The sequence below is a fragment of the Podarcis erhardii genome (assembly GCF_964252035.2).
Source record: "Podarcis erhardii genome assembly, chromosome: 15".
In the NCBI taxonomy this organism is placed as follows: Eukaryota; Metazoa; Chordata; class Lepidosauria; order Squamata; family Lacertidae; genus Podarcis; species Podarcis erhardii.
Window position 1 is genome coordinate 3,242,657 of NC_138505.1, and position 108,544 is coordinate 3,351,200.

The following is a 108,544-nucleotide window of genomic DNA, read 5'->3' on the forward strand; positions in this document are numbered from 1 at the left end:
CCAACCTCCTGTCACCAACAGAATTCAAAATGATGTTATAGGCGAAGGGGATCGAGATATGGATATGCTCGTAGCCCTTCCAATCTGCGCCTCATCCCGAGGGACGAGGGTAGGGTGAGCAAGGATTACTCACCTCCGTCACTGGTGCTGTGCAATGCCAGGTCTATATATTTTATATATATATATAATATTTTTATTAAGTTTATGAAGTACAGAAAAAAGAAATAAAGACAGAGATAGAAAAATACAGTAGAGAAATTACAAATTTCCATAATCCTTTTTTCCAGCACATCTATTGGACTTCCCCACCTCCTCCAAACCCTGCATTCTCTGTAATACAAAATATCAGCAATTTGTTAACTTATTTCAAAGCTTATTGTATCTTTCATTTTATCATGTTGCCTAATTTCAAAACTATTGTAACCCAAATCTTATATGTTTTAGCTTAAACATAATAAAGTTATTTCATCATTCCACCTTTGACTTCTTGTACCTTAATTTCCATTTCATTAATTTACCGATGCTGAAGCAAGAATTTCTAAAAAGTGCATTTTTTAACATTCATACAACTTGTAATGTTTTTTCAAATAGTCTTTAAATTTTTCCCAGTCCTCCTCGATTGTTTCTTCTCCCAAGTCTCGGATTCTGCCAGTCATTTCAGCCAGTTCCATATAGTCCATCAACTGCGTCTGCCATTCCTCCAGCGTGGGTAAATCTTCTGTCTTCCAATGCTTAGCAATCAGGATCCTTGCTGCTGTGGTAGCATACATAAAAAAGTTCTATCTTTCTTAAGTACTCTCTGGTCCACAATGCCCAGAAGAAAGGCCTCCGGTTTCTTAGGTAAGGTAAATCTAAGTACCTTTTTTAGTTCATTATGAATCATCTCCCAAAAGGCCTTCACTTTCGGGCAAGCCCACCAGAGGTGAAAGAATGTCCCTTCCGCCTCTTTACATTTCCAACATTTATTGTCAGACAGGTGATATATCTTAGCAAGTTTGACTGGGGTCATGTACCACCGGTATATCATTTTCACAATATTTTCCTTCAAGGCACTACATGCCGTAAATTTCATTCCGGTGTTCCATAACCTTTCCCAGTCTTCAAACATAATGTTGTGCCCCAAGTCCTGTGCCCATTTTATCATGGCGGATTTGACTGTCTCGTCCTGTGTATTCCATTTAAGCAGCAAATTATACATTCTCGAAAGTAATTTATTTTTTGGCTCTAACAGTTCTGTCTCTAGTTTCGATTTTTCCACCTGGAATCCAACCTTTTTATCCACTTTAAAAACCTCCTGGATTTGAGCATAGTGCAACCAATCTCGCACCTTGTTTTTCAATTTTTCCAAGCTCAGCAACCTCCAATTGTCTCCAATTTTTTCAATTATTTCCCAATATTTAGGCCAATAGGCTTCCATGTTAAGTCTCTTACGTGCCTTGGCCTCCACCGGTGAGAGCCACCTCGGAGTCTTACTCTCCAATAAGTCCTTATATTTTGTCCAGACCATCAAAATTGCTCTTCTGACAATATGGTTTTTAAACAATTTGTGAACTTTAACCTTGTCATACCACAAATATGCATGCCACCCAAAAGCATTATCAAACCCCTCCAGATCTAGGACATCAGTGTTTTCCAATAAAATCCAATCTTTCAACCAGCAGAAGGCTGCAGATTCATAATATAACCTCAAGTCTGGCAGGGCAAATCCCCCTCTTTCTTTCGTGTCAGTTAGTATTTTAAACTTTATTCGGGGCTTTTTGCCCTGCCAAACAAACTTGGAAATATCCCTCTGCCACTTTCCAAAACATTCCACTTTGTCCACGATCTGTAGGGCCTGAAACAGAAATAACATTTTCGGCAATACATTCATCTTTATAGCTGCTATTCGGCCCAACAAGGAAAGTTTCAATCTTGACCATATTTCCAAGTCTCTTTTGATTTCTGACCAACATTTCTCATAATTATCTTTAAACAAATTCAAATTTTTGGAGGTCAGATACACCCCTAGGTATTTTACTTTTTTAACCACATTTAATTCTGTTTCTTTCAGGAACTCATCTGTTTCTGTAGTTGTCAAATTTTTTGCTAGAACCTTAGTTTTTTGCTTGTTCAGCTTAAATCCCGCCACCCGACCAAAGTCAGAAATTAATTCTAACACTCTTTTAGTACTAGAGACTGGCTCCTGTAATGTTAATACCAAGTCATCTGCAAAAGCTTTCAGTTTATATTGTTTCACTCCGACCTCAATTCCTTGTACAGACCGGTCCTTTCTAATCATGTTCAATAGCACCTCCAGGACTGAAATAAACAATAGGGGGGATAGGGGGCACCCCTGTCGTGTCCCTTTTTCTATTTTGAATTCCTCTGTCACCACATTGTTAACAATCAATTTAGCTTTTTGCTCTGAATAAATTGCTTCTATTCCATTTTCAAACCCCCGCCCGACTCCCATCCCTTCCAAATTTTTCTTCATGAACATCCAAGAAATGTTGTCAAAGGCTTTCTCCGCATCAATAAAGATTAAAACCGCTCTAGTATTAAGATTTGTTTGTAGAAGTTCCAAAATGTCAATGATGTTTCTTGTATTATCAAACAAATGCCTACCAGGGAGAAAGCCAGCCTGGTCCTTATGGATCACTTCATTAAGTACTTTTTTAAACCTACTTGCCAAAATATCCGCAAAAATTTTGTAATCCACGTTTAGGAGTGAGATGGGGCAGTAGTTCTTAAGCTGGGTCTTTTCAGTTTCTTGTTTAGGTATCAATGTGATGAAAGCTTCTTTCCACGTCTCCGGTGCCTTCCTCCCCTCCATAATCTGATTGCAGACCTCCAACAGAGGTTGTATCAAATAGTCCTTCAAAACCTTATAATATTTGGAGGTAAGTCCATCAGGGCCTGGAGATTTGCCTAATTGAAGGTTCTGAATGGCACTTTCAATTTCTTGCTGGGTGATATTACTATTCAGGGTAGTTCTCATTTCCTGAGTTATTTTTTGTAATCCATTAGTTTTAAGGAATTGATCCATCTCAAAGTCTTTCTGTGGCCCTTGTGAATAAAGTTCTTTAAAATATCTCTGGAAACACTTTCTAATTTCCTCGGGTTTCTGAACCGTTCTCCCTTCAATCTCTAGATTTGTAACTGTGTTAAGTTTTTGTCTCTTTTTCAACTGCCATGCTAGCAGTTTCCCACACTTGTTTGCTGATTCAAAGGATCTTTGTTTCATTTGTTTAATTTTCCATTCCACCTCTTGATTTATCAATTTCGAATATTGTGCCTGGAAAAATTTCACTTCTCTCAGCACTTCCTTCGACTTGGGCCTAGATCTTAATTTTTTCTCTCCTTCTCTTATTTTCTCCAATATCTTCTCCTTCTTTTCATTCCAGAACTTTTTCTTAATCGTATTTTGTTGTATTAGAAACCCTCTCATAACTGCTTTACTTGCGTCCCAGATTGTTCTTTTTTCCACAGTGGTGTTTAAATTTATTTCAAAATAGTCCTTTAAAGTTTTTTGGGCCTTCTTAACAATCTCCTGGTCCCTTAATAAGGTGTCATTCATTTGCCATCTAAAGGATCCGGTTATGTTTAGTCTCAATTCCACTTTCAATGCATTATGGTCGGAGCAAGTTTTTGGGCAGATTTCCACTTTTCTAGTCTTAGGTACCAGTCCTCTAGTTGTCCATATTTGGTCGATTCGTGTCCATGTCAGATGAGCTTCAGAAAAGAAAGTTCCTTCTTTTCCTAAGGGGTTCTTAACCCTCCATATGTCAATTAAGTCCATATTGTCAGTCATTTCAAAAAAAGTTTTAGGTAGTCTGCCATCTTTCGTTATGTTAGCACTTTGCGACTTATCCATGTTTACAGATACGACCCCATTCATATCGCCCAACATAATGATGTTGTTATAGTCTAAGTAGTCCAGCATAATCTCATGCAGCTTCCTAAAGAATTCCGATTTTCCTTCATTTGGAGCATATATTCCTAATATCAAAAATTTTTCTCCTTGCGTCTGAATTTCAATCGCCAAAATTCTGCCATGTTCATCTTTAAATAGAAATTTCGGTGACAGGCTCTCCTTTGCATAAATCACCACTCCTCTTTTCTTAACTTTATCCGAAGAAATAAATTCTTGGCCTAGTCTTTTATTGATTAACACTTTTCTGTGGAGCCTTGTCACATGTGTTTCTTGCAGGCAAATAATGTCCAATTGTTCTTTTTTCAAAATATGAAATACTTTTCTTCTTTTTTCCGGAGAGTTTCCGCCATTTATATTCCAGCTAAGAAGCTGCAGAGACATCCTGGTTTAGTTGGTGGGTCTTACAATGGGGTGTCTAGGTTTTCCTCCGATCCCGGAGGTGGTGGTGCTGGTCCAGATCCAGACGGTGTAGGTTTTGGTGGTGGTCCCGGTGGTGGTGGTGGCCAAGAAGCTGCAGCTCCTTTTTGGAGATCCTCCTCGTGGTCGTGTAGGAACTTCTGCTGATCCTCAGGTGTTTTGATTCTTACTTTCCTTTCTTTATAAGTAAATGATAGTCCTTGTGGAAACTCCCACCTATAAGGAATTGCGTTATGTCTTAGCAATTTGGTCAGGTCTGTGTAAGTGGTCCTAAGATCCAATAGATGTTTGGGAATATCTCTGTAGATTTCAGCCTTTTTACCTTCTATCTCCAAGGATTTTTTAAAATGTAGGCCTAATATCTTATCTCTTTCCTCTCTTGATCTCAAAATAACCAAACAGTCTCTAGCCTTATCTTTCTTTACCGATCTTCCCAGTCTAAAGGCCGTCACGATTTTAAAATCTTTATCTTCCTCAATTCCCCAGAATTTGGAAAATAGAAGTGTCAGAAATCCCTCTAAATTGCCTGCCTCCAATTCTGGGATGGCCCTTAACCTGAGATTATTTTCCTTACTTTTCAATTCAACCAGTGACAGGTAGGCTTGTTGTTCCCCTACTTGTCTTTTCAAAGGCCTAACTTCCCCTTTAATCTCATCAACTTTTCGGTTTGCCTGCTCTGCTTTTTGATTGGCTTCCACAGCTAATTTATAATTTTCAGCCGTAGCTCCTTGCAAATTGTCAATTGCCTGAGTATGCTGGGAAACCTGCTCAGTTAATTTACCAATAGAGGATGTGGCTTGGTCAATTTTTGTTGATTGATTGTCCACCTTTTGATTTAAAATTGCCAGTTGCTCCAAAATTTGTTTCAGGACTGATTCAGATCCTCCAGTTGCCATATCTTCTGTAGCAGGCTGCTCGATTTCCTCCTCCTGTGCTGTTAGCACAGTTGGGACAGATGATCTGCGTTGATGAGTTAAAGTTGTTTGAACAAGTTGCACAGACTTCTTTTCTTTTTCTTTTTCTTTAGCTTTGGCTGCTCTTGTTTTCCCTGGGCCGCTCATTCCACACCTGCCTCAGTTCAAGGTCAAATTGTCTTTTATTCCATGAGAGAGACAAGTTCAAAATATAAACAATTAAACCACAAGAAGTCTCAATAAAGTACAGTTCCCAGGCCTCTATGTCTCCACAATCCTCTAGGGGGAGTATTTCAAAGTTTCAAGAAAGGAAAGAACTTTTTTCCGCCATTGAAGTTCCTATAATCCCGTATTAAGTCTTTGTAATTCCTGAGTACAAAAGGAAGGTTCCCAAAGCTTTCTATTCCTTGATTAAAAGCCACAAGGTGTCAAGAATGGTCCCAGAAACAATGTTTAAACGTTAATATCTCAGTTTATGTAACAGTTTGAACTTCAGCAACAGTATCAGCAGTTTGACAGTTCTCTATTACACTCTGGCAGCCCGACGACTAGGTTGTCCCTTTTAACTCCGTATATCTCAGAAATAGGAAGAAAGTTCCAAAAATTAAGACCACAAGCTTCACAAAAGTTTCCCTTTTAACTTCTAGAAACAAGGTCTGTCAATGCACCTTTGTTCTGTTTTTACGATCCTTTTCGGGCGCTACAGCGCACTTCAGCCCTTGCTTTGATCTAGTTAGCAGGATCGGAAGACGGACTTCCTGTTACTCGCCTCCCGTTTTCAGTCCAAATCCAAAATTAGTCCAAAATTTAGTACCCCTTACTCACGGGTATGTAGCTGTCAAATTCGATGTTTTCAAGAAGAAAGGTCAGCGCTCATCGGCAGCAGCAGCGCGGCTTTGCATCCACGAAAAGAGCGATGAACTCACAGCGCCGCTCCCCCTTTCCCGTTCCGGAGCCCCTTACGGGGTTCCTTCTACGTTTCTGGGGGGGCTTTTGGCGCCCGCCGAGTCCCACGGCCACAGGCTCGCTCTGCCTGTGGTTTTTCTTGACGGGTCTCCGCTTTGCTGCAGCGGACGACCCTTTTTCGCGGAGCCCCTCTTCACAGGGTAAAGAGGACCGCCATTGCCGTTTTGCGCCGCCTCCGGAAGCCTGCAATGCCAGGTCTATAGGCAATAAAACCATCACCCTGCGAGATTTCTTTATCTCACAGGGCGTCGACCTGGCTTGTGTGACGGAGACCTGGGTGCGCAAAGGGGCAACAGTTACCTTACGAGAGATGGGGCCCCCGGGTTTCTCCGTCCTCCACTAGTCGCGGACTGTGGGCCGGGGGGGGGGAGGCATTATTAATCCGGGAAGATTGTTCTTTCAGGGCTCTACCATCGCCATCGATCCCTGGCATTGAATGTGTTGGCCTAGTGTGGGGCTCCGAGGAGAGCTTGGCTGTCTGGCTGGTGTACCGGCCACCTAGTGCACCAGCAGCCACCCTGTCAGGCCTATTGGAGGCGGTGGCCGGCTGGGCCTTGGAGCTCCCTAACCTATTGGTATTGGGGGACTTCAACATCCATGCTGATGCCGCTCCCTCCTCACAGGCTCTGGACCTGGTGTCTTCCATGGTGACACTAAGGCTCTCCCAGTTTGTTTCGGGCCCCACGCTGGATTTGATCTTTGGCGTAGGTATAGATGTGATCATGTCTCCTTCGATGAAGGTGCCATGGTCTGATCACTACGCTCTGAAAGCCAGGATTGACTTTCCACCCCCACCCTGCTTAGGTGGTGAGCCGATTTGGGCTCGCCCGCAGAGGCTGATGGACCCTGATAGATTCCACCAAGCCTTGCGGGACCTTGCTCCCCCTGGCGACTCATTGACTGAGCTTGTTGAGGGTTGGAATACCCAGCTCCTGGCAGCCATCAATGAGATCGCACCTAAGCGCCCTCTGCGACCCCGCAGAAACCGGGCTCCCTGGTTTACCGAGGAGCTCCGGAAAATGAAGCGGGACCTCAGACGGCTAGAGCGAGTATGGCGGGGTGCCCGTGACGGAGCCTCAAGAACATCTTATAGGGCTTTTATGAAAACCTATGAGATGGCAGTGAAGGCCGCTAAGAAGTCCTACTTCTCGGCCTCCATTGCCTCCGCTAGCTCTCACCCGGTGCAGTTATTTAGTATAATCAGGTCTTTAACGTCCCTTGAGGGACAGCCAAATTTAAGTAACAATTTGACACACATCTGTGAAGCATTTGCGAGCTTTTTTGCGGAGAAGGTCTTGTTGCTCCGCCATGACCTCCCTGCCAGTTTGGATACAATAAAGGAACTGGAGGCCCCTCGACTGTCCTCGGGTCCAGTATTGGACCACTTCGACCGGATAGCCCCAGCCGATGTGGACAGACTCCTCTGAGCTGGAAAGCCCACCACCTGTCCTCTCGACCTGTGCCCGTCTTGGCTGATTAGAGCGTGTCCAGACAAGGTGCGGGCCCTCCTGGGGGGTATCATCAATTTGTCCCTTGGCACGGGGACATTCCCAGGGGAACTGAAGGAGGCAGTGGTGCGCCCGCTCTTAAAGAAAACATCATTAGATCCTTTAGATCTATCCAATTACCGCCCGGTTTCGAATCTTCCGATCCTGGGTAAGGTGACTGAGAGAGCGGTTGCTGAACAGCTTGGTGGGTTTCTGGATGAAACATCGGTTCTGGATCCATTCCAGTCCGGCTTCCGCGCTGGTCGTGGGACCGAGACGGCTCTGGTTGCCCTAACAGATGATCTTCGTAGACAGCTGGATCGAGGCGGGTCGGGGCTGCCAATTCTTCTAGACCTGTCAGCAGCCTTCAACATGGTCGATCACGAACTCCTGGACCACCGCCTTGCCGATGTGGGGATCCAGGGCACAGTCCTTCAATGGCTGTGCTCGTTTCTCTCTGGTCAGGGACAGAGGGTGGTGCTTGGGGGGGAATTGTCATCGCGCCACTCCTTGGTGTGTGGAGTACCTCAGGGTGCGATACTCTCCCCGATGCTTTTCAACATCTTTATGCGCCCCCTCGCCCAGCTTGTACGGAGTTTTGGGCTGGGTTGCCATCAGTATGCCGATGACATCCAACTCTATCTGTTGATGGATGGCCATCCTGACTCGGCCCCAGACACACTGACCAGATGTTTGGAAGCTGTGGCTGGATGGTTACGTGGGAGCCGGTTGAAGCTAAATGCTTCAAAGACAGAAGTCCTGTGGCTGGAACGGGACGATATGGGATTGGGGGGGCAACTCACATCTCTTGCGGGGGCGCAATTAGTGCCAGCACCGTCCGTTAAGAGTTTGGGTGTAATCTTCAACACCTCCCTTTCCATAGAGGCGCAGATTGCAGCTATAACAAAGGCGGCATTTTTCCATCTCCGCCAAGCTAAGCAGTTGGCTCCTTACCTCTCTCGCCCTGACCTAGCCACTGTGATCCACGCAATGGTCACCTCCAGACTGGATTATTGTAACTCGCTCTACGTGGGGCTGCCCTTGAGACTGACCCAGAAACTCCAGCGGGTGCAGAATGCTGCAGCGAGACTCCTTACGAGGTCTTCGCTGCGAGACCACATTCACCCGGTGCTGCACTGGCTCCCGGTGGAGTACAGGATCAGGTTTAAGGTGCTGGTTTTAACCTTTAAAGCCCTATACGGCCTAGGACCCTCGTACCTACGGGACAGCCTCTCCTGGTATGCCCCACAGAGAAACTTACGGTCTTCAAATAAAAACATCTTGAAGGTCCCAGGCCACAGAGAAGTTAGGCTGGCCTCAACTAGAGCCAGGGCTTTTTCGGCTGTGGCTCCGATCTGGTGGAACACTCTGTCCCAAGAGACCAGGGCCCTGCGGGACTTGACATCTTTCCGCAGGGCCTGCAAGACAGAGCTGTTCCACCAGGCCTTTGGCCAGGGCACAGCCTGACTCCCTCCCTCGGCAATCTTTGCGGAGCTCTGGCCCAATGGCTGCCAGTGGCTTGAATTAATTAATTTTATAATGAATGATTTTAGAGTGTTGTTTATGCTGTACTTTTGTACTGTTTTATTGTTGTTAGCCGCCCTGAGCCCGGCTTCGGCTGGAGAGGGCGGGATATAAATAAAATTTATTATTATTATTATTAAATGAAGGGGCAGTCTTGATTCTTAATAGATGGTGTCACATAAGGCGTCTCACATACCACATCCATCAAAATGATAGCATTGTGCTAGTTATGCAAAATATGTTCCCTGTTACACACATAAAAAATTTATTTTAAAAACATTTTGCCTGACAGGCCTCAGAGAAAACAGTATCCTGTAATGTGCGTCAATTAAAATCATTGTTAACAACGCACAGAAGCAAATAATATCATACAGAATTTTACAATTAATTTATATTTATCTATTGGCTTAAGTTGAAAACTGCCCTTTGGTAACAGGGGGGCAGAGAATTTAAAAACTTTTCCAGCTAATTAATTTAAAATTTCTTTAATTAATTAAAATAAGCTACCCATAGCTGAAGGCTTTGACTATTGAAATGATTCCCCAAATTTATATATCCTATAGTGGGTAACAGATTTATTTAGTTTAACAACAACAACAACAACAACCTTTGTTCCTGAATGCTTCTGGTGAGATAACAATATTTATGAAAGTGATATTGTTTCTGATATCCGTCCGTCTCGGGAGGGAATGCAAAAGTGCACCTTTGGAGGCAAGTCAAACTGTTGGAGAGTTGCAGCGCCTGCCGTGGCCGTAGGGACCAATGCGGGAGAGAGATGTTTTATTGCCGACAGGGCAGATGAAGGGGCCCATTTGTGCTGCTGCAGATGCCCCACGGCGTTTCTTCTCTCTGCCCTCCTCCCAGTGCTCATCCCTCCTCTGGCCACTGTTGCAGCTACACAACCTGTCAGGCACTGCGATCACCTGCAAGGGATTCCCACACGGCGGGGTTCATGTGCTTTGCCCATGACTCAGTTCCATAAAGCAGTGAGCTCAACACGCAGGCCTGGCAGACCTTCTTCATGGTATTGGTTGTGATAATAATGAGGGTGATGATGTAGTAATGTTTATTTATATTTATTTAGAAGACATCTGACATATATACTCTGGTTTCTCTTCAGATCGTATAAATCTTTCACCTTTTATTTAGAAGACATCTGAAGGCAGCCCTGTTTAGGGAAGCTTTTAATGTTTGATGCATTACTGAATTTTAGTGTTTTGCTGGAAGCCGTCCAGAGTGGCTGGGGAAGCCCAGCCAGATGGGCGGAGTATAAATGATATATTATTATTATTATTATTAATTATTATTATTATATGCCCTGACTTTTAGGAGAAACCCTCATGATGCAGCTTATGATTGGCTAAACAAATAACAACAACGGCATAAGATAAAATTGAATAGGGTGCCAGCAATAAAATCAATTAATAGCTTGGTGGATTAAAAAACAAACAAACACACATAATAATAATAATAATAATAATAATAATAATAATAATAATTTATTATTTGTACCCCGCCCATCTGGCTGGGTTTCCCCAGCCACTCTGGGCGGCTTCCATAAAAACCAGAAATACACTAAAATATCACAGATTAAAAACTTCCCTGAACAGGGCTGCCTTTAGAAACATTTAGAAGTCATAGGAAAGGGGCCCATGTGAAGCTCCTGGGGGAGGAAATGCCTCACAGTACGTTAAAGTAACATATAACTAAAATCTAAAGTGAAACAGTAGACCATAGTATAGACCTGGTTTGGCTAACATTGTCCTCCATATATTATTGGACTCCCATCAGCCCCAAAAAGCATGGCCAACAGTCAAGGGTGATGCGAGTTGTAGTTCAGCAACATCTGGAAGGACACAGGTTGCCACCTCCTGGTCTAGACTGGTCTAGAGAGAGCACAGTTAGTTGTGTTTGTCTCTGTCTGAAATCAGTGGGGAGTGTGGTCTCAGCTATAAAATACATTTTACTGAAAGTAGAATCATAGAATCATAGAATCCTAGAGTTGGAAGAGACCCCAAGGGCCATCGAGTCTGACCCCCTGCCAAGCAGGAAACACCATCAGAGCACTCCTGACATATGGTTGTCAAGCCTCTGCTTAAAGACCTCCAAAGAAGGAGACTCCACCACACTCCTTGGCAGCAAATTCCACTGTCGAACAGCTCTTACTGTCAGGAAGTTCTTCCTAATGTTTAAATGGAATCTTTTTTCTTGTAGTTTGGAACCATTGCTCCGTGTCCGCTTCTCTGGAGCAGCAGAAAACAACCTTTCTCCCTCCTCTATGTGACATCCTTTTATATATTTGAACATGGCTATCATATCACCCCTTAACCTCCTCTTCTCCAGGCTAAACATGCCCAGCTCCCTTAGCCGTTCCTCATAAGGCATCGTTTCCAGGCCTTTGACCATTTTGGTTGCCCTCCTCTGGACACATTCCAGTTTGTCAGTGTCCTTCTTGAACTGTGGCGCCCAGAACTGGACACAGTACTCCAGGTGAGGTCTGACCAGAGCAGAATACAGTGGCACTATTACTTCCCTTGATCTAGATGCTATACTCCTATTGATGCAGCCCAGAATTGCTTTGGCTTTTTAAGCTGCTGCGTCACACTGCTGGCCTATGTCAAGTTTGTGGTCAACCAAGACTCCTAGATCCTTTTCACATGTACTACTCTCAAGCCAGGTGTCACCCATCTTGTATTTGTGCTAGTAATACTACTACTAATAATTTATTATTTATACCCCGCCCATCTGGCTGGGCTTCCCCAGCCATTCTGGGCAGCTTCCAATAAAATATTAAAATACAGTAATGCATCAAACATTAAAAGCTTCCCTAAACAGGGCTGCCTTCAGATGTCTTCTAAAAGTCTGGTAGTTGTTTTTCTCTTTGACATGTGGTTGGAGGGCGTTCCACAGGGCAGGCGCCACTACCGAGAAGGCCCTCTGCCTGGTTCCCTGTAACTTGGCTTCTCACAGGGAGGGAACTGCCAGAAGGCCCTCGGAGCTGGACCTCAGTGTCTGGGCTGAACGATGGGGGTGGAGATGCTCCTTCAGATATACTAGACCGAGGCCAGTACAGTGGTACCCCGCAAGACGAACGCCTCGCAAGACGGAAAACCTGCTAGACGAAAGGGTTTTCCGTTTTGGAGGCGCTTCGCAAAACAAATTTCCCTATGGGCTTGCTTCGCAAGACGAAAATGTCTTGCGAGTTCCTGCAGGGGTTTTTTCCTCTCCCCCTTTTTCTAAGCCGCTAAGCCGCTTATTAGCTGATCCGCTAAGCCGCTAAAAGCCGTTAAAAGCCGCTAAGCCACTAATAGCGCTAAGCCGCTAAGCCGTCAATGGGCTTGCTTCGCAAGACGAAAAAACTGCTAGACGAAGAGAATCGCGGAACGGATTAATTTCGTCTTGCGAGGCACCACTGTAAAGTCAATTTACCTATTCAACATATGGATCTACTAGCTTCTAGTTGGGAAGGTAACAGCCGTAAGCATGCCTAATTGTAAACTGCAACCATATGAAATAACTGCAGCCATCATGAAATATAAATGTATTTAGTTAGTGCTGCTGCCTGCTCATCATTGATGATGCAATGTCTGCTGAAAATGAAAGATCTCTGGAACTGATTGACTGACTGACACTTTGATTGATTGATTGATTGATTGATTGATTGATTGAATTTCTTCCCCATTTTTCACCATGAGGTCTCAGGGTGGGTTACAGCAAAAAACATACCATGCCTTATTTTGGGGTGACTGTCAGCCCTCGATCAGCTGAGCTTGCAAATGGAGCAAATGTGTAGGATCTACTGTACAATAAAATGTTATGGTGTACCCACACTCATAGTAACAGGAGTACAAACTTCTGGAGCAGGGGTAGCTACCATATTGGCCCGAATATAAGCCGCACCTGAATATAAGCCACACCTTTAAAATTGGAGGGGGGGGAGAAAAAAAGAAAAAATACCCAAATATAAGCCACTCTATTCGTCGCTGCTCCTGGCTGCATACTGGGTGGGAGGAGGAGTTACGCTGCATTGGCGGCAACCTTTCCCCTTCCTCGCTCTCTCCCTTCCCGGCCTTGGGGGAGAGGATGTGGGACTATGCATGGGGTGGGCACCGCTTTGCGCACTCCTGGCGCTGTTTGCCCCACGCTCCTGGCTGCATACTGTAATGTCGTGAATATAAGCCACACTTTAACTTTTCACGGTCGGAATTTTGGGGGGAAAGTGAGGCTTATATTCAGGCCAATACGGTAATTTGTGACCCTCCAGGTGTTTTTGGATTCCCATCACCCAGGATCACTGGCCACACTGGTTGGGGCTTGAAGGAGCTGGAGTCGACTCCAACAGCATCTAGAGGGAAAAGTGGCAGAACAAAAGAGCAATGTCTGGGAATACTTACAAAGTGACAGAACTTTCTTTTTTTTAGAGAGAAGAGTATGTGTGAGTCATATGATTTCTGTTTGATGCTGGAGATCACTGCGGGCCTAACAAGTAGTGTGTTCACTTACCACTTTAAGGCATAATACAGTCATAATTAATGTTTTTAAACTTAATTACATGAAACACAAATCATGTTTTTATTCTCACATATGACTAAAGCATTATGACACATCTTTCAGGTTCATGAAGTCTAGGCAAATAAATCCCATTCACAGAATTTTAATAATGTTGATGTTATTTGTCGGAAACATTTAAGCCAGGCATTTTCTTCTACGGTATCAACTAGTGTCGTAAACAAAATCTGCCCTTATTCCTTTATGGGGTATACAAGAGCCTTTATAGAGTCCTTTGCAAGTTCTCCATTGGTCGGAGAAAATAACAGAGGCCAACCAGAGAATATTGAGAAGCAAAGCAGCTCGTAAGCCTGATCTTTATTGAACTGTTGCAACAGGGTGCTCCCCTCACATGCAGGAAAGGAGGATGACCCAGAACAAAGGTGTTTCCGCCCTTATATAGACTTTTGGAATTGCCCACCCTGGAGTCCAAGACCACCCCCAGAAACATCATACATACGTCACAGGGGGCTGTCTAAAACAGAATCCTGAGTGTGTTGTTTATCTCCTGTCTGGCAGGTTACCTGCTTGCATTATCTGGATTTTGGCCACTCTTTTATTGATAAAGGTAAAGGGACCCCTGACCATTAGGTCCAGTCATGACCGACTCTGGGGTTGCGGCGCTCATCTCGCTTTATTGGCCGAGGGAGCCGGCATACAGCTTCCAGGTCATGTGGCCAGCATGACTAAGCTGCTTCTGGCGAACCAGAGCAGCGCACAGAAACACCCACTGGAGTGGTACCTACTTATCTACTTGCACTTTGACGTGCTTTCAAACTGCTAGGTTGGCAGGAGCAGGGACCAAGCAACGGGAGCTCACCCCGTCGCAGGGATTCGAACCGCTGACCTTCTGATCGGCAAGTCCTAGGCTCTGTGGTTTAACCCACAGCGCCACCCGCGTCCCCTTTTGTTGATATAACTACTTAATTCCTGAATTCAGGTCACAGGCTCACCCTATTCACACCTGAAATGTGCCCTTTAGGCAGGATTTGTGAGCACAGAGACAATGGGGAGGTTTTTTTCAGTTCTTCCCTCCTTGCAGAGAAACATTTGGTCAGTTTGGGAGAGTTCTGATATCAGGAATCACAAGACACAGAAACCGCTAGGAAAACACTTCAGTCTCCCAGGACATTCTATACAAGATCTCAAAGTAGCTGTCTTATTACAAAAGAATTTCAGAAATAGACTGGAAAGAGAAGTTGCTGAATTGCAACTTATTACCAAACAAAGGGACACGGGTGGCACTGTGGGTAAAACCTCAGCGCCTAGGACTTGCCGATTGTATGGTCGGCGGTTCGAATCCCCGCGACGGGGTGAGCTCCCGTCGTTCGGTCCCAGCTCTTGCCCACCTAGCAGTTCAAAAGCACCCCTAAGTGCAAGTAGATAAATAGGTACCGCTTTATAGCGGGAAGGTAAACGGCGTTCCGTGTGCTGCTCTGGTTCCGGTTCACCAGAGCAGCTTCGTCACGCTGGCCACGTGACCCGGAAGTGTCTTCGGACGGCGCTGGCTCCCGGCCTCTAGAGTGAGATGAGCGCACAACCCTAGAGTCGGACACGACTGGCCCGTACGGGCAGGGGTACCTTTACCTTTACCTTTTACCTTACCAAACTTAAAACCATGGAGAGACCTGGTCTGAATAGAGACATTGGATTCTTATCTCATTATACATCTCACCCCTTGTTTTTTCCTGTAAGGCCAACTGCAGTCATTAACAGTCGTCAACAGGTTTACCACACCTATCAGCCAATCACCCTTCTGAGTAATACAGTGGTACCTTGGGTTACATATGCTTCAAGTTACATATGCTTCAAGTTACTTTTGGAGCAACTGTTGTTTGGATTACAAAACCAGTAATGGGGAGTGGAACTGGGGGGAATGGAACAACCTGACAAATGAAAACGGAGATTATGACTGTATGGAACTTCCCAGAGATCTACTCCCCAAGGAGAAGGGGAAGAAAGCACGAAAGACTTCAACAAGGGACAAGGAAGCGTCGCATTACAACCAGGATCAAGAAAATCAGCAGAGGTGGCATGGAAGTGACTTGAGAGCCTCAGACATTAGAACACCGGACTGAAAGTTAAGACTTAAAGGGAAGTGAAATATACTCGGAGTCGCAAAGTGATTTCATGCTCTTTATTCAGCTCATAGTGGTGAGGAGGAATGAATGAAAGTCCCCTCAAAGTATCTGCCTTATATACATTATTTACACAATGGGCTGCACATGATTGGCTAATTCCGGAATTGTACTGTAAACCAATCAGGTTGTGGATTCACTTCAATCTGGAGCATGATTGGGTGGTTCCTGCCAACCAATCATACTGCTGCATTGTTCTAGGACCAATCAGACTGCTGCATTCTGAATCCTATTGTTCTAGGACCAATCAGACTGCTGCCTTTTGGATCCTATTGTTCTAGGACCAATCAGACTGCTGCAGTTTGGATCCTATTCGACTCAGTACATAACACCCCTCCCCTCTAAGTTCCAGTCCTGCCCGGAAGGTCGCATTCATAGTCCTCAAGGTACGCTGGCGGCCTACGTGTGCGTTGCGGCCTGGGGTGTTCCCTGGTCCGGGGTTCTGGTTCTGGCTCGTGTTCCAAGGATGCTGGCTGTGATGGGGCTGTTTGGTCTGGCGCAACCGGCTCGCTCAGTCGTGGTTCTGGTTCCGGTGTCCTTTCGGCCTCCCGGGACCTCTCTGTATTTACTGGTTCTGCCTCTCCTGCTGGCCCCTGCTGCTCTATGGGCCTCACTGCCCCACTGTTCCCCTGGGACTCCTCTGACCTGTTTTTCTCCCGGGAATCGTCGCCGTATCTGGTCACAGTGGCGGCGCCAGCATTGCCCCCCATCCGTTAGCACCTCGTACGACACGGGGCCAGTGACCCTGGTGACTGTGGCGGGTACCCATGCAGGGCCTGCCCCAAAATTCTTTGCGTACACTGGGTCCTGGGCCTCGAAGGTCCGGGGGTTCCTGCCTTCCCCCACCCCTACCTCATCCTGAGCTCTATCGGGGTGAAGGCGGTCCAATCTGATTGCAAGGCGCCGACCCATTAGTAGTTCAGCGGGGCTCCGGCCAGTCGTTGAGCTGGGGGTGCTGTGCTGTGCTAGAAGGAATGTGGCAAGGCGGTACTCCCAATCCCCTTGCGTCATGCGGCGAAGGGTGTCCTTGGTGGTCCGCACCATGCGTTCTGCTTGGCCATTGGTGGCAGGGTGGAATGGCGCCGAACGGATGTGGCGGATGGCGTTCTGCGCTGTGAAGGTTTGGAATTCTCCTGACGTAAATGCAGTCCCGTTGTCTGAGACGAGAGTGTCAGGGAGCCCGTGCGTTGCAAACAGCCTGCGTAGTACCCGGATGGCTGCGGATGTAGAAGTGGATGGTACCAGTGCGACTTCCAGCCATTTGGTGTAGGAGTCCACCACTATGAAGAATGTTTTCCCCTGAAAGGGGCCAGCGAAGTCCACATGCAGGCGTGACCATGGTGCTCGGGCAGACTCCCAGGACTGGACTGGGGCCCTTGGGGGATCTGGGCGGGATTCTTGGCAGGCCTGGCAGTGTTTGACCCAGGCCTCTATCTCTCCGTCGATCCCCGGCCACCACACATAACTCCTGGCAAGGGCCTTCATTCTTACTACCCCTGGGTGTGTCTCGTGTAGGGCTGTGAGGACCCTTTTGCGGAGGGGCTGGGGAACAACGACCCTGCTTCCCCATAACAGGCACCCCTTGTGGGCCGACAGTTCATGTTTGCGGGTTGTGTAGCTGGCGAATTCTGGCCCGGGGCTGCTGCTGGGCCATCCCCTCCACACCCAGTCCAGGACCCGGGAGATGACCCTATCTTTCTTGGAATGGTGTGCAACTTCTTGTGCCTGAATGGGGCGGTCGGGAAGCAGCTCCAGGCTCATAACCTCTTGTGCAGGTGCCGGGTCGGGGCCTGTTTCTGGTAGTGGTAGCCTGCTGAGGGCGTCCGCATGGCCCATCGCCTTCCCAGGGCGGTGAATCAGTGCATACTGGTAGCTGGCAAGGAAAATTGACCACCTGAGGACACGAGGAGACAGCACTTGGGGGGTCTGCTTTTCGGGGGCAAACAAGCCAAGCAACGGTTTGTGGTCAGTCACCACGGTGAAGGGCCGCCCATACAAGAAATCATGGAATTTTTTTACTCCCTTCACGATTGCCAGGCCCTCCTTGTCGATTTGTGAGTAGTTCCGCTCGGTTGCGTTGAGTGTCTGGGAAAAGTATGCCACCGGTACCTCTCTTCCATCTGGGAGTTGGTGTCCCAGGACAGCGCCAATGCCATAGGGTGAGGCGTCGCATGCTAGCACCACCGGCAGCCTCTCGTCGAAGTGTGCCAAGACCGAGTTTGAGACAAGCAAGTCCTTGACTGCCTGGAATGCGGCCTCCTGGCGATGGCCCCACACCCAAGGGGCCCGCTTGTCCAGGAGTCTGTGTAGGGGCTCCGCTACCGCCGCCTTGTGGGGAAGGAAGGAATGGTAAAAGTTCAATAGTCCCAAGAAGGCCTGAAGTTCAGTCTTGTTCCTGGGCGCTGGGGCATCACAAATGGCCCGTACCTTGTCCCCAGTCGGGTGGACCCCTTCTGCGTCCACCATGAATCCCAGAAAGTCCACCTGGGGCACTCCTAGTAGACATTTTTCCCGCTTTACCTTGAGACCCGCTGTCTGGAAACGGTGCAGAACGGTGCGGAGGCGGTCCTCAAACTCCTCTGGTGTGGGCCCGGCAATCAACACATCATCGAAGAAGGGGGTGACGCCAGGAATCCCTTTAAGGAGAGAGTCCATTAGATTCTGGAATATGCCTGGTGCCACGCTGACACCGAATTGCAGCCGCTTTACCCTGAATGCTCCTCTGTGCGTCACAATCGTCTGTGCCTCTGCTGTTGCCTCATCTACTGGCAGCTGTTGATATGCTTGGGCCAAGTCCAGCTTGCCAAAAATTTTCGACCCAGCCAGGGTGGCAAGGACATGGCTGACCACTGGCACTGGGTATGCATGGGCCGTGAGGGCCTTGTTTATGGTACATTTGTAGTCTGCGCAGATGCGGACTGAGCCATTAGGCTTGACAGGTGTGACGATTGGGGTTTCCCAGGGGGCATTAGGTACCGGTTCCAGCACTCCTTGCTCCACGAGCCGGTCCAATTCCTCGTCTATACGGGGTTTCAGAGCGAACGGGACCCGGCGGGCCTTGAGCCTGACTGGTCGTACTGCGGGGTCAAGCTGTAGAGCAATGGGGGGGCCCGTATACTGTCCCAATTTCCCATCGAAAACCCCTGGAAATTCCTTGCATATGGCGTCCACGTCCACTTGTAAGCTAGTGTGGTTCACCCCGGTGACAGCTAGCCCCAGTGGTCCAAACCATGCCAATCCCAGTAAGCTAATGTAGGGGCCCTTGACCACAAGCAAGTCCAGTTGCCGCGTCCGCCCTCGGTATTGCACCCTGAAGGTCCCCACCCCCATTGTGGGGACCTTACGTTTCTGGAAGTCCCGGAGGGTGAATGGGGCCGGCCTGAGTTTGGGACCCCCAGTAGGACACAGTTTCCTTAAGGTCCTTGCCGAGATTATGGATAGAGTTGAACCCGTGTCAAGCTCCATGCGGCATGGGGCCCCCTCTATCTGTACCTCTACATAAATTTTCTCTATGTTGGGGTGGGGCAACTGGTATACCTGGAAGTCCGTGAGCTCTGTCGAGTTGCCTTGGTGCGTTGGGCCCCGGGACCTGGGGTTCTTGGATTGGTCGTCTGATGCCTGGTGTCGGGTGGGCCGAGCCCGACACACCCGGGCGATGTGTCCCGATTTTCTGCACTGTCTGCACTCTGCATTGCGGAAACGGCAGGTCCTCCTCTCATGACTTTCTCCACAGCTTGCGCAGTTCCCTCCTTCTCGTCGAGGCAGCTGTGGTATGTGGGCTGCTTGAGTGCGCTGCTGTACTCGGTGCACCTCCTCCCTGTCAGATCCTGAGTCGTCGGTGAGGTCTTCATGGTGGACCCTCGGTTGGGACGGCTGGCTCGGCCGTGCCTCTTGTGTCGACCTCTCGGCAGCTTCCGTTGCCAGGGCCTCCTCCAGAGCGACCTGGAACGTTAGGTTCTTCTTAGCGTAGAGGCGTCGTTGCAGCTTCTCATCCCTCAGGCCACCGACGAGGCGGTCACGAAGCATGTTCTCCAGCTCTGAGAAGTTGCAGAACCGGGCGGCTTGGCGGAGAGAGGTCACAAACCCAGTTATGGTTTCCCCAGGGGCTTGCCGCTTTGCGTAGAAGGCATTTCGACGAGCCACCACTGAGGGCTGTGGCGAAAAGTGCCCCTTCAGCTGTTCCATTATTGTTTTGTATGGAACAGTAGCAACGTCTTCAGGCGCAAGGAGAGCCCGGGCGATTTCAAATGTCTCCTCTCCGCAGACGCTGAAGAATATTGCCCTCTTCTTGGCGTCTTCATCATCGGTGACCCCTTTGGCTTCTAGGAGGAAGGTGAAACGGGAGGCGTACGCTTCCCAGTCTCCAGATGCTGGGTTGAACGGCGAGAAGTTGCTGTCAGTTGCCATTCTGAGTTCCTTGTGTTCCGGAGCTGAAGCCTGGATACACGGTGCGAGGCAGCGGTGCGGCAGGTGGCGGTGCTGCGGTGCTGTGTGTGGCAGTCAGCTCAGCGGGATCCCATCCTCGTCGCCAGTGAAATATACTCGGAGTCACAAAGTGATTTCATGCTCTTTATTCAGCTCATAGTGGTGAGGAGGAATGAATGAAAGTCCCCTCAAAGTATCTGCCTTATATACATTATTTACACAATGGGCTGCACATGATTGGCTAATTCCGGAATTGTACTGTAAACCAATCAGGTTGTGGATTCACTTCAATCTGGAGCATGATTGGGTGGTTCCTGCCAACCAATCATACTGCTGCATTGTTCTAGGACCAATCAGACTGCTGCATTCTGAATCCTATTGTTCTAGGACCAATCAGACTGCTGCCTTTTGGATCCTATTGTTCTAGGACCAATCAGACTGCTGCAGTTTGGATCCTATTCGACTCAGTACATAACAGGAAGAAAGGACGGATGCAACCCGAAACCAGGAAGAAAGGGACGATGGACAAAATTAGAAGAGAACTTTCTTTTATATATTTGGTTATTTCTAAGTAACATTAATGAAATAATAGATTGTGGCGGAAAGGAAATAATTGGCTTTAGTAGAAAGACTTGAAGGTAATAAGTATAAATATAATTTAAATTTTAAATTTTAAAGTTTATGGTTTGGAAAGTAAAGATAAATATTGATAAATTTGACATAGATTGTTAAGATAAACTATTTTTTGTTGATAAATATGGGAAGAATTTGCTGAAATAATGATTAAATTGGAATACAAAAAGGGAGGTATGAGGAGGTCTAAGACACAAGATAATGAAATGAAGCTACTTTGAATTTATACACTTTTTTTCCTTTTTCCTTTTTTCTTTTTTCTTTTTTCTGTTTTTGTTTGTTTCCCTTTGTTCTTTGTTTTTTATGTTTCTAATGTTTTTGTAGCTTGAAAATTTGAATAAATATCATTTAAAAAACAAACAAACCCAAGTTACAGGCTCCGCTAATCCAGAAATAGAATAGTACCTCGGGTTAAGAACTTTGCTTCAGGATGAGAACAGAAATCGTGCTCTGGCGGTGCGGCGGCAGCGGGAGGCACCATTAGCTAAAGTGGTTCTTCAGGTTAAGAACAATTTCATTTTTTTTTTAATAAATATTTATTAAAGTTTTTAAATATAAATGCACAAATAATAAACAATCTTACTTCAGTCACAAACATAGTTTCATCACTTCTTTGGACTCCCTCACGTCTCCCGCTCCCATTTACATCGTTAAAAGTTTTTTCCAAACAAATTATCAACTTGTTTACAAATCTCATGTCCAGTCATTCAAATATGATCTAGCAATTCTTCCAAAAAATTTTATATTTTCTTTAGTCTCACTTATCATCAAATTTTAATTCTAATTTAGTGGTGGCCGATTTTTTATAATCTAGCATCCTTCTTAACATTCAGCCAGATTACAATGTTTTTGTAGATACATCTTAAATTTCTTCCAGTCTTCCTCCATCTTCTCTTCTCCCAGATCACGGATTCTGCCAGTCATCTCGGCCAGTTGCATATAGTCCATCAGCTGCATCTGCCACTCTTCCAGTGTGGGTAGATCTTGAGTTTTCCAGTTTTTTGCGATGAGAATCCTTGCTGTCGTTGTTGCATACATAAAGAATGTTCGGTCCTTCTTTAACACCTTCTGGCCGACAATACCCAGAAGGAAGGCCTCTGGTTTCTTAGTGAAGGTATACTTAAATATCTTTTTCAGCTCATTATATATCATTTCCCAGAAGACCTTCACCTTAGGGCATGTCCACCAGAGGTGAAAGAATGTTCCTTCATTTTCTTTACATTTCCAACATTTATTATCAGACGAATGGTATATTTTGGCAAGTTTAACTGGGGTCATGTACCATCTATATATCATTTTCATTACATTTTCCTTCAGAGCATTACATGCGGTGAAGTTCAGCCCAGTGGTCCACAACCTTTCCCAGTCCTCAAACATAATGTTATGCCCAATGTCCTGTGCCCATTTTATCATAGCCGATTTAACCATTTCGTCTTGTGTATTCCATTTTAACAGCAAGTTATACATTCTAGATAGTACCTTGGTCTTTGGTTCTAACAATTCTGTTTCTAACTTCGATTTCTCCACCTGGAACCCTAACTTTTTGTCATTTTTAAAAACTTCTTTAATCTGAGCATAATGTAACCAGTCTCGCACCTTATCCTTCATTTTCTCCAAACTCTGCAATTTCCAATTGTCTCCATCTTTTTCTAATATTTCCCAATATTTTGGCCATTTGGCCTCCATATTGGGTCTTTTTCGGGCCTTAGCCTCCAGAGGTGAAAGCCACCTTGGAGTTTTATTTTCCAATAAGTCTTTATATTTTGTCCAGACATTAAACACTGCTTTCCTGACAATATGGTTCTTAAAGGCCTTATTGATCTTAACTTTGTCATACCATAAGTATGCATGCCAACCAAAAGCATTGTTAAAACCTTCCAGGTCCAGTACGTCCGTGTCTTCGAGAAGTAGCCAGTCTTTTAGCCAGCAGAAAGCTGCGGCTTCATAGTACAACTTTAAGTCCGGCAGGGCAAAGCCCCCTCTTTCTTTCGCATCTGTTAATATCTTAAACTTAATTCTGGGCTTTTTGCCCTGCCAGACAAATTTAGATATATCTTTCTGCCACTTCCGGAAGCACTCCGTTTTGTCCACAATCTGTAATGTTTGAAACAAAAACAACATTTTTGGCAATACATTCATCTTAATAGCAGCAATTCGGCCTAACAAAGAAAGCTTCAATTTTGTCCAACTATCCAAGTCTCTCTTAATTTCAGACCAACATTTTTCATAGTTATCCTTGAATAGACTCAGATTTTTTGCTGTTATATTTACCCCTAGGTACTTTACCTTTTTAACCATAGTTAGTTCTGTTTCTCTCTGAAACCGTTCTGACTCTATGTCTGTCAAATTTTTTCCCAACACCTTGGTTTTCTGTTTGTTTAATTTAAATCCCGCCACCCGACCAAAGTCCTGAATCAATTGTAATACTCTTTTCGTACTAGATTCTGGCTCCTGCAGGGTCAAAACTAGGTCATCTGCAAAAGCTTTAACAGGTTAAGAACAATTTCAGGCTAAGAACGGACCTCCGGAACGAATTAAATACTTAACCCGAGGTACCACTGTATATACCACTATATATAAGGGTCTGGTGACTTCTGTTTCAGTGTATCTGAAGAAGCGTGTATACACACAAAAGCTCATACCAATAACAAACTTAGTTGGTCTCTAAGGTGCTACTGGAAGGAATTTTTTTTTATTTCCTGTACTGTTTCAGACATGTGGTTTATGTATTTATGTACGTGTTTGCCTTGTACATTTAATTTGAATATATATTTGAGACCTTAAATTCTTGTAACAATAGTAGTGTACAATACCCACAAATCAGTGCACAGTTAGGCATGCTTGTCCCATGGAAGGGAAGATTCACACTACACATCTGAGGCACGGTCAGTGCATATTTAAAACACATGACTTTCTCCAAGGTATCTTGGGTGCTGTCGTGTCCCTTTCACAGAGCTAGAATTCCTAAGACCCTTAAACTACAGTTCCCAAGATTACGGTATTTGGGGGAAGTCAAGTGCTTTAAATGTGTGTTAGGTGTGCTTTTAATGTGTGGTGTGGTTCTTCCCGAAATCATTAGGGAGCGAATGAAGGTGTACAAATCTGTATGGGATTATGACCAGTGCCTCATAGAGGCGTACACATATATTTAATTATGAGGCCATAGGGTTGCATCAAGACTTTAGTTGCAGTTAAGTTCCATTGAAATAAATGCAAAATGTTTGTTGCAGTTCATTCAGGTTCCGTTGATACAGTGTAACTAACATGGTCTGGATCCAAACCATTAGTTTTCAAAATACCAACAAGAAACCATCCTTTTTCAGTTGATTTATTCAGTTAATTTAATTGGTTAGATCATGGGTAGGCAAGCTAAGGCCTGGGGGCTGGGTCAGGCTTAATCAGCTTCTAAATCCGGCCCACGGATGGTCTGGGAATCAGCGTGTTTTTACATGAGTAGAATGTGTGCTTTTATTTAAAATACATCTCTGGGCTATTTGTGGGGCACAGGAATTTGTTCATTATTTTCTCCAAAATACAGTCCTGCCCCCCAAAAGGTCTGAGGGACAGTGGACTGGCCCCCTGCTGAAAAAGTATGCTGACCCCCGGGTTAGATTAATCCCCTGGGTTCCTTCCATCTCTACCATTCTATTATTCTAAGTTGGTGCCCATCAGTATCTCTGGTGGGAGTGTCAGATGCTGGGGGTGGTTGCTCGTGAGTAACCAGGCAGGACTCCGACCTGGCTTTTACAGGTTTCATTGTGCAAACTATCTACAGTGCAGATCTACCAAGTTCATGTCCGTCTTAGTCACTTGCAGAATCCAGGAGTGGCCCCTTCCGGCTTCTCCCCCAACATAAGAACTTCGGCACCCCAAGGCTCCTCCTCCCCTCCTTGCGTTTCACCCGTCTGCGTAAGCTGGGCGACGGAAGTGGCGTGCGTCCCTCCCGGCCAGCCTGGCCAGGTGAGGTGCTGGGGCTCTCAGCAGCATCCTTGAGCCCTTTCCTTCCAGCCCGGCCAGGTGAGGCACTGGGGCTCTCAGCAGCATCCTGGAGCCCTTTCCTTCTAGCCTGGCCAGGTGAGGCGCTGGGGCTCTCAGCAGCATCCTCGAGCCCTTTCCTTCTAGCCTGGCCAGGTGAGGCGCTGGGGCTCTCAGCAGCATCCTTGAGCCCTTTCCTTCCAGCCCGGCCAGGTGAGGCACTGGGGCTCTCAGCAGCATCCTGGAGCCCTTTCCTTCTAGCCCGGCCAGGTGAGGCGCTGGGGCTCTCAGCAGCATCCTGGAGCCCTTTCCTTCCAGCCCGGCCAGGTGAGGCGCTGGGGCTCTCAGCAGCATCCTGGAGCCCTTTCCTTCTAGCCCGGCCAGGTGAGGCGCTGGGGCTCTCAGCATCATCCTCAAGCCCTTTCCTTCCAGCCTGGCCAGGTGAGGTGCCTCACCTTGCCCGCTGCCGCCATGCAATTTCTGTTCTCATCCTGAAGCAAAGTTCTTAACCTGAGGTAATATTTCTGGGTTAGCAGAGTCTGTAACCTGAAGCGTCTGTAACCCGAGGTACCACTGTATTGTTATGAGTTCAGGGAACTCCTAGAATCTTGCACCCCTCGGAGCCTGGGGTGGCACACAACCATATGTTGTATTGAGGCAGAACTGGGCATCCGTTGCGCTTCTTGGCACAACTCACAACTTGGCTGCTTTCGCAACCCCTCCGGAGCCTGCCAGCGGTTGCTTTGCACCTGACATGCAAGCAAAATGGTGTTTTTTTAAAATTAAAAAAAACCTGCCCCGTTTGCCTGTTAGTTTCAAAACTGCCCTGTCAGCTCAGACATGCACTGGCTGGCGGGCTGCATTTTGCAACACCACCTCAAGCCAAGAGTTTTTGCTAAACTCCACTTGATTGCTTCCTTGCCTCTCCAGCCCAGGAACCCAAGATGTTTTTTTCCCCCCTGCCTTCTGAAACTAGAGTTGGATCTCATCCTAAACTGCGTCTCTGTGTGTGGGAAATAAACACCATCCAAGCCAGGGAACAAATCTGTCCTTTGTGGCTTACTGAAAGTGAGGGAAACTACTGGATTTTGACCCTGAATCCCTCCTCCCACTTCAGCCTCTCCTCTTTCCAGTTGCCTCCTCTAACAGCTTCTTTCACTCAACACTCCCCTTCTCCGCCCATTCAGCTGGTATATATAGCCCTTCAGAGCAGACCTCAGAGTCTGTGCGCCTCCTTTTTTGCTGCTGAATTCCTCAGAATCTGGAAAAAGGGAGAAGCAGAGGACTCCAGTTATGGGTAAGAGAATAACCACCTCTTTCTGCTTTTCACCCAGCTTTGTTTGTGATCTGTAGGAAAGCGGAGCTTGCCCTCCTCCTGATTCTTATGTAGCTTCTAGCTACATAAAAATCAGAGAACATGCTCCGGTTTTACGGTTTTTTGCTCTGCAATCCTGTACACACAACCCACAAGCCTCCAAGTTTACATCTTGGGGGGTTGAAAGTGTGTGTTTGTTTGTTGCTTTTCTTTTGCAGCTTAACCAGCCAAACTTGTGGGCGCTGGTATGGTTTCTATCGCAGGACCTTTCCATGATGTGGTCTCTGGTTTGGGTTGCAAGTTCATGCATGTTTCCTCGGGAGTAAAGCCTCGTGGAACTCCAGGAGAGGTTTGCTTTTAGGCAAACGTGCCCGTCTTAAGCGGACTGCGCAACTTTTATCCCCGCAGGGGCAGTCTGGAGAGTACATTCCATAGAAATCCATGGGGCTTCCAGGAAAATACGCTCTCCAAGTACAATATTTTATTATAAATACACAGCCTCATTATTTAATATGCTGATGACAGGACGTTAGCTGAAAGGCTAGCGATTACCTTAAAAGAACTGATTTGACTGGTTCAGCAGGTTTTGCTGGCATCCGTCTGTCTCGGGAGACAGTGGAAGAGTCACCATTGGGGCGAAGTCAAACCCTTGGAGAGTTACAGCGCTTGCTGCGGCTGTAGAGAACAATACAGGAGAGACATGTTTTATTGCAGCCGGGGCAGATAAAGGCACCCAGTTTTGCTGCTACAGGTGCACCACGGCTTTTTATTCTCTCTGCGCTCCTCCCAGGGGTCCTTCTCCTCTGGTCATTGCTGTCGATTCAGCAGGTTTACTCTTATGGATTCTAACCTCACAGATACAGAATCCGAGGCTTGAAAGAGACCCAAGCGTATCATGTAGCAGGTTTCCCCAAATCTGGGTCTCCAGATGTTTTTTCGGACTACAGTTCCTATCATCCCTGACCACTGGTCCTTCTAGCTAGGGATGGTGGGAGTTGTAGTACAAAAACAGTGGGAAACCCAAATGTGGGAAAAACTGTGGTCTAGACCGATCCACCAGAACCTATGACATTTTAAATTTGACATAAATGTGTGTGTGTATACACACACACACACACACACACACACACCCCTACAGACGTGTAGGTTAAATAAAACATGTTTCCTCAAAAATACGTTTTTTTGTTTTTGTTTTACTGAGGCTTACTTCCAAGTAAGTATGTTTAGGATTGAGCTTTAATATTTTTCATAGCCTGTGAGCAGTGATTTCACTTTGAAACCCCTGCCCAGTCCTCTGCATGTTTACGTGGAGATAAAGTTTCAATCTTTTTCAACAGAGTGTTCTCCTTTTTTGCTTCTATCTTGCATAGAGAGAACTATGGGCAAATCTGCATAAGTAGTGAGATTTTAGGGCCAGCAGATGAATTGAGCAAGGTGCCACTGGATATGGAGAGACAGGCCTTTTGAAAGTCCAAATACAAAATCTGGAAGATCTGGAAAGTGCAGACTGGTCATGCGCCATGATCTGTTTGTGCCCTGCTTTCCCAAAAGCCAGCCTAAAACACATAACAACACGATATAAAATTGTATACAGCAATATCAAAAGAGAATCAAACAATCTGAAAAGTGAATAAAAATGAGACAGTAAGTCTATAAACAATTCGCAGAATCACAACGGTGGAGGGGACCTTAAAGTTAACCTTGTCCAACCCCAGTCTGACTTTTTGATACTGGGAAAGATGGCAAAACAGGTTATAAAGTGATCAGTTTGTTCATGCTTGATTAGTAGGAGCAAGCATGGATTTCTTAGGAATAAATCCTGGCTGATTAATCTTGTCTCTCTCTTTTCAAAAATCAGGTTATTGTAGGAAATGCACCAATAATCTGATTCGTGTATTGTGGGAATGCTGTGGACATAATTTATCTTTGCCTCAGCAACGCATTTGACAAAGACCCCCATAATATTTTGTTTAGCAAACTGGCTAAATGTGGGCTAGATGACTGTGGTCATCAGTGCTTCTTCATCAAACTGGAGTAAGGTTTTCACTGGGAGCGCCACGCAGCTGTCCTGGGCCCAGTACTTGTTTTATAAAAATTGTTAGTGACTTAGATGAAAGGGTGAAGGGAATCTTTATCAAATCTGTGGATGACACAATGCTGGGAGGAGTAGTAGTGAATGCTGGGATAAAATTCTGGTATTACTGCACTTTGATAGAATGGAAATTCAGCAGTGGTAGATGCATTTAAAAAGGGATGCGGGTGGCACTGTGGGTTAAACCACAGAGCCTAGGACTTGCCGATCAGAAGGTCAGAGGTTCGAATCCCCGCGACGGGGTGAGCTCCTGTTGCTTGGTCCCTGCTCCTGCCAAGCAAGCAGTTCGAAAGCACGTCAAAGTGCAAGTAGATAAATAGGTACCACTCAGTGGTACCTCGGGTGGCGCTGTGGGTTAAACCACAGAGCCTAGGACTTGCCGATCAGAAGGTTGGCGGTTCGAATCCCTGCAATGGGGTGAGCTCCCATTGCTCAGTCCCTGCTCCTGCCAACCTAGCAGTTCCAAAGCACGTCAAAGTGCAAGTAGATAAATAGGTACCACTCTGGCGGGAAGGTAAATGGCGTTTCCGTGCGCTGCTCTGGTTCTCCAGAAGCGGCTTATTCATGCTGGCCACATGACCTGGAAGCTGTACGTCGGCTCTCTCAGCCAGTAAAGCGAGATGAGCTCCGCAACCCCAGAGTCAGTCACGACTGGACCTAATGGTCGGGGTCCCTTTACCTTAGATGCATTTAGGCAAAAACCAAGCAAACAAGTATACAATGGGAGATACCAGGCTTGGAAGCAGATTGTTGTTAGCCGCCCTGAGCCCGGCTTCGGCTGGGGAGGGCGGGGTATAAATAAAATTTATTTTTATTATTATTATTATTATAACATGTGAAAATGTTCTTGGGACTAATCAATCCCAAGCTGAGCCAGCCATGTAACACTGCAGCAAAAAAGGCAAATACCATTTTAAGCTGCACTGATAGAATCATAGTTTCCAAGGCACGGAAAGTAACCACTCCACTTTAGTCTGTTCGACTGGAGGGCTGTGTCATTTTATGGGCAATTAAAATATTTCCAAACTGAAAAGTGAGTTCCTGCAATTTGGATATATCGCTTTAGTTTATTGCCATGATAAGGCCATCTGACACCAGTCGTCTCCTCTTTGCCTTCTTTTGCTTAATCTGTTACTTATTAAATCAAATATACTGCTTTGGGACTTGTTCAGCCCAAATTCCAGTTGAGCCCAAATTCCGGCTCCACTGGCTTGCTGCAGAAAATTCAACTCAAAAAGTGTCTTTTACAGGACAGTTCTAGACATGCCTACTTTGAGTTCAGTCCCACTGAGTTCAATAGGGCTTACTTCCAGGTAAATGTGTGTAGGCTTGCAGCCTTAAAGACTTAAAGATAAGCCCAAAAATAAAATAAAAGCCTGTCTATTTTTTTGCAATAGATATGCAGCAGCTCATAAAACTCGATAAGCTGAGATGAAGCAAACACATTACAAGGGTTTTTATGTATCATAAAAAAAGCATTGACTGCACTAGGAAGTTTTGAAATGGATCCTGAAAAAACCCAAGCGGGAAAGAACGTTGTGAAATTTGGGGCAAAGTGTTGGCAGACCCAAGGCCAAAGCGATGGGCAGCTTATGCAGAGGCCACATTTATCCACTTCTTAGTCTCATGTTTAACTGTGACCAATGGCCATTAACCAAGACTTGTGGCTATCCACCATATTTTTTTTGCAACGAATTCCATGCATTAATTTGGTGTTGGGTGAAAAAAAATATCCGTCCTTTGTCTGTCCAGAATCTGCTGCAAGTTAATTTTGTAGACTTCTGGAGTCAGGTAGGTACCTTGGCAATCTCCTGGTGTAAACCTCTATTTAAGGCAGGATCTGAAATGAACTCTTCCAGCTTCTGCCTTCCGGAAGAAGGTACATACAGGGTTATAAAGACTAGGACTAGCCGCCTGAGAAACAGTTTCTACCCAAATGCAATTCTGATTTTAAACGCAGTATAAGGAGTCTCTATAGTATATTGTATTTTTAAATGGGGTTTCAGAGTTTTTAGGGGTTTTTGAATGTCTTATGTAGATTTTTCAATTTCATTGTTCTGTATGGGACAATGACAATAAAGATATCGTATTGTAAATGCAGATTCTCACAATGCTGGCCTCACTAAAGTAAAGGTAAAGGGACCCCTGACCACTAGGTGCAGTCGTGGCAGATTCTGGGGTTGCAGAGCTCATCTCGCTTTACTGGCCGAGGGAGCCGGCGTACAGCTTCCAGGTCATGTGGCCAGCATGACTAAGCCGCTTCTGGTGAACCAGAGCAGCGCACGGAAACGCCGTTTACCTTCCCGCTGGAGCGGCACCTATTTATCTACTTGCACTTTGAGGTGCTTTCGAACTGCTAGGTTGGCAGGAGCAGGGACCGAGCAACGGGAGCTCACCCCATCGCGGGATTCGAACCGCCAATCTTCTGATCGGCAAGTCCTAGGCTCTGTGGTTTAACCCACAGCGCCACCTCTGCTTAAATACCTCCCGATTCTAGTGCTATGGTGAGAAAGATAAAAGCTTTTCTCTGGATCCACTTCTCTCTCTCTCTCTCTCTCTCTCTCTCACACACACACACACACACACACACAAATATTTGAGTGCCTTCTAGAGTTCGCTGTCAAGTCACACAGCAACAGGTTTGGCCGCTGAACTAAAACATGGGTGCACCTTGCAACTTTTCCCAAGACAGATTGCAGCTTGCAGGAGTCCTGCAGCAGGGGCAGGACATTTTTGGAAAATGTTATCTTTGAATAGCTTCCCCACTCTAATCTCCAGATACTGTTTTGCTTCAACTACAACCCCCGCCCTGACCACTGGCCATGCTGGCTGGGGCTGATGGAGTTCGGAGGGCACCACGTTGGGGAAGGCTGGCCTCGGATGTTTTACAATGTCCCCAGGTCAGGCTCTTTGGGTCGGCGCCCGATCTCTTGCGTGTCAGCAGCTGCCTAAGAGGCTTAACAGGACACTCCTAAAAAATACAATTTAGAGTGTGGGGTGTGTTTTAGCACAAGTAGCTGTTGGGTGCCAAAAATTCCATTTTCACTCCAGTGCCAAGTTTGTCCATTCCAGAGCTTCATGTTGTTTACAACCATTTCTTGGATCTCAACCAACCTTAAAAGTGGAACTGCTGTGCGGATCTACCCCAGCTGTGAGCCCACAGCCCTACACTGGCAGCTTTCTCCAGAGTAGCCATGCAGAGAGCTAGCAAGAAGAACCTCGCTAGGTGAGGCCTGTTAACGGAGAAATCTGAGGGCTCCCTTGGGCAAAAAACAAGGACACCAGCCAGGAATACCAGAGCAAAACAGCAGCCAGTCGGCTTGGTCTTTATTGAAGACTGTCGCGACAGGACTCCCACCTGCCACAAGGTGGAACAAGATGGAAGCCCCAAACAAAAGAGAACCCAAACTTTTATTAGCTCCAGTTTGAAAGCAGGTCAAAGTGCTAGTAGATAAATAGGAACTGCTCCGGCAGGATGGTAAACGGTGTTTCCATGCGCTGCTCTGGTTCACCAGAAGCGACTTAGTCATGCTGGCCACATGACCCGGAAGCTATCTGTGGACAAACGCCGGCTCCCTCGGCCCATAGAGCGAGATGAGCGCGCAACCCCAGAGTCGGTCACGACTGGACCTAATGGTCAGGGGTACCTTTACCTTTTTAATCCCCATGTTACACCCCCCCCCAAACTGCATCACTCATACATCATGGTTACGTCATGAAAGGGGAGGTCTGGTGGCAGGAATCTGAGCATCCTGGACCCTGCCCCATGGTTCCCCTTGCCCTCCACCAAACACCCATCAAGTGTAACAAAAGAGATATTTACATTTCCCTGTTTCCCAGCCAAGTTAATCACACCCTTTTGTCTTCATCTGGGTTTGTTGTTTCTGGAATGGCTACCTGTCTGGCACTCAGGTCTCAGGATGCCAGGAATTATCACTCAGGCAGAGGGGCTGCTGAGTAGCTGAGCTCATGTGTCTATATGAATTTCTGAAGTTTTCCCAGTGAGCCGGTACACAGAGACATTTATCAGTGAATTCTTTCATTTGGTATCGTGCAGCAGAGGCCCTTTGATTTATAGGAAGAAACTGTGATGAAGTGTTTTGTGGGGACAAATCACAAAAGTCACAAAAGTGATGGTGCTGGTTTTGGTAGTGGGCTGCGTGTGCCTGATATCTGCTGGAGGGGCAACCCCCCCCCCAACCTATACATAAATTCCTGCAACAGGCCCAAGGGTCACTAATAGCCCAGTGTCCTCTTTCCCGCAATGGGATATTCCCAATGGCCAGCCCTTCCATTAGACAGTGTGAGGCAGCTGCCTCGGGTGGAAGATCCTCAGGGATGGGGTTGGATGAGAGCCAGTGTGGTGTAGTGGTTAAGAGCGGTAGTCTCGTAATCTGGGGAACCGGGTTCGCGTCTCCGCTCCTCCACCTGCAGCTGCTGGGTGACCTTGGGCCAGTCACACTTCTCTGAAGTCTCTCAGCCCCACTCACCTCACAGAGTGTTTGTTGTGGGGGAGGAAGGGAAAGGAGAATGTTAGCCGCTTTGAGACTCCTGAAGGGGAGTGAAAGGCGGGATATCAAATCCAAACTCTTCTTCTTCTTCTTCAAGGGCTCCCTCATACTTACTGAGCAACCTCATCTAGTGCTTTGGCTTAGAATCACAGAGTTGCAACCTTTGCATTATCAGCACCATTCTCTAACCAACTATCCAGCTACAGATAGGTAGCCGTGTTGGTCTGCCATAGTCAAAACAAAATAAAAAAATTCCTTCCAGTAGCACCTTAAAGACCAACCAAGTTAGTTCTTGGTATGAGCTTTCGTGTGCATGCACAGGTATCTGAAGAAGTGTGCATGCACACGAAAGCTCATACCAAGAACTAACTTAGTTGGTCTTTAAGGTGCTACTGGAAGGAATTTTTTTTATTTTGTTTCAACTATCCAGCCTTAGCATTGAAGGAAGTTTCCGCTGCCAGGCTTGTGCATGCGCAAAGGGGGGAATGGACCTATTTGATACAAACTTTGGAGGATCCTAATTGCTATAGTCCTGAGGGCTAGAAACATGTGTTGTAAACAAAAATTGCCCTTTCCCCTTATGGGGTACCCAAGAGCCCATATAGAATCCTTACATAGGTTCCCTATTGGTAGGAGAAAAGAACAGAGGCCAACCAGAGAATATCGAGAAGCAAAGCAGCTAGTAAGCCTGATCTTTATTGATCTGTTGCAACAGGGTCCTCACTCCCCACATGAAGGAGGGAGGAGGAACCCCGAACAATGACGCGCAAAGCCTTATATGGACTTTTGAAATTGCCACCCTGTAGATGAAGACCGAGGGACACGGGTGGAGCTGTGGGTTAAACCAGAGAGGCCCGGCCAGATGGGCGGGGCATAAGTAATAAATTATTATTATTATTAATTCTAATTTTAAAAGAAAGAAAGTTAAGGTGTGCAGGAAGTTGAATTCTGCATGGGGAGTCATTCTTTACTCTCTGCAGTCCCCTGTCCCAAGATAGCAAACTAAAGACATTCAATCATTATGTTATTAACACTCGATTGGGAGCCGCCCAGAGCGGCTGGGGAGACTCAGCCAGATAGGCAGGGTATAAATAATAAATTATTATTATTATTATTATTATTATTATTATTATTATTATTATTATTAAATCAAAAAGTCTGGGAATCTATCCAGGAAAGGCATCTTTTGGGAGCAGCAAAACTGTCACCTGCTGATCTTTCAACCATTTCAATTTGCAGCAAAATGCGGAGATTGCGGCCCTGGATACAAAACACCTTTGGACGCTATGAAAGGTAAGGGGCCAGGGTCTTTGTGGCCACTTTTTATTTTTATTACAAGCATGCCTGCATCTTGCCAACTTTCCAAGGAGTTCAGAGCAAGCTTGCGTACCCGAACAGCACAAGGGGACCCACAATTTATTTTTTTGCCAGTCCCAATTGCTGGCTACTGTTTGTGTTTGCCAACAACCCTGTACTAGGGGAAAAACCAGTGCCTTGTCTGTGTCATCGTACTGGGATTTGAAGGTAGTGCTTTCTCTACTTCCCCACTGCTTTTTCCTTTTGTGTAGTTCCTGTTCTAGGTTGTAAGTCTGTGGGCTGGGATTCCCTTGTTTATAACTTGTGTGCAGCTTAGTAACGGCTTCTAAACGAGAAACAAGAGCATGGTGAAATCCAATCTACCCACTGGCCCACTGAGTTCTGTAATGTTTATACGCTGATTGCCAGTGGCTCTCCAGCGATGCAGCCGGTGATCTTTCTCTTTCTTATATATATATATATAGTATTTTTATTGATACTTGTACAAAATACATACCTATCACAAAAATATAATACACTGAAATATGTAAAAAAGAACAGAGGCAGGAAGAATATGATGAAGAAAGGAAGGAAGGAAGGAAGGAAGGAAGGAGGGAAGGAAAGAAAAGCATGGGAAAAGAGAAAAGAAAAAAAATATATAAAAAGATTTCTAGTTTTCTGTCCTTCACCTAAACATATTATTCGCTCATTCTGTCGTCTATAAACCAGTACTTTTTCCATCTTCGGATCCAGATATTACAAGTTCATTTTCTCTTTCATGCAAAAAGTCCATAAGAAGTTTCCAGTCGTGAGTAAATGTCAATAATGATTTTTTCTCTAATTAAACACATTACCTTTGCCATCTCAGCCAAGTCCAATAGTTTTATCAGCCATTCATCTATAGTGGGTAGGGCTGTATCTTTCCATCTTTGTACATATAACAATCTCGCCTCTGTAATCTTACATTGGAGTGAACTTCCATCGTCCTTTTGCAGTTGTGTCTCCATTAAGCCTCAAATAAAGAGTTTTGGCTTCAATTGAATACTAAGCTTTAAAATCTACTGCATCCATGTATTTGTATCCTTTTCCTCCTCCATTTTACATGTCCACCAAGCATGATAAAATGTCCCTTTGCGTTCTGGGCATTTCCATTAAACATTTGAAACACCTTTATACATTCTAAATAGTTTAAAAAGGTAAAGGTATCCCTGATCGTTAGGTCCAGTCATGGACGACTCTGGGGTTGCGGCGCTCATCTCGCTTTACTGGCCGAGGGAACCGGCGTACAGCTTCCGGGTCATGTGGCCAGCATGACTAAGCCGCTTCTGGTGAACCAGAGCAGCGCACGGAAACACCGTTTACCTTCCTGCCAAAGCGGTACCTGTTTATCTACTTGCACTTTGACGTGCTTTCAAACTGCTAGGTGGGCAGGAGCTGGGACCGAACAATGGGAGCTCACCCCGTCACGGGGATTCGAACCGCCGACCTTCTGATCGGCAAGCTCTGTGGTTTAGACCACAGCGCCACCCACATCCCTCTAAATCATGGGTAGACAGCCTAAGGCTCGGGGGCCGGATCTGGCCCAGTCGCCGTCTAAATCTGGCCCACGGACGGTCCGGGAATCAGCGTGTTTTTACATGAGTAGAATATGTCCTTTTATTTAACATACATCTCTGAGTTATTTGTGGGGCATAGGAATTTGTTCATTTTCCCCCTTCAAAATATAGTCCAGCCTCCCACAAGGTCTGAGGGACAGGGAACCGGCTCTCTGCTGAAAAGGTTTGCTGACCCCTGCTCTAAATAGTTTATTGGGAGTTAAATACCATTGGTCAGCCAGGAGACCTACCTGCAGACTTTCTGAGACTCCAGATTCCTGGGACTCATGCATTGTAAAACAAGCACTGTACCACTGAAGTGGTCATGCTGATCAGATTGCCTCTGAAGCCATGCACAGCTTAGGAAGGACAAAGGAAGCTTCCTTGTTCCATCTAACTCAGTGCCAGTGTGGTGTAGTGGTTAAGAGCAGTGGACTCATAATCTGGGGAACCGGGTTCGCGTCTCCGCTCCTCCACCTGCAGCTGCTGGGTGACCTTGGGCCAGTCACAATTCTTTGAAGTCTCTCAGCCCCACTCACCTCACAGAGTGTTTGTTGTGGGGCAGGAAGGGAAAGGAGAATGTTAGCCGCTTTGAGACTCCTTAAAGGGAGTGATAAAGTGGGATATCCAGCGGCGTAGCGTGGGTTGTCAGCACCTGGGGCAAGGCAAATAATTTGCGCCCCTAACCCCTAACCTGCCGCCGCTGCCAGCTTCTTCTTGCTGCTGCCTGGGCTGGGGTATTTACGGTAAGGTAGCCACGGCGGCGTTTCAGGTGATCTGAGGCGAGTTGCCCCTGGCGCTGCCGCCCAAACGACACCGCTTGCCCGGAGGAGGAGGAGGGCAGAGAGGCGAGGAAAATGCAACATGGCCCAGCAGCTGCAGCATCGGCAGCGGGGCTGTGAGGAGGGGCTGCCTGGCACGCCCTCCGTGGCCCTGATGCGTGGGGACCGTGGCGAGCGCTGAGAGCCGCTGCCTGCCGGACGCCTTCAGCCCGGACGCGCGCACAGCTCGTCGGTTCTGCGAGACATGGGGCTCTGCTACAGCCTGCGCCCGAGGCTCTTCGGCGACTCCGGAGGTGGCGAGCGCGCCCCCCCCCCAGATGTTGCGCCCGGTACGGCTGCCCCCCCCGCACCCCCCACGCTACGCCACTGGGGATATCAAATCCAAATCCAAACTCAGTGTTGTCCACACTGACTGGCAGTGGCTCTTCAGAGTGCCAGGCATGGGACATTCCCAGCGCTACCTGGATGTGCCAGGTTTTGAATCCGGGTTTTGAACTACGGCCCTGCCCTCTCTTGGGACTGGTTGCTTACGAATGTTTCAGTTTTCATTTTTGCGCATTAAAGAAATTTAATGAAATTTGCACACCCCCTCCCAAGGTTTCCTGAACTGCAGTTGCAGCCTCCATCGGGGGGGGGGGGGACTGTGTCCTAACACTTAGCAATAATAAGGAAATGCTTTCAAGCTAAAGAAACTCCCTCTTTCATTTTTCATCCACATCTGGGCACTGGGCTGTGGATTATGAGGGTATCATTGCCACGGCTACAAATGTATCTGAAATTATCCTGGACTGCTCTCCTCTTCAGTCTTCAGGCCTTCATACCCACCAGTAGGTGATATGTTAAAAGAAATACAGACGTTTTCATGTAGGTTTTCATGCCACTCCCCCACCAATATATTTTTATTGGGTTTTACAGTACCAATTTGAATTCAAACATTATACACCAACATCACCATTTAGGATTCTCTGAATCTTATGACCCTCCTCCGCCTTTCCATTGTTACCATTTTCAATCTTTTTTTCCAACTGCCTTCCTTATTTTCTCTATTTTTTAAAAAAACAAATAAACCATTTTTACCATAATTCTTCATATATTACAAGCATTACTCAAATCCTGCCAAAGTGTTTAGTTGTTTACAGTGTTCTCTTAAATACATTGTGAATTTTCCCCATTCCTTCTTAAAATTCTTCTCTTCCTGGTTTTTGATTTTCCCAGTCAATTTTGCCATTTCGGGGTAGTCCATCTCCATCAGCCATTTGTCTCTGGTCAGAACTTTTTCTTCTTTCCATCTCTGGGCCAGTAGAATTTGCGCTGCTGTCGTCGGATACATGAATAGTCGTTTCTGCTCCTTTGGGATCTCTGCACCTAAAATATGTAGTAGAAAAGCCTCTGGTTTTTCCCTAAATGTTATTTGGGAAATAAAAGGACTGCCAAATTTAATCATGTTTGATTGGTTAGATAGACTGAAAAACATTTTGATTGGCTAAAAAGTCCCCCCCGCCTTAATTCAACAGCAAGTGTTTGAAATATGACTATTATTATTATTTTTTTAAAACCAGGTGCTTACAAGACCTTCAGATAGCATTGTCTTATGTTATGGGTTGCGGGAGGAACACCTCTTCATAAGATGGTCAAGTCAAGTAACCTTTATTGGCATCACATAAGAACATTCAGAATACATTTAAAATAGATAGGCCAGTTCAATCTCATCGCCACTTCAACAGTACAGTCATTTGCCAAAGGGAAGAAGAGGCGATCAATCTATTTAATTTCTGTGGGTCTCCAGCAAGGGCAGGATCCTGTAGCGTACTTCGGCGACAAAAAAATCAAATAGAGGAACTTAGCTACTGTCTGGGTGAGCTCCTGGTCTCTTCCCTGTAATAAGAAGCGCATAACCTCCGTCTCTGGTTTCCATAACAAAATAAAAAAATTCCTTCCAGTAGCACCTTAAAGACCAACTAACTTAGTTGGTCTTTAAGGTGCTACTGGAAGGAATTTTTTTATTTTGTTTTGACTATGGCAGACCAACACGGCTACCTATCTGTATCTGGTTTCCATGTTGGAATACACAGATGGTCTAGAAATTGTTGGCGGAAATCATCATACATTTTACATTTAAGGGCCATGTGAGCTAGAGTTTCCACCAGGTGGGCATCGCATGGGCAGATCCTATCTCCTTCTGCAAGCCTACCCCAAAGGAGGTTAGAAGGATTAGAATTGAATCATAAGATGGTGTTCCCACCTGTGAGAGAGGAGGGATGCCTAATTCGCCCCCCAGTGTGTGAGTGAAGATGGAAGACCTCTTAGAGGAGGCATGAGGAGAGATGCGGTACCTTGTCTCAAATAGCATTAGAAAGGGCATTCCGTCCCCATGAGGGAGAGAGAATGCCTCTTTTCAGATGATACTAGACGAAGATCTCCATCCTGTGTGTGAAAAAAGAGTACCTCTTTTTATTTTTATTTTTTATAAAATATTTATTAAGGTTTTACAAAAAAGCACATACATACATACAGCATAGAAAAAGAAAACAGACATAGCAAACATACACAAAAAGTAAACAAAAAATACACAATAAAACATCAAAAAAGATAATAAAAAACATAAAAAAGAAAAAAATCCAATTTTTAACTTTATACTTATTTAGCCCTGTTCCTTGACTTCCTCACATCTCCCTTTTTTGTGTTCCCATTTGCCCTATCAAGTTCAACAAATCCTTGCCCTCTTTCAATTCTCATTGTTAATTATATAAATTGACCTATTATATCTCCACTCTTTCTTCTCTTTTTGATTCGTTCTTACATATTCCTTACAGCTTAGTCACTTATACCATGTTATTTAAATTTGACATAATATAGTTCTAATCTTTCACCCTTTTCTTAATTCATTTTTACATGCTCTTTCTAACTTTGTCACTAATGCCATATTGTTTTTATGTCCAACATCATTTTAACATTCATAAATTTTACAATGTTTCTGCAAGTAGTCTTTGAACTTCTTCCAAGAGTACCTCTTTTTAATGAGGTACAAGAAGGGGAGGAATGGCGCAAGATGAGGCTTTACCTTCTTACCTGCCTCTTCCCAAACTACCCCTGTTGTAACTGCCTTTGCTTCCATTGGTGATAACCATCTGGGGGTTTTACTTTCTAATAAATCCTTATATCTAATCCAAACATTATACAGCGCCTTTCTGACAATATGGTTTTTGAAACTCTTGTGTACTTTTACCTTGTCATACCATAAATACGCATGCCAACCAAAATTATTGTCATATCCTTCTAGATCCAAGATATCTGTGTCCTCAAGAAGTAGCCATGGTTTCAGCCAGCAGAAAGCTGCTGCCTCGTAGTAAAGCCTTAAGTCCGGCAGGGCAAAACCCCCTCTATCTTTCACGTCTGTTAAAATCTTAAATTTAATTCTTGGCTTTTTGCCCTGCCAGACAAATTTAGAAATATCTTTTTGCCATCTTCTGAGGCACTCCACCTTGTCTAGAATTTGTAATGTTTGAAACAAAAACAGCACTCTTGGCAATACATTCATTTTAATAACAGCAATACGGCCTAGCAAGGAAAGTTTCAGCCTCGACCATGTGTCTAGATCTTTTTTAACTTCTGTCCAACATTTTTCATAATTGTCCTTAAATAAATTAATATTTTTTGATGTTACATCCACCCCCAGATATTTCACTTTCTTTACTATTTCCAAACCAGTTACACTCTGGAATCTATCTTTCTCTTCCAATGTCAAATTTTTTCCCAACACTTTCGTTTTTTGCTTATTCAGTTTAAACCCTGCCACTTGACCAAAAACTTCAATTAGTTCTAATACTCTTTTAGTACTCTCATCTGGCTGTTGCAGTGTTAACACCAGATCATCTGCATATACCCTTAATTTATAGAATTTCACTCCGACCTGAATCCCTTTAACCAGCGGGTCCGCTCGAATCATATTTAATAAAACCTCCAGGACCGATATAAAAAGAAGGGGGGATATCGGGCATCCCTGTCGTGTCCCTTTTTCTATTGAGATTTCGTCCATAACCATACCATTCACTATCAGTTTAGCTTTTTGTTCAGAATATATCGCACCAATACCGTTTTCAAATCCCTGGCCTACCCCCATCCCATGGAGATTCTTCCTCATAAAACTCCAACAAATATTGTCAAAGGCTTTCTCCGCGTCCACAAAGAAATCATCATACATTTTACATTTAAGGGCCATGTGAGCTAGAGTTTCCACCAGGTGGGCATCGCATGGGCAGATCCTATCTCCTTCTGCAAGCCTACCCCAAAGGAGGTTAGAAGGATTAGAATTGAATCATAAGATGGTGTTCCCACCTGTGAGAGAGGAGGGATGCCTAATTCGCCCCCCAGTGTGTGAGTGAAGATGGAAGACCTCTTAGAGGAGGCATGAGGAGAGATGCGGTACCTTGTCTCAAATAGCATTAGAAAGGGCATTCCGTCCCCATGAGGGAGAGAGAATGCCTCTTTTCAGATGATACTAGACGAAGATCTCCATCCTGTGTGTGAAAAAAGAGTACCTCTTTTTATTTTTATTTTTTATAAAATATTTATTAAGGTTTTACAAAAAAGCACATACATACATACAGCATAGAAAAAGAAAACAGACATAGCAAACATACACAAAAAGTAAACAAAAAATACACAATAAAACATCAAAAAAGATAATAAAAAACATAAAAAAGAAAAAAATCCAATTTTTAACTTTATACTTATTTAGCCCTGTTCCTTGACTTCCTCACATCTCCCTTTTTTGTGTTCCCATTTGCCCTATCAAGTTCAACAAATCCTTGCCCTCTTTCAATTCTCATTGTTAATTATATAAATTGACCTATTATATCTCCACTCTTTCTTCTCTTTTTGATTCGTTCTTACATATTCCTTACAGCTTAGTCACTTATACCATGTTATTTAAATTTGACATAATATAGTTCTAATCTTTCACCCTTTTCTTAATTCATTTTTACATGCTCTTTCTAACTTTGTCACTAATGCCATATTGTTTTTATGTCCAACATCATTTTAACATTCATAAATTTTACAATGTTTCTGCAAGTAGTCTTTGAACTTCTTCCAAGAGTACCTCTTTTTAATGAGGTACAAGAAGGGGAGGAATGGCGCAAGATGAGGCTTTACCTTCTTACCTGCCTCTTCCCAAACTACCCCTGTTGTGATGAATACAGTGGCACCTCGGGTTACAGACGCTTCAGGTTACAGACTCCACTAACCCAGAAATAGTACCTCGGGTTAAGAACTTTGCTTCGGGATGAGAACAGAAATCGTGCTCTGGCGGCAGTGGGAGGCCCCATTGTCTAAAGTGGTGCCTCAGGTTAAGAACAGTTTCAGGTTAAGAACGGACCTCTGGAACGAATTAAGTTCTTAACCGGAGGTACCACTGTACCTACATCACCAAAAAGCAATGTTTCTTTCCTTCTTCCTTTCAGAACTATTTCTCCCCCATGAGCAAATTCATGCATAAATTCATAAATGAAGCTTTTAAAAAATTGGCCTCATTTCATGGCAAATCAGGGATAGCCGGCTTGTGGCTCGCACGTGGGATTTGCCCCCTCAGGCGATATTATCTCACGTCGTTCCCCCACTCCTTTGACCTTGCCAAAGTCTAACGGAAGTCTTGCCCCCTGTTTCATTCATGAGCAAAGCAGAGATGTTCCAAGAAAGACACTGTTTGCATTGTTCGTCACATCCAAACGCAGCAGTGAAAGGGTGAGCTTTTGTCCTTTCCTCATCTGGCTCCCCTTAATATCAGTGTAATAAACAAAAAATCTGCCCTTATTCCCTTATGGGGGACACAAGAGCCCTTATAGACTCCTTTGCAGGTTCTCCATCGGTCGGAGGAAAAAACAGAGGCCAACCAGAGAATACTGAGAAGCAAAGCAGCTAGTAAGCCTGATCTTTATTGAACTGTTGCAACAGGGTGCTCCCCTCACACGCAGGAAAGGAGGAGGACCCCGAACCAAGGTGTTTCCGCCCTTATATAGACTTTTGGAATTGCCCACCCTGGAGTCCAAGACCACCCCCAGAAACATCATACATACACCACAGAAAGGGTGGTCTACAGCAGAAATCTGAGTGCGTTGTTTACCTCCTGTCTGGCAGGTTACCTGTTAATGCTCACTTGATTGGATTACCTGGGGAGCCTGGCCAGTCTTTTGTAATGATAAATACTTAGTTCCTGAGCCAGGTCACAGGCTCACCCTATTCAAACACAGACATACCCTTAAGACAGGATTTGGGAAGGAAAAGGCAATGGGGAGGCTCCTCCATTTGACCTTGCAGCAAAAACACCTGGTCAGCCTGGGAGTCAAAATAGCTCTGTGGCTGCTCTCCTGTGCAGCTTCAGACATGTGGCCTATATATCTATGTACGTGTTTGCTTGGTACATTTATGAACTTTTATTATATACATAAGACCGTAATTGATTTATTTCACCAGTGTGTTTGCTTCCCTTTCCCCCCACTCCCAGTGGCTCATACAAGGTTTTTTGCTTTTGGACAGGCCCCCGGGAAGAGATTGTATACCTGCCCTGCATCTATAGGAACACCGGAATAAAGAAACCAGACTACCTGGCCACGGTGGATGTGGACCCCAAATCTCCAACCTATTGCCAAGTAAGTATCTTTCAGCGTGCGAAGGCTGGTCCCGCAACAAGGCTTGGCATGCGCCGATATCTTCAGGGTTATATTGCTCCACAATTGTGTGAGAAGTCCTGTTTGCTTTCCAAGGATAATTCTAAGTCGTATCTCGTAAAAGAAAACCAAAAGACACCCTGACATATCCCCATAGCATAACCCCACCCTAAAAACACTTTTAAAAGTGCAAACATCGCAATCCGCCTCATTCAGGCTGTTGCAGAGGTCATCTGTGACTCTGCTCGCTTTAAAACCGGAGAGTCCATTCTTGCAGAACAAAAGTGGGGGTGTGGTGGTTTTTCCAAAGACTTCCCCGTTCATTCTCAAGCGGTTCAGATTGCTAAATCTTTTGTTGGCTTTTGTATACTTAGCCACACACTTTGTGGGGCAGTTGATCTGGTCCAGCAAGATATCTTGTCAAAGCTTGTTAATTTTATTTTATTCCATATTTTCAAAAACCTTAAATTGTAAATAAATGTTGCAAGTTGCCACATCGGTGTATGAGAGGGGTGCGGGTGGGGGAACCTCAGAGTGATAGTTGTGTTTAAATATCTTTTTTAAAAAACTTTTTAATTTTTTTTTACCAATCACCAAAACACAAACAGTGAAACCCCCCCAGGCGGCTGATACATTGGGTATACAATATTCAATAATATTCAATAATAATATATTCAAATTAACCACATGTACACTTCTGTATACCTTAACACTCCTCCTTCCACAAAGTTTATTTAACTTTTAACATTTTAATTGCCCCAAATTGTTCAAACCTACTCAAATAATTCAGTATCTTCTCAAACCAATCCTCCTCTTTCTCACTGACCTTAAACCCTTTCATTCTGTGTATCTTCACAGTTAGGTATTCTAAAATTATATTATTCAGTTTTTTTCCTCCATTGGTTCACCTCTAACTCTTCTGCATTTTTCCAGTTACTCGCTATATCCTGTCTGGCTGCAATTACCATAAGTTTTACCCATTTGCAAATGCAGTTGTGTTTAAAGTTCTAAACAACTAAGCGTCCAGATATCTGAGAGACCACCTCTCCCTCCTTCCCTACAGACACTCTCAGGTGTTAAGATCGACAGAGGAGACCCTTTTGGGAGTTCTGCCACCCTCAGAAGTATAGGGAATAGCGGCCCAAGAGAGGGCATTCTTTGCAGCAGCCCCTAAATGGTGGTGGCTCCCTCTCTGCCTCAAAATCTTCATGGTACAGCTTTCACCGTACGCCAAAGGCACACCTCTTTACACCTGAGATCTATTTTTATTTAACAAAATTGTATACGCCTCTAAGCAGTCTACAAGAAATGTTGTGAATATCAACAAAATCAGTTATGAGCAAATACCGTATTTTTCGCCCTATAGGACGCACTTTTTCCCTTCCCAAAATGAGGGGAAATGTGTGTGCGTCCTATGGGGCGAATGCAGGCTTTCGCTGAAGCCTGGAGAGCCCCACTGCCAGCCCCACAAACCCGATGTGGTTTGGAGGCTGACGGCGGGGAGACGCGTGCTTTTCCCCGCCGCCAGCCCTGCAAGCTCGGGGGACAGCACGCAGCTTCGGGATTGCTCTGGGACCCGTTCTGGGGGCTGGGGAAGGGGGAAGCGCTGGCCTCCAAGGCTTGCGAAGAGCTGCCTGTTCTAGGGGCTGGGGTGGGGGAAGCTCGGACTTCCTCCGCCCTAGCCCCGTGCCTGGGGGGGAAAAATAATTTTTTCCCTTTATTCCCCCCCTTTATTCACCGGTGCGTCCTATAGGGAAAAAAATACGGTAATTAAAAACATGTAAAAGATAATTAAAATTAAGCAGTTACAGATTAAAGATCAACATGTTGGGATTGTTGTTGTTGTTGTTTAGTCATTTAGTCGTGTCCGACTCTTCGTGACCCCCTGGACCAGAGCACGCCAGGCACTTCTGTCTTCCACTGCCTCCCGCAGTTTGGTCAAACTCATGCTGGTAGCTTCGAGAACACTGTCCCACCATCTCGTCCTCTGTCGTCCCCTTCTCCTTGTGCCCTCCATCTTTCCCAACATCAGGGTCTTTTCCAGGGAGTCTTCTCTTCTCATGAGGTGGCCAAAGTCTTTTAGCCTCAGCTTCACGATCTGTCCTTCCCATGAGCACTCAGGGCTGGTTTCCTTCAGAATGGAGAGGTTGGATCTTCTTGCAGTCCATGGGACTCTCAAGAGTCTCCTCCAGCACCAGAATTCAAAAGCATCCATTCTCTGGCGATCAGCATTCTTTATGGTCCAGCTCTCACTTATTATTATTATTATTATTAATTTCATAGGTCATCCATCGCCTGCCCATGCCAAATGTCAACGATGAGCTCCACCACACTGGGTGGAACTCCTGCAGCAGCTGTTTTGGGGATACTACCAAAAAGCGAAACAGGCTCATCCTTCCCAGCTTGATCTCTTCCAGGATTTATGTGGTTGATACAGGCACTGACCCACGAGCTCCACGCCTCCATAAGGTACAGGCTTTTCTGGGGCTCACCAGAAACCACGCCCTCCGTTTTGCAAGTTCCTTTGTTGCTCAATGAATCAGAAGCCCTACCAGAGTGGCTCACAGTGGGTCTTCGCTGTAGTATTTACAAGGCCATCAGCATTGAGGATTCTTTGCAGCAGAACTAGTCCCTTACAAAATAGGTAATAATGTTAGCACTATGGATGGGGGAGGGACGTGGGGGGCACTGTGGGTTAAACCACAGAGCCTAGGGCTTGCCAATCGGAAGGTTGGCGGTTTGAATCCCCGTGAGGGGGTGAGCTCCCATTGCTCGGTCCCTGCTCCTGCCCACCTAGCAGTTCGAAAGCACGTCAAAGTGCAAGTAGATAAATAGGTACCGCTCCGGCGGGAAGGTAAAGGGTGTTTCCGTGCACTGCTCTGGTTCGCCAGAAGCAGTTTAGTCCTGCTGGCCACATGACCCAGAAGCTGTACGCCGGCTCCCTCAGCCAGTAAAGCGAGATGAGCGCCGCAACCCCAGAGTCGGCCACAACTGGACCTAATGGTCAGGGGTCCCTTTACCTTTACCTTTATGGATGGAGAATCAAATCCATTTAGTTTTGCATTTTAATGCGAGCCAAACGGATTCTAACTTTCCAAGTCCAATGCATGAACCGAAATGCCACCACCCTCCAAAATTCACACACTTCTCTGAACTTTGCGGTGCATTTCTCCAACAATGCGTACAAGAATGCAAATGTTAGGCGAAGATGTGCCTAAAAATGCATATATTAGATACGGTAAAACAGCGCACAGGAGTGCATTATATTAGGAGAAATTGCTTGCAAAGGTTAATACGTTAAGGGGAAATGGCATTTAAAGAGTATCGTAGGAGAAATGTATGCTAAAAATATTCCCTTTACAGCAGTTTCTATTCTCCTTCATTGATGGAGAATGGTTAGGGAGTGAGGAACACACACACAGAACGTTTTCAGGACAACACTAGCGTTACTTTCTCTGTGCAGAAGAAGGCATGATTCACACAATTTCTGTCGGTCCTGTACCCTTGGAATCATAAGAGCTAGAAACTTAAAAAGTACACAGATAAATTTTTAACACCGCACTAACCTTAGCTTTCTCTGTGCCACCTTTTCCCTTAGGCTGTTGAGCCCGTTGACATGTACTGGAAGTGCAACCTGGCTAATCCTCACACCACCCACTGCTTGGGCAGTGGTGAAATCATGATCAGCACCATGGGAGACCCCTCCGGCAATGGAAAAGGTGTTTGTTTTGTTTGTTTTTTTCAATAGATTTTTTATTGAGATTTTAAAGAATTACAAAAAGAAAGAATAAAGAACATATCAATTTAAACAGAAAAATACAAGAACAAAAAAGAAAAAAGAAAAAAAGAAAACAAATCAATCCTTTACATAACTTTCTTTCCTTTGCTTATTTCCTTGACCTCCTCACACCTCCCTTTTTTGTATCCTAATTCAATTAGATATTTCAGCAAGTCCTTTCCATCTTTGTTTTTATCCTAATAATTCATCTTAATATACTATAATTTTAGATTCTGTTCTTTCACCAATTAACAATCCATTTTTACTTAATCCTTTATATCATTTCTGCTAAAACCACATTACTTCATTCCAACATCCTTCTAACATTCCTTAATTTTACAATGTTTCTGTAGATAAACTTTAAATTTCTTCCAATCTTCTTCCACCAACTCTTCTCCTTGGTCTCAGATTCTGCCAGTCATTTCCGCCAGTTCCATATAGTCCATCACCTTCATCTGCCATTCTTCCCGGGTGGGTAAATCTTGTGTCTTCCAGTACTTTGCAATAAGTATTCTTGCTGCTGTTGTGGCATAGGAAAAGGTGTTTGTTTTGGGCTGGGCAGGCAAAGGAGGTGGTCTGGGCCGGGTTAACAAGAACACTAAGTCCTTTGTGAAGCGAGTCCCAGTCCAGATTTTGAACAGAGAAAATTTCTGTTCTTCCACATGCATGGTTTTTTAAAAAGCAGATTTGCACCATGCCTTTTATTTTGTGTAATATTATTCCAATATTGATGGCTCTGAAGCAGTTTTCCCCTGCCACCAAGCTCCTGGGTGTATTCATCTGCTTGTTGGGTTTCAACAGGCACGACTCACAATTCTAGACTGTGTCTTTGCAATCTTAAGGACTACAAATTTAACTTTTTTTTAAAAAAAGAAAAAGGCTAGGGCAGGGGGGTGGAAGGAAGCAGAGATAATTGGGAAACTGAAATGTTAGGATTCTTGTGGGCCAGCTACTTATTTATTTGTTAAATTTGTTAGTCTCTTTATCTTGCTTAGGGCAAAGTGAGACAACCAAGTTACAGCAATATGCACACATACAGTGGTACCTCAGGTTACATACGCTTCAGGTTACAGACTCCGCTGACCCAGAAATAGTGCTTCAGGTTAAGAACTTTGCTTCAGGATGAGAACAGAAATCGGGCTCCGGCGGCGCAGCAGCAGCAGGAGGCCCCATTAGCTAAAGTGGTGCTTCAGGTTAAGAACAGTTTCAGGTTAAGAACGGACCTCCGGAACGAATTAAGTACTTAACCCGAGGTACCACTGTACTCTCTAGGAGAGCTTTTAATTTATTTATTTAATACAAATATAACAGAAAGAAAGAAAAGAAAGGAACAGCATCAGCTCACATTAATATTAAAAATAATCCATCAATCCTGACTTAAAGTATACACACGCACGCACGCACACATTATATACAGTGGTACCTTGGTTTAAGAACAGTCTGCTTTAAGAACAATTTGGTTTACAAACTCCGCAAAACCGGAAATAGTGTCTTGGTTTGAGAACTTTACCTCGGTCTAAGAACAGAATCTGAACGGTGGAAGGTCACCAGCGGCGGGAGGCCCAATTAGGGAAAGTGTGCCTCAGTTTAAGAACGGTTTTGGTTTAAGAATGGACTTCCAGAATGGATTAAGTTCGTAAACCAAGATACCACTCTGTGTGTGTGTGTGTGTGTGTGTACAAACACACACACAAACACACCGGGTGCCTTCATCTGCAACAAAACATGCCTATCCTATATTGGTTTCTACAACCTTCCAACAGTTTGACTTCACTCCAAAAGACACACTCCTCCATTGACAGACGGATGGCCAACCAAACCATTATAATCTACATTCAAATGTTGAAAGAGCAGCATGAACTTCCGACCACTGAGTAGTGGATGGAGCATGTTTACCCTTCAAACCTACAAGTCTTTTTGCAACACGCACACACGCCAGCTGGGATACAGTGGTGCCCCGCAAGACGAACGCCTCGCAAGACGGAAAACCCGCTAGACGAATGGGTTTTCCGTTTTGGAGGCACTTCGCAAAACGAATTTCCCTATGGGCTTGCTTCGCAAGACGAAATGTCTCGCGAGTTCCTGCGGGGTTTTTCCCCTCCCCCCCCCCTTTTCCTAAGCCGCTAAGCCGCTTATCAGCTGATCCGCTAAAAGCCGCTAAACCGCTAATAGTGCTAATCCGCTAAGCTGTCAATGGGCTTGCTTCGCAAGACGAAAAAACCGCTATACGAAGAGCCTCACGGAACGGATTAATTTTGTCTTGCGAGGCACCACTGTATATCAAATACCTTTTGGAATTTAGAATAATTCATCTTGTTGATGGCAACGATTGTAGCTTCCTGGCAGAGCATCTCCCTTGCATGGAGGAAGCCTCAGGTTCAATCCCTGTCATCTCCAGGTGGGGTTGGGAGACAGCCCTGTTTGAATCCCCAAAGGGCTGTTGCCAGTAGGCACTACTGCCTTAGGTGGAGCGACGTGGCCTGACTCAGTATATAAGGCAACTTCATGTGTTCCTACGACATCTTCATTGGCTCCCAGTACGTTTCCGAGCACAATTCAAAGTGTTGGTGCTGGAAAAAGGTATTTAAGTATACCTTCACAAAGAAACCAGAGGCCTTCCTTCTGGGTATTGTCGGCCAGAAGGTGTTAAAGAAGGATCGAACATTTTTTATGTATGCAACAACGGCAGCAAGGATTCTTATTGCAAAAAACTGGAAAACTCAAGATCTACCCACACTGGAAGAGTGGCAGATGCAGCTGATGGACTATATGCAACTGGCCGAGATGACCGGCAGAATCCGTAATCTGGGAGAAGAGAAGATAGAGGAAGACTGGGAGAAATTTAAGATGTATCTACAAAAACATTGTAATTTGGTTGAATGTTAAGAAGGATGCTAGATTATAAAAAACTGGCCACCACTAAACTAGATTTAAATTTGATGATAAGTGAGACTAAAGAAAATATAAAAATTTTTTGGAAGAAGTGCTAGATTATATTTGAATGAGTGGACATGAGATTGTAAACAAGTTGATAATTTGTTTGGAAAAAAATTTTAACGATGTAAATGGGAGCGGGAGACGTGAGGGAGTCCAAAGAAGTGATGAAATTGTTGTAAAAGAAGTAAGATTGTTTATTATGTGTGCATTTATATTTAAAAACCTTAATAAATATTTATAAAAAACAACAACAAAGTGTTGGTGCTGACCTAAAAGCCGTAGACGGCCTCAAAGGCCCAGTATATCTGAAGGAGCGTCTCCACCCCTATCGTTTTACCCGGACACTGAGGTCCAGCTCTGAGGGCCTTCTGGCGCTTCCCTCATTGCGAGAAGCCAAGTTACAGGGAACCAGGCAGAGGGCCTTCTCGGTAGTGGCGCCCGCCCTGTGGAACGCCCTCCCACCAGATGTCAAAGAGAACAACAACTACCAAACTTTTAGAAGACATCTGAAGGAGGCCCTGTTTAGGGAGGTTTTTAATGTCTGATGCTGTATTGTTTTTAAAATTCACTTGGAAGCCGCCCAGAGTGGCTGAGGAAACCCAGCCAGATGGGTGGGGTATAAATAATAAATTATTATTATTATTATTATTGACATCTTTCCGCAGGGCCTGCAAGACAGAGCTGTTCCGTCTGGCCTTTGGTTTGGACTCAGTCTGACCCTTATGTTTCCCTCCCATTCTTATTCTTATTCTTATTCTTATTCTTATTCTTATTCTTATTCTTATTCCTAATTTTTTGTTTTGTTTTTTGTAATGTCAGGTGGTTTCGTGCTGCTGGATGGGGAGACGTTTGAGGTGAAGGGAAACTGGGAAAAAGGGTCCAAGGTCCCTAAGCTGGGCTACGATTTCTGGTACCAGCCGAGGCATAACGTCCTGATGAGCACAGAATGGGGAGTGCCCAAGTGCCTGGCTAATGGGTTTAATCCAGCTGATCTGGAGAAAGGTGAGTGCGATCTTTCTGCACATAAGCACTACTGAAGCAAAGGGTGGGTGGGGGGAATAATAATTGTTATAGTGATTTTTTAAATTTATACTCCACCCTTCTGTGGCCCTCCAAATGCTGTTGGACTACAAAGCCCAGTCAACCCCAGCCAGCATGGCAAACGGTCAGGGATGATGAAGGGTGCTTTACATAGCTGTCAACGTTTCCCTTTTTTAAGGGAAATTCCGTTATTCCGAATAGGATTCCTTGCAAGAAAAGTGAAAAGTTGACAGCTATGGTGCTTTAGTCCCAACATCTGGAACTCCACAAGGTTGACAGCCATTGCGGAAAAGATAACCAAATTCATTTCCACGAGGGGCAATCATATTCAGGCTGATTTTTCAGTGTGTGGCATTGATATTATTATTATAATTGGAATTTGTATACCGCCCTATACCTGGAGGTCTAAGGGCAGTTCAAAATATAAAACCACAAAATACATCATTAAAATAAAAACAACTCAATAACCCCCTCCCCCCCAAAAAAATAAAACCACATTTTAAAAGGGCATAGGATGTCAATCAAATCAACCAAAGGCCTGGTTAAAAAGGAACGTTTTTGCCTGGCACCTAAAGGCGTTTAATGACGGCGCCAGACAAACCTTCCTGGGGAGAGCATTCCACAGACGGGGAGCCACTGCAGAGAAGGCAGGATTTTGTGCATAAAATAATGTATTTCACAGGCAGCATTCCTCACACACCAGTGCTGGGGGAAATCGAAATAGTGACCTCTCTGTAAGCTTTACTTTTCTGCTCTTTATTTACTCTACTTCCTCCACAACCACTGCGTCTTTGAAGGCTGCTACGGTGGGAACATTAATGTGTGGGACTGGACCACCCATGAACTCATCCAGTCCATCGACGTGGGGAAGAATTCCATCCCTCTTGAAATCCGCTTTCTCCACAACCCCGACGCGGCAGAAGGGTTCATCGGCTGCGCCCTCACCAGTGCGATTCATCGTTTCCACAAGACCGCGGTAACAAAAAGGAGTAACGTTTTTAGTAATACTTGAGGAAAGACTGTGGCTCTCTGGCAGAAGATCGTCCCAGGCACCTCCAATTAGAAAAGGCCATTTCTTTGTTGACTTGGGGGAGAAATTTAAATTCAGTTCACGTCGGAAGGCCAACTCACTCAGTTTGCACTTTCTGAAACAGTGCATGGACTGAAATGCAGCCTTCCTTTGAAATTTGCCCTTTTCCGAATTTTGCAGTGCAGTATCACGTACAAAAATGCATATACTGGGGGAAAGTACATAAAAATGCATATGTTCAGAAAGGTAACACACAAAAATGCTTTATACTGGGGGAAATCGATTTGCAAAATTGTGGATATTAGGTGAAATTTCATACAAAAATGTGTTTGGGAGAAATTTGCACTAAAGTGCTGACGAGTTTCCATGAGGACTTTAAAAAAAAATCCAAACTGATGTGGGAATGTGGAGAACTGAACTTAAGATGGGGGAAGGGGAGAAAAAACAGAATCTGAAATTGACAGGTGCCTAGTTGGATATGGCCTTGGGGAGCATACTCTGTTGGACCGTTCTCTTTTGCAAAAAATTTATTGGTGTACAGCCATACCTTGGGTTACAGCCGCTTCAGTGAGAGCCAGTGTGGTGTAGTGGTTAAGAGCGGTAGTCTCGTAATCTGGGGAACTGGGTTCGCTTCCCCACTCCTCCACATGCAGCTGCTGGGTGACCTTGGGCCAGTCACACTTCTCTGAAGTCTCTCAGCCCCACTCACCTCACAGAGTGATTGTTGAATTGAATTAATTTTATAATGAAATGATTTTAGAATGTGTTATCATTTTATTGTTGTTAGCCGCTCTGAGCCCGGCTTTGGCTGGGTAGGGCGGGATATAAATCAAATTTTATTATTATTATTGTGGGAGAGGAAGGGAAAAGGAGATTGTTAGCTGCTTTGAGACTCCTTCGGGTAGTGATAAAGCGGGATATAAAATCCAAACTCTTCTTCTTCTTCTCTTCTTCAGGTTGTGTTTTTTCAGGTTGCGGACTGCCGAAACCCGGAAGTACCGGAACGGGTTACTTCCGGGTTTCGGCGGCTGTGCATGCGCAGAACTGCTAAATTGCGCTTTGCGCATGTGCAGAAGCGCCGAATCGCAACCTGCATGTGTGCAGACACACAGACGCGGGTTGCGAACGTGCATCCCTCATGGATCACGTTCGCAACCCGAGCATCCACTGTATTTGAGTGTATGTGGTTAGAGATGATAAAATAGACAACATTGCGAAGTGATGTGGCAAGGGTCCCTATGGTAGGGCATCTGTTGAGGCTCTGCACCCTAACAGGGGCCGCATTAACCACAGCCCGGCCCCCACTGCAGACCTTCTCTTCCTCTCCACTGTTGCAACCTGCCTGCTTGTTCACCCACCTCTTGCTCTGGGGCAGACATTGGTGGTGGCGAACAGGAAAAACAGTGATACCCCTCTCTGCTTCCTCATTCCTTCTCTGCCTGTCAAGTAAGCAGGTCAGCAATGAGGAGGAGGAAGAGGAGCTGCTGCTGGTGGTGAGGAGGGGAACTCACGGAGGGTGTTTTGTTTCCCCAGCCACCCTGGGTGGCTTCCAACAGAACACTAAAATACAATAACCTATTAAACATTAAAAGGGATGTGGGTGGTGCTGTGGGTTAAACCACAGAGCCTAGGACTTGCCAATCAGAAGGTTGGTGGTTCAAATCCTTGTGACGGGGTGAGCTCCTGTTGCTCGGTCCCTGCTCCTGCCTACCTAGCAGTTCGAAAGCACGCCAAAGTGCAAATAGATAAATAGGTACCGCTCCAGCGGGAAGGTAAACGGCATTTCCGTTCGCTGCTCTGGTTCGCCAGAAGCGGTTTAGTCCTGCTGGCCACATGACCTGGAAGCTGTACGCCAGCTCCCTTGGCCAATAAAGCGAGATGAGCACTGGAACCCCAGAGTTGGCCACGACTGGACCTAATGGTCAGGGGTCTCCTTTACCTTTATTAAACATTAAAAGCTTCCCTAAATAGGGCTGCCTTCAGATGTCTTCTAAAAGTCTGGTAGTTGTTGTTCTCTTTGATATCTGATGGAAGGGCGTTCCACAGGGCGGGTGCCACAACTGAAAAGGCCCTCTGCCTGGTTCCCTGTAACTTGGCTTCTCGCAGGGGGGGAACCACCAGAAGGCCCTCAGAGCTGGACCTCAGTGTCTGGGCAGAACAATGGGGGTGGAGATGCTCCTTCAGGTCTACTGGACTGAGGATGCACACACATACCTCCTCTGCAGTTTGTGACGGTGGGCAAAGCGAAGTATTTGCAGGCAATGCAATTTACCCATTTTACCAATGGGGGCATCCAAAAGGGATCTCCCCACCCCCCAACTTGGTGCGAAAGATCCCTGCTTGGAGCAAAGCACGGTGGGACAAATTGCTGACGGTCCGATTCCCTCTGAACATGTAAAAAGCCAACAGTGCACTGAACCTGTGTTGGCAGGAGTAGGCGCCAGTCCAACTGGCGCTGGAGTCAAACAGGTGTTGTCAGGCGGTGAGCAGGAGGCTCTGCGATCCCAACGGTTGTCTGACGGAGGCCCAGATCTGCAAGCCGTTCCCTCCCCACCCCACTATGCGCAGTTATCGCCTTTGCATCTCAGTGAGTGAATTATTGATCTTTGGCATAATGGGACAGCGCAATCATTAACCCGCCTGGCTTACCAGAGGTGGTTCATTGAGCCGCCGCTCCCATTGTAACGGCTGTTTGCTCAGGTCCTGTGTCACCTCCGCATATGTCGAGCTGTGTACATACGATTGTGCGGCGGTTCAAGCCATTAAGCTTTCTCTTGTCTACATAAGATAGGCGCCTGTGATACCGCAGAAGAGCTGTTTACTCTGCAGTGCGTTGTGGAGTGGCCAAGAGACAGTGGTGACGGAGGAAGTCTCAGCATTCAGAGATTTCGCCTCTGCCCTGCACTCGCTGTCTCCTGCTGCCTCAGCCCTTCCACCTGTAAAATGGGCCTAATAATGTTTGGCATGCCTTGTAACAGAGCCAGGCACATTTCAGTTTTGCAGGACCTGCTTTGAGCATTCCTCAACCCCCCCTTTTCTTTACCCCTGAGATCCACTGACTGGAACCAGATGCAAAATAGTGGCTGGAGTGGAGTGGGGTGGGGATCATAAGTGGATTATTCCAACAGCTGGCCTGGAAGCACCCATTCTCCAAGAATCAAATAACAAGATGCCTCTGAGCACATGCTCAGCACCAGAATTTCTTTTCAGCAGTTGTCACACAAAAGTCCACGCCTGGATCCATCCCCCCCAAAAAACTCTCTTCCCCTCCCAGCAGCCTGATTTGGAAATAAGGTAGGAGGGTGGGGGGGCGCGGGGGGCGCTGTGGGTTAAACCACAGAGCCTAGGACTTGCTGATCAGAAGGTCAGCAGTTCGAATCCCCGCAATGACGGGGTGAGCTCCCGTTGCTCGGTCCCAGCTCCTGCCAACCTAGCAGTTCGAAAGCACGTCAGAATGCAAATAGATAAATAGGTACCGCTCCAGCGAGAAGGTAAACGGCGTTTCCGTGCGCTGCTCTGGTTTGCCAGAAGCGGCTTAGTCCTGCTGGCCACATGACCCAGAAGCTGTACGCCGGCTCCCTTGGCCAATAAAGCGAGATGAGGACCGCAACCCCAGAGTCGGCCACGACTGGACCTAATGGTCAGGGGTCCCTTTACCTTTACCTATTGCTAAAACAACTGGGTGTCATTTCTTGCTGATGTTAAACAATTACAGTGGCACCTCGGGTTACATACGCTTCAGGTTACAGACTCCGCTAACCCAGAAATATTACCTTGGGTTAAGAACTTTGCTTCAGGATGAGAACAGAAATCGTGCTGCAGCGGCACAGCAGCAGCGGGAGGCCCCATTAGCTAAAGTGGTGCTTCAGGTTAAGAACAGTTTCAGGTTAAGAACGGACCTCCGGAACAAATTAAGTTCTTACCACTGTATTGAGCAATTGCCGGCATATTGCAAATCAGTCCAAGGGATCAGCTAGTAGACTTTGATCTTCCTTAAGTCTTTTTGCCTCTCGCAGAGTGTGATCACATTCTCAGCATACATTTAAAGCAACATTATACTATTTTAACAGTAGCTACTTCCCTCTTCCACCAAGAATCATGGGAACTGTAGTTTGTTCAGGGTGCTGAGAGTTGTTAGGAGACACACTTAAATTCCCCTCAAAGAGCTCCAGGTCTCAGAGAGGCTTAATGGTCAAACCCTCTTCCCAAGGCCTGCGGATCTCCTAACAATGAAGCCATTTAGGGCTTTAAAGAGCAACACCAACACTTTGAATTGTGCTCGGAAACGTACTGGGAGCTGATGTAGATCTTTCAAGACCGGTGTTATGTGGTCTCGGCGGTCACCAGTCTAGCTGCTGCGTTCTGGATTAGTTGTAGTTTCCAAGTCACCTTCAAAGGTAGCCCCACATAGAGCGCATGGCAGTAGTCCAAGCGGGAGATAACCAGAGCATGCGCCACTCTGGCGAGAGAGTCCGCAGGCAGGTAGGGTCTCATCCTGCGTACCAGATGGAGCTGGGAGACAGCTGCCCTGGACACAGAATTGGCCTGCACCTCCATGGACAGCGGTGAGTCCAAAATGACTCCCAGGCTGCGCACCTGGTCCTTCAGGGGCACAGTGACCCCATTCAGGACCAGGGAGGCCCCCACACCCGCCTGCCCCCTGTCCCCCAAAAACAGTACTTCTGTCTTGTCAGGATTCAGCCTCAATCCGTTAGCCGCTATCCACCCTCCAATATTAAGAATATATCCATCTGTGCTGAGCGTGACAATGGCGTTCCTGTGATTAATCTCCACTGTGGTTGCTCTTTCTGCAGAATGGGACATGGGCGGCCAAGCAAGTGATTCAGGTGCCCAGCAAGAAGGTGGACGGCTGGGTTCTTCCTGACATGCCAGGTCAGTCCAGCATGGTTTCAGATTTGGGCCACAAGTAGGATTTATCTTGTGGTTTTGAGCAGCTTCCCCAACCCACCTGCCAGGCCCCTAGAGGCAAGAAGTTCAGGGCAGCTTAAGAGAGTAAGTTTGTCCCAACGAAAGAACAGTGGCAAGAAAAATTGATGAGATATGCAGAACTGGCTAAATTGACATACAAACTGCGGGACCAGGACAATTGCGACTTTAAGGAAGAATGGGAACTTTTTACAAATTTTAAATAAATTTACAAATTATTTAAAAAGACAACAAAATGAACTGGACTCCTTGGCAGGTTTTGAATAAACATACACAAATTTATTGGTTGATAACATGATAGATAGACAAGGAAAGGATATGTATAACATGCAGAGAATAATATGTGCAGAGAAATCAGAGAGAGGAGCTGAGGGAGTTTCCTGGTTGGGGGGGGGGAGGGAGGGATGGATGGAAGGGGGGGGAATAATGTATGTGATTACATGATTTGATAATTTCTTATGTTGAAATTGCTTAATAAAAATATTTTTAAAAAACAACAAATTTACCAAAAACAAAGTATTTCTTTAAAGAGACTGAACCAAAAAATAAATAAATACTACATCTCCCTGCCCCCCCAAAAGGGAGTAAATTCGCTAGAGAGAATAAAATATTAGAGATATGCGATATCTTTGTAGCACCTAGTATATTTCTCTCTCTCTCTCTCTCTCTCTCTCTGCCCCCCCCCCCCAATATACACAAACAGGTGACTCACAAGAGTTTAATGATGTGGCTTTTTTTATTACTCTCCAATATTCTCCATAAGGTCTTATCACGGACATCCTCATCTCCCTGGATGACAAATTTCTGTATTTTAGCGACTGGCTTCATGGAGACATCCGTCAGTATGACATCACCAACACCCAGGAGCCCAAACTGGTGGGACAGGTAAAAGCTGGCTTTGAATGAATGATCAGAGCAAATAAATATTTTTTTAAAAATATATATATATTAATATTTACTAATAAGGTATTTACTAATAATAATTTACCCACGCGGGTGGCGCTGTGGGTAAAACCTCAGCGCCTTGGGGTTGCCGATCGTATGGTCGGCGGTTCGAATCCCCACGGCAGGGTGAGATCCCGTCTTTTGGTCCCAGCTCCTGCCCACCTATCAGTTCGAAAGCACCCCTAAGTGCAAGTAGATAAATAGGTACTGCTTTATAGCGGGAAGGTAAACGGTGTTTCCGTGTGCTGCGCTGGTGCTGGCTCGCCAGAGCAGCTTCGTCACGCTGGCCACGTGACCCGGAAGTGTCTGCGGACAGCGCTGGCTCCCGGCCTCTTGAGCGAGATGAGCGCGCAACCCTGGAGTCGGACACGACTGGCCCCTACGGGCAGGGGTACCTTTACCTTTACCTAATAATAATTTAGCAATAAGAGAATGAACAATTTCAAGAAAAAATTGTTTGACTTTGCTGCATACATACTTACAAAAGAAAAAGGCTTTCAACCACCAGCAACACGTGGCAGACTATAGACAGATACTCGTTTTTGAAATTGAATTCAAAGCTAATAAACTATTTTGTTTGATTATGCTGAAACATACTGGCAAGGAGGGTGGGGGGGAATTCTTTGTTGTTTATAAATTGTATTATCTGCAAAACAAAATAAACATTTAAATTTGTTTGTTTGTTAAATATCCAGGCTTCCACTGGTGTATAAAAAAGAAAGTGTAAACTGTAAATAAAGTGGTAATTCACCAATATATGCATGTGTTTAACATCGTACTCCAATTATCAGCATCAGTCGGCAAATACATACAGTGGACCCTCCAGATATGAACTTAATTTGTCCTGGGGGTCCATACTTATCCCAAAAAGTCCGTATCCAGAGGCACCGTTTCTGTGCATGTGCGCGGTGCGATAGAGCGCTTCTGCACATGTGCTTTTGTGGATGCGCACGTGGCGAAACCCAAAAGTATACTCTTCCGGGTTTGCCGCATTTGTAACTCAATTTTACGTTACCCGAAGGTAATGTAACCCGAGGTACCACTGTATATCAATCAAAAAACGTATTAAAATGAAGGACCTTGCCACACAGCGCATACCGTATTTTTTGCTCTATAAGACTCACTTTTTCCCTCCTAAAAAGTAAGGGGAAATGTGTGTGCGTCTTATGGAGTGAATGCAGGCTGCGCAGCTATCCCAGAAGCCAGAACAGCAAGAGGGATCACTGCTTTCACTGTGCAGCGATCCCTCTTGCTGTTCTGGCTTCTGAGATTCAGAATATTTTTTTTCTTGTTTTCCTCCTCCAAAAATTACTTGCGTCTTGTGGTCTGGTGCGTCTTATAGAGCGAAAAATATGGTAGTTAAAACTATAGAGTTTGCTCCCACAAAATGTAGTGATGGCTTTTAAGGAAGATTAGACAAATTTGTAGGTAAGGCTATCAGTGGCTATCAGCCATGCTAACTATGTTCTACTTTCCCTGTGGGAGGCAATGTGCTTCTGAATGCCCTTTGCCGGCGGCTGCATTTTGCCCTAACCAAAAGGGTGAACTGTCTCCAAGGGGTAGCCCAAAGTAGACCCCTTTGCAGTAGTCAATATCTTACCTATCATCAGATGCAGAGGTCACGTACATAGGAAGGAAAACTAGGTAGCAACTAACCAGCCAGATTTTTTTAATTTACACCATCTTGCCAGATGGCCAGTATGGCAGGGAGATTGCTGGCTGCGCTATTTGCCCCAGGAAGCTGACGACTCTGCAAACATGATTCTGTCCTGTCCTGAGTCTGGTATATTTCCTTGCAGGTTTTCGTGGGAGGCAGCATCATCAAAGGCGGGCCAGTCACTGTGGTTGAGGACCAAGAGCTGGACTGCCAGCCAGATCCATTTATTATCAAGGTGCATGAGAACCACCACATTCCCCCCTATTTATTACAGTGGTGCCTCGCAAGACGAAAATAATCCTTTTTGCAAGTCTCTTCGTCTAGCGGTTTTTTCATCTTGCGAAGCATCCCTATTAGCGGCTTAGTGGCTTAGAAAAAGGGGGGGGGGAGGGGAAAAACTCGCAAGACTCGCAAGACGTTTTCGTCTTGCGAAGCAAGCCCATAGGGAAATTCGTCTTGCGAAGCACCTCGAAAAACGGAAAACCCTTTCGTCTAGCGGGTTTTTCGTCTTGCGAGGCATTCGTCTTGCGGGGCACCACTGTAATTGTTTATCACATTTTATATCATGCCTTTAACCCAAGGCACTCAAGAAACACTCCCTTCCTTCCTTCCTTCCTTCCTTCCTTCCTCCCCTTCTGTTTTTGCCCTTGTCACTGTTGTTGTTTAGTCGTTTAGTCATGTCCTCCTCTTCGTGACCCCCTGAACCAGAGCACGCCAGGCACTCCTATCTTCCACTGCCTCCTGCAGTTTGGTCAAACTCATGTTCGTAGCTTCGACAACACTGTCCCACCATCTCATCCTCCGTCGTCCCCTTCTCCTTGTGCCCTCCATCTTTCCCAACATCAGGCTCTTTTCCAGGGAGTCTTCTCTTCTCATGAGGTGGCCAAAGTATTGGAGCCTCAGCTTCAGGACCTGTCCTTCCAGTGAGCACTCAGGGCTGATTTCCTTCAGAATGGAGAGGTTTGATCTTCTTGCAGTCCATGGGACTCTCAAGAGTCTCCTCCAGCACCAGAATTCAAAAGCATCAATTCTTTGGCAATCAGCCTTCTTGATGGTCCAGCTCTCACTTCCATACATCACTACTGGGAAAACCAGAGCTTTCACTATATGGACCTTTGTTGGCAAGGTGATGTCTCTGCTTTCCAAGTAGAGTCACTACCAGCATGAAATTAGCATCCCTCAGGCATCAGGTCCTCCACCCTGTTCTTACCATTCCTCCCCTAAGCTTGCCTTCCCTCTAAACAAAAAAAAAACCCCAAATGCTTTATCCCAGGGGTTTGGAGGGGTCCTGTAGCCCATCATTGTCCCTAACCCTTCCCCCCCCCAATTTTTTTTAATTGATTTTTCACATTTATCACAAAATGACATAACAAAGGAACACAAAACACACAACCAAGAAAAACACAGAGGAAAAATACAAAAAACACATTACAATATAATACAATAAAATTAAACACAAAAAGAAGCTATTTCTTCTAATACCTAATTCTCATAACATTGATAACTGACTTCCTCGAATCCCCTCTAACTAAATTTCATTATATCACATTTATAACAGTTCTTCAAATTCATATTTCTAATAATATTAACTCCTTTCATTTACTAATCTCTTCTCCTTTATTAATATTCCAATCCTTAGCATTTACTACCCATATCCTTATTCTACCCCTAGCCCTATTTGTTACTTCTAAGGATTTTCTATTTATTTTCTATTACAGTATTTAGCTAAATATTCTCTAAATTTCTTCCAATCTTCTTGTGTCTCCTCTTCTTTCTGGTCGCGGGTTCTTGCAGTCAGGTTGGCCATCTCCAAAAAGTCCAGCATCTTCATCTGCCATTCTTCTTGTCCCTAACCCTTAACCATGCTGGTTTGTTAAACAGTGGAACTCCCTGCTACAGGAAGCAGTGATGACCACCAACTTGGATGGCTTTAAAAGAGGATTGGACATACTCATGAAGGCTGTGGATGGCTACTAGTCATGATGGCTATTCTCTCCAGAGCTGCAGGCATGAATACAAACTGCTGTAAATCCCAGGAAGGGAGAGTATTGTGTTCAAATCCTGAACCTTGGTTTCCCAGAAGAGGCACCTGCCTGGACACTGTGAGAACAGGCTGCTGGACTAGACGGGCCATTGGCCTGATCCAGAAGGTTCTTGTTGTTGTTGTTTAGTTGTTTAGTCATGTCCGCCTCTTCATGACCCCCTGGACCAGAGCACGCCAGGCACTCCTGTCTTCCACTGCCTCCCGCAGTTTGGTCAAACTCATGCTGGTAGCTTCGAGAACACTGTCCTGCCATCTCGTCCTCCGTCGTTCCCCTTCTCCTTGTGCCCTCCATCTTTCCCAACATCAGGGTCTTTTCCAGGGAGTCTTCTCTTCTCATGAGGTGGCCCAAGTATTGGAGCCTCAGCTTCAGGATCTGTCCTTCCAGTGAGCACTCAGGGCTGATTTCCTTCCGAATGGAGAGGTCGGATCTTCTTGCAGTCCATGGGACTCTCAAGAGTCTCCTCCAGCTCCAGAATTCAAAAGCATCCGTTCTTCGGCGACCAGCCTCCTTGATGGTCCAGCTCTCACTTCTATTCTTCTTACCTTCTTAAAATCTGGAAGGGCACAGATGTCCTGCATCCCTGCATCTCTCTTTCCTCTTGCTCCAAATTTTCCTTCCACGTACGCCAAGCAACACAGGATCCTCTGGAGTGTGTTAACATATCTGTTTTTTTCAGGGAAAGAGGGTTCAAGGCGGACCTCAAATGATCCAGCTAAGCTTGGACGGCAAGCGACTGTACGTCAGTACTTCCCTCTACAGCGGCTGGGACAAGCAGTTCTACCCAGACATGGTCAAGTAAGACACCTTTTGCCTGGATATTATTATTTTTAAAAGTCAGGGCTGCAGCCCAGTGGCAGGACACCTGCTTCGCATGCAGAAGGCCCCAGGTTCAAACTCTATGTTGGGTCGATAAAGACCCCTCCCTGAAACCCTGGAGAGCCTCTGCCCCTCTGCTCAAAGCATCTTCTTCACACAGCACCCAGTTAAACTATGGAATTGGCTCCCTTAAGGCCACGGATGCCTTTAAGATGTGGCTTAGGGCCCTCGTATTTATGGGACCGCCTCTCCTGGTCTGCCCCGCAGAAGACCTTAAGGTCCATGAATAACCATATTCATGGTCCCGGGCCCTAAAGAAGTCAGACTATCCTCTGCCAGGGCCAGGGCCTTCTCAGTGGTGGCTCCGACCTGATGGAATGCTCTGTCCCATGAGACCAGGGCCCTGCAGGATTTAACCTCCTTTCGCCGGGCCTGTAAGACAGAGCTATTCCGCCTGGCTTTCAATTTGAACTTAGCCTGATCTTTTATTCCCCTTCCTTCCCTCCCCCTCCCCTTTTTATGAAGATTACCCGCTCTGGGATCTCACAGCTAATTCTGCCCTGGTCTCCTCGCTGGCCCAAATAGGACTAACTTAGCCAGCTAGCCCTGGTGATTATCTAATGTTTATTGGAAGGATTTCCCCTCTAAATTCATTTTTGATTTTATTGTTATTCACGTTTTATACTGTATGTTATACTGTTGTTTTTTTTTTTTGTAGCATCAGTTAAATGTTTTAAATTTGTTGTTAGCTGCCCTGAGCCCGGTTTTCTGAACAGGGAAGGGTGGGGTATAAATAAAAAAATATTATTATTTATGATAAAAAAGGATTAGGCAAATTTGTGGAGGGATAAGGCTTTCAATGGCTACTATGCTCTGACTTCATGGCTGGAGTCCAGTGATGCTTCTGAATCTCAGTTGCTGGAAACCGCAGATGAGAAGAGAGGGCTTGTGTGCTTGAATCCTGCTTGCGGGTTCCCACTGAGGCATCTGGTCCAGCTTTCCAATCCTGAACAATAGGATTGTTAGCATGTCTGCTAAGCAGGTTAGTGCTCACAGCTATGTCAGGTCTTGAACATCTAGCAATGAAATTCAGTGTGCCTGGAATGCATCTGTACAGTGTAGTGTCAGAAAACGCTTCAGCAGTACTATCTACCTGGTAACCTGTCACCATCGGTGTGTCTGCTGGGTTTGCATCAGCCAAATTCAGCCAGGTTAATACATCAGCAAGCTTCTGCGTTTGGTGTACCAGAAAATTACCCGCCTGGTCTTTCTCTGCCTGCAAAGAAAGATAGCTGGGTGCTGGACCAGATGGGCCGCTGGCCTGATTCTGGTACTGGACTCTTCCCTTTTGTCCTCAAAAACAAATGATTATGGCCTTATTTCTGCCTTCCTTCACAACATGTTTTCTCCACTCCCGTTTCCCCTCCTCTTCACTTCAGGGAAGGCTCTGTCATGTTACAAATCGACGTGGACACCAAGAAAGGCGGCTTGAAAGTGAATAAGAATTTCCTCGTGGATTTTGGGAAAGAGCCGGAGGGCCCAGCACTTGCCCACGAGATCCGCTACCCGGGTGGAGACTGCACCTCCGATATCTGGATCTGAGAAAGGCTCCCAGCAGGGCAGAGAGCAGTTGGACCCTTAATGTTGACCCTTTGTCCTTTCTATGTTCCACATATGAAAATTGATCTTGGTGGGGCCTCTAACCAGATTTCCATGTTCTTACAGACAGGGAGCAAGTTTATAGTCTGTGGAACTGAACAGTACAGTGGACTCTTGGGTTGCGAACATGATCCGTGCAGGATGCACGTTCGCAACCTGCAGCGTTCGCAACCAACAGTGGCGCGTCTGCACACACGCAGGTTGCGATTTGGCGCTTCTGCGCATGTGCAAAGTGCGATTTAGCACTTATGCACATGCGCGACCGCCGAAACCCGGAAGTAACCCGTTCCGGTACTTCCGGGTTTCGGCGGGTCCGTAACCCGAAAAAAACGCAACCTGCAGCATCTGTAACCCAAGGTATGACTGTACAGCTTTTCCTGGACTGTACCACTTCAGGCAGTAAGCAGGGGTGTAGCATGTTAGGACGCTCCCACACAATGATAAAAAAAACATATGCACATAGAAAACTAGTATTTTAGCAGTAAGGCTTATGATCAGCTTTCTCTATGCATAGGGAGTCTGGGGAGAGTGGGAGGGGAAGTTTTCCCAACATGTAGCTCCTGCTTCCTGAAGGCTGAAGGAACCATCCATAGCTCAGTCGTAGATTATGAGAATCTCTGGAACAGGTGTATTACCTGATGCTTTTAATTATACCAAACTGTCCTAGGTGTTTACTGGCCTGCCTGCCTCTCTCTACTGCAAACTGTAGTCTTGCTCACATGATTTATTCTGCACGTGATAGATCATCACACTAGGCCTTGGAGCCATTCGATGAAGCTGAATGTGGAAAGATTCAGGGCGGACGAATGAAAGTTCTTCTCCACACAGCGCTTGGAGAATTTTCTTTCACAACCAATCAGTGTATAAATCTTACGAAATAAATAAACGAATAGCCAAACTGTGGAATGTGGTCCCCGCTGGATGTATCGATGGTTTTTTTAAAGTGTTAGACAAATTCGTGCAGGATTAGGCTACCAATACCTAGTGACTTTGATGCCAGAGGCAGAAATGTTTCTGAATACCAGTTTCGGGGAATTTCTGGTGGGGAGAGCCCTGCTGCGCTCAGATCCTGCTTCCCATTGAGGCATCTGGGTACCCAGAGTGAGAACAGGCATGCTGGACTAGAAGGGCCACTGGCAAAATAGAAATAAAAAGGCCTTCTCCCCACTTGTGCTCCTTAGGAAGTGATATTCAGAGGCATCCTTCCTCCAGTGCACACAGCTATTGAGGCTCTGGATCCGGGCATTAGCTTTTCCCTCTTAAACTACCGTATTTTTCGCCCCATACGATGCACTTTTTTCTTCCTTAAAAGTAAGGGGAAATGTCTGTGCGTCTTATGGAGCGAATGCGTGGTCCTTGGAGCCAAATTGCCCAGGGGCGGAAAGCAGATCATGCTCTTTTTTTTTGAAAGAGGGAAGTGGGTGTTGAAACAAAGCCGCTGATCGTGTGCCGATCGGGGAGAGAGATAAGGGACGCTAGAGATAAAGGAGGCTGCCTGGGAACGGGGAGGTAAAGACAGCAGACTTGCAAAGGGGGGAAACAGGAAGACTAAAGCAAAAGGAGAGAAATTAGAAGAAAAGGAAGAGCAAAAAAACTGCTCCAGCTAAGGAAAAGATACTAAGGCAAACAAGAGGGAAGGGAGTGTTGAAAGGAAGCAGCTGATCAGTAAGCGATCGGGAGGGAGATAAGGGACGCTAGAGATAAAGGAGGCTGCCTGGGTGGGGGGAGGTAAAAGCCCATGGATCCTCAGGATTTTTGCATTGGGTCACCCCAAATTCACCATCAGATCACATAGCATGTCCGTGGCTACAGCCTGCACCAAAAAAACCATGCACCCACTGTTGCATGGGGCTGCAATGGTGCAAAAACGTGGTTACACAGCACGGTTCCACATGGATCCTCAGGATTTTTGCATTGGGTCACCCCAAATTCACCATCAGATCACATGTCTGTGGCTACAGCTTGAACCACAAAAACCATACATCCACTGTTTCGTTCAGAATATTTTTTTTCTTCTTCTAAACTAGGTGTGTCTTATGGTCAGGTGCGTCTTATGGAGTGAAAAATATGGTACTTCCTTCCTACTGCCTACTTGGATTTTAAAGTAGGGTTACCAGACATCTCTGGTTCCCGGGGACAGTCCCCAGATTTGCAAATCTGTCCCCGGGAAACGTGGCAGCGGCAGCGGCAGCCTCAGCAGTCCGGAGCCGGTCTGGTAGCGCAGTTGGCTCTGGCTGGCTTCAGGAGCTGCTTGCTGTCACTGCCACTGCTGAGGGGGAACCGGGGGCGTCCAGGGGTACAGATTTCCTGCCCCCTTCCCCCTTTGTTTTGACTCGTTGGGGGAGGCTCGGGAGTTGCAGATGGGCGGCCGTTGCCCAGGAGGGGTGCAAGGCACGTGGTTTCTCTGCCAGGCAAGGTGCAAAGCCCTTCTTTCACACCCTGTGAAACATAAATGTGCAGAGTTTTTTAAAAACAGGGCAACGGTCGGCCGCAACTCCTGAGCCTCCCCACATCAGTCAAAACGAAAGGGGAAGGGGACGGGAGATCAGGGGAGGCCCGGGAGTCACAGGCGCACGGTGCGCCATTGCCCAGTTTTTTAAAAACTCTGTGCATTTATGTTTCACAGGGTGCGAAAGAAGGGCTTTGCACCTTTATACAATATGCATGTGTGCTTGGGCCCAGGGTCTTTTGCCTCGCCATCCCCACTACTGACTCCCTGTTGCTACTCAGCTTAAAGGGGGAAAAAGTGTCCCCGGATTCATTGAAAAAAATCTAGCAACCATATTTTAATGTTCCATCTTCTTTAAAAGTGTCAACAGGGCCCAAAGGCTAATGGATTTTTGAATGTATAAGGTTTGAACCCAAGCGCAATTTGTTTCTCATCCTTCATCATTACTGAATGATGAAAATGTGTTAAATACCCACAGTCTACAGCAGTCTTTCTCAAGATGCTGTTGGACTACAACTCCCATCATCCCTAGCTGGCAGAACCTTTGGTCAGGGATGATGGGGGTTGTAGTCCAACAACATCTGGGGACCCAAGAATGGCTGGTCTGCAGTGAGATTTGAAATTACCGATGCTGCCTGGCCAAAAATGAATGGTTCGCTCTTTATTTGGTAACTATCATTTTCTGCCACAAGAGGTCACATTCGTATTTTACCACACGCCATTTAACTAGGGACTCTGCCTGCATCAACAATACTGTACATTACTGCTTTTAAACCAACTTGACGATAAGATCAACTGTGTTATCATGACCCACAAACCTGAGGAAGGTGGTCTTCACCAAAAATTATTGGAATTCGTAGTGAGGTTACAATCCCCAGGGAGAGGTTTCAGATTGGTTTAAGGCCTCTCTCAGACATCCTTTTTATAATGCTTATGATTATCCGTGCTTATGATAATACTGAGGCAGTTATACACAATTCTGTTTGCACCTACGAAAATTTTGGAGAAGACATAACTGCTTCGGTTCCAGTCGTTGCATGTCCTGTAACTTCCAGCTTGAAATCCTGTATCTTTTACAGATAGATAGTTACAGATAGTTACAGATAGGTAGCCGTGTTGGTCTGCCATAGTCAAAACAAAATAAAAAAATTCCTTCCAGTAGCACCTTAAAGACCAACTAAGTCGGTTCTTGGTATGAGCTTTCGTGTGCATGCACACTTCTTCAGATACACTGAAAAAGAAGTCACCAGACCCTTCTATATAGTGAGAAGGTGGGGAGGGGTATTACTCAGAAGGGTGGTGGGAATGGGTGATTGGCAGATAGCTGTGATGAGCCTGTTGACGACTCTTGACGACTGCAATAGGTCTTACAGGAAAAAGCAAGGGGTGAGAAGGTGAAAAATGGCCAACCACCCAATCCCACCACCCTTCTGAGTAATACCCCTCCCCACCTTCTCACTATATAGAAGGGTCTGGTGACTTCTGTTTCAGTGTATTTGAAGAAGTGTGCATGCACACGAAAGCTCATACCTAGAACTAACTTACCGTATTTTTTGCACCATAACACTCACTTTTTTCCTCCTAAAAAGTAAGGGGAAATGTCTGTGCGTGTTATGGAGGGAATGCCTACGGGTGGCATGCCTACGGATTTTCCTCCTCTAAAAACTACATGCTTGTTATGGTCGGGTGCGTGTTATAGAGCAAAAAATACGGTAGTTGGTCTTTAAGGTGCTACTGGAAGGATTTTTTTTATTTTGTTTTTATTAGAGAATGTTTTTATGACTGAGTAAGCTGCAGGCATTCCCGTGCAAATTGAACGCATGTTTTGGAGAAATTTATAAAGTGTTTTAAGAAATAGCAGAAGGGACCAGCAAATTAGAAAGGTAATACCTTCCAGGGAAGGTAGGTGACAGGTCAGAATCCAGTTAAGGTGCGTTGAGGAAGGTGTATATTACACAACTGGAGCTTCTTTTAGGAAACCTCCAAATTGTTGAGTTTTTATATGTGTAAGATCCAGGACAAAGCGCTGCCTTTCAGAAATCCCCTCCGGGCATCAATTCTGCCTTCGTCCTCCACTATATATCTTTTTACATCATTTTTATTGCAGGGTTTATGCACTCTGATTTTTTTTTTAACTAATAGTGGCATATACCGTATTATTTGCTCCGTAAGAGGCACTTTTTTCCTCCTAAAAAGTAAGGGGAAGTGTCTGTGCGTCTTATGGAGCGAATGCATGGTCCCTGGAGCCGAATTGCCCAGGGGTGAAAAGCAGGTCATGCTTCTTTTTTTTTTTGAAAGAGGGAAGGGGGTGTTGAAACAAAGCCACTGAACACCTGAGCAGCAAGGAATCGGGAGGATGATAAGGGACTCTAGAGATAAAGGAGGCTGCCTGGGAGGGGTAGGTAAAAGCACATGGATCCTCAGGATTTTTGCACTGGGTCACCCCAAATTCACCATCAGATCACATAGCATGTCCATGGCTACAGGCTGCACCAAAAAAACCACGCATCCACTGTTGCGTGGGGTCGCAATGGCGCAAAAACGTGGTTACAAAGCACAGATCCACATGGATTCTCAGGATTTTTGCATTGGGCTACCCCAAACTCACCATCAAATCACATATCATGTCTGGGGCCACAGCATGAACCACAAAAATCATACATCCACTGTTTCATTCAGAATATTTTTTTTTCTTGTTTTCCTCCTCTAAAAACTAGGTGCGTCTTATGGTCAGGTGCGTCTTATGGAGCGAAAAATACGGTAAACATTTATATATATATATATACACACACACATAGTGTAGTGTCAAGGGCTAATGTGACCTCAGCAGCCAACTGACCAATCGCCTCTCCCGTTCTCTGTCACATCCCCCAGCCCAGCACATCTGAAAACGCTGAGCTCGTATCAGCGAGTTGGGTCACACGGTGTAGATCTCAAATGTTCTCATTCCCAAACGCCCAGCGGGGCTTTCTGTCTTGCGTTTCTTGAACGGCAGGCTCCCTCCTTTCAGCCCCCCAACACTTTGGCTCACGTCTTAAGCTTGGGGTGATTTCAGAAGCGGCGATATGGCGACAGGGCGGTTCAAAGACGAAGCGCTAATGAACTGCTGAGCATACATGCATATATGCTTGGAGGCACGCCCTGCTGCTTCCTGGACCCCAGCCATGCGCTTGAACGAGGCAGCCAAAACATTTATGGGAACTTTTAGCTGCATCATGCTCATTGATAAAGGCAGAGTCATGTGTGTAGCTCACCCTCAGTTGCAATTAATTCCGGGCGCCGGGCAGAATCCGTGCCACCTGCCTCACAACCAGTGCCAAACAACACAAGACGGAAAAGAAGGTGTGATAATGATGAACTGTTTGCAATGATGAACTGGGTGGCGGGAGCACAAAAAGAACGCCATGGGTGTTGCCAGGATTTATGCTAGGGGTGCGCGACACCCACCTGTCGTCTTCTTCTTCTGTCTGGCAGATTTGGGATGGAATGTCTCAACCCCAGTTGTCTTCAATTACTTTCTTCTGATCCCAAGTGCCCAGAAAAACCTGTCGAAATCTCCAGTCGTTTGAAAATTAGGAAGTTAAGCAAAAAATAAACACCAGGGGGTAACTTCCATGCGGTTAACGAGCCTATTTTGCACAATTACAAAGAGCACACCTTTTTTTACATCTTGTTTATAAAAAATCTAAACTAAAACAAGTTTTCTTGGTTTCGCTGGAAACCTTTTCAGCACTTTCTTCTCAAATAAGTCCTTTTTCACGCCCAAGGCAGTTTTTCTGTGCACGCTCAGTAAGCAGAGCCCATGGAGACGTTTTCCTTAGCCAGGTGATTACTCTCTACTGAATGACTGCTCCACGGTACAAGTGACCTCAGCAAACATTTCAGTTTTGAATATTCTGATAATTTCTACTTTTAGTTAAGTATTTTTATTTATTTACTTGATTTAGGGGAGGCAGCTGCCCCTCCCTACCCCCTGGCCACGCCCATCCACCCATCTTCCAATGACAACACCCCAGCCAATACCACCCGTAAAGGTAAAGGGACCCCTAACCATTAGGTCCAGTCGTGACCGACTCTGGGGTTGCAGTGCTCATCTCGCTTTACTGGCCGAGGGAGCCGGCGTACAGCTTCCGGGTCATGTGGCCAGCAGGACTAAGCCACTTCTGGCGAACCAGAGCAGCGCAAGGAAACGCCGTTTACCTTCCCGCCGGAGCGGTACCTATTTATCTACTTGCACTTTGACGTGCTTTCGAACTGCTAGGTTGGCAGGAGCAGGGACCGAGCGACAGGAGCTCAGCCCGTCGCGGGGATTTGAACCGCCGACCTTCTGATCAGCAAGTCCTAGGCTCTGTGGTTTAACCCACAGTGCCACCCGCATCCCTTTACCTTTTTTAAAGGCCCCCAAATTGACTAAAGAGAGAGAAACGAGGGCTTCAGATAAACAGGCACAGTTAGAGATCATGCCATCCCAACGTGTGCTTTCATCAAAGCCCGTGTGAGAAGAGGAACTGGACCAACTGGAATCCAAATCTTCTGCGACTGTCTCCTCCTGAGGTCGGAGATCTCCAAAGGGCGTGTGATTACCTGGCTACAGGTGGATGGGGTGGGTGGGCCAGGAAAAAGGCTTTCTTGGGAGTCAGCTTTTCCCTTAATAAGTTCCTTTACAAGACCACGCCTTCCTCACCCACCGTTTTGGCATCTTCTTGGGTGTGTGTGCGCACTTATATATTTAGAGGATCCCTCTGGGTATAAGCAGATCTCGAGCACATTCTTACTACCGTCAGACGCACAAGCCCGGGCTGCCAGAGAATGTATCAGACAAAAGGAGGGGTTGTCCCGGAACAAGAGGAGCCCGACAAAGGAGGTAAGAATTGATCCTCTCTGTCTTCAGCCGGCTGGAGCAATAATTAGCATTCTCTTTTATTTTATTATTATTATTTATATGTAATTTTTATTAAATTTTCTGTTTTACAATTTAAAATACTCATTTTAACATCCTTAAAATATAAATGACTTCCCTTCTTCTCTTTCCACGGTTCATTTTGCATATCATAAATCCCTGCGTATTTTACAAAAACTAAACTTGCCGATCAGAAGGTCGGCGGTTCGAATCCCCGAGATGGGGTGAGCTCCTGTCGCTCGGTCCCAGCTCCTGCCAACCTAGCAGTTCGAAAGTATGTCAAAAGTGCAAGTAGATAAATTGGTACCGCTCTGGCAGGAAGGTAAACGGCGTTTCCGTGCGCTGCTCTGGTTCTCCAAAAGCGGCTTAGTCATGCTGGCCACATGACCCGGAAGCTGTACGCCGGCTCCCTCGGCCAGTAAAGCGAGATGAGCGCTGCAACCCCAGAGTCGGCCACGACTGGACCTAATGGTCAGGGGTCCTAAACTCTTCTGTATTCCATCAAAACTTATTTACACTGTTGAATTTATCTTAATGCTCACAGCGTTTTCAGGTGTACGCAATCCCCCCCCCCATATATTCAATAAACATCTTCCAACCTTCTCTAAACATATGTTCTTCTTGTTCTCTTATTCTATATGGTAAGTCTGTAAGCTGCACATATTCCGTCAGCTTCAGTTGCCATTCTTCTTTAGCTGGGACCTCGCTCGTTTTCCATTTTGGGGCTACCTAAATACGGGCTGCAGTAGTAGCATACATAAATAACCTTTTTTGACACCTGGGAATTTCAGTCTGAATTATCCCCAACAGAAAGGACTGTGGGGGGGGTTGGGGGGGAGAACTTTTAAACATTTTTTAAAATTCATTATGAATCATTTCTCAATACCCTTTTACAAGTCCGCCACATGTGAAAGATCGTTCCCTCCACCTCTTTGCATCTTCAGCACTTATCTTATTCAGTGTTATACATCTTAGCAAGCCTGCTTGGAGTTAGCATTCTCTTTTAGTTCATTCATTCATTCATTCATTCATTCATTCAGGGTCTCTCCAGACTGGTGAAGCTTTTCTGTAGGGGCATTGATGCAATAAAAGTGCCTCGGTGATGGATTGATACCAGACCGTCCACACAGAATTCCACTTCCATTACAGTGGTACCTCGGGTTACATACACTTCAGGTTACAGACTCCGCTAACCCAGAAATATTACCTTGGGTTAAGAACTTTGCTTCAGGGTGAGAACAGAAATCATGCGGCGGCAGCGGGAGGCCCCATTAGCTAAAGTGGTACCTCAGGTTAAGAACAGTTTCAGGTTAAGAACGGACCTCTAGAATGAATTAAGTTCTTAACCCGAGGTACCACTGTAGTTATTTTTCTGAGATGCTTCCCCAACGTTACTGCACAATCACCCTCAGGAGGGGCCACTTTTGCAAAATGAAAGCAGGGCAAAAAATAAAGGGGAATGTTTGTGGCAGGATTTCGGTAGGACGTGAAGGGAAATGAATATCTGATTGGAAATGAAGCCATATGCCCTCCTTGAAACTTTTGAAAGCAGGACCGTGCCCTGACACCATCATGAGCACAAATCATCATGACTGCACAATGAAAAGCATGGGGAACCCTCAAGGGGGACCCACACATCCCCAGAGGAGGAAGGTTCAGGGCTAAGAGATTGGTGGTGGGACCCTGAGAAGACGTCAGAGGGAGAAGATTGGGAGGAGGGTCTGGATGCTGAAGGGGCAACAGGGTTTCGTCAGAAGCCACCGCTGAATAATATCTTACAGGTGGCCATCCATCTTCTGCTTAAAAACCTCTAAGGAAGGAGAGTCCTCTTGAGGCTGTTCATTCCACTGTTGAACAGCTCTTACTGCCAGAAAGTTCTTCCTGAAGTTTAGTTAGAATCTCCTTTCTTGTAGCTTGAAGCCACGGATTCGAGTCCTACCCTCCAGAGCAGGAGAAAACAATATTGCTCCATCTTCCATGTGACAGCCCTTCAGATATTTGAAGATGGCTCTCTAATAAATAATAATTATACTTATACTTATAATTATAAAATTATAAAAATTTATTTATACCCTACCTTCCCCGGCCAGAGCTGGGCTCAGGGCGGCTTACTCCAGTAAAATTACAGTAAAAGCATAATGGGGGGGACGGGGACTGGGACCAATTTAAAATACAGGTTAAACTGCAATTTAAAATGCAGCCTCATTTTAAAAGTTGTCCATAGATCAAAACCGTAAGGGGAGGGAAACATAAGGGTCATTCTGAGGCCAAACCAAAGGCCAGGCAGAACAGCTCTGTCTTGCAGGCCCTGCGGAAAGATGTCAAGTCCCGCAGGACCCTGGTCTCTTGTGACAGAGCGTCCCACCAAATCGGGGCCAGTACTAAAAAGGCCCTGGCCCTAGTTGAGACCAATCTAACCACCTTGCGACCTGGGACCTCCAAAGTGTTGTCATTTGTGGACCTTAAGGTCCTCCGTGGGGCATACCAGGAGAGGTGGTCCCGTAGGTACGTGGGTTCTAGGCTGCATAGGGCTTTAAAGGTCAAAACCAGCACCTTAAACCTGACCCTGTACTCCACTGGGAGCCAGTGCAGCTGGTAAAGCATATCTCCTCTTTTCCAGGCTAAACATACTCAGCTTCCTCAACCATTCCCAATAAGGCTTGGCTTGCATGCCCTTGGTCGTGTCTTGGTCAGCCTCCTCTGCACACATTCCAGCTTGTCAATATGCTTCTTAAACTCTGGCGCCCAGAACCGGACACCATATTCCAGGTGTGGTCTGACCAGTTTTGAGGTCTGCACCCATGCAAATGACATTGGAAGAGCATAAACAACAATGATTGACACGGAGAAGGGAGTTTCCATTCAAGGGTGTACAGTCATCTACCAGGAGCTAATTGCTGATGGAATCTAGCTAGATTAAATGGCCTAAATTACTCATGTGGATTAGTTTCTATTGGTTTACTCTCAGCAGGAATAACATTGGCTAGAACCTTGTGGGTGGGCAGTATGAAGGTATTTTCTGTTCTCCCATCTTACTGTACCTTACTTCATCTTTAAATCAGACCTGGACTAGATATAGGGTGGCCATATTCCCAAAAGTGAAAATCCAGAGAAAGTTATAGAGCTTTTTTTGTGATAAAATAAAAGTATTGGGCCTTTTTTGAATTTTTAAATGATTTTATAAAAAGCATTAACTATATACTATATGTCTAGGTTTTCCCGGACATTTTGCCAATTTGCCAAAAATCCGCCCAGACGCCATTTTTGGGCCAAATCCCCGGATGTGTTTCTGAAAACCTGGACGTACTTCAGTCCTACTAGATAGCCCATCAAATAGGCCACCTTTAAATATAGGGTTCTCTTCTGTAGAGCAGGCCACACACCCTCAAAACAAGTTTGGAGTGCATTAATTAATGGGCAGCACATGGGGATATTGATCATGACTTGTGGTATCGTGAAGCAAATACCTTATGTGTGCCTTACAGTGACAAACTAAACATTCTCTAGAATTCTTCTTTAAAAAAGCTTTATTATAGGGTTGTAGCCAGAGTTAGATCTTTTCAGGGTAAATCTGTTGAAGTGAATGGACCTGACTGACCTGGATCCCTCAATTTCAATGCGTCTATTCTGGATAGATTGCATAACTTAGCTGGATGCATCCCATAATTTCTATATAAACAACATCATGCAACTTCATACTATCTCCACATTCCTTACAAATTCTGAGGGTTGTGTCTAGCGTTAGTCCAAGTGCACCCATTAAGAATAAACGGGCCTGACAAACTTAGGGCTATTCATTTGAATGGGTCTACCCACAGTATAACGTACTTGGATCCAAACCATAATATTCCCTGACATTCTCATAATGCTGTAGTGTCCAGGCAGAAATTGGCAAAAATGTCCGGGAAAATTCAGATGTATGGTAATCCGATAATCCTTTAAAATAGCTCAAAAATGGGATTTCAATGGCTTTAGTCTGAGTAGTTTATTATGATTATTATTTAATCATGAAGAATTATGATTTATGAATTGCCTTTATATGCTGCCTTTCTGCAACAGTGGTTTACACTGTTAAAGCACTGAAACAAACAATATAACTTGTAAAATTGGCCAGGTCGGTGAGTGGGGAGTATTGAACACAACCCTAGTTACATTTTAAGAAACAACAAACCACACCCTTTATTTTACCTTTTAATCTCTCCTAAAAATTACATTAAAATAACAAAACCCCTCTCTGTTATCTGGGTACTATCAAAGTGAACTTGGAAGACCAGAGCCCTTTCTTGTTTTCTTTTTAAAAATAAATTTATTTGTTTGGCTTTTCAGATTGAAAATTTAGTCATATATATCGAACATACAAAGTAAAAACAAGGAATCACTTGGACTTTCCTCCTCCCCAACTGTTAATCATTTCCTCCTGCATCTTTTATGATCATCCAAATCTTTTACATCTCTGCTGTGTCCAAAATTCACCACTAAGCTACAAGGGATATTCCAATGTCCTGCTAACGGTTTTAACTGTTTACAATGCCTTTTAAGATAGCTGATCAATTTCCCCCATTCCTTATTGAAATTTTTGGTCTCCCTGATTTCTGACACGTCATTTAAGCCATTTAGGCATAAAATCCATCAATTTGATGTGCAGGGGCCTCTGGAACCAAGTCTTCCTCTCGTGGTCCGTCCCCTATTCCTGCCCCCCAGCCTTGACTGGTCCGTCCTTTCTTGCGCTCCCCCCTCTGCCTTTGCCACCTGCCTCCCTTCCAAAGACCGCCAGGGCTGGGCACAGAGGTTGTGGGAATGGCTATACGAGTGTACAGCTCGACTCTTGCTCAACTCAGACTGCAAGCAGGTGCAAAAACCGGATACTGAGGAAGAAGAAGAAGAAGAAGCCATAAGGCTTCTTGCTCTCAGGATTAGGTCTAGCGGGCTCAGGATGGAAGATTTTGGTTGAATATCGAGGGGCGAAAGGTGTTTTCTTGGTGGCAGCGTACATTTAAAATGTTATGATGCCGGGTTCCTGTCCGTCCACCTCCCAAGTATCCTGGGAGTTGTAGTTTCTTAAGGGCGCTGTGGACAGTTGTTAGGAGACATGCGCAGGGCCAGATTGAGGTCTGATGAGGCCCTAAGCTACTGTGATGGGAATTTTATGGTCTTAGATACAGTGGTGCCTCGCAAGACGAAATTAATCCGTTCCGCGAGGCTCTTCGTCTAGCGTTTTTTTTGTCTTGCGAAGCAAGCCCATTGACAGCTTAGCAGATTAGCGCTATTAGCGGCTTTTAGTGGATCAGCTGATAAGCGGCTTAGCGGCTTAGGAAAAGGGGGGGAAAGAAAAAAACCCCCGCAGGAACTCACAAGACATTTTCGTCTTGCAAACCAAGCCCATAGGGAAATTTGTTTTGCGAAGCGCCTCCAAAACGGAAAACCCTTTCGTCTAGCGGGTTTTCCGTCTTGCGAGGCGTTCGTCTTGCGGGGCACCACTGTATATGGTAATGTTCATAACCGCACATGCATAGATCAGCACAGGAAGGCCAACCTGGAACCATTTTGATTCCTAAACTGACCAAATGTTTTCTCTGCAAGGTCAAAGTGGAAAAGCCTCCCCATTGTCTCTTCCTTCACAAATCCTGTCTTAAGGGTATGTCTGTGTTTGAATAAGGGTGTGAGCCTTATCATGACAGAAGACTGGCCAGGCTCCCCAGGAAATCCAATCAAGTAACCTGCCAGACAGGAGATAAACAACCACAGGAGAAAAACAATATTAAAATTTCTGTGATGTAGGTGGGATGTATCTGAGGGGTGGTCTTAGGTTACACCCCTTCTGTGATGTATGTATGATGTTTCTGGGGGTGGTCTTGATCTAGAGGGTGGCGATTTCAAAAGTCTTTATAAGGCCTTGCACACCATTATTCTGGGTTCCTCCTCCTCTCCTGTGGGTGAGGGGAGCACCCTGTTGCAGCAGATCAATAAAGATCAAGCTTACTAGCTGCTTTGCTTCTCAGTATTCTCTGGTTGGCCTCTGTTATTCTCTCCTACCAATAGGGAACCTATGTAAGGGCTCTATATGGGCTCTTGGATACCCCATAAGGGAAAAGGGCATATTTTTTTGTTTACAACACTACTGAATGTAACAGGGCCCTTTATACGTCCAGCTGTCCTTTGTCAACCACAAATTGTCACTGTGTTTTTGGGTGAATATATGCTATGTGCGGGGCCCATAACTTACATCATAGGAGCCTACACAACACAAAAGACTGTTGCTGTATGCTGGTTTTATTTTATTTGCTTTTTTGGTTTTTATCTTATACAGTGGTACCTCGGGTTAAGTACTTAATTCGTTCCAGAGGCCCGTTCTTAACCTGAAACTGTTCTTAACCTGAAGCACCACTTTAGCTAATGGGGCCTCCCTCTGCTGCTGCTGCGCTGCTGCGCGATTTCTGTTCTCATCCTGAAGCAAAGTTCTTAACCTGAAGCACTATTTCTGGCTTAGCGGAGTCTGTAACCTGAAGCGTATGTAACCCGAGGTACCTCTGTATTTTGGAAACATCCAGGTGTTTTTTCCTTTAAATTTTTTGGGGGCCCCCAAGAGAGTGGGGCCCTAAGCTATAGCTTGTTTAGCTTATACGGAAATTGGCACTGGGGACACACACCCTATTCCCCTCCTGGAATATGTTTAGGGGTACTCTCATTTTCCTACTCACATTGAAATACTGCCCCTCAATGAGGCCAAACTTGGATTCACAAAATGTTTAGGGGGATGTGTACCCCTGCTTCTCCCCAGAAAAAAGCACTGCCCCTATGATTGCGTCCCTTAATTGTCAGTTTCTCATTAGAAGTAAATAATTTAAAGAACCTTCAATGGTTTCAGTCCTGCCTTTTTTAAAAATGTGAGTAAGTTTGACATCTTTCTCTGTTTTTTAATGCTGGTTTTAATGTATGTGCTTTTTATTGCTGTAAGTTAATTTTAATAATAATAATAATAATAATAATATTTTTGATGTGAGTCTTTCCCTCTCCCTCTTCCAAAACCTACAGAGCAGTGTGGATGTCATGGCCCAGGTTATGCAACCCCTCTGGATGCTATGAGAGGTAAGTCTCAAATTGATTCCACCACTGGCCAGAAAAAAATGAGACCTTATTTCAAGCCACACAACAATCAGGTTTAGCAGTGCTCCCGAATCAAGATTGCTCAGGAGGAAGATTAAGGGATTAGGCACAAGTACAGAGGAGGTGTGGTTTATCAGTGGCTAATAATTATGGCAAAACTTCCAGGTAAAGCAAAACAAATTCCTTCCAGTAGCACCTTAAAGACCAACTAAGTCAGTTCTTGGTATGAGCTTTCGTGTGCATGCACACTTCTTCAGATACCTGAAGAATATCTGAAGAAGTATGCATCTGAAGAAGTGTGCATGCACACGAAAGCTCATACCAAGAACTGACTTAGTTGGTCTTTAAGGTGCTACTGGAAGGAATTTGTTTTGTTTTGACTATGGCAGACCAACACGGCTACCTATCTGTTCCAGGTAAAGGAGCAGGATACATTGAAAGACCAGTTATTGAGGGTGTAAAAGAGGATGTGCTGTTCCGTTTGTGCCCTTCTTGTGGTCTTCCCAGGGACATCCAGTTAGCTGCAGTGGGAGGAAAGGTGTGGGGACTGCTCAGTTCCAGTAGGGCTTAGTTTTTTTATTTTATTATAAGAAAATTTACAAACCATCACTAGCTATAGCTATATAATAGTGGTGTACAATAAAAGCAGGTGGCCTTAATTATCCCATCCCAGTTGGCGGCTGTACGTGCATTAAAGTCACCACCCATTATCGATGGACTATTAGGGTACATAACATAGCATGCCAATAAATGATCTTCCAGAGAGTCCCATCTATAATGGAGGTCTGATATAAGACCACCTGGAGGAAGGTAAACATTGGTGATTAATAGTGAGAATTTTTCGCTTGAAATCAGACCTGTAAAAGCAAAAGGAGGAAAAGTCTGAACCTGTAAAAGCAAAAGGAGGAAAAGTCTGGCAAAACAGGAACATTTTCGGCAGGTGATGAAATGTCAGGATTGTTGCCACCTGTCTGATTTCAGTAGGAACAACATTCCAAATTGTGGGGGCCACCACACTAGAAGCCTTGGCTTGTGAAGAAACTTATGCCACATTTGCACTGTTTATTTAAAGTGCTGTGATACCGCTTTAGGCAGTCATGGTTTCCCCTGAAGAATCTTGGGAGCTGTACTTTGTTAAGAGTGCTGAGAGATGTTGAGAGGCCCCTGTTGCAGAGGTACAATTCTTAGAGTGGTTTAACAATCTGTGAATTGTAGCTCTGGGTGGGGCCTCTTAACATCTTTTCCAAGATCTCACACCTGCCCTGTGGAACTCCTCCTCAGATATCAAAGAGATAAGTAATGATATACTCTTCCATAGACATCTGAAGACAGCCTTGTTGCTGTTTTTTGTGCTGAATATACGCTATATGGTAATTTATGGGCCTAATAGGTATCTAAGCCATTTGCACATAACAAAATGTGTATTTTATCAAAGTAATTGTTGAACTGAAATACAATTAAATAGAAGTATATTAATAGTGAAAAAATTTGGGGGCCCCCAAAAGAGTGGGGCCCTAAGCTATAGTTTGTTTAGCTTATACATAAATCCGGCACTGATCTGAATTAAGGCAGCCCTGTATCGGGATGCTTTTAATATGTGCTGTTGTGTTGTGTTGTTGTGTTTCTGCAATATTATGTTGGAAGCCACCCAGAGTGGCTAGGCAATCCAGTCAGATGGGTGGGGTACAAAAAACAAGTTGTTATTGTTATCATAACAATGATGATGATGGTGATCCATACTGAGCTACAACTCCCAGAATTCTTTGGGGGAGGGAAGCCATGACTGGTTCAAGTGCTATCATAACACTTAAAAATGTGGCGCAAATGTGGCATAAATAAATACATGAATACTGTCGGACAGTCAGGAGGGCGTCTCCAGATGATCACAATGATCTGGCTGGTGTATACGGAATGAAAAATAACTCTTCAGGTAACCTGGTCCATTTAGGGATTTCTACACTAACTAACAGGGACGAGGATGGCGCTGTGGGTTAAACCACCGAGCCTAGGGCTTGCCGATCAGAAGGTCGGTGGTTCGAATCCCCGCGACGGGGTAAGCTCCCGTTGCTCAGTCCCTGCTCCTGCCAACCTAGCAGGTCAAAAGCACATCAAAGTGCAAGTAGATAAATAGGTACCGCTCTGGCAGGAAGGTAAACGGCGTTTCCGTGTGCTGCTCTGGTTCGCCAGAAGCGGCTTAGTCCTGCTGGCCACATGACCCGGAAGCTGTACGCCGGCTCCCTCGGTCAGTAAAGTGAGATGAGCGCTACAACCCCAGAGTCGGCCACAACAGGACCTAATGGTCAGGGGTCCCTTTACCTTTTTACACTAACAGAACTTAGCTCGGTAATATACCAGTAGCCATCGCAAAGCTTTCAGTTTTGGAATAATACACTCACTGTGTGCTGGTACGCCCGGCACTTTTATCAAGATAATGAGTGCTGGCACCTCGTTTTTTTTCACACACAAAAAGTGCTGAATGCACCGGTGCAGAACTGTTCCAGCCCAAAGTCAAGGCATTCTGTATTAGCTGCAGTTTCCAAATCAACGTCAAGGGTGGCCCCACATGGAGCGCATCACAGTAGTCCAACCTAGTAGTTACCTGGGCCCGCATCATTGTGGCCAGGTTATATGAATGCTGCTTGGTTTTCTGCATTCAAATACCCTTTCTGAAACTGCACCCAGAGTGGTGTAGCGGTTAGAGCGCTGGATTGACATCAAAGAGGCCTGAATTAAATTCCCCACTAAACACACATTAAGCCAGGCATCACCTGCCTTGATAAAGCAGTAGCAGGGACATTTACGCTGCCCCGAGGTCCTCGGATGAAGGGTGAAATAAGAATTAATAACCACATTCAAAGTCTTTCGAGTCTTCTATATTAACCTTCCACGCCTCTTAACAGCACCGCATATTACACTCAGCACAATAAAGGAAAGTTGTGAAAGCTGGCAGGTAACAAATTACTTTCAGTTCATCAAAGCTTATTAAAATTTCCCAGGGCGCCTGAATTCAGAAAATGCAGAGTCACTGGGAAATGTGAATCAGAGGATGCTTCTAGGCGGCCTGTTGACTGAGCATTCGTCTTAGGCTGTGGTGCGCACAATACTTTTAAAGCTCCTCCAAAGCCCCTTCTCCCCCCTCAAGGAATTCTGGGCACTGTAGTTCGTTGCCGGGAATTATAACTCTTGTGTGAGGTAAACTGCAGTGTCCAGAATCCTTTGGGGGAAAGAATGTGTTTTGAATGTGCAACAGAGGTAAAGCTTTGGCTTCCTCCTTGCAGGGAGACCTTAGATGACGACGGCTATTTAAAGAGGCTTCACTCTGATTTCACTTCCACAGTTTCCAGGCACTTCTTTGTCACATAAAGTCTAATATTTTGTGGAGTGTTTTTGACGCAAGACCTTCCAACCATCTTTTAATTGTGCCACCTGCATTTGAGTTGGAGCCCAGTGACATCTGGAGGATCACAAGTTCCACCTCCTGTCCCTAAAACAACTAAGCAGCTCTTTTAATATAATAATAATAATAATAATAATAATAATAATAATAATAATAATATTTATATCCCGCCCTCCCCAGCCAAAGCCGGGCTCAGGGCGGCTAACAACAATAAGATAATACAACATTCTAAAATCATTTCATTCTAAAATCAGTTCAAATCAGATTAATGGCAACCATTGGACTAGAGTGCTATGAGGATTACCAAAGGAGGGGGCCAGGCTGTGCCCTGGCCAAAGGCCTGGTGGAACAGCTTCATCTTGCAGGTCCTGTGGAAAGATGTCAAGTCCTGCAGGGCCCTAGTCTCTTGGGACAGAGCGTTCCATCAGATCGGGGCCACGGCCAAAAAAGCCCTGGCTCTGGTGGAGGCCAGCCTCACCTCCCTGTGTCCCGGGACCTCCAAGACATTTTTGTTTGAAGACTGTAAGGTCCCCTGTGGGACATACCAGGAAAGGTGGTCCTGTAGGTACGAGGGTCCTAGGCTGTATAGGGCTTAAAAGTTAAAACCAGCACCTTATACCTGATCCTGTACTCCACCGGGAACCAGTGCAGTTGGTAAAGCACCGGCTGAATGAGATCCCATGGCAAGGACCCCGTAAGGAGTCTCGCTGTGGCATTCTGCACCCAATGGAGTTTCTGGGTCAGTCTCAAGGGCAGCCCCACGTAGAGTGAGTTACAATAATCAAGCCTGGAAGTGACCGCCACGTGAATCACAGTGGCCAGATCAGGGTGAGAGAGGTAAGGAGCCAACTGCTTAGCTTGGCGGAGATGAAAAAATGCCGCCCTTGTTATAGCTGCAATCTGCGCCTCCATGGAAAGGGAGGTGTCGAAGATTACACCCAAACTCTTAACAGACAGCACTGGCACTAATTGCGCCCCCGCAAGAGATGGGAGTTTAATCTTCCACTGAAATATTAAGAACATAAGGAGGGTCTGCGGAATCTGCTCAGTCGCCCATCCAGTTCCGTATCCTGTTCTGACAGCGGCCGACCAGATCCCTCAAGCAGGATTTTCAGTTTTAGGCTTTGGTGTAAGCATTCCAGCTTCCGTCTATTGGATCATGGCACACTAACAGAGGATTGGACAAATTTGTGGAGGATAAGGCTAGCCATGGCTGTTAGCCAGGATGGCGATGTCATACCCGCCAAGTGTCCTGGGAAAAACGGGGCATCCCATTTTCTCACATGAGATTGCAGCGGCCATTTGGGTGCCACAATCTTGTCCCGGGAAAAGACGCTTCAGGTTGCGATTTTTCAGGTTACAGACCGCCGAAACCCAGAAGTACCGGAATGGGTTACTTCCGGGTTTCAGCAGTTGCACATGCACAGAAGCGCTGAATTGCAACCTGTGTGTGCGCAGACGTGGGTTGCGAATGTGCTTCCCACACGGATCACATTCGCAACCCGAGCATCTACTGTAACCTTAGAGAAATCAGATTCGGTATGGAATATTGGGACAGATTATAGCCTATCCTACAGGGAACGTTGGGACAAGGTGATATCCAAAGACTGTTAGGATGGCATTAGAGGCAGGTAAGCTTTGCAAAAAGATTTCTCTGAGCTTGGGCTGAGCGGCTCAGAGCTCGTCCCTTTGCTCACCCAAGACACATCCCTAAATATGGACTTTCCCCCCCTGAAGGTCCACGAGAGAAGCTGATCTATGTTCCCTGCATCTTAACTGGGACTGGAACACAGCAGCCTGATTACCTTGCTACGGTGGATGTGGATCCGGAATCTCCTTGCTATTGCCAGGTATCACATTAGATCCGCTTTCTCTCGCCTGGTGCTCCTTCTGGCTCCTTCGCACTGCAACTCCCATCAGTCCTAGCTAGTGCAGGTGGGGCTGATGGGAGCTGTAGTCCGAAGCAGCTGGAGAAGGCGTCCGACTTGGGAAAGCTGGCTTTAGGAATCTTTACCGCACAGCCGAAAGCCTGTCTTTGGGGACTGTAACCTCACGAAAGATTCACCTCCAAGAATGGTTGATAAAGATCCACACTTCTCAGGCTGGAAAGAGGCTTGTAGGAAAGAAATTGTTTAGCAGCCAAACTATCTCTGGCCAGGGAAGAGAGCCTTACTTCAGCGAGGCAGCATTCGAATTCAGAACCCACAGCCGAAAGTGGGTCAGGAAAGGCATTGTGTCTCAATTCTGTTCCATGTAAACATGGACTCTGACTCCTTTTGTGTATTGACAGCAGCGGTTAATTACGCTTTCTGCCACCGGCTGATTTATAGCCTCGGAATCTTACCGAGGTGAACACCGGCGCCTGGGCACCTGCCAGGGGCCTTGGCACTTGGACGAGATCGACTGCTAGCGTGAGCCCTGAGCACACACACCCCTCACATTAAGTGTAGCCACCATTTAAATTCCTTACTGTTCCCCCTACCTGGCCTTGCTCTGGGTTACTGTGATAGAAGCAGAGACTCACAGAATTGCAGAGTAGGAAGGGACCTGAGGTCCAGCGCCGAGGGCCTTCTGGCTGTTCCCTCGCTGTGAGAAGCCAAGTTACAGGGAACCAGGCAGATGGCCTTCTCGGTGGTGGCACCCGCCCTGTGGAACACCCTCCCACCAGATGTCAAAGAGAAAAACAACTACCAGACTTTTAGAAAACATCTGAAGGCAGCCCTGTTTAGGGAAGCTTTCAATGTTCAGTAGATTATTGTATTTTAATATTCTGTTGGAAGCCACCCAGAGTGGCTGGGAAAACTCAGCCAGATGGGCAGGGTATAAATAATAAATAATAATAATTAACCAATTGAGCTTTCAGTTTCATTTATACCCTGCGTTTTCTTCCAAGGCGGTGGCGTGTATGAATTTTAACAGGGAGAAATGTAAAGTATTGCACTTGGGCAAAAAAAATGAGAGGCACAAATACAAGATGGGTGACACCTGGCTTGAGAGCAGTACATGTGAAAAGGATCTAGGAGTCTTGGTTGACCACAAACTTGACATGAGCCAACAGTATGATGCGGCAGCTAAAAAAGCCAATGCAATTCTGGGCTGCATCAATAGGAGTATAGCATCTAGATCAAGGGAAGTAATAGTGCCACTGTATTCTGCTCTGGTCAGACCTCACCTGGAGTACTGTGTCCAGTTCTGGGCGCCACAGTTCAAGAAGGACACTGACAAACTGGAACGTGTCCAGAGGAGGGCAACCAAAATGGTCAAAGGCCTGGAAACGATGCCTGATGAGGAACGGCTAAGGGAGCTGGGCATGTTTAGCCTGGAGAAGAGGAGGTTAAGGGGTGATATGATAGCCATGTTCAAATATATAAAAGGATGTCACATAGAGGAGGGAGAAAGGTTGTTTTCTGCTGCTCCAGAGAAGCGGACACGGAGCAATGGCTCCAAACTACAAGAAAGAAGATTCCACCTAAACATTAGGAAGAACTTCCTGACAGTAAGAGCTGTTTGACAGTGGAATTTGCTGCCAAGGAGTGTGGTGGAGTCTCCTTCTTTGGAGGTCTTTAAGCAGAGGCTTGACAACCATATGTCAGGAGTGCTCTGATGGTGTTTCCTGCTTGGCAGGGGGTTGGACTCGATGGCCCTTGTGGTCTCTTCCAACTCTATGATGCTATGATTCTATATGGTTCTCTCCCTCCTCAGTTAATCCCCACAAGAACCCCGTGAGATTACTTTAGGCTGAGAGGCATAGAGGCTGCCCCAAGCTCACCCCAAATGAGCTTTGTGACCAAGTGGGGATTTCAACCCTGCTGTCTCCCAGAGGTCCTAGTCCTGCACTCTAACCACTGCACCACGCTGCCTGTGTGGCAGAGATGGCGGCTGAACCCAGGCACTCAACACTGCTCTGAGGGGTGCTGCTTTGCCCCTCCCAAATGGCAGAGGGCATCTTCCCCAGGGCGATTCACCAGGCTCCCACTGGACCTGAGCTTGGGCTATTCCCTTCTTGGGCTATTCCCATTGCAGGGTTTTCTACGCTTTTGTTGTGGAGATGCAGAGATAGACGCTTATAAACAGCAGCGACAGGCAACCTCGATTAGAATCGTCTGGAAAGACCCCCCCCCGGGGGGGGGGGAAGATGGAACAAAACTCAAACCTAAGGGGTGGGGAGAGACTTCAGAAGGCGTTGTGGAATGCCTTCGAGCACCAATGGGAGCCTCAAAGATGGTCAGAGTTTCTAAGGAAGCATCTCTGCCTTAGAAATCCTCTTACGGGTTCATTATTCAACACTCCTCATTCTCCAAAATCAAAGGACTCTGCAGAAACTGGCTGCCAAAAAGCTGAAAGGTGGAATCGGCAAAAAGCAGGTCTTCTTTGCATGGCGGAGATTCTGTCCTGAATCTTTTAGCATTCAGCTTCGTTGGATGAGTACAATGCCCATGAAAGTCTAGGGCTATGAGAGAAGGAGGAAAAAAATTCTCCACCCACTTCCACCATCCCATACTTAATTTTATATGCATCTATCATGTCCCTTGGGACGCGGGTGGCGCTGTGGGTTAAACCACAGAGCCTAGGGCTTGCCGATCAGAAGGTCGGCGGTTCGAATCCCCGTGACGAAGTGAGCTCCCATTGCTCAGTCCCTGCTCCTGCCAACCTAGCAGTTCAAAAGCACGTCAAAGTGCAAGTAGATAAATAGGTACCGCTCCGGCGGGAAGGTAAATAGCGTTTCCATGTGCTGCTCTGGTTCACCAAAAGCGGCTTGGTCCTGCTGGCCACATGACCCGGAAGCTGTACGCCGGCTCCCTTGGCCAATAAAGCGAGATGAGCGCTGCAACCCCAGAGTCGGCCACGATTGGGCCTAATGGTCAGGGGTCCCTTTACCTTTATCATGTCCCTTCTGTCTTGTGGGAAGGAGTTCTGGAGTTTAACTATGCACTGTCTGAAAAGGAGCTTTATATTGCCTCTCCTGATCCCAACCTAATCTAGCAGGGCTCTCCTTACCTCCTTGGTTCGTTCGTTTTTTGAACAGCCATACCGAAACCTGGCTAGCTCAGTCTATTAAAGCATGGTTCTGATAATGCCAAATTTGGTCCAATCCCCGTATGGGACGGCTGCATATTCCTGCATTACAGGGTCCCTTTGTACATGCCCTGTGTTATTTCCACCCCCTCTCCCAGTTAAGAAATATCGGGAAGGCCTTTGCTGACAATCTCCAAGATACTTTTTGCTGGAAAGGTGAAGACGAAGCAACTTAATAAGACCTGAGAACAATTAACATGCATCAAATTAATAGAACAGTTTCTTCCAGATCGGGCAGAGCTGTGCACCTGCAGTTGCCCCAGGGGCAAAATCGACCTTTTTTTCATATCGCTGGAATCACCACTTGAAGTGCTAAGTGATAACTTGTTCAGGTTCCACAAATAAACACTCCCTTAAATGAAAGCACATGACGCTGGCATCACTTGTCTGGGAAATGTCACTAGCCCCGCAGCAACTAATTTGGGCCCATTAATTCCATCGTATACAAGCCCATATTTGCTAATGTGCATCTTCGCATTATTCATTGTGTAAGCACCTCGTGTATATTTTCTCTTTCAGTATTCATAGCCTAGTTGAGGCTCTCGTAAAAGAAAAAGAAAACGTTTCCTGAAATATACTCGAAGTCGAGAGTGGATTTCATGCTCTTTATTCAGCTCATAGTAGTGAGGAGGAATTGAAGTTCCCCCAGAATGTCTGCTTTATATACATTATTTACACAATGGGCCCCACGTGATTGGCTGATTCTGGGATTCTCCTGTAGGCCAATCAGGTTGCAGATTCACTTCCACCTGGTGTTGGATTGGGTGGCTCCTGTGGACCAATCAGACTGCTGCATTCTGGATCCTATTGTTCTAGGACCAATCAGACTGCTGCATTCTGGATCCTATTGTTCTAGGACCAATCAGACTGCTGCATTCTGGATCCTATTGTTCTAGGACCAATCAGACTGCTGCATTCTGGATTCTATTGTTGTAGGACCAATCAGACTGCTGTATTTTGGATCCTATTCAACTCAGTACATAACATTTCTGTTTTTTAAAATAAAAAGAATAGAGTTGCCCATGTCAAAACATGCCCTTTGTCAGAAGAGGCAGGGGCCAGCCCGATTGTTCGGCAAAGTGAGCAAGCTGCCTCAGGCGGCAGCGAGGGCACAGCTATGCAATGAGCAAAGGATGGAAGACAAAAATGAATTCAGTTCACATTTCAAGGGGAACCTATTCAGTTTGCACTTTTGGAAATGAGACGCACATGGAAGCGCTTTGGGCAGAGGGGTGGACATCTGCCCCCCCCCACCTCGCCCAGAAGTCTTACCTTACTCTCCCGTCTTCCCAATAGGTGATCCATCGGCTTCCCATGCTGTATATCGACGATGAGCTTCATCACACGGGGTGGAACGCCTGCAGCAGCTGCTTCGGGGACACCAGCAAGAAGCGTAACCGCCTGGTCCTGCCCAGCCTGGGGTCTTCGCGCATTTACATAGTGGATACGGGGACGGACCTGCGAGCCCCCAGGATGTTCAAAGTACGTCTTGCTTCTCTCAAAGGAGCAGGACTGAGCTAGGCTTGGGTAGAGTGTGGGGAGGGTGGATGTAGCGGAAGGGTCCTGAAGATATCATTCATTTATTTCATAATATTTAGGTGCATCTTGATTGTGAAAAGAATAAAAAACCCCACCTCTCGTGGTTATACTGCAGTTTTATTCTTTTTTATTCTTTTTACCTAAATATTATGAAATAAATGAATGATGTCTTCAGGACCCTTCAGAAAAAAAACACCAATGAAAAACAGTTAAAAACAAATATTTAAAACAGTGGTTCTCAAACTTTTCTCTTTAGGCCACACTTTCAGAAATTCGCTGGCAGCACAACGAATTTTTTATTGATAAGGAATACATTGGAAATGAAAAGAAACAACTCTTGGCCCTGCTTGATTTATAACGTAGAAGAACAAAACTACTGTGTGTGTACTGTAATATGATCATGGAACTTCAAGAAAGTATAAAACAGCACAGCAGCCACCTAAGAACATTTGAATCATTCCCAAAATGTAACATTGATTACCCTTGAATATTCCTGCCACACTTACCATCCTCTCCTGCCACACGAGCGTGGCATGCCCTTCGAGAACCGCTGATTTAAAACATTTTCTTTTTAAAAATTACATTCAATGCTAAGCTAAAAACCAGATGAAGACACAGGTCAACATCCTGCGTGTCTGGGGAGAGGGGAAATGTTCTTAGCAGACGCCGAAGAGGGCAGCGAAAGCCCCTCTCTGACATCCACATAAGCCGGGACCACATAACACTGGTCCTGAGAGATCTGCATTGGCTCCCAGTACGTTTCCGAGCACAATTCAAAGTGTTGGTGCTGACCTTTAAAACCCTAAACGGCCTCGGTCCAGTATACCTGAAGGAGTGTCTCCACCCCCATCGTTCAGCCCTGACACTGAGGTCCAGCTCCGAGGACCTTCTGGTGGTTCCCTCATTACGAGAAGGGAGGTTGCAGGGAACCAGGCAGAGGGCCTTCTCGGTAGTGGCACCCGCCTTGTGGAACACCCTCCCTTCAGATGTGAAGGAAATAAGTAGTTATCCTATCTTTAAAAGACATTTGAAGGGAGCCCTGTTTAGGGAAGTTTTTAATATTTAATGCTGTATTGTTTTTAACATTTGATTAGGAGCTGCCCAGAGTGGCTGGGGAGACTCAGCCAGATGGGCGGGGTATAAATAATAAATAATAATAATTATTAGTAGTAGTAGTAGTATTATATGGATCTATCCCATATACGGGGTTAATCCCAGTGACTGCAAACTGGAAGTCACTGCAGTTCACACGACAAAAGTAGGATGGAGAAGAAGGGAGGGGGGCTGTGTGCCCATGTGCTTTTGTTACCTGCACAGGTAAGGTCACGCCCACCTCTGGTCACATGCAAAAGGAAGGATGCTCCAGCCCAGGAGGAAACAGGAAGTTTTCGACCGGCTGGAACAAACATCGCCTTTGCATGGCCACTCTAGGAAAACAAGGAATGTTGTACTTGACTGCTACTTATATATCACATCCCACACAAATAGAAGGCCGCATTATTCTCCTGAGGTTCCCACCCCTGAACGATCCAGTTATTACGCCCCACGTCAAAGAGGCTAACCAATGAATAAAATGGAAATGAGCACTTAAGACAGGACCGCTTTTAATGAGACCAAACGAGGGGAACAAGAAACCACCCTTGTGATTTGGTTGCTGATGAGGAGAAGAGTAGAAATTAGGGAAGGCGTATAGGTAATATTTTGCTGACCCAGAAAAACACCTTTGGCTCACTCCATTATTGGCTGGAGTAAAAAAAGTTTGTTGCGTTGCTGAAGCCAAGAATAGGCTTCGTCATCGTCGGAGGAGGAGGAGAATGATTCATTCACTCTGGAAGCTGCCCAGAGTGGCTGGGGAAACCCAGCCAGATGGGCAGGGTACAAATAAATTATTATTATTATTATTATTATTATTATTATTATTATTATTATTATTATTCATACAAAAGCAATTACGCCCGGAAACTGTAATTAGAGTAGATGATACTGAGACACGATCAGCAGAGGCGGGTCTCCTCCCATCAAAAGTGTTGGCTTTGGCGGGGGATGTTTAAAATGTTTTCAGAGGATGCAGTTGAGATCGTGAGAACAGAAATAGATTGGGCATTAAAAGTAAACATGCCCAGGAAGGGGTAAATTGATATGGTTTTCCTGGTGATATAGACCAGGAAAACAGAGAACAGACAGAAAGCCGACGAACGTGTCAAAAAAGAACAGATTTGAGTTCCCCCACCTCTTAATGATGCCTTAAAATTCAAATGAATGTATTAGAAACAAGACTTTATATTGCAGTTTTTATACATATACATGTTGTAGTTTAGTCATTTAGTCGTGTCCGACTCTTCATGACCCCATGGACCAGAGCACGCCAGGCCCTCCTGTCTTCCATTGCTTCCTGCAGTTTGGTCAAACTCATGCTGGTAGCTTCAAGAACATTGTCCCACCATCTCATCCTCCGTCGTCCCCTTCTCCTTGGGCCCTCCATCTTTCCCAGTATCAGGGTCTTTTCCAGGGAGTCTTCTCTTCTCATGAGGTGGCCAAAGTCTTGGAGCCTCAGCTTCAGGATCTGTCCTTCCATGAGCACTCAGGGCTGATTTCCTTCAGAATGGAGAGGTTTGATCTTCTTGCAGTCCATGGGACTCTCAAGAGTCTCCTCCAGTACCATAATTCTTGCTTAATTACTTGCCTTAGATATATGGTGAGTTTCTCTGTTATTTCAATTCTTGAGGTTGCGTGCTTGACCTATTCAGAGTAGACCAATTGAAATTGCAAGACAACTAATTTAAGTACATTAATTTCTGATTAGAATTTAGAGACAGACTTTGTACTCAATTTACTTCCTATTTGCATACATACATACATCCATATACATATACACATATTTATGTGTATATGTATGTATGTATGCAAATGGGAAGTATATTGAGTACAAAGTCTGTCTCTAAATTCTAATCTACAAAACTAATGTACTTATATTAGTTGTCTTGCAATTTCAATTGGTTTACTCTGAACAGGTCAAGCACACAACCTCAAGAATTGAAATAACAGAGAAACTCACCATATATCTAAAGCAAGGGACTTCCTTTAAGAATCCTGGGAACTGTTGATTATCCCTCATGATGCTATAATTCCCCGCATCCATAACAAACTACGGTCCCCAGGGTTCTTTGGGGTAAGTCATGTGATATAAATGTGTGGTGTCCACACAACTAAAGTAGCGAAAGGAGAAAGATCTAGAAGAGAAATGAGACAGGTTTTATAAGGAGCAGAGAACCATCAACAGGAGAATAAGTTCCTCTGAGAAAAAACATATCTTTATAGAACATGGAGCAATTAAGAACTGGTGAGTTCAGCAAAACTCACATGATCCACTGAGGAAGATCATTTTAATCACATTACAGCCCTCACTGGTGACGGCCTTTGGAGTTTGATCTGTGGGTGTGCTGAATCCTGGATTTTAAGAAAAAAGTGCTTTTGTGTAAAGAACAGGAAGAATAATCACACCAGAAACTTAATTCTCTCCCTGACTCTCCTCGCAGGTTATTGAGCCCAGGGAAGTCTTTGAGAAGTGCAACTTGACTTTCCCACACACCTCCCACTGCCTGGGTAGCGGAGAGGTGATGATCAGCGCTTTGGCCGACACACTTGGCAACGGGAAAGGTATGGCCAGCTGTGTTTGTGTGCCACTTATGTCTTAAAGGGTGTGGGAGGCAGAGACCCATGGTGCCAAATGTATATGCAGTTGGCATATGCTACTATAGTTGTACCTTGGCTGTCAAACTTAATCCGTTCTGGAAGTCCGTTCGACTCCCAAAACTGTTCGAAAACGAAGACACAGCTGCAGAAGCTTCTTGCACTCAAAGCCACGTCAGACATTCAGTTTCCACAAAACGTTCGCAAACCGAAACACTCACTTCCAAGTTTGCGGCATTCAGGAGCCAGAACGTCCGGGTATCAAGGTGTTCAAGAACCAAGGTACGCCTGTATATGTTTATAGATGCCTCTGGGCAAATATTTAGATTGCGAGTGGCTGGGGCCTCCCCAGCACTGCATTCTGCACCCAGAGACCCTGTAAGAATAGTTTAGAAACATGAGGATAGCCCGGCCGCTGGATCAGGCCAAAGTCTAGTATTCTCTTCTCACAGTGGCCAGGGCTGGATTAACCATTCAACGAAATAAGGGCATCGAGGGAAGAACCACATAAATTTTCCATTACCGGATTTACTATGGACTGTATTGTGAATCAGGTTCCACAAAAAAACCTCCCAAAATCAGAGAAAAAATTACATACACACACATAATATTATTTTTTATTTTATGGTTTATATTTTGAATTAGATATATATATGGAGGCACCAAAGTCTTTAAGTGTTTGGGGCCTCTAACGGTCTTAATATAGCCCTCCCAGAGCCTCCCAGATTTACCTCAGTGGAAAACCCAAAAGCAGGAGCTGAGCACAAGAACCCTCTCTCCACCTGTGATTCCCAGCACTAGATCCGATGGGATCCCTTTGGCCTGACCCAGCAGGGCTTTCCTGATGTTAACTCCCATCGCCCCCCAGCCACCATTGCCAATGATCAGGAAGGGTGATGGGAGTTGAAACCTAGCCATATTTGGGGGCCACGGGCTCCCCAATGTGGGATAGTTACAGTGCATCCTGGATTACAGTGGTACCTCGGGTTAAGAACTTAATTCGTTCCGGAGGTCCGTTCTTAACCTGAAACTGTTCTTAACCTGAAGCACCACTTTAGCTAACGGGGCCTCCTGCTGCCGCCGCACGATTTCTGTTCTCATCCTGAAGCAAAGTTCTTAACCTGAGGTAATATTTCTGGGTTAGCGGAGTCTGTAACTTGAAGCATCTGTAACCCGAGGTACCACTGTATTTAAACTAAAAGCCTAAAACCAGCCTATATAAGCTCCCCTTTTAAGCTGCAAAGGCATGCACTCTGCTGAACAACAGACATGAGGGAGGAAGGGTAATAACAGCTAGAATGGTGACTGGGAGCAGCCGCCAAGACCATATATTGGCTCCCAGTACGTTTCTGAGCACAATTCAAAGTGTTGGTGCTGACCTTGAAAGCCCTAAACGGCCTCGGTCCAGTATACCTGAAGGAGCGTCTCCACCCCTATCGTTCTGCCCGGACACTGAGATCCAGTGCCGAGGGCCTTCTGGCGGTTCCCTCATTGCAAGAACCGAAGTCACAGGGAACCAGGCAGAGGGCCTTCTCGGTGGTGGCACCTGCCCTGTGGAACACCCTCCCACCAGATGTCAAGGAAATAAACAACTATCTGACTTTTAGAAGACATCTGAAGGCAGCCCTGTTTAGGGAAGTTTTCAATGTTTGATGTTTTATTGTGTTTTTAGTATTCTGTTGGGAGGTGCCCAGAGTGGTTGCAGAAACCCAGCCAGATGGATAGCATATAAATATATCATTATCATACTTATTAATATTGAATAAATATATGGTCTCCTGGCAACTATTCACATCCTTGCACCCTACCCCAGTCTCCACACACACAAATGTGTGCCTCCCCATGCCTGTTTGAATTAATTTGCACCCCCGCTACCCTCAATGACCTCAACCCAAATCACTTATCTCCATAAATAAGTCGCTTTCTGAGAACAGTTGTTGTTGTTGTGACTGCAGGCGGATTCATCCTTATTGATGCGGAGACCTGGGAAGTGAAAGGGACCTGGGAGCGGCCTGGAGACGAGCCCCCGCAAGGCTACGACTTCTGGTATCAGCCCAGGCACAATGTCATGATCAGCACCGAGTGGGGAGTGCCCAAGTACTTTGCGAACGGTTTCAACCCAGAGGATCTGAAGAAAGGTACATCCTTTGTTTGAGATGGGGGTGGGTGGGAACACCAGCCATTGAGGCGGTCGATTTCAGGGCCGCCTTCAGATCCCAGTGGTTTGTGGAGTCAGAAAGCAGAGAAGGGGGCTTTATTCCTGTCCTAGTGCGTCACGGTCCGGTTCACGGGCGATCGAAGTCCCGGCTGGGACCGGGGGCAAGATGGCGGGGTGGGAGCAGGAACGGGAGTCCAGAAGCCAGGAGTCTGAGGTTTCAGAGAGCCAGGAATCAAGAAGCCAAGGGTCTGAGGGTCAGGAAGCAAGGAGTCACGAAATCAAGGGTCCAAGGGTCAAGAAGCAAGGAGTCGCAGAGTAAAGGGTTTGAAGGTCAAGAAGCAAGGAGTCAAGAAGCAAGGAGTCACGAAGTCAGGGGTCCGAGGATCAAGAAGCAAGAAATCACGAAGTCAGGGGTCCGAGAATCAAGAAGCAAGGAGCCACGAAGTCAGGGGTCAGAGGATCAAGAAGCCAGGAGTCAAGGAGCCAAACGCAGCAAGGCAAGGAACATGTTGCTGTGGCAAAGAGCCGAAGGGAAATGCTGCCCTTATATCCCTTCCCGGCTCTTGCCACCAGGTGCTGTGAGTTACCAATCAGCCTCACCTGTGCGGCTGCGCCTTGCCTCTTCAGAACAAACTTCGGAAGGCCCCCGTCCTGCAGAGTCCTATTGGTCACAGGGCCTGGCTCCTGCATGCACTCCTGACATAGTGGCACCTAGACTGGTGATGGGAACCACCGACCCATGACCCTCGTGTGGACTGGTTGAAAGCAGAGGAATAGTGGGGGCGACCAGCTGGGGAACCCCCAAGGGAAGAAGGCTCAGAGCCCAGGGAGAAGACAGGAAAGAGCGAGTGTCAGAAGCTGAAGAGGTAACAGGATTTAGTGAGTGGGGAGAGTTAGTGGCAAGACCAACCAGAGATGAGTTAGCCCTGAGATTCCTTCGCATATTGTGTTTTTGCCACTAGAGAGTTAACTCCAACTTGCACAGTGTGATTTACTGCTGGCTCGCTCCTGACACTCAGGGCTAAAAATCCCCGAGCAGCCTGTTTCGTTGGGTGTTGCAGGATTGCGACCAGGGTCCCTCTGTGGTTCATGTTGTCCTTGTTTTGCTCCTCTGCAGAGCGCTACGGGCGTCGGCTGAACGTCTGGGACTGGACAACTCACTGTCTGATCCAGCAGATTGACGTTGGAGAGGATTCTGCCCCCTTGGAGATCCGGTTCCTACATAACCCCGACGCCGCACACGGAATGGTGGGCTGCACATTGCAGAGTTCCATCCATCATTTCTTCAAGACAGAGGTTAGAATGAATGGGGGCAGGGGAGCCCACAGGAGTTTGGGGGCCCAGTAAGGGATGCGGGTGGCGCTGTGGGTCAAACCACAGAGCCTAGGACTTGCTGATCAGAAGGTCGGCGGTTCGAATCCCTGCGACGGGGGGAGCTCCCGTTGCTTGATCCCTGCTCCTGCCAACCTAGCAGTTCGAAAGCACGTCAAAGTGCAAGTAGATAAATAGGTACCACTCCGGCGAGAAGGTAAACGGCATTTCCGTGCACTGCTCTGGTTCGCCAGAAGCGGCTTAGTCCTGCTGGCCACATGACCCGGAAGCTGTACGCTGGCTCCCTCGGCCAATAAAGTGAGATGAGCGCCACAACCCCAGAGTCGGCCACAACTGGACCTAACGGTCAGGGGTCCCTTTACCTTTACCTTTTTAAGCAGCTGGTGGATTGGGCCCTCTGACTCACTTGGGAATGAGGACGCAGATTTGCATAAAATCTGGGCATTCCATTTCGTGAAGGGATTCTACATCGTCTACCCACACTTCTCACGTAGCAGTAGTTGGAGAAATTAACTTCTAGGGAGTACCTGATCTCAGACGAACCCACCATGGGAAGGACACTTCCTGGTTGCTAGGAAAAAAGGAAAGACAAACTACAGAGATTCCAAGGGCCAGAAAATGAGACAGGAGCAATAAAATATCACTGTTTACTCATCACCTGGGACGCAGGTGGCGCTGTGGTCTAAACAGTGGTCAGCCACTCTGGGCGGCTTCCAACAAAATATTAAAATACAGTAATGTCTCAGACATTAAAAGCTTCCCTAAACAGGGCTGCCTACAACCCTAAAAGTCTGGTAGTTGTTGTTCTCTTTGACATCTGGTGGGAGGGCGTTCCACAGGGAGGGCGCCACCACCGAGAAGGCCCTTTGCCTGGTTCCCTGTAACCTGGCTTCTCACAGGGAGGGAACCGCCAGAAGGCCCTCGGCGCTGGACCTCAGTGTCCGGGCAGAACGATAGGGGTGGAGACGCTCCTTCAGGTATACTGGATATACCTTCAGATATGCCTTCCTTGGAGATTTTTAAGCAGAGGTTGGGTGGCCATCTGTCGGGGTTGGACTAGATGACCCGTGGATCATTTCCAGCTCTTAAGATTCTTGGATTCTATCCCTTGCACAAGAGGGATAAAAATGGAACTGCCTGTGATTGAACAGCTTCAGAGGAAGATCCAAGGTTTGTAGGAGCACAGGAAGGGAACCCCAAAACAGAGCTGTGTGTGCAGATTGGTCGAGGAATGCTGACTGATGGTTGAGTGGAGGAAATTGAAAGCCAGGGGTTGGGGAGGAACGCAGTGGTCTGACTGGTTTCTTCAGCAGAGATCCCTCCATGCTGCAGCGTCATGGCGCAGCGGATCCCCCTTCTCAACATGCTTTTCTGCTGCAGGACGGGGACTGGGCGGCCGAAAAGGTGATCCAGATTCCAAACAAGAAGGTGTCCGGGTGGTACTTTCCTGAAATGCCAGGTGAGTAAAGAATGAGAAATGGGCGGCTGGTGGCTTGCTTTCTGTTATGTACTGAGTTGAATAGGATCCAAAATGCATCAGTCTGATTGGTCCTAGACCAATAGGATCCAGAATGCATCAGTCTGATTGGTCCTAGACCAATAGGATTCAGAATGCAGCAGTCTGATTGGTCCTAGAACAATAGGATCCAGAATGCAGCAGTCTGATTGGTCCTAGAACAATAGGATCCAGAATGCAGCAGTCTGATTGGTCCTAGAACAATAGGATCCAGAATGCAGCAGTCTGATTGGTCCTAGAACAATAGGATCCAGAATGCAGCAGTCTGATTGCTCCTAGAACAATAGGATCCAGAATGCAGCAGTCTGATTGGTCCACAGGAGCCACCCAATCCAGCTCCAGGTGGAAGTGAATCCACAACCTGATTGGCCTACAGGAGAATCCCGGAATTAGCCTCAAGCGGTGTTTCCCACAGCGCAGCAACCCGGCAAAGGGGATGCAGACATATAAAGCAGACATTCTGGGGGAACATCCATTCCTCCTCACCACCACTATGAGCTGAATAAAGAGCATGAAATCCACTCACGACTCCGAGTATATTTCACTTTCCACGTTCCTTTCAACTGAATCCAGCAGCCACTGTTCCCGAAATAAAACCTAGCCTCGGATTTGGTCGATAGGGCAGCTAGCTAGCGTCACTTCCTGGAAGACAGAGAACCAGTCGCTGTCATTCCATGCTTTGTGAACCTCTTAGATTAGACTACTGCAATGTGCTCCGCACAGGGCAGCCCTTGAAGGCAGCCTGGAATTGTAGTTCTGAGATGGAAGCTTCCTGGCGACTCTCAGCATCCTCAACAAGCTATAGTTCCCAGAATCCTTTGGGGGCTAGAGGAAGCCATTACTGCTTAAAGTGGCATCAAAAGTTCTTTCAACGAATGGTGTGGTCTTTGAATCTGTGTGGCAGAAAATAACCTAGGGAGTGGTTTTAACATTTAAAGCCCTAGGACCCTCGTACCTACGGGACCGCCTCTCCTGGTATGTCCCACGGAGGACCTTGCGGTCTTCAAATAAAAACATCTTTGAGGTCCCGGGCCACAGGGAAACTAGACTGGCCTTGACCAGAGCCAGGGCCTTTTCGGCTGTGGCCCCGATCTCTGTCCCAAGAGACTAGGGCCCTGCAGGACTTGACATCTTTCCACAGGGCCTGCAAGACAGAGCTGTTCCACCAGGCCTTTGGCCTAGGCACAGTCTGACCCCCTCCTTTGGTAATCCTCACAGAACTCTAGCCCAACCATTGCCATCAATTTGATTCTGAATTGATTTGAGAATGAATTGATTTTAGAACGTATTTCAATTAATTGATTGTGATTTTATGTATGTGTTATTTTTACTCTTGTTAGCCGCTCTGAGCCCGGCTTCGGCTGAGGAGGGCGGAATATAAATAAAAAATTATTATTATTATTATTATTATTATTATTATTATTATTATTAAGGAATAAAAGAAAGTGAATGCTGACCTGCCCTTTTCTCCTTCAGGTTTCGTCACCGACATCCTCATTTCGATGGACGACCGGTTCCTCTACTTGAGCAACTGGCTGCATGGCGATCTCCGCCAGTACGACATCACCAACCCATTCTGCCCTAAACTGGTTGGCCAGGTAAAGAGCACCTGACCCCTTGCCAGACTTTGTGGGGTTCCCAGAAGCTTCTGGCTGACCAGGGTTGAAAACAGGATACTTGGCTAAATGACCGCAGAATTCTTATCACATCCACACTCTTGGTTCAGTTACACCTCAGGGATGATGATGATGATAATTAATAATATTTTATTACTCATACCCCGCCCATCTGTCCGGGCCTCCACACCCACTCTGGGTGGCTCCCAACAGAATATTAAAAACATGATAAAACATCAGCCATGAAAAACTTCCCTAAACAGGGCTGCCTTCAGATGTCTTTTAAACATCAGGTGGTTGTTTATTTCTTTAACTTCTGATGGGGGTGGGTCCATTCCACAGTCGGGCACCACTACTGAGAAGGGCCACAATCAACACCCATCTGTCAATCCCTGGACATCACGAGGACGACTGGGGATTTAACAGTACCTCGCAGGGAACAAAACACAGTTAAAATGGAGGAAGAAGGCTCTGTTTTAGCAGGGGGTTCAACGTTCCTGGAACTCCCCACTGCTGCTCTAATATTATTATTATTATTATTATTATTATTATTATTATTATTATTATACTGCCCTATACCCGGAGGTCTCAGAGCAGTTCACATAAAAACATCACAGTATATAAAATAAAAATAAAAGCAATAACCCAATAATACACCCCCCCCAAAAAAGAGCCATATTTTAAAAGGGTATGGGCTGTTGATCAGGTCAACCAAAGGCCTGGTTAAAAAGGAATGTTTTTGCCTGGCGCCTAAAGGTGTATAATGAAGGCGCCAGGCAAACTTCCCTGCATCCCCCAAGGAATCATGGGAACTGTAGTTTCCCCCACGGTGCTAGAACTCCCAGCACCCTCCACAAACTACAGTTCCCATAAGTCTTTGCGGGGAAAGCCACATGTTTTAAAAGTGTACGGCATGGATATGACCTTGCCAAGCCAAACAGCTCCTTGGAAGATGCTGTTCCTCATGAGCTCAGCTGATTGTTTCTCTCTCTTTCTCTGGGCTTTTGGGGGACTTGTTTCGCGCCCCCAGGTGTTTGTTGGCGGGAACATTTACAAAGGCGGCGTGGTGACCGTCCTGGAAGACGATGAGCTGGACTGCCAGCCCGACCCGTTTATGATCCAGGTGAGTGAACCTGGAGCTGCAAGGGTGGCGAGGGAGCGGGAGGGATCCAAACTGAACCTTCCTCACCCCGCATTTCCTCTGCCTTTAGGGAAAGAGGGTCTATGGCGGACCTCAGATGATTCAACTCAGCTTGGATGGCAAGAGGTTGTACACAACGACCTCTTTGTACACACCTTGGGACAAGCAGTTTTATCCTCAGATGGTCAGGTAAGAGCATCAAGCAGCTAACTGGCTGATTCCACCCCTTCTTCCCCTGCTCTGTACTGAAATCTGGTATGTGTGTATCATAAGCTCAGGGGGTTGGACTAGATGACCCTCGGGGGGTCCCATCCAACGCTGCAATTCTGTGATTCTTTAAGTGTCACAGCCTCCCTGACAGGGAGATGCTAGGGATTGAATCTGGCACCTTCTGCAGGCAAAGTAAGTTCTAATGCACTGAGCTATGCCCCTTCCCTTAAATATAAAAACAAGATTCCAGTCCTCATGGCTCTTTTTCTTAAAACATATTTTATTAAAGCTGAAATATACTCGAAGTATATTTGATGATGTCCCTTATTGATGATGTCCCTTAAATTTCCCGGGTTTCAAAGGAAGCAGCTCCTCTCCCTCCCTCCCTCCCTGCCAGCCAGGGAGGAGGAGGCTCCAGCTGGGTTGCTTGGCTGCGTTGCTCACCCAATAAGGAGTCTAAGAACGACTGGGGGGTGGAGCCGATCAAATCGGCCGCAATCCCTGGGGACTCGCCTTTGCTCAGCGCTTCCCAGCGGAGAGGTGACGGTGGTTTCCCTTGCTGCGTCCCCTTTGCCGGGTTGCTGCGCTGTGGGAACCACCGCTGGAGGCTTCGTTTGGCTGCTGGCTGGGCTTTGTGCCTTTGGCTCGGAGGGGCTCAGAAGTCGAACATACCTGTGCTCTGAAAATCCCTTATTTTGGCTGCTGGTTCCTTTATTTTTAGGCTGCTGGTCCCTTATATTCAAATCTGTAAGTTGACAGCTAGGGCACTGACCGGCAGCATCCCTTCCGCTCATAGCTGTCAACTTACAGATTTGAAAATAAGGGACCAGTAGCCTTGAAAATAAGGGATCAGCAGCCAAAATAAGGGATTTTCCGGGCACAGGTATGTTCAACTTCTGAGCCCTTCCGAGCCAAAGGCAGAAAGCCCAGCCAGCAGCCAAACGAAGCGTCATCCATAAGGGACAGCAGCGGGACATGGCGCTGGGATAAAGGACTGTCCCACCAAATAAGGGACGCTTGACAGCTATGCTACTGCTTCCCAGCACAGAGTTTTTCCCAGCTGTACCCCAAGATGCCAGGGAATGGACCGCAGGGCCTTCTGCGTGCCAAGCGAAGGACCTGCCTCTGAGCTCCCTTTTGCCTTTGCCTTTTGCAGGGAAGGGTCAGTCATGCTGCAAATCGACGTGGACACCGAGAACGGCGGCCTCTGTGTGAACCCGGACTTCCTGGTGGATTTCGGGAAGGAGCCCTTTGGTCCTGCTCGCGCTCACGAGATGCGCTACCCCGGGGGAGATTGCACCTCGGACATCTGGATCTAGGCGGATCTAGGTGATCTGGGCAGCCATCTCTCTCCCTCCTTCCTCCTGCTAAGCTAACTTTACCGGAGCATGTTTGAGCATCTCTTCGTCACAGGTTTCAACCCTTTAAAAATGTCTGTATGCATGTGCTGAGTCATGGGAGTCTCTCTCTCCTGAGTCAGGGGTTTTCTTCCCTGCCTGCCTCCAAAGTATTTTTTTTAATATGTATTTCGTACAACAATAAACCAATCTAAAGGGCGGGGGAGAGAACTGCATAGGGTGGTTTTGGCACTCAACTCATTGCATGACAAGACTGTTGAAAACAGAGCTGCAGAAAATGAATAAACATTTTTTTAAACCTCATATGCTTGGTACATGGCCCCTTCATTAATGGGTAGCAGGTGGTCCGATTGTCTGATTTATTTACATACCGTATTTTTTCCTGGGGGAAAAAATGTCAAAAATTAGGGGGCGTCTTATACAGTGGTACCTCAGGTTACAGACGCTTCAGGTTACAGACGCTTCAGGTTACAGACTCCGCTAACCCAGAAATAGTACCTTGCCTTAAGAACTTTGCTTCAGGATGAGAACAGAAATCGTGCGGCAGCAGCAGGAGGCCCCATTAGTTAAAGTGGTATCTCAGGTTAAGAACAGTTTCAGGTTAAGAACGGACCTCCAGAACTTAACCCGAGGTACCACTGTACACAGATACATCTCTCCCCATTTTCTTAAATCTGAGTCCCCCAAAATAGGGGGCATCTTATAGACTGAAAAAGACGGTAACTGAAAAAGGGAAACTGAGAGGTATCAAATGGGCCACGTTTAATCTTCCCTTGCACCTCACATCTATACTGTGCTAAATGCTCAAAGAGCATTTATTATTAGAATATTTATTTATATTCCAATTTTTCTCCAGACCAGGAGGACTCAAGGCAGCTTAACAGAAATCAAAGCAAGACAGTTAAAATACAGAAAACTAAAAATATATAAAAGATAATAGTTAAAAGGTAATTAAACTGTACAGTGGTGCCCCGCAAGACGAACGCCTCGCAAGACGGAAAACCCGCTAGACGAAAGGGTTTTCCGTTTTGGAGGCGCTTCGCAAAACGAATTTCCCTATGGGCTTGCTTCGCAAGACGAAAATGTCTTGCGAGTTCCTGCGGTTTTCCCCCCCTTCCCCCCCTTTTCCTAAGCCGCTAAGCCGCTTATCAGCTGATCCGCTAAAAGCCGCTAAACCACTAATAGCGCTAATCCGCTAAGCTGTCAATGGGCTTGCTTCGCAAGACGAAAAAACCGCTATACGAAGAGCCTTGCGGAACGGATTAATTTCGTCTTGCGAGGCACCACTGTAATAGAATTAAGACAATATAACATTCCTCATAAGGCTTAGTCTCCAGACCCTTGATCATCTTGGTCGCCCTCCTCTGCACACCTTCTAGCTTGTCAACATCCTTCTTAAATTGTGGCGCCCAAAACTGGACACAGCATTCCAGGTGTTTGTCTGACCAAGGCAGAAGAGAGTGGGACTATTACTTCCCTTGGTCTGGACTCTAGACTTCTGTTGATACAGCCTAGAACAGCATTGGCTTTTTTTGCTGCTGCATCACACTGTGGACTCATGTTAAGTCTGTGGTCCACCAAGACCTCTAGATCCTTTTCACAGGTACTACTGGCAATCCAGGTGTCTCCTACCTTATATTTGTGCACCTGGTTCTTCCTGCCTAAGTGTGTTGGGTATGTTTAGCCTGGGAAACAGGAGACTGAGGTGGAATTTAGATAAAGGTAAAGGGACCCCTGACCATTAGGTCCAGTCACGGGTGACTCTGGGGTTGTGGCGCTCATCTCGATTTATTGGCCAAGGGAGCCGGCGTACAGCTTCCGGGTCATGTGGCCAGCAGGACTAAGCCACTTCTGGCGAACCAGAGCAGCGCACGGAAACGCCGTTTACCTTCCCGCTGGAGCTGTACCTATTTCTCAACTTGCACTTTGGCGTGCTTTCGAACTGCTAGGTTGGCAGGAGCAGGGACCAAGCAACAGGAACTCACCCCGTCGCGGGGATTCGAACTGCCAACCTTCTGATTGGCAAGCCCTAGGCTCTGTGGTTTAACCCACAGCGCCACCTGTGTCCCTAATAGATATCATAGCCGTCTTCAAATACCTAAAGGACTATGGCATGGAAGAGGGAGCAAGCTTGTTTTCTCCTACTCTGGAGGGTAGTACTCGAACCCGTGGCTTCAAGCTACAAGAAAGGAGATTCCAACTAAACTTCAGGAAGAACTTTCTGGCAGTGAGAGCTGTTCAACAGTGGAATGGTCTCCATGAAGAGATTGTGGGCTCTCTTTCCTTGCAGGTTTATAAGTTGAATAGCCATGTCTCAAGGATACTTTAGCTGAGATTCTTGCATTGCAGAGGACTGAAATGGAGGACCCTCAAAGTCCCCTCCAACTCTGCAATTCCATGATTCTATAACAACAAATCTATACAGATAATAAAAACAGCACAGAAACATTAAAAGCCTTTTCCTTCAGAAAGGCCAGTCGCCAAAGGCCTATTGAAATAAAACAGTATTCACCTGCTCAGTGCTTTTGTTCTGGGGGTACGCATACCCCTAAACATTTTGTGAATCTTTTGGTCCATTTACTGTATTTATTTTTCCTGATTTGAACTATAAAATTATGATTTTCTTGAGTCAAGATGAGAGTACCCCTAAACCATTTTTTTAAAGGAAAAAGCACTGCATCTGCTGGTGGAAGAACAAGGAAGGAGCCAGTCTTGCTTCTCTAAGGAGCGAGTTGCAAAGCCTGGGAGCCACCACCGAGAAGCCCCTCTCAAACCATGTCCTGCCATCCTATTCCTGGTGGACCTTAACACTCCTTCCACTGCTGAGCGACTTCCATACTCTTTAATGAGCCAGCCAGCTCCAAGGGGCCCAATACAGGGCATGGGGCGGCTGTTTGACCAGCCCTCTAGCCCCACCTTATGAAACAACCTAACTATGAAAAGCAAATAGGCCCAGCTCGCAACAGAGCTTAAGATAAGCAGAGAGCACCCGGTGTTCAAAAATCTCCCCCTAATCTTGGCTCAGTTAATGAATGCAGCTCAGTGGAACGGGAAACCATGCTTTCGATTCAGGCTGAGGTTTGGGGTTTCGGTATATTTTTGAATGGGAGAGGATGATCAATGAATTCCCCACCAAGTAGAGGGGACAATGTGTTTGCGTGTGAAGAACCAGCAGTTTTGAAACAATTATGAGACGCACAACTTTCCTGCCCTGGTTGAGTAATAATAATAATAATAATAATAATAATAATAATAATAATAATAATAATAATAATAATAATAAATGATGTATGGAAGTGAAAGCTGGACCATAAAGAAGGCTGATCGCCGAAGAATTGATGCTTTTGAATTCTGGTGCTGGAGGAGACTCTTGAGAGTCCCATGGACTGCAAGAAGATCCAACCTCTCCATTCGGAAGGATATCATCCCTGAGTGCTCACTGGAAGGACAGATCCTGAAGCTGAGGCTCCAAGACTTTGGCCACCTCATGAGAAGAGAAGACTCCCTGGAAAAGACCCTGATGTTGGGAAAGATGGAGGGCACAAGGAGAAGGGGAACGACGGAGGACGAGACGGCTGGACAGTGTTCTTGAAGCTACCAGCATGAGTTTGACCAAACTGCGGGAGGCAGTGGAAGACAGGAGGGCCAGGGCGTGCTCTGGTCCAGACACGAATAAACAACAACACAACAACAATAAATTTTATTTATACTCCGCCCTCCCCAGCCAAGACTGGGCTCAGGGCGGCTAACATCAGGTATAAAAACAATTGATTAAAATGCAACTTAAAAACAAGATTAAAATACAACATTAAAATGCAGCCCCTTTTCAGTACCCATTTCCCATGCAGAAGTTCCGAGGTTCAGCATCTCCCGATATAGGGCTGCGATGCTCCCTGCCTGAAACCCAGGAGATTTGCCCTCCCCATGCCTCCAAACACACCCTCCAGACCCAGACGAATGGGTGAGACCCACAGTTTCCGCAAGCTCATTCATTCCTGGGCCTGCAGCGTCACCTGGTGCCCAAACCGCCACCTAGCAATTTAAACAGCATCCTTCCTGTAACAAAAAGTCCACCCAGATCCCTTGCAGGTATAGGGATCCAGTATAGGGATCCAGTATAGTATAGGGCCCAGCCCTCTGGCACCCTAAATTGTCTCCCTCCATTATTGCTGAGATCCAGGGGAGACTGTCCTTAAACCACTTTTAGTTCTTGACAGAAGCAAACAACTGTGCATGATAAATTTTGACCCAGCCTGCATTTAAAGGCAGAGCCCGTGTAAGTTGTACTTTCTGAAGCAATCTGCAAACTGCCACACTGCAGAACATGCCCTTTTCTTAATTTTGCAATGCAGCCAAGTAATGGGTGCAAAGATGCAGTGCTTTCTTTCCTTCTTAACAAAATGTTTAGGGGTACTCTCCTTTGGACTCAAGAAAAACCACCATTCTATCGTTCAAATGGGGAAAAATAAATACAGTAAATGGACCAAAGTACAAAGATTCACATAAAGTTTAGGGGTATGCGTATCCCTCCGTCCCTCCGGGGGGGGGGGGAAGCACTGCAAAAATGGGTATGCAAAGGTTGAATGAGACAAAGGATGCGTGTTTCAGTGAAATGAACAGGCAATAGCCATTAAGCCGCTTTGCAAGGGTTATTTTATTTATTTATTGCCTCCATATTCCATTCCCTGCTCCCTTCCCGGAGCTCAGGGTGGCATGCATGCTTCCCCCCCCACCTAATTTAATCCCCACAACCACTCTTGTGAGGTAGGTTGGGTAGAGAGGCAGGATCTGGCCCATGGGCACCTTCATGGCCGAGTGGCGATCTGAACCCAGGTCCAACCCTCTAACCACCACACCACAACTCTCTTTGTCAAAAATCGCATAGAAAAATATTTAGATGGGGGGGGGTAAATGGAAGTTCTCGGGGTTATTTGGTGCTCTAAATGTGCTTCAAGTGTATCACAGGATCATAGAGCTGGAATAATAATAATATAATAATAATTTATTATTTATACCCTGCCCTTCTGGCTGGGCTTCCCCAGCCACTCTGGGCGGCTTCCAACAAAATATTAAAACACCATCATACATCAGACATTAAAAGCTTCCCTAAACAGGGCTTCCTTCAGGAGTCTTCTAAAAGTCTGGAAGTTGTTGTTCATTGACATCTGGTGCGAGGGCATTCCACAGGGAAGGCGCCACCACTGAGAAGGCCCTCTGCCTGGTTCCCTGTAACTTGGAAGGGGCCCTGAGGTCCCTCTAGTGCAGGGGTCAGCAAATCTTTTCAGCAGGGGGCCGGTCCACTGTCCCTCAGACCTTGTGGGGGGCCAGATTATATTTTGAAGAAAAAATATATTAACAAATTCCCATGGCCCACAAATATCCCAGAGATGCATTTTAAATAAAAGGACACATTCTACTCATGTAAAAACATGCTGATTCCCAGACCGTCCACAGGCTGGATTTAGAAGGTGATTGGGCTGGATCCGGCCCCCGGGCCTTGGTTTGCCTACCCCTGATCTAGTCCAACCTTCTGCAATGCAGGAGTTTTGCTCAACATGGCGCACAAACCCATAACACTGAGATTAAGACTCTCATGCTCTACCAACTGAGCTAAGGTGTTTACACGGCCTAAGAGTGCTTTACTGTCATTACCGTAATTAAATTTATATGTCGCCCTATACCTGCAGGTCTCAATATAGAACCACAAAATACATACCGTTATTTTTTCTCTATAAGACTCCCTTTTTCCCTCCTAAAAAGTAAGGGGAAATGTGTGTGCGTCTTATGGAGCGAATGCAGGCTGCGCAGCTATCCCAGAAGCCAGAACAGCAAGAGGGATCGCTGCTTTCACTGCGCAGCGATCCCTCTTGCTGTTCTGGCTTCTGAGATTCAGAATATTTTTTCTTCTTCTTGTTTTCCTCCTCCAAAAACTAGGGGCGTCTTATGGTCTGGTGCATCTTATGGAGCGAAAAATACGGTAATCAAAATATAAATGGAAACAGCCAAATAACCCCCCTCAAATAAACCCCCCCAACCCCCCCAACCACATAAAAACAGTTAAAAACCATTTTTAAAAAGAAAAAAAAAACACAGTTAAAAAGCAGTTTGAAATAATGTAAACAGTCATATACTTTGGATCACAGGTTTTCACTGGTTAGGTCAGGACCCCTTAGTGGCTTTCTGCCTGATCCAAGGTGGATCACAGGAACACTACGGCCAGGCAGATAGATGCCAAAAAGTTAGGAAATAGGCCTCTAAATGCACGTTTGGCTTAAAAGCAGGGTCCTGAATCTGGAAAAGTTGGTGATCCCTGGTTTAGATGTATTATGTGGCCGTGTGCTATGCCTATAAGGATGCGGGAGCAAAAGGACCAGCAAATGTGGATGCCAGTGGAGTGTCACCTCAGGGCGCTACAATTCCCAGCACCCTTGAACTAAAATTCCCAGAGTTATTTCGTGATCCCCGTCACCAAATAACACGGGGAATTGTAGTTCAAGGGTGCTGGGAATTGTCCTGGGGATTAAATGTATGGACACCACAGCCAAGGTGCCTGCCTTCCCCCTGCCAAAAAAAGTATGATTTTCGAGAAAGAGGAGCGAGGGACAATGGGAATAATTAGAGATCAGTTTGAAAATGACTTTGTGTGGATCGGCCTAGGATTCAGATATGTAAGGACAGGAATTAAGATGTCTAAAGCTAGAATAGAAAGAATGGAAGATGTTAAGTGATTAAGTTAATTTTATGAGGAAACTGGTCTTGGAAAACTGTTAAAATGATGCACACTGAAATTCAACTAGGGGGATTTGAGGAAGTCACTTAACAAGGTTACTAAGATTGGTTTAATTGCGGTTGAGGTTTATGTTTGTTTAAAATTTTTGGAAAATCAATAAAAAAATGGGGAAAAAAGAAATAAAATGACTTTTTCTGGGTTTTGGAGCCTGAGACCTTTGCATCCTAGAGACCCTCGGGGGTTAACGTGACCCTACTGCAGCCAGTCCACTCCTTGC

At 46.0% G+C, this 108,544-nt stretch overlaps 2 protein-coding genes across 3 annotated transcripts; both read left to right on the plus strand.

The window, feature by feature from the left end:
- Positions 1–25,900: 25,900 nt before the first annotated feature.
- LOC309329902 (methanethiol oxidase-like) lies at positions 25,901–64,957 on the plus strand. Its single transcript, XM_081841118.1, has 12 exons — positions 25,901–26,237; positions 34,098–34,151; positions 43,066–43,178; positions 45,480–45,665; positions 46,795–46,915; positions 50,731–50,913; positions 51,750–51,928; positions 56,797–56,875; positions 57,693–57,814; positions 59,674–59,766; positions 62,253–62,371; positions 63,832–64,957. The coding sequence occupies exons 1-12, from the start codon at positions 26,234–26,236 to the stop codon at positions 63,992–63,994; spliced, it is 1,416 nt and encodes a 471-aa protein (XP_081697244.1). The 5' UTR covers positions 25,901–26,233; the 3' UTR covers positions 63,995–64,957.
- Positions 64,958–71,141: 6,184 nt separating this feature from the next.
- LOC309329895 (methanethiol oxidase-like) lies at positions 71,142–101,840 on the plus strand. 2 transcript variants are annotated; one of them, XM_081841107.1, is made up of 12 exons: positions 71,142–71,364; positions 78,433–78,486; positions 83,639–83,751; positions 88,274–88,459; positions 92,053–92,173; positions 94,162–94,344; positions 95,482–95,660; positions 97,077–97,155; positions 98,689–98,810; positions 99,859–99,951; positions 100,040–100,158; positions 101,336–101,840. In XM_081841107.1, the coding sequence occupies exons 1-12, from the start codon at positions 71,310–71,312 to the stop codon at positions 101,496–101,498; spliced, it is 1,467 nt and encodes a 488-aa protein (XP_081697233.1). In that variant the 5' UTR covers positions 71,142–71,309; the 3' UTR covers positions 101,499–101,840. The 2 variants fall into 2 exon arrangements, with proteins under 2 accessions (XP_081697233.1, XP_081697234.1); XM_081841108.1 differs by lacking the exon at positions 71,142–71,364 and adding an exon at positions 76,129–76,249.
- Positions 101,841–108,544: the final 6,704 nt, after the last annotated feature.

Excerpts from the sequence above, each read along its gene's own strand:
- LOC309329895 (XM_081841107.1), top strand. The coding sequence starts at position 71,310 with ATGTATCAGACAAAAGGAGGGGTTGTCCCGGAACAAGAGGAGCCCGAC. Across the intron at positions 78,487-83,638 it reads CCCTCTGGATGCTATGAGAG|GTCCACGAGAGAAGCTGATC; the intron begins GTAAGTCTCAAA and ends CCCCCCCTGAAG. Across the intron at positions 88,460-92,052 it reads GAGCCCCCAGGATGTTCAAA|GTTATTGAGCCCAGGGAAGT; the intron begins GTACGTCTTGCT and ends CTCTCCTCGCAG.
- LOC309329902 (XM_081841118.1), top strand. Across the intron at positions 45,666-46,794 it reads GAGCTCCACGCCTCCATAAG|GCTGTTGAGCCCGTTGACAT; the intron begins GTACAGGCTTTT and ends CTTTTCCCTTAG. Across the intron at positions 46,916-50,730 it reads CCCCTCCGGCAATGGAAAAG|GTGGTTTCGTGCTGCTGGAT; the intron begins GTGTTTGTTTTG and ends TTGTAATGTCAG.